At 42.5% G+C, this 144179-nt stretch overlaps 2 protein-coding genes and 1 pseudogene across 2 annotated transcripts; 2 read left to right on the top strand and 1 right to left on the bottom strand.

Moving 5' to 3' along the window:
* Positions 1 to 50088: 50088 nt before the first annotated feature.
* On the top strand, positions 50089 to 97961 carry LOC147428322 (Dynein light chain type 1 family protein). Its single transcript, XM_086496573.1, has 4 exons — positions 50089 to 50230; positions 50640 to 50759; positions 97471 to 97576; positions 97660 to 97961. Exons 2-4 carry the CDS (start codon positions 50652 to 50654, stop codon positions 97740 to 97742), a joined length of 297 nt encoding a protein of 98 aa, XP_086352699.1. The 5' UTR covers positions 50089 to 50230; positions 50640 to 50651; the 3' UTR covers positions 97743 to 97961.
* Positions 97962 to 99275: 1314 nt separating this feature from the next.
* LOC147428321 (translocon-associated protein subunit alpha-like) lies at positions 99276 to 103511 on the bottom strand. The gene is made up of 8 exons (XM_086497323.1): positions 103360 to 103511; positions 102820 to 102942; positions 102413 to 102463; positions 102240 to 102328; positions 102045 to 102122; positions 101211 to 101414; positions 101010 to 101081; positions 99276 to 99579 (listed from the first exon to the last, which is right to left on the bottom strand). The coding sequence occupies exons 1-8, from the start codon at positions 103427 to 103429 to the stop codon at positions 99511 to 99513; spliced, it is 756 nt and encodes a 251-aa protein (XP_086353449.1). The 5' UTR covers positions 103430 to 103511; the 3' UTR covers positions 99276 to 99510.
* A 687-nt stretch (positions 103512 to 104198) lies between these two features.
* LOC147428320 (uncharacterized) lies at positions 104199 to 109776 on the top strand (annotated as a pseudogene).
* The last annotated feature ends 34403 nt before the right edge of the window (positions 109777 to 144179 follow it).

Genomic DNA, 144179 nt, shown 5'->3' with positions numbered 1-144179 from the left:
CCCAATATTCAATTTGCGGTCTCACACGTCAGCAGATTTATGCATAGCCCAGGGTCTAAGCATTGGCAGGCTGTCAAGAGCATTTTTTGCTACCTTAGTGGCACTTTACATCTTGGCTCGTTTTATCCTAAGGGGGGATCATTGCCGCCAGACTTACATGCTTTTTTGGACTCAGATTGGGCTTGTTGTTTTGATACGTGAGTGTCCACAAGTGGTTTTTGTTTCATGCTTGGCAGTTCATGTATATCATGGTTGAGCAAGAAGCAACCTACTATGGCCACTTCGAGTTGTGAGGCTGAGTACATGGCAGTCTTCACAGCTATGGTTGAGTGTGTATGGCTCAGATGCCTTATGGCTGATTTGGGTGTCGGACAGGACGCTGCCAACACTATCTACACTGACAGTCAGAGCGCATTGGCAGTTGCGAGGAACCCAGTTTTTTATGCTTGCACAAAGCACATTGAGGTGCATTACCACTATGTCAGGGAGAGGCTCTAAGCAGGAGAGATCAGCTTGGCTTATGTGCCAACACATGATAACCTTGCAGATTGTTTCGCAAAGGCATTATCTCGTGAGAAGCTTGAAGCTTTCCACAAATCTTTGGGCTTACTCCCCTTTGTGGATTGATCATATCCTCAGGGCATGGCACTTCCCTTTACTCATGTGCCAGCTCTCGTTCACCGCATCACTCCAGGGGGGATTTGTTACCATATACATGTGGTAGTGATGTGTGTGAACACACTAGGACCACCGGGGCATTTTTTCCCTCTTTAGGAGGTTTTTTCCCCCGTGCATTGTATATACGCCCATCACCCTAGGGCTATCTATCTTTCCATTGCACACTTGAGCTTCCTTCGTCTTCTCCAAGTTGTGTGCGTTTATCTGCAACCCTAATTCCAACAACTTTTTAGTATTGGTCTTAAACCATTTAGGAAAGTTTGATTTATATTTTTTTGAACTAAGAACTTGTAAAGTAATTTATTATGGAAATGGTATGCTGACTGGTATGTGCGTTGAAGAAAATCCTCATGTGAGGCTCCTCGGAGAGGAGGGCAAGTTTATTTTGAAAAACATGACTAATTACAAACAAAACTCTGGCAAAATTTTACCAAAATGAAAAGACTTTCTAGAAATTGAAAATCTAACATAACCGTGTCTTGAAAATTGCGTACATACTGGACTAAGTAGTTCTAGATTTATCATTTGAAAAAAATCCTCATGTGAGGCTCCTACAAAAGGAGGGTTGGTCTACTTTTTGAAAAATGGGTCTACTTACAAACAAAACTCTGTCAGAATTTTGGCAAATTACTAGTGATATATATATTATCCTTTATATAACCCCAAAATGAAGTTCCACTTGTAATTTTTTTTCTCTCTCTCTCTCTTTCTTTCTCTTTATCCTCTCAGGCTCTCATTCTATCCACTTGGAAGGTAGATTTTCCAATGTCACATGTAATCACTATGCAAAAGGTGCTTTCCGCCTGAGTTTTCTCCAGCTACTCTTAGAAGCTAGCATCTAGAGTAGACCACTAATAAACATACTCTGGTTTATGAAATTGTACTACAAGGTATGATGCTTTCAATCGGAAGCCAAACTATGGAGGATATACTATTCTTTGAGAATGTGAGCCCAAAAACTCGCAAAAGATGCTACTTATCCAATGGAAAGCCACATCCCTCAGCCATACGTGATTTTTCGGAAGGATGCAAATCAAGCTTCATCATCAAACCACAAACAACCAGTGTACCAGATGAAATTATGGTAGAGGAAAGTCTAGAAAACAAAACTACTGTAGAAAATACCGTTAAAAAACGGATCATGCCTGATAGAGAAGCAAAGAGAAAACTCCCTCAAAATGCATATCAGGAGAGTGAAAGGGTTTAAGGCTATGGGACAGCAATAACAAGCAGAATAGACTGTTTGGATACCTGTCTGCCCATCAAGGTTGCCCATGTTCTAACTGGCTGCTTGTGTTGGATGGTGGCAGGTATAGGTCTATTGTTTCATGGATTCTGAGACTCAATTAATCTCCTACCAGGATCGGATGTACCAGGATTTTATTTTTTAAATTCTTTTTTCTGTTGATTTGGTCTTTGTATATTGTCTATTGTTTTTTATGTCTTATCTATTTTGTTCAAGTTTCAATATATGGTTCTATAAGAGGGGATATTAAATTTAATCTCTCTCTCTCTCTCTCTCTCTCTCTCTCTCTCTCTCTCTCTCTCTCTCTCCTTCGTTCGTTCCTTGCGCCAGGCATCCTGCCTCAGAGATGAGTTGTCAAAGCTGAGCTCTTTCTCTTGTTTCGACACAGACCTATAGAAATGGAGATCCAGCAACCAACATTATTGCCACTAGCTCCAATGCTAGAAATGGAGCCGTACTGTGATGTGATGGTAAGTAAATCTTATGTGTAGCCCACCCACTCCAAATGAAGTCATTGGTTTTGTTGGTCACATCTATAGTTTTGTGAGGGCATTTGTTCATAGCATGTGGTGTATAACAGCATCAAGTGTTGACAGCTATACATTTAAGTGATTTTAAGTAAGTAACATAATATACACGTCTATAGTTCTCAGGAAAAATCAGAAAAGATCCACTACAGGCAATGAATTACAACTCCCAAGATGAGAGAGTAAGAAAGAGGAAACAATGGGAGTAGAAACAAATGAAATTTGAGTGACAACATCATGCCCTCAATGATGAGGAGAAAAAGAAAATCTCCTCCGAGATTGTGAGAGCTTTCAAGAGTAGGACTGAAGGTTTTAGTACATAAGCAAAGTGGAAAATCTGGAATCTTGTTGCTCAACATCTGCATCTTTGGACAATCCTGGATGAGTCTTTCAAGGAGGAGGTTGTTGTACATACCGCAATTGTATCCAATGTCCGCAGCACACTGGCTATCGTCAAGTAGCCAGGTTCCAATGAGGAGTTATTTTTGAAGAATGCAGCATTGCAGATGATGTTGAATTCAAAGGAAAACATGCCTATTGCAAAAATTGCAAGGGTCCTAAATGTCAATCGTTGCACCTTGCACAAGGCGAGATCACGACAGAGGAAGCCTGATGTTGATCGTCGATTGTTTTCATTGGTTGCATGTCACAAGCAACACCGTCATAGCCCTATCACGTATGAAATTAAGGAATTGGTCTACACATTTTGGAAAGTGGAGACTCTCATTTTACTGAACAAGAAGGATGTTTGTCGAAAGAGGATGGGGAGGAAAAGATACATAGAACACCATGTGCACCTCCTAGATGAGCCTCAGATGATCAATCAAATACTTGTACCATAACTTATGAATTTTATGCATTGCATCTCTAGTGCATAGTAACTTGTATATGATGATCAATAGCATACTGATCTATAGACTTTTGCTAGTTAGCATTTAGATTGTGCTAGTTAGCATATGGAGTATGCTAGTTAGCATGTCTTGGGTTCTAAATAGCATACAGAGCTAGTTGGTTAACACAATATGTATGCTAATTAACATACCTGGTATGCTAGTTAACATACCTAGTATGCTCAATTGCATGATAAGTACGTTGTCTAATAGAAAGTGATAATGCTAGTTAGCATATGAAGTTTGCTAGGTAGCATACGGAGTATGCTAGTTAGCAGGCCTTGAGTTCTAAATAGCATACATAGTTAGTTGGTCAACACAAAAGGTATGCAAGTTAGCACCACTTATGCTAGTTAACACCTAATATGCTCACTAGCATGATGGGTATGCTATTTAAGACAAGGGTTATGCTAGTTAGAACTAGCAGTTGGGATGGGTATGCTAGTTAGCATATGGAGTATGCTGGTTGGCATATGGAGTATGCTAGTTAGCATGCCTTGTGTTCTACCTAGCATATAAAGTTAGCTAGTCAGCACAAGATGTATGCTAATTAACATCATTTATGCTAGTTAGCACCTAGTATGCTCAATAGCATGATGGGTGTCCTAATGCGTATACTAGTTAGCATTGTGAGTATGATAGTTAGCATATGGAGTATGCTAGTTAGCATATGAACTCTGCTAATTAGCATATGAACTCTGCTAATTAGCATATGGACTGTACTAGTTAGCATATGGAGTATGCTAGTTAGCATGCCTTGGGTCCTAAATAGCATACAGAGCTAGGTTAACACAATATGTATGCTAATTAACATACATGGTATGCTAATTAACATACCTGGTATGCTAGTTAACATACCTAGTATGCTAGTTACATACCTAGTATGCTCAATTGCATGATAATACGCTGTCTAACAAAAAGTGATTATGCTAGTAATTACATGGAGTTTGATAGGTAGCATATGGAGTATGCTAGTTACCAGGCCTTGAGTTCTAAATAGCATACAGAGTTAGTTGGTCAACACAAAAAGTATGCAAGTTAACACCACTTATGCTAGTTAACAACTAGTATACTCATTGGCATGATGGGTATGCTATTTAAGACAAGGGTTATGCTAGTTCGAACTAGCAGCTGGGCTGGGTATGCTAGCTAGCATATGGAGTATGTTGGTTAGCATATGGAGTATGCTAGTTAGCATGCCTTGTGTTCTACCTAGCATACAGAGTTAGCTAGTCAACACAAGAGGTATGCTAATTAATATAATTTCTGCTAGCTAACACCTAGTATGCTGAACAGCATGATGGGTGTCCTAATGAGTATGCTATGGTCTGTGCTAGTTAGCATGCCTCGTGCTCTACCTAGCATATAGAGTTACCTGGTAAACACAATATATATGCTAACTAACACTCTTTATGCTTGTTAACATACGCAGTTGCATGCACATTAGGATGTAGATTGTGCTATTTAACACTATGATTTGTTTTCATGAAATTGCTTGATGTCCTAGTTAGCAATCTGAATACTGATCATCATTTGGATTTTGCAAGTTGAGTTCTTTTGTAGATTCAAGTAAAAACTTCCAGATTGCAAGATTGGCATGAGAATGTTGGAGATGTTGAAGCCATTGTTTGGTAGGTGGCTGAAGGATAGATACACATGTTGTTGCAAATACCATGTGCAAATGTCTTTTTTTAAGGACACACTGAACCACATGCGCTCTCGTGCTTTTGGGTTGCATAGAGCAGGTTGTGACTGTATATGCAATATTTGTGCCCCAGGTGAGAACAATAGTAAGGGTTGCTTGGTTTCACATCACACGTTCAAAGGTGTCACACATATGTGGGAGTCTGTTCTTTGTCCAAAGCCCGCAGATGCAGTTTTCCATAGAAGGGAATGCCTGATAGGAGAGTGTTTGACATGTGGAGTGAATAGGTTGGAATTATGCTGCTTGAAGACAGCAAAGCCAGGTAATAGTATTAATGTGAAAGTATTTGCATATGTACAAGCTCAAGACAAGCATGGAAATAGTAACAAAAGAAAAGATCTTTTGCACAAAGAAATGCAGTGCTGGGAGTTTCTTCAACTCTTGAAGACCACGTTGGAGCTCTTTATCACTCATAACTATGTGGCTCGATGGCAAGGACAACACTTCAAGGATTTCTTTCTTCGATTTTTGGACAATGTTGTTGTGTTAGTTGTTGATTTTACAGAGATTTATGCCTTCAAGGAACAAAATAAGATTCAGTCAATGCATTGGCACTCTAGTCAAGTAACCATTTTTGTAGACTTAACGCACTACCGCCGTAGGGCAAGGGAGGTAGTCAAAACCATCCACTTATTCATATCAGATGACAAGGTGCATGACACGTTGTTCGTGCAACATTGCTTCATGCTACACTGTGACTGGTTACAACAAGAGGGTGTCACTTCTAAGCAACATTGGGTGTGGTCTAATAGTGCGGCCTCACAGTTCAAGGGAGGCCTCACCATCCCTTTTTCCACCCATTCATGCACTAACCTCATGATATCCTCTTCTTGAGCTTGTGAAACTCAATAAAGAAGTTTATTAGGCGGTGAGCTTCCTAGTAGAAGCTCTATTGCATGGTCAGCATCCTCTCGTTTTGGAGGTAGCTCACTAGGGATGTCATCAACAAAAACATCTTGGAATCCATTTAGGAAATTAGACAACTCTAATTCCTCTTGATTCCCTTTATTGCTACTTGTGAAAACATTAGAATCATTTACAGATTCTTTAACAAAAATCATATACACAAAAATAGAGCTTTTATTGACTTATCAAAAGCAAGCTTATTTACTAGGGATATGGTGTTCCCCGAATCATTAGCATCCATGTACATGCTCTTTTCCCTGTAGGTGAAATAGATTCTCCTTTTAGGGAACTTCATGTTGTCAGCCATGCGATTGAACCATGGTGCCCCATGGATAACATCCTCATGTTGGAGAGGAGAGATAAAAAAATCTTCTTCGTCGATGTAGCTTTGGACATGAAGTCTCGACTTCCCAATTAAGGGAGTAATGGAGGCTTGCTATCCCTTGAAAGCTGTGTCAACAGTTACAGTATCTCCCATCTCAAAAGCTTGAATGCCCAGATTAGTGGCCAACTCCATAGATATGAAGTTTTGAGTAGAGCTAGTGTCAAACAAGATGAAGGCATCATTCTCCCTTACTTTTCCCCAAGCATAGGAATGAGCCTTTGCAATGAGTATCTTCTTTTGGAGATTCAACCATGGAAGCTTTAGGAGTGTCATTGAGTACATTTCTTTTGAGGCAAGAACGATAACCATGTCCTTGCTCCCCACACTTAAAGCATTTATGGTCTTTATGAAAGGCCTCTAATTCTTTGGGAGAGAGCTTATTGTTACCTTTGTAAGCTCCTTTCTTCTTGGCCTTGTTGTTGTTGTTGTTGGTTTTGGTGTTGCCTTGGGAAGAGTTTTGAGCATTGTTCTGTACTTTAGCTTCATTTTGATCCTTGCTTTCCATGGGATTGAAATTTCTTCTCACTCATTGTTAAAAATTGATCCTTGAAGCAACTATAGTGTGGTGGATGGCTTCAGTGATAGTGTTAGGCTGTTGTAAGTTGACATACTCAGTCATTTCTTCAGGTTATACCACACAAAATTTTTGCTTTTGTTCCGAGAAGTCTATCCTTTGAAAGATTTTAGCTTTGAGATGTAAATCCCAAAACTTGTCTACATATTTGTGGATAGACTCGTTGAAGAGCAGCTTCAAGCTCCGCCATTCAGTAAGCACTTTGTCCTTTGCATCACTTGCAAGGAATTGCTTCATGATGGAAACTTGTAGAGTTTTCCATGTCTTTGGGGCCTCACCATTGCCACGAAGGCTAGCCCACCATTGACGAGCAGATGTCTGGAAGTGCATAGCTACGTGGTGTAGCTTAGAGGACTTCGTGAAGCCCTCGTATCCAAAGGCGGCATCAAATTGCTGGATGAAGGCCAATACTTTGTCGGTGGTGCCATCATAGGTGATAAAAGAGATATTCTTTCCTCCCTCTTTGAATATCTTGAGCTTTTGGGACCTTTGCCATGCAGGGTAAGTTTTGTGATGTCCTCTCCTCTTGTATTCTTTAGGAGAATAACTATTGCTTTTGTCGGAAGAGGAGGAAGGTGAAGAAGAAGGAGAAGAGGGTGACCTCTTTCTTGCCTTTTTCTTCATTTGTTTCCTCTCTTTTCTTTTGGAGTGACGAGGAGAAGGACTATGGGTTGACTGTTTCCTCTTGAGCGGAGTTGGCAATAGTCTAGACCGCCGTCTTCGTGGAGCCACATCTTCAGAGGAACTTAGGGATTTTCTTCTTTCTCGTTCTTTGGATTCCTCCTCTCTTATGGGAGAGAGTCCTCTTTTGGGAGTCTCATCAAGAGACCTCCTAAACTCTCTCTCCTCTTGGAGAGAAAGGGAAATCCCATAAGCATGAAGTTGCTGGGTAACTTCGGCTTGCAAAGTAGGTTTGCCCATAGCTTGGTGCAACCTAGTAACAAGACAATTGATAAACATGGGGGCATCATCATTAGCACCTTCATGTGCAAAATCAAAGTTATCAATGTTTATTCTATTCTCTTGGTTATTGTCAGCCATGGTAATTATATTTATGTGTTTACTTAGTGTATCCTTTGGTAATTCAAAACCTTAGTTGCTACTCCTCTCAGCCTTTGAAAATAAGCACTTAAGTATCTACACCCACGGCTCGAATTGGTTAATTATAGAGAGTAGTGGAGTGAGCCTAACATAGCAAAATTGTCAAGGGATAGCTCCTTTTGGACTTCTTATGGCTCAATAATGGTAAGTCGTAGGCAAGTCTAAAAAGAACCCACTATTAAGACCAAAGCTCCCGAGGTGTGCACCATATCCCACATAGTGGACTCGTGACAAAACCGATAATAGATCCCAGTCCCACTTACCCTAATATAATTAACAAAATCAACCATTAATAGGCTACTTAAGGATCTCTCTTCTTAAGCAAGAAAAGAGAAACCAAATGCTCTAATATCAATGTAATGGGAATGACCTATGAACTTTGAGAATAGTGGAATTAAGAGAATTAGAGTGAGCATTTTTGTGAGATTACTTTGAGAACATAGAGGGTGAACTTAATTAATGGTAGCAACATGACCATAGTACTTAATTAGCTTATCATGAACAATAATTTTGCAAGGGAGGTATTATTAGAAAACATGACAATAGTTGAGGACCGGATTTACTTGGAGTCGGTCCCCCCTCCAAAAGGCGTTTATATTATAGATTCTCCCATCAAGAGAGACTTGGTACAATACAATCTTTGTGTTCCTTGTGACCTTGGTGATTCTATGAAGATGAAAAGCTTCTAACATAAACTTTGCAAAAAACATTAACTATCCCAAACCTGTACTTTAGTTAGCAAGCCGACAAGTACCTCATGCTTGGGTAGGATTCCCACCTCAAGGTCAATCCTAGCTTGCATAAGGTCAAAGGACTTTTTAACACTAACTTTTGAAGGTCTTTAATGAAGCTAACACTAAGGTATTTAAACCTCCATTAGATGCACGTTGCTCTTTGATAGACTACCTCCTTTTGGACCCCTATTGAGATGTAACTATATCTCCTCTTGGTCCCTTGCTGAGGTAAATCTAGAAGCGCTTATTGCACATTGCTCTTTGGTAGACCGTCTTGTTTTGGATCCCTATTGAGATGCAACCATTTCTCCTTTTGGTTCCCTGTTGAGATAGATCTAGAAGCACATATCTATATCCTAACTCTTGTTCCCCTTTTATCTTCCCAAATTAAATGATTAGTTTAATATGAGAAAATTATTTGGTAAAGTTAGATATTATATTTTATGACTCTCATAATCACTCTTTAAACTATGCTTAATTTCCATCAAAATTCATAATTTCTTATAGGTTTCTCTCCATTATTGTTAGATTTTCTCTTATTTTATCAAGATTGTCTCAAATATTATAAGAAAGCTCTTGGACTCAAGCTATGGAAGGTGGCATAGAGACAAAGCTCATCATGACGAAGGTGATTAAAAGGAAATTGGTCAATAAACAAGGTACATGTAGCTCTCTCATTGGGGGAATGCCCTTAATTGAGGCTACCTTGTAATAACCCCTCTTACTCATAATCTCTCCCTAATCACTCTCTTGGCCTATAAAAGAAGGCCTCCTCTTTTGTAAAAAAAAAAACACACACAATCAAGCTCTAGCACTCACACTCTCACATGTACATCCTTGTGTATGCACCTCTATGCACAAATAATTCTACTATGGTATAGTATTTTCTATGATTGTTTCTTTTGGTGTGTGTGTGTGTGTGTGTTTCTTAATGGCCAAGAGGTTTAAGTTACCATGCACACATGAGTTTGTAAGATGTTGATTATGTGAAATTCCCCTCATGAATGTTTGTTGGCATGTATGAAGCCTATGTTAATGAAGCTCTAATGATCTCTTCATCTCCCTCTCTCTCCTTCTCTCACATTTTCTTTGTGTTATGTGCCAATCCCTTACCATGCGTCCTAGCCACATTCCAAGCTAGGTGGTGCCCCTACTATGTACCTCCTATAATGAATCCATCATGCATTAGTCTTGGGGTAGAGGCCATTGGGTTTGTTTTGCATCTCCACCGCTCAACGCCACTCATTGGCATGCACTATACTAAGAAGGCAACAAGCAATAGCAATTAAGGAAAACTCTAAACACTTTGCATTCTTGGTTTGAGTAAGCATTAGGCAAGACTATGGCAATTGGCATTCAGTAAGGGTGTTGCAATTGCAATCCAAACCCCTTGGTTAGACTCTATATAAAAACTGCTCAAACTAGTAGGTCAACGGTGACCAACATAGTCTATAGTGTCTAATAGTGATTGGAATCAACTTGGGAAGTTGAACTCGTCCACTATCCCTTGGCAGATTGCAGACTTATTTCCTTGAAAGTACAAATGTGATGAGATCAAACCATGATTCTAACACCTAAGGAGTGATTGTTTATTAGCTGGTTCATACCCTTGAAAATATCACTCCTAGAGACACAATCATTATTGCAACTAAGATATAGATCTTCTCAAGTTGGAATCTTATTCACAACTAGATCGTGAAAGAATATTATCTCTCCATGAATAGAAGAGAAAGATGTCTAACACCCCAAAGAAGGTAGTCATACTTAATTTTCTACGTTCAAACAAGAAATCCTTTGCTTTGAGACTCACTTAGTCTATTCATGTTGTACCATGAATTAGGTGTTGGATAGCTAGGCCATGCCTACTTGCTACCCACAAAAAGTATCATCTATGTTGTTTGCACCTTGTGCATAGATCCAATGATGTAAAGTGATCGTTGTAGACATATACAACAATCACGATCCAATCTACCAACTTCAATTCTTTCTAAATAGAGTAGTTGATAGTATATTAGCGGTAGCATAAACAATGATGGGGTGGAATTAATCCCACCATAATAAGCCCCTTGGTTTTAATGATGGTCTCAACAGTGTGAGCCGATGTCATATGTGCATTGCACAGCTTGTACTGGCACAGATACATCACAGTTCGACGTAAAATGTGAGCTTATATCTGTATTGCCAATGTTCCAAACCTGTGTGCCCTCATGGATTGGTTCAATAGACCGATCTCTAAGAAAAAATAAGGTAGGCATGTTGCCGAGTTTCCCCAAGTTTGTATGCTTATAACACATTCCAAACTTTGGAAGCTTGCATGCAATATGCCATAAAGTGAAGCCTTGCTTCGCATAAGTTCATCGAAAAAATGAGAGAGAACATAGCGTGAGTGCTTGTAGCTAATAAGAGCTCTTGCTGACACAACCATGTCAAATCAAAAGAGAATCATCCTTGTCAAGTTGTCATGGAGAATTGGCCTTGCCAAAGCATACATCTTATCAAGAACCATTAGAGTACCCAATCTTGAAATAGATAGCTCAGCAAGATTAGTTATTAAAATTTAACTTAACTGCCAAACTTTGCTTGACCGAAGCAACATTTGCTTGTCAAGTTGGCATGGTGAAAACTTCTGCAAGATTAGTTCAAAATTGTAAACTATAACTTCCTTACCGACTTGCTTGAATTGCCTCCTTTGATGCCAGAATTCATAGCACCCCTTGGTGTGGTTTGCTTGTCGATTGTTGCCAATTTTCAACCTTGTCGAGTAGGATACCATACTGGAAGGATAAAAATACCTATAGTAATACAAAGCGTACCTGAGTTGCCCTACTCGTTGCCAACTACCTGACCTTGAAAACCCGTCAGAGCCGGCTTACGAACAATGGGTTGATCAAGACCGTTTCTAACTTCATCGAGTTTAGATAACTTGCCTAAGAGCCATACCTAAACAAATACAAAACTCTGAACCAAAGAGAACGATGCCTATCGGCATCTTTAACTGCAATAATTGATTGGCCCTACTGAATACCTTGACCTTACAAGTCACACGTCATTTCTGGCTTGCCTTTGTTGCTACGAAACCTTGCCTACATGCATTACATATGATTGAGGAACTAAAAACAAGAACTAAAATAAGTTACCTCGTTCACGTCATCAAAACCCGCTTTGGTCCTATTAATCTTTCGTATTTGTTGGAATTAGGGTTGCAGAGAAACACACACAGCTTGGAGAAGACGAAGGAAGCTCAAGGCACACAATAGAGAGTGTATTCCTTAGTGTGCAATGGAAAGATAGATAGCCCTAGAGTGATGGGCGTATATACAATGCACGGGGGAAAAAACCTCCTAAAGAGGGAAAAAATGCCCCGGCGGTCCTAGTGTGTTCACACACATCACTACCACATGTATATGGTAACAAATCCCCCCTGGAGTGATGCGGTGAACGAGAGCTGGCACATGAGTAAAGGGAAGTGCCATGCCCTGAGGACAGGATCAGTCCACAAAGGGGAGTAAGCCCAAAGCTTTGCGGAAAGCTTCAAGCTTCTCACGAGACAATGCCTTTGTGAAAAGATCTGCAAGGTTGTCCTGTGTTGGCACATAAGCCAAGCTGATCTCTCCTGCTGAGAGCCTCTCCCTGACATAGTGGTAATGCACCTCAATGTGCTTTGTGCGAGCATGAAAAACTGGGTTCCTCGCAACTGCCAATGCGCTCTGACTGTCAGTGTAGATAGTGTTGGCAGTGTCCTGTCCAACACCCAAGTCAGCCATAAGGCGTCTGAGCCATACACACTCAACCGTAGCTGTGAAGACTGCCCTGTACTCAGCCTCACAACTCGAAGTGGCCACAGTAGGTTGCTTCTTGCTCAACCATGATATACATGAACTGCCAAGCATGAAACAAAAACCACTTGTGGACACTCGCGTGTCAAAACAACCAGCCCAATCTGAGTCCGAAAAAGCATGTAAGTCTGGCGGCAATGATCCCCCCTTGGGATAAAACAAGCCAAGATGTAAAGTGCCACTAAGGTAGCGGAAAATCCTCTTGACAGCCTGCCAATGCTTAGACCCTGGGCTATGCATAAATCTGCTGACCTGCGAGACTGCAAATTGAATATCTGGCCTCGTGTTGCATACATAAATGAGGCAGCCAACAGCAGTTTGGTAAAGAGTGACATCAGCAGGATCGCCAGCATCATGTAGACTCAACTTCAAACCTGTTTCCATGGGAGTGGCAATAGGTTTGCAATCCTCAAGTCCAAACTTACATAGCAATGTCTCTATGTAACTTTTCTGACACAAGGCAATACCACCATCACACTGCTTAAACTGTATACCCAAGTAATGATGCAACAGCCCCAAATCTTTCATCTTGAAAGTAGCATTCAAATCAGCCTTAAATTCAGCAATATGTCTCTCATTTGGTCCAGTGATCAGCAAATCATCAACATAAAGAACCACAATGAGAAATACATCATCCTCACGCTTTACATACAATGTGCTTTCTGTTGGACTGTTACGAAAGCCTCGTTTAACCAAATGAGTGTCAGCTTTCTCATACCAAGCACGAGGAGATTGCTTCAACCCATACAAAGCCTTCTTACATTTGCACACTTTGTCCTCTTGTCCTTTTATGACAAAACCGCGAGGCTGCGTTACATAAACTTCCTCAAATATGTCACCATTCAAGAAAGCAGTAACAATGTCTGATTGATGTACATCCCAACCAAAATGAGCTGCCAATGCACATAGAAAACGCACAGTAGTCATACGACAAGTGGGAGCAAAAGTCTCTTCATAATCTATGCCTTTTTGTTGTGCATAACCCTTTGCAACAAGTCGAGCCTTATGGCGATCAATCTCACCATCCGGCTTGCGTTTCAACTTGTAAACCCACTTCGTACCAATGGCCTTTTTGCCAGGAGGCAAATCACATAAAGTCCATGTGTCATTCTCTATAAGTGCATCATATTCTGATTTCATGGCAGCAATCCAATTTTCTGAATTCTGTGCTTCATCAAAAGACAGAGGCTCCTCAACATCATGTAAACTAGACACAGCCAAAGCATAACAATCTGATGCATAAGATGCATGGCGAGAGCCTGAACGAGTACGACTAGATAAAGGTGCATCCAATTTACTGTCACGCAAAGTGTGCACCAGCCATTTTGGCATACCTCTAGCCTGCTCATTTTCAGCCCTTTCCTCATCAAGTACATCATGTACATCTGCATCAGTAATAGGCTGTTCTAAAACATTTTCAGAAACCCCCATAGGCTGTACATTTGCCTCATTGGAACTTACATTTGTATTTCCACCACTGAAAAGAGGCAACAAAGTGTCATAAATGTCCTGTGAGCTTACATTACTGTCTCTAGTACATGACAGCAAGGGTTGAACAGAATCTTCCACAAACACTACATCCCGTGAAACCAAAATACGTTTTGTTTGCGGATGATACAACCTGTAACCTTTGCTTTCAGCACTATAACCAACAAAAATACATTTGACAGCCTTATCATCCAATTTTCTGCGCTGCACTTGTGGCACCAAAGCATATGCCAAACAGCCAAAAACACGCATGTGCTCAATAGAAGGTTTTCTATCATGCCATGCTTCATATGGAGTAATAGACTGCAAAGCTTTCGTAGGACACCTGTTAAGTACATAAGTGGCACACATGATGGCCTCAAGCCAAAAAGAATGCGGCAAAGCTTGACTTTTGACCATACATCGTGCCATTTCCGTTAGTGACCTGTTTTTCCTCTCAGCAACACCATTTTGCTGAGGTGTATAAGGCACTGTACATTGGTGTTTTATCCCACGACTAGCCAGAAATGCATTAAATTCATGAGACATATACTCCCCCCCTCGATCGGAACGGAGGGTGCCCATAGTACATTTTGAGACATTTTCAGCCATAGCCAAAAATTGTTTGAAGCACATAAAAACTTCGGACTTCGCTTTAAGCGGAAATACCCACGCATGCCTGGAGTAATCATCAATGAAAGTCACGAAGTACAGGTAATTGCCCAAGGACGGAGTTTGCATGGGCCCACAAACGTCACTATGCACAAGCTGCAACCTGCATGTAGCCCTAACTGAACCATCCTTTGGAAACTTAGAACGCTGCATTTTACCCAGAATACAGCCTTCACAAACATGTTTGATAGGTGCTTCAAGAGGCGGCAAAGAAGCAACCATATCAGATTTCTGCAAACGCAGCAAACTGGCAAAATTCAGATGACCAAAACGTGCATGCCAAAGTTTTGCATCTGAAATAGCCCTTGAATCTGCAACAGCATTTGCAAAATTTTGTCCACACTTGTCATACAAAGTGAGCTTATACAGCCCACGGCACAAAAGCCCAGATGCAACAATTTCATCACCAAAACTGAGATCATGAACTGTACATCTGTCATCCACAAATTTGACTACAAGTCCAAGTCTAGCAAGTGCGGATACAGACAAGAGATTCTTCTTGATCCCAGGTACATAAAGTGCATCAACAAGTGTGAAGGAGCTGCCATTAGCAGCAGTGAGCACAATCTTTCCAACTCCCTGAACTGGATAAGAGGCGTTGTTGGCACAAGTGACTGAATTCCCATGAGGGACAGACTCGAGAGAGGTAAACAATTCACGATGTGAGGTAATGTGCTTTGTAGCACCACTGTCGAAATACCACACATGTGAATCTGCAGCAACTGACAAGCATGCATCATGGACAGCAGGATTGTAAGTGCACTCTGCGCTAAAAGCCCATTCTGCATCAACATCAGCATCACAATCTCCTTTCACAGAAGACTCAACAATGGCTGCATTTGTAGTGGAACCAGCATTTGCAGTGGAACCACCCTCTTTCTTCTTAGCCTCTTTGGCCTTCAACTTAGGACACGACTTGATCAAGTGATCATTGGCTTTACAATAATGGCAACGCATCTTCTTTTTGCCCTTATCACCAGAATTGCCAGACGAAGTGCTGCCAGCAGAAGCATTAGGAACAGAATTTTTGCCACTCGCAGCAGAACCATAAGAAGTGGCTGCATTACTGTTACCACCCTTTCTTTGAGAAGCAATAAAAGCCTGTTCAACTGCACGCTGCCTAGTCCTGTTTTTTCTAGAAAGTGACTCTTGCAACAGCAATGTGCATAATGCATCAAACTTGACAACTTCAGGATTTCCTTGGGTCATCAGTCTCCAAGTACTAGCAAAAGTCTGGTAGGAATCTGGTAAGGCATCAAGAACAGTCTGCACAAGGGAACTGTCAGAAATGACTTCACCTGCAGAAATGAGTTGCTCATTGATATCCTTGACACTAGCAAGGAAAGTGTCCATATCATCTTCCTCATGCATAATCTTCGACTCTAGCTCTTTACGCAGCAAAGCAATTTTAGCCTCATTGCGGCTTGCATAAAGACCTGCTAGAATATCCCAAGCCTGTTTTGCAGATTTTGCTGAACGGATGTGAGGAATAATGGTGCGCTTCACAGACAACGCAATCAATGCATGAGCCTGCGCATCCTTAACATCCCAACGAGCTTGTTCTGCTGTAGGCAAAACAACTCTAACAGCTGCAATCCTTGCAGCAAGACCTGCAACATCCTCAACATCGCCTACATCTTCAGAACCAGGACGTACATCAATGCCCTGCACAATGTTCCAGACACCTTTTGACACAAGAACATGTTGCATCATATAAGCCCACATAGGGTAGTTGTCCCCATCCAACCTGTCCTCAGCAGCAAACATCTTGAACACATCTGTGTTGTTGTTGTCAGCCATGGTAAATGCTGCACCTGATGTGAAAACTGCCCGAAAATAGGAGAAATGGAGCGGGAACAACTTGTGCTATATAGCACAAACCGTAGAAGACTATAAGGCACCTGTTATGCAGAAAACGGCACTGACAAAAAATCTGCACAAAATGACGAAATAGCCTGTGCAGTACTGCCCGTAGTGGAAACGGAGGCCGAAATGAGCCCAAATCAAAATTCTGAGCAGACCGAGCTCTTCGAGCTCACCCAAAATATTTGTCGACCTGCGAACGCTTGCCAAAGCTCACTGAAATCGGAGAAAGTGAGCAGGCGTGTGCTGGAGCAGCTGGCGACTAAGCCCGGGAGGACGTGACCTGCTCTGATACCAATTGTTGGAATTAGGGTTGCAGAGAAACACACACAGCTTGGAGAAGACGAAGGAAGCTCAAGGCACACAATAGAGAGTGTATTCCTTAGTGTGCAATGGAAAGATAGATAGCCCTAGAGTGATGGGCGTATATACAATGCACGGGGGAAAAAACCTCCTAAAGAGGGAAAAAATGCCCCGGCGGTCCTAGTGTGTTCACACACATCACTACCACATGTATATGGTAACAGTATTTTGTAGCCCATATGACCTGATTAGAAGGAAATTTTCCATTGAGCAACAATCCATCGAGCCTTGCTCCCATGATCTCGTTGATCCTTGTTAAGAATCGGCATAAATATGCCTTGCTTGCCCTATACCAGCCCATGGTTGCTCATAGTTAGAGATCTTCGTTTGATCCCAATTTGCAATAATTGATCAATTTCAACCCCCGAAAATTTACTCTGCATGACACTTGGCTTTCCTTGCAACACTTGGACTTGCCTTGACAAAGTCCTTGAAAAACGTGGGGTTTGTCACTGCCTCATTTTCTGCACTTTGCTTGCCAAGGTGTTGCACCTTGCATGTCTTTGCCTTGGCCTTCGTCAAGCTATGAGTGCGGAGTGATCTCGCTAGTCGCTATGTGGTTGCTTTGTCCCGCTTGCTTTATTGGTTGCCTCCTCTGATGTGGGAGGGGTCCCTTAGGGTGGGCCTTAGGGCACCCTTAGGGCGCCCATAACCTAAAAAGTGTGAACCCAAGCCAAAATGCAGCGATGGGGGCAGACCATGGCAGCATGGTGTACGGCGCTTCCACCCTTCAAATATGATCGCGGGCGGGCTAGATATGGTGCACACGTGAGCCTCCGCACTATTTGGCACTGGCATTTTCAAATTGGATCGATGATGGGGGTCATTCGGTCTGTCATATGCATTATTGTAAATTTGGGCCATTGCATATAATCGGGGCGAAAAGTAACTTCGGCCCAGTAGGTAAATTTGGGCTTGCACCTTGAGCCTCGAATCCATGACCTCCCCCATGTGATGCATGTGCTCTAACCACCACGTCTGTATGTGTTCACTAAAGTATGTAACATTTCAATGCCACAGATGTAAATGCGGGTCGATTTGTAAATTTGGGCCGCACGATCTTATAAATTCGGTCCGCCCAATCGCACGGTCCACAATGCACGCACCTCACCATTTTCACCTCCACCCTTGATCCCATTTAAACATGCACATGCCATATAGTGTTGAGGACACGTGACCACCACCTTAAAATAGTTTATATAGATGATATTATAGAGTTCAATGAGTGCTAGAATTCACAAAAACACAGCTAGTGGGGCAAAACTACAAAGAGTCAAAAATGGGTAGAAGTAAAAGACTCAAGACTGTCAACTTGAGAGAGAGAGAGAGAGAGAGAGAGAGAGAGAGAGAGAGACGCCTATTGCTTGTATATAGTGACTTCTAGAAACAAGGTGAAAATTCATTATTGCTTACATAAGGCTATTGAGAAAAATTTCATAATAAGAGGCTTCTTTCTTTTTGAGAGAAAACAAAAAGTGACACTAATATTTTAAAACATGTGGTATCATAATAAAATATTATGTTTGAGTGCGGCTAAGCAACCCTGTGCACTCATAAGGACATTTGTATAGCCTCGCATGAGATGTGTGCGATTTGCTATAAATATATATATTTATTTATTTTGAAATAAAAGTGTAACAATGATCTATTTAGATTACAATATATTTGAAAGGCATAAAAAATAATGTTTGACACAATACTCAATGTTCCTCTTTAAACAGAGAGGTACACAAATGACAACACCCTCTCACAAGGGCCTTAAAAAAATAATTTAAACAAGGTAAAGATTTACAGTGGCCTACAGAGAGAGAGAGAGAGAGAGAGAGAGAGAGAGAGAGAGCTACCTCGACTCCAATGAAGTGAGACAATGGGGGGCACTCCCATATGCACACATTAAAATCCAAAAATGTTCAAATGTCACATGGAGAACATCCAACAATTCAATTCAATGGTAAAGGAATTGCACCAAAAATCTTCGCTTTTCTTTATGCCCTTATGTATGAGTGTTATATTAATTGACCTCATGAAAATATAAAGCATATAAAATATTAGTGAGAGTCTAGGAATTGATCTAATTCTTATATAAATATATCAATGATGGATGCTATTAAATGAAAGAAATCCATAATATCTTCAGGATAAAAATGAATATTGAAAATGTATAAACCTAATCCCTAATAATAATACATGCATTAAAGTAACAAGGTGACATTTACATATCAAAACAAAAAGTTGAGAAAAAAATCTTAGTTGTGAAAAAATTATAAAGCTAATCCCTAATAATAATAATGCACTAAAGTAATAAGGTGAGTTTTACCATAAGGCGAGTGACTATTTTCGAGCGAGGGACTATTCCGAGCGAAGAACAACACACGTGTGCGCGTGCGCGTGCACACACACACACAATGAGAGAAAGAGAGATGGGAGGGAGAGAAGGAAACATGGTAGAAAACATACGTTATTGTAAGACTCTTAGGAAAAAAACACCCAATAAAAAATATGGTCCATGTTGAGGGACCCGTCGCCCCCCTAAGATAGTGTCGTTAGGTTCCAAAGTTGAGACACCATATGGTGGACTCGTTAGCACACATGATCAACAAAATTTGGTTGTACGATCATGGGCTCAAGCCTCGTTGGCATAGTGGCTGTAATTATGCCCCTCCATTGATTTTTGTTAGACACAAAATTTTGCTTGGTGTCATGCATCGTGTGTACCTCACCATCGTTTGCGATGGTGCTTCTATCTCTAATAGCCCTTGCACTCAACTTTTGAACGCACCCTCCCAAGCTCAAAACAATGCAACAAAGTAGTCGAGATCGATCGCCTCTCTTAGGCAACACACTATCGGGTGTTTTACCCTATCCACTAGGAACTTGGTATAGATTATGTTATTGGTGGTACACTCTTGCTAAGGCTGAGAGAGAGAGAGAGAGAGAGAGAGAGAGAGAGAGAGAACCCATAGTTTTCGCAGCTGTCCAGCTTCTCCAACACGTCGGGGGGACTTTTTTTTAATATAAATGTGATCCAATTTACGTCTGTCGGCCCCATCGCAACACCGCTCGCTGCAGCCAGTAACAACGTCCCCCCCATCTTGAAACCGGTTCCCGTCGTCGCGGATTGGTTTGGACTAGTTTCACCAAATCCATACGCGCTTGGTGGAGCTAGTTCTATTTAAAAAACGCACTAATTAAAACCTTCTTTGTATCCCCCAGGATATTGTCCTTTCGCAATATTGATGCTTTCCTATCTTTATATGAAGCAGGGGCCATCGTGTGACCGCTCTCAGTAACACAAGTGAGATGGTGGCCACTGTATTGTTATGCGTATTAGTCCTTTCATTGTACAGAGAGAGAGAGAGAGAGAGAGAGAGAGAGAGCTATAATCGCTATGGCAACAGAGAAGAACAAGAATAAAAAGAGAGTTTATTTAACGTCGTAGGAAACTATCCCAAGAGATCTTAAAGATCTAGCCGACGAGGATTGAACTCAAGACCTGTTATTCAAGAGGGAAACGGAGGGGGGGGGGGGGAGAGAGAGAGAGAGAGAGAGAGAGAGAGAGAGAGAGAGAGAACTGCAACCGCTATGGAGGGAGTATGCAGCACTAGGGAAATTTTGTCTCAAGCGCTAGCTCGTAGGCGATTTTGTTTTGCATATCATGTTAAACCTGTTGGAACCAGTCCGCGCCGGCGCGGACTGGTTTCAACGGGTTTCACAAGGCAACATAGCATCGTGCGTCCCCGCCACCTGCGTCTGTCATCGCAAACTAATTTCTCTACATCATCATGTACAGCATGCTGCAGCCGAAGTCGTCCCTCTTTGAGAGGAGGCGGGCAGGAGGATGGCAAGGGGAGGGGCTGCCTTGCGCCATGAGGAGGCACGTGTGGGGGCAGCAGGGACAATGGCTGTATACCTCTCTATGTCTCTCTCTGTCTCAAGCATAAGGCAAGCAGACCCTCCATCTCCAGGTACTTGCTCGCTGATGCAGAGGCGCGTTTTTCTTGCTAAGCGAGAGAAATAGAAAACATATTTCCCTGAATTCTTCATATATTTTCATTTTAAAAAATTGTTAGTACATACTTTGTGCAGTGAGCTATACCAAGGCGAGACTTTGCCTCCTTGTCATTGATCGAGATCACCTTTTGTAATTTAGTCAATCAGAAGCGCGCCTTTCTCTTTATCTATGATCGAGAGGTTGGTAGCAACTTGACTGACAAGCTCTTTGGAGCTACTCAGACTTTTCTTGAAATAAGTTTGCACTTGTTCAAAGTGCTAACGCATCTACATAGCCTTGTTCATCGTCAATTGTGCCTCAACATTCTTCTGCCTGATCTAGAAGGAAATACCTTTGAATGCTCTCTTCATGACTATGTGATGAAGCTTGAGTAAGAAAACACAACTGATGTATGATTGCATTGAAATTTAGTTAAATATTGTGAAAGAACTAGAATACATGCACAACATGGAAGCACTTCAATGTCCAAAGATATGGACCTTGTACGTGGGACTCTTGGTATGGATTATTTACAGAAGTAGCAATAGCAGGAATTGGAGGAGGAGGTGTCTCAGGTTCATGACCAGAGTCATCAAAAACTTAAGTTTCAAACAGCCTTAGAAGAGCTTTAGTATTAGGGAGGACATATGGCTCATACATCTCAAAGCTTGCCTGAAAGAGGTAGGGCATGGGTGGGTTGAACGTCCACCGTAAGTTTTGCAACATCCAAGTTCCCAAGGAGGACCTTGATGATGGTTGCACACCATTAGCGTCGGCAATTTCAGATGTATGACCCTTTTGTGTTGAGATGCTCGTTGAATCAAGCATGACACAATTATTTTCTTCAATATACCTTGCTCTCGCATGAATTTGAATGGCATTATTATTTTCTTTAATATATCTTGCTCTCGCATCAATTTGTAAAGGGTATTGCTCATATTTGCTCGAAAATGGGCTTCGCTCGGTTTTCTTTGCTCATTGATTGGAAATCCTCAATAAGGTGACATTTGCATATCAAAACCAAAAGTTGAAAAAAAAATCTTAATGTGGTGAAAAAGAAAATTAGTTAAGGATAATTTATATATTTTTAGTTAGAAATTGTCTGTAAATGAAAATAAAATTTACAAGGAAAAAAGTATGTTTTAAATCAAAAAGTTGACAAGAAAGTCATTAGATCCTTAAATAAAGAGACCCATTTATAAACTAAACAAAGATATTTTTTAAAGTCAAATGAGTATTAAATAAAGGGACCAAATTACAATGATGAAAAGAGACACTTACATTATAAAAGAAAAATATAACCTTTAGAAAACTTATAAACTAAACAAAGATTTAAAAAAGAAAAAAAGTCGAGTGAACATCAACTAAAGGGACCAAATTACAATGATGTAAAGATCCATTTACATTATAAAAAGAATATATAACCTTTATAAAACAAGGAAGTCAATTGAGCATTAAAAGAAGGGACCAAGTTACAATGATGGAAAGACCCATACATTATAAAACAAGCTCATCTGACATGTGTCCCCAATCCGTGATTCTTGATCAACGGTCCAGAAAGTGCACCAATTCTTCACCCACTCTCCTATGGCTTTCTGAAGGCCAAAAAAAAGTTTATTATCATTAGCTTGCCATGTGGCATTAATCCGCAAGCTTTATCTAATGGTCCAGAGATGCACCCAAAATCCAACCCTTCACTAAGGACTACGTATGTAGTCCAAAAAGGACATAGGCCATCGTTCCATTATAAATGAGCACTAGCCTAAGAGACCAATCACCTTTTCTTTTTGGCATGCTAAAGGCCTTAGTATCCATATGGGTGAAGGTAAGCTTTAAGAACTATTTAACAAATTTTGTCACGTAATCTCACGCATAATCTTTTGCTTCATTATTCTTTGCGTAACAATTGGACTCAACAAGTGAAAGCACTACACAATTTAATGCTTTATAAGAAACTTACAACACATCAATGAGTCTCACAGTGGAGGTCATTAATATTTTTGCTCACAAATTTGGAAATGCGCTTGTCATCATCCTTCACAATGCTACAACTGGAGAAAGAAAACAACAAGTAGTTGGGACATCGCTTCAACGGTTCCAAAAAGGCCTTCTAATTATAGATGCATCGACCATGGGCTTAATATATTATCCTTTCATGAGTTTGCAATCGTCTCGTAAGTATGTCCATTGGACAATCCAAGAATGTGATGTGTTATCACAATTGTGCAAAGAAAACATGAATAAACCAGCTACTCAAATCGCAGATCTACTCCTTGAAAAGCAACCACTTTGTGTCCATACACACTCTACAATCACAAAAAAATTAAAACGTCTAAGAAATACAAAGTCCACAAAAATTGTCTCATTGAAGTAACACGATTCTATTGACCTACATCACAGATCCAAAGTTGCAAACAAATTTGTGAAGAGACTGAATGACACACCTACATATCCATGTGCAAAATGCAGTGAACTATTTTTTCATGCGCAAGTTACACAATGCGATCCTCGAGTCCACTTAGACAATGCAGATAGAAAGCGATAAAGGGATTCCTCTTCATCTACTGCCGTGCATGCAAGCGCAAAACAAACAAATTCAAGATGCCATTCGAGAGCTTGCATAGATTAGGCTTCAACAAGCCTCTAGTGCCAATCATGCAACTAAACAATATGGAAGCACACCTAGTTTCTATTCGCATACCATTTGTAAAGATTTGGGAACTGACTTACGATAGCCAATATGGTTTTCGTGGGAGTGTAGTTAACATTCTCGTAGACATTGAAAAAGGACAACAGGTTCTTCCTCACTTTATCCAGGATGAGGCTTCAGTCTTGGTAGGCATTAAACGGAAGCTCAAGTATACACATTGCTACTTATCTGGAGTAGTTAGACCGTTACACTAAAGGCCACTTATGCTCTTCTCGACATCTCTCTATATAAAAAGGAGAACATAATTATAAATGATAAATGACTTGCATACTTACAAGAAATCTCAAAATCATCAATTCCCCTAGACATAATCACAGATGAGATCAAGGAATCGATTACCCTAAACATAAGAGCAGATGTGATCAAGCATGAGGAAAGTATTCACAATGATGTTATGTTACACGTAACTACCGTTGAGCAAGTTATCGATTACAACAATAAAATTTTACGTATCGCGCCATTAGAGTGCAACATTCCACTTGGTTCATTTGTTGATGAGTTTTGTGAGGAGCTTAGTTTCCATACAATCTTCTTTGGAGAGCCTAGGAAATCCCATCAATACATACCTAAACATTACCAAACAATAGAAAAGTGGGAGCTAATGCACAAAGATAGACGCTTCACTCTCAATATTGAAAATTTATTTTTTAAGTCAGTAAAAATCATGACATAGAAAATACTGTCCTCCATTTGGATATGGCTCCGCAAAGCAAAACTTGAGGGAACAACATTGTGTGTTGGAGAAGTTTGTTAAGACACAAACATAAAAAAAACTAGTCTCATCACGACTTGGCTACAAAGATTTTGAAGCGCTCCGTACCTCTCCTAACTATAAAGAAAAATTAACAAAAATTGTTATTAGCATGATTCGACAATTAGGGCTGCCAATGTTCTTTATTATGTTCTCTTTAGCTCAGAACAATGGTAAAATCTTGTTAATGCATTGCAACAAATAGTCCCAATTAAACAAGATACCAATGAAAACGATATATCCTTATGCAAATGTTTGATCCGAGCATACCCAATAACAACAACTCGCTTCTACCTTAACCACTTCACATCCATGAAAAGAGTGCTCCTTAACAATACCACATTATGTTGAAATATTTTTTTCTTCGTCACAGAGTTCCAAAGCCATTGTAGTCAACACAATCATGGTATTGGGTAGAAGACGGAGCTCCTTTACTTGATCATGATACAGGTAAAACTATTATTGCATTTGTGGACAAGTACATAAGTACAGACAGCTCCAAACTTCTATGAGACCTTCACAAAATATAGAGACATCGCCATTGAAAAACTTGCCTTAAGAAAACAAAATCTTGTCGGTTTGGTTCTCCAAGGTTTCTCACAGTCATTTTGAGACCGACTGACAAGGAGCACCAAAAAATCAAAGTAGAAACAAGAAAACTTTTAGATGTGTTACAAACAGTCTCGATACAATTGGTATTGAAAATGATATGTCTTTTGAAGAATGGCTACGAAGCTTGCAGTTGACTTTCAAAGAATATGCTTTGATAATAAGAAACACACTCTCCACCACAACTCTCTTCTTGAAACGACATGTAAAGGACATTTACGCAAACAATTTTAATCCCATGATTGCAACATAATTGGATGCAAACACTAATATTCAATTCGTCTTGAACGCACATGGTGCAACAAGTTATTGCAGATCATACATGACAAAGATGGACAACACATTGATTGACGCAATAAGATCTCAATTTGATATTTGTGTAGCCAACAATGCAACAACAAGCGAGCGACTATGCAAGGCAAGCAAGCTATTCTCGACACACAACAAATTAGTGTGCAACAAGCATGTTATATGGCGCTATCATTATCGTTCCATAGTGCAACTTGTACCTTTGTATACATAAACACTAAAAAATACATACATTTTCTTTCGTGATGTGTGGAAAAGCTAAAGTATGGTATGAAGCTCTGTAAGCCAAGGTGAGGCAAGCTTCGCCGGCTCTACGGGCGCGTTTTCTTCACAAATTTTTCAAGGAGGCATCCCCAGTCAAGATGGATGCAAAGCTGAATGCACTTAAACAAGATATAAGTGAAGAGTTTAATTTTTTTTGGGTCGTTTTGAAGAGTGTTGGGCCAAACTAGCAGCAGCCATGCAATTGGCTAATGGAGATTACTTCAAGTTGGATAAATTCATGGCATGTCTATATCCTAAAGTGAGAGGGAAGGTCGATTTCAAAATCCCCAAAAATTTAGAATTGTGCAGTAGCGATTGCACGATCCAAGAGCAGGAAGATAACAAGAAGATAGAGCAAGGTGTGTCGGGCTACGCGACGATGCCCCCCCTTAACCGCAAAGTCCGAGAGAGTATGTTCATGATTAGAACCATGGAAATTGAGGTGTAGCTATAGTGCCACAAAATCGGGTGCACACGGTGCAAGATTTGTCCAAGCAGATGCAAGAATTAAGGCTAAGTGTAATGGATAGAGGACATCCAAGAGGAGCGAGAGGTAGAGCAAAGCCACTTCTAGGTAGATGCTACAATTGTGGAGAAGAGGGGCATTATGCGCCTAATTGTCTCCAACTTCCAAGATAAAGAGGTGGTATTTACCCCCTGTTTGATAGAGGTAGAGGTCAAGAGCAATTCAGTGGTCAAAGAAAGTAGGTAGTGAGAATCTAGTGCAGCCAGCTTTGCCAAATGCAGGCGAAGTCCCAAGGGTGAATATTATTGGAGTAGACAAGCAGGATGTTGAAGTTTTGGCCAACAAGAGGGCAAGAGCTGAAAGGGAAACAGAGACCAAGCGTGAGATGAGAGCTCGCAAGGGTAAAGAGAAGCCGTACAAAGGTAGAGAGTAGCTTGAAACTAGCAAAATAAGGAGACTCCGCAAGATCAAGCAAGCAGATTTCCAATTGGGATGTGGCTACCCCGAGTATGACCTAGTAAGCGATGCTCAAAATCAAATGGCAGAAATTGATTTTGGTTAGTTGTTGGCTTTGAATCCCAAGTTGAGGAGACACTGGTCCACAAGTGCTAGCACGAGACTACCAAGAGCTAAGGGCAATGTGCACGTGGTGCAAAATATGGCCTTGAGGGTAGGTAGCCCGGTTGATGTTCTTCCATGGGTGGATGTTTTCATCGAGAAGAGGATGCGAGTGCAGGCCTACATAGACGGTGGAGCACATGTATGGACGGAAGCAGCCATGAAAGAGATAGGAGTTAAGGCGGTAGCCAGGTCAAATGTGTGCATGAGGATGGCCAATCATGCTAAAGCTAGGTGTATGGGCATGGCTCAACATGTGAAGGTCAAGGTGATGGGCATAGAGAGCCCGATAGAATTTTTTGTGATGAAATCATGTGATAATGCTTATCCAATCATCTTGGGTAGGCCATGGCTTTTGGCAATAGGTACTAAGTAGGACTAGGAAAGTAAAGTGTTCACTTTACCTAACAAACAGAAAGAGAGACAAATTGTGCTAGATTTGAAGACCAAGGAGAGCATTTATGAAGACGACATGACAAGCTATAAATATGAGACAGGCTGCCTATGATGAAGGCTACATTGATACCGAGGAAGAGGAGAGTGAAGACGACATGCTAAAGATAGATGTGGATCTGTCTGGAGTCACCATAGACAACTCCCCTCCTAAAGGAGAAGGTATGCAACCTCAAGTTTGTGGTTTAAGCATAGAGGAGATGTCTAGCATGTTAAGTGAAGACTTGACCAAGGGTGAGAAGGAGAGTTGTGTTCAATTGTGTGAGTCCTATCCTGACCTATTTGTGACGGAGTACAAAGATTTGCGAGGAGCAAAAGGGGTAGAGCACAAGATTGTTCTCAAGGAGGGATACAAGCCTAAAGCGTAGAAGCTGAAAAGATTAGGGGAGATTAAAAAAGAAGCCCTTTGGCAAGAGATCAATAAGTTTTTGGATGCAGGTATCATATATCCTATGAAGGAGACGAAGTTGGTTATAACCACTAAGAAGAATGGGAAGTGGAGGGTGTGCATTCAACTACAAGCCACTGAATGTGGCAACCAAGAGAAACCACTATCCATTTCCATTTCAAGACAAATTCTTAAACCATGTGGCTGGCCATGAAAGCTTCACAATTATGGATCGGTTTACTGGATACTTTCAGATAGGGATTGCACTTGAGGACCAACTGAAAACCACATTTATCTCTCCATGGGGTTGTTTTGCTTATTGCATGATGTCATCCGGGTTGGTGAATTCCTATGCTACTTTCTAGGATTGGATGAATAGGGTATTTAGTCCCTACTTGGGCCGTTTTATCAAGGTTGTCATAGATGATATCAGGCTACTATAGCTCTAGAGCGAAGCACCTGTCAGAGCTACAGTTATGTTTTCAAAGGCTTGACAAAGAAGGAGGACAATTGAACCCTAAAAAGTGCAAGTTAGCACAACCTCAAGCGCAGTTGTTGGGTCATGTGGTATCGCAAAATGGTATAGAAGTAGATCTAGAAAAGATGAAGGCATTGGTGTTGATGGAACCACCATCAAATGATCAAGGTTTGGCTTCATTTGTCCTTAAGCTAAAGTTTTTGTTGCGCTTCTTTTGGATGTTGTAGTAGTATGTATATCCTCTTCAAAAGAGGGCCCAATAGGTGCATGGTTTGAATGGGATGGAGAATATCAAGAGTCTTTTGACAGGGTCAAAGAGATACTATGTCAATTGCTGGTGGTGTGTCCTCCCAATCAAGAGGATGACTTCTATGTTGCAATGACATTAGGTACAATTGTTATTGGAGTTGTGTTGTTGTAGAAGGTAGGGAGAAGTTACAAACCTGTCTACTTTGAGAGCAGGGTGATTACCCCAGGATAGACTACCAACACCGAAGCAAAGCAATGCGTGATGGCTCTGGTTTTTTCTTGTAGGAATTTCAAAGTGCATTTGATTGAATTCAAACTAGTCTGTGTGAGGTGCTCCAACCAGCATGGTGCAAAAATGGGGACTCTCCCTCATCCCTGCGCGATTCTCCCAAGCCCTCCCTTGCTTGATTTGGTGTAGGTTAGAACTCGCTTTCTATGTATTAGGGGTCCTACCCATGTGTGTGTCGAGAACCCCTCCACCTCCACTTCGCAAGCAACTGCTTCCATGGACGTACTCTCTTTGGGAGTGGGCTTCTTGTATCCAAGGGTCATGCCCATGACCTCATGGCCCAATCACCCTCAACTTTCCGCTCCTTCATGGCCCAAGCTCACCATGAAGCATAGAGAGAGAGAGAGAGAGAGAGAAGTCAAGCGTCCATGAAGCTTTGATGCACCCTTCATGCTCTTCCCCCTCCTCCATCATCGTTCTCCCCTGAGCTTTGATAGCAATATGAGACAGAGGGCATTGGCACATGAAAATCACCACCCAACCACCTATATAGGCCCTTGGCCATGCTATTCCTAGGACCCCATTTATCGTCTTGGCCCTTGGCCTGCATGATCTTATCCTAAGCCTGACATTAGTACATGGCCTTGGCCATGCTATTTATAAGACTCCCTTTTATGCGTGTCCATCCTAGCCCTTGGCCTGCCTGGTCTTACCCTAGGCCTGACATGTAGGTGAAGATGCTAATGACTTCATTGAAAAATTTGAGTTTTGTAGTTTTATTGCCAATAGGGAAGATCCAATGCTTATTCTTTAATGTATTTTTCTTTTGCTTGAAAGATGATGCCGGGGCATGGTACAATGAATATGAAGCTCAATGGAAATTAATTAAATCTCCACAAGTGATGATTTTTGAGCAATAAAGAAGGATTTCATTTAAGGTTCAAGAAGGTAGAGAACCAAGAGGATATATGGCACTCCATTGAAGGGCTTGTGTAGGGTGGTGACCAAAGTGTACATGCCTTTGTCAAGGAGTTTAATGCTTGTGGAGAAGATAGTGTATTTCTTTGCATAGTGAGATTCCTCCTCTTACGCTTAAAAAATGTATGTTTATGCAAGGTTTGAGCGCTGATTTGAGATTAAAGGTTGAACTCAAAAGAAGCTAGAGAGATTGAGAGAACCTGGATATCTTGGTGATGTGGATCCAAAGGTTTCTCTATGAGCCTCTAATGAAATATTATATCATGATGGTTCTCTTGAGAAAGAGCAGCAAGCATATAATGAGGAGAAAGACACACAGAAGAATGTATGTACCATCCTTGTTAATGAGGAAAGTGTCCATGAAGACTCTCATGATTACATTTGTAGTGGTGTATGTGGCCATGTTGTGATCAATAAGGAGAATTTGGAGGTATTTGAGGATGTAGAATGCCATGAAAATGTAATTTTGATGCCTCATGATGAGATGGTTGATGCTTCCTTGATTGATCCTTTTGTCAAGGAAATGGTACAATGTGTAGAACATGTCGTTCCTTTCAAGGAGATCATGTTTGAATTGGATGAATGCTTTATAAAAGACAAAGAAAATGAGTTGGTTATGCATGAGAGTATGATGGTTTTCTCAAGGCAAGCTGAGAGAGAGAGAGAGAGAGAGAGAGAGAGAGAGAGAGAGAGAGATTTTATTATCGTCCTCGAAGGTCAAATATGACCTATGGGACCAAAGTTACATGTGATGTAGTATGTGTATGAATGATGAGTGACTCTCGATGCTCCAAAATTATGGTGATGAGAGTCGCAATGGAGAGCCCACAATGTGGCTGGGAAAGAAAAGTGCGTAGGTCTAAGTCATGGCTGATAATGTGAGAGAAGCAAGTTCGGATGTGACCAAATGATGAACACTCTAGTAGTGTGTGGTACTCAGACTCTTGAACTTGCAGTGAGCATAATGTGCACAGTTGATTTGACTCTTCTCCATTGCCCCAATTCCCTGTCTCGCATCGAAGGAAATGGGAGCTAAGCCAAATGGTTGCAATAGTGCGTATCGCCGACAAGGGGATAGACTCAAGCATGTAAGTGTGAGTGAATTTTCCTCTTTCAGTGAAGAACATGCTTTTGTAGTTGGGGGCAACATGGGTGGTGTAATGTATGAAGCATGACCCACCATATTTCTCTCCAAGCCGTAATACATTGGCGTTGTAGAAAAGCTTCATTCACTTGAGAGTCAATTGAAGCATCATGTAGCAAGTGTAATGCATCCCATTTCCCAAACCACTTCTTTATGTCTTGCATCCATCCCATGCTCAAGATCTTGCTTTTATGTGTCTTTTGAACTTTTTTGCTTGCTTCCCATGCAATTGTAGGAAGTCTATGTGAGGGGTTTTGACGCATCTTTATCATGTACTCCACAACCCTTTCCATGCCCATAACCTCAATTGGAAGAGATCCCGACTCAAGAAGTAGGAGCCTATATGGTGTTTGTGTCTTAACTTGGAGAAAGTTTGTAAGAAAATGCTTTTGGACATTCTCAAACTCTTTCCAAGTAGACTTTGAGATGCTCCCGCCCCACACTTCAACTCCATAAAGAAGAACCGGTGTCACCAATGCATCAAAAACATACTTCTTGAGAACCCAACACTTGATGTTTCCCGCATTACACATGTTCTCAAATGCATAATATTCTCTCTTTCCCGCTTCCAAACGACACATAGCACATTCATGCCACTTGTAATTGGACGGAACCTCAAGGCCAAGGTACTTAAAGCTCTCAACAACTTCAAGTGTCTCATTGTTGTACACAATGCATGGCTTCTCCTTTTGGTTGGTTTTCACAAGCATAACCTTTGTTTTGGATTCATTCACAATCAGCCCACTATGCAAGCAAAAGTTCTTAAGGACAACCATAAGCTTTTGTGCATCTTCTACAATGTGTGCTAGAAGCACTACATCATCCACATACAACAAAAGCATGATTACCGCATTGCAAATAGTGACCTCTTCAATGCCTTCTTCTTGCATAAAGTCAAGTACCATTTGTTCCAATTGATCGATGCATAGACCAAAGAGAGTTGGTGTCAATGGTGACAATGGACATCTTGTTTAACCCCAATAGTGTTTACAAAAATTTTTGAAATTTCTCTTCCCATGCGCAATTGACAAATTACCTTCTCATAGATTCGAGAAACCGCAAGCATAAACTCACTTGGCACTTGGAGTTCTCTCTCTCTCTCTCTCTCTCTCTCTCTCTCTCTCTGTGAGCCTTGGAACAATGGACCCTATTTGAATTTTGAACCTCTCCCTCCACGACGCCATGTTGTGCAAGCTGCCATCACTTCTAGGTTGGAGAGAGACAACGTTGTTGGTGTATTGCATTGGCCCGGAAATTTGCACCACCTCTCTTTCTCTCTCTCGCTGTTCAAGTAGCGACATAGGGTGAAAGGGCAGTGGCAATGCGTGTGCTAGTCTCCACCCAAACGTGCTATCTTATAGCCTCCCCCTAGCGTACACATTGTCCGGCCATGCCGGTGGCCTTGCCCATAGGACCCATGTCCTTACATTACCCCCCCCCCTTGGAGAATCGTTTTCGTCCTTGAAAATGAACGTAGGAAAATGTTTCTTAAGTGCGGAGACATTCTCCCATGTAGAACCTTCTTCAGGTCTATCTAGCCATTTTACCAACACCTGTCATCTGACATGATGTCTGGTGCGAAGCTCATGAGAATCCAAAATCTTTTCGGGCTCATGAGGAATGCTTGGTGGTTCGATAAGGTCAACCAACACACCTGTGTCAATGACATTATCATTCTATCCTAGCTGTTTTCGTAAACGGCTAACATGGAAAACATGATGAACTCGTGGGTGCTCTGGAAGAGCTAACTTATAGGCCACTTGACCTATACGTTTGAGAATCGTAAACGGTCCACAATAGCGTGGTGAAAGTTTAGCAACTTTTCCCGTCTTCAAACTTTCTGAATGCTCCGGAACTTTGAGGAAAACCTTGTCTCCTTCTTCGAAAGTAGCAAGACGTCGATGCTCATCTGCGTACTTCTTATATCGATCTTGAGCTTGCTTAAAATTTTGTCGAGCAACTCGAGGCATGTCAAAGTGGTCTTGGAGAAAATCCTTTGCTTGTTGTATCTTCTCCTTAGCCAACCCCACCGTAACAGGTGATCTAGGTTGAAATCCATACAAAAGCATAAAATGGACTAAACCTTGTAGTCACATGCTTTGAACTATTATAAGCAAATTCCAATATAGGTAAGTAGTCTTCCCAATTGGTTTGCTTCTTGCTAACGTATGCTCGTAGCATATCCTCTAGCACTTGATTAACTCTTTCTGTTTGACCATTCGTTTCTGGATGATCAGTCGTACTTAGATTAAGTTTAGTCTCCAACTTTTGGAACACAGCTCTCCAGAAGTGATTATTGAACTTTCGATCTCTGTCACTAATGATACTAGATGAAAGACCATAGAGTTTATATATATGCTCTACGAATAGCCGTGCTAATTCCGGTGTTTTAACCGTAGTCTTAGTGGGAATGAATCGACCCATCTTTGTGAGGCGGTCTACTATTATCCAAATGGCATCATGGCCACGATTTGTAGTAGGTAGTCCTACTACAAAATCCATACAGATACTCTCCCACTTACCTTGTGGAATCTCTAAAGGATGTAAAAGGCCACCTACCTTGAGGCGCTCTGCCTTATTAACTTGGCACTGTTGGCAGTTTAGTACGTACTCTTGAACATCATGATATAAGCCTGGCCAATAAAATTTCCGTCGAACTAAGGCATACGTCTTACGGATACCTGGATGACCGACACTTGGACTATCGTGACACTCAAATAAGATTTGGCGCCTAGTGTCTGAGTCCTTTGGCACACATACTCTACCTTTGTGGAGTAAGTAGCCATCATCAATGGAAAAATTCTTCCATCGCTTAAGCTCTTCCCGAGTAGGGGTGGAGCTCTATGTGTTGGATTTTCTATCTAAACGTGCAAAGACATGTTGATATGGCTGTTCAGAGACATGTGAGTGTGAGGGATCCCTTTTTAAAACTGCACTCCACACTTTAGCATATGAGTGATCTTGTGCACACTTGCCACGTAATGACTCAAAAAATCCACTCTTTAGTTTCGTGAAAGCAAGTGAATTAATATGAGGCATCCGACTTAGTGCATCTGCTACTACATTATATCGCCCCTTGCGATATCGTAGCTTACAATCATAATCTTGAAGGATTTCTGCCCATTTAGCTTTACGTCCCTTCAAGTCTGTTTGAGTAGTAAACCATTTGATACTCTCATGGTCAAAAACTACTTCAAACTCGGCACCATATAAATAGTGTCGCCACTTTTGTAAAGCGTGAATTATGGCATAGAGCTCTCTCTCATAGGCAGAATAATTCTGTTGAGCTCTATCTAACTTTTTACATTCAAAGGCTATAGGTCTTCCCTCTTGGAGAAGTTCTGCACCAGCATCAGTCTCTACCACAAACGGCTTAAGTGGGTCGACGATTGCTAGGATGGGAGCAGTGGCTATAGCTACCTTGAGCTGTTCGAAACTGCATTTTTGGGCTTCTTCCCAAGAAAAGGTCTTACCTTTTGCTTTAAGTTGATCCTTCATAGGAACAGTGATTTTGGCATAGTCACGGATATATTGTCGATAAAATCCAGCCATGCCTAAAAATATTTGAAGCTCCTGAACCGTGTTGGGATGTGGCCATCAAAGAATGGCAGCGACCTTGTCAGTGTCCATCTTGATGCCAGAATAAGAGATCACATGACCGAGGTAATGTATCTCTATTTTAAAGAAATCGCACTTGCTTTGCTTAGCATACAGTGCGTGAGCTCGTAGCTATTCAAACACTAATCGTAAGTGTCCTATGTGTTCATCTTCAGTCTTACTGTAAATGAGAATATCATCAAAGAAAACAACAACAAATTTTTCAAGATAGGGACGTAAGACACTATCCATGAGTGTCATAAATGTAGCTGGAGCATTGGTTAGACCAAAGGGCATAACCAAAAATTCAAAATGCCCGAACCGTGTTCTAAAGGCAGTTTTGGAGATATCTTGCAGTAGGATACGTACCTAGTGGTACCCTGAATGAAGATCTATCTTTGTATAGTATCTTGCCCCATGGAGTTGATCAAACAACTCATCCACTCGAGGCAGAGGAGACTTGTTCTTGATGGTTATCGCATTTAATCCACGATAATCTACGCACATGCGCATAGTACCATCTTTCTTTTTTACCAATATAATTGGTGATGCCCAAGGCAAAGTGCTAGGTCTAATGAAACCACAAGCGAGGTAGCCAGCCAACTGAATCTCAACCTCCTTGGCTTCTTTAGCACTCATACGATAAGGTGGTTTACTCACCGGTTTAGTGCCTGGCAAGACATCTATGCCATGCTGCACATCACGTGTAGGGGGTAAACCCGGTGGTAAATCACTTGAGAACACATCACTATACTCCGTGAGTAAGTGAGTCAGCTTTTGCTGTGCAAAAGGAGAAAGTAAACTAGAGTTATGCTGGGATGGAGAATCTTGTAATTCTTGTAATGTTTGTTTTACAACAGTTGCACGTTGCTCTATAGATTTAAAATTGAGAGCACTTTGCTCGTTAGATTTGTTAACACTTTGTTTATCAGTAAAATTCATTGCACTTTGCATACCATTACTAGAATTCATTGCACGTTGCATACCCTTACTAGAATTCAGCGCACTTTGCTCTTGAGAATTCACAAGACTTGGAGACAAGCAGTAACACAAAGAGACTTCATCTATTAAATTTCCTTTCTGCAAAATAGAAAGCTCGGTTGTACATATAAGAGGTGCAGATGGTAATTTTTTCTCACCAAGCAAAAGCACATGTTTACCATTGGCCATAAAGGATAAGGAGTTGTGTTCATAACTAGTGTGCAATGTGTTTCCTAAACCATGCAGCCACTCCCGTCCTAAAACTACATCAGCACGGTCCATGTTCATAACTTGGTAGTCAAGGGTCATCGTATGATCTTGAACCATAAGCTCAACCCCTTGAACTACCGTGTCCCATACTTCTTTATCATTCCCAGACATCTACTCCACCACATACTTGTGAGAGCAGGGAGTCTGTGTAAGCTTCAATTTCTTGAATAGCTTATAGTTCAAGAAGTTATGAGTTGCACCATCATCCACTAAAACACGAACACGTTGTCCGTTAATAGTGCCATGCATGTGAATCAAATCATGAGGGCCAAAGGTGGGCTGCCACATTGAAGCAGGCACACAACACTTGTGCTTTTCTTCCATATGAAGAACCTCTACAACACAATATTTAGGAGATGAATCTAATGTGAGGCGTTGCACCGTGTGCATGGCCTTTTCTTTGCCTTGCAAAAGAGGACAATCTTTCTTGTTATGTTGGTCTGAAAGACATCAAAAACACAAATTGTGCTTCTTTGCACGCTCAAAATCAGCAGTGCTGTGTCATAAAATCTAATATTTAACCAACCCAAATGATTTTCTCATATTAAATTGATCACTTAATGTGGGAGAATAAACGGGAACAAGTGTTAAGATATAGATATGTGCTTATAGATCTATCTCAACACGGGGCCAATAGTAAAGGGGCCCAAATGCGAGATGGTCTATCAAGAGAAAGGCTAACCAATGGAGCATAAGACCTTAGGGTTAGCTTCATTGAAGACCTCCAATAATGTGTGTAAAAGTCCTTTGACCTTAGGTAAGCTAGGGTTGAGCTTGAGGTGGGAACCCGGCCCAAACTCGAGGTGCTTGTCGTGCTTGAGGTGCTTGATTAAGATGCTTGAGGTGCTTGACTGGCTCCATGCTTGAGGTGCTTGACTTGGTGCATGATTAAGGTGCTTGAGGTGCCTTGAGAAGCTTGCCTGAGATGCTTGTGGGAACACCCCCTACTTCAAGTGCTTAGTCATGCTTGATGACTAAGGGGCTTGCTCAACCAAAGTCAAAAAGATCCCTACAAGGAGGGGGGCGAGCCTACAAGGGGGGGGGGGATGAGAGAGAACACACACACACACACACACACACACACACAAGGGAAGCCCCAGCTTGAAGAGGCAACAAGGACACTTGTCAAGTTCCTCCTCATGTTGCCCTCATGGTGTGCCTGAAACCTATTGGTTGGCCACCCAAGGGGTCCAATGATAATAAAGGATATTTAATTAATTGATTTTGCATTTATCAAGTCCTCTCTCTCAAAGGGGAAAGGGGGACACTTGTCCCAAAGCTATCCCTGTTGCTTGTAATGGCTCCTGCTTGTGATTGGCTAGGCCTGGAGGGGTCCAATGAGCTTCAAGCATGAGCTACAAGGGGGGGTCGACCCAAGCAAGCTAGGGGGGTGCTTAGGGGGTATACTCACCCACACACACTCACAAACACTCTCATTGTGTACTATGCAAAGTGCAAGAGCTCCCTCTCTTTCTCCAAGCAAGTAGAGGTTGAGAGCCTACACCAACACTCTTGGCTATGGAGTGCAAATCCATCCAAGAGCCATGCTTCAATGCTTGAGCTTGCCATCTATTTCTTATTCATTACTATGCTATTATGTATGCTAGCACAAGAGTTATGATAAGTGAGGAACTAGCTCTTTCTCGTATGAAATGTTTCTTCTTCCTCTTCCCTACCTCATTCCCTGCTAGCTCTCTCCACCTTCGAAGGTGTTTGAGGTCTTGGGACTGAGGCTTGGTATAGTTAAAGCTTTCTTCAAGTTTAGGTTATGCTATGATGGTGATTCATGAAGCTTTCCATCTTCATTGCTTCACCTAGGTCACAAGGAACACAAAGAATGTATTGTAACAAGTCTCTCTTTTGAGAGAAATCATAATACAAATGCCTATTGGAGGGGGGACCGGCTCCACATAAATCCGGTCCTCAACTGTTGTCATGTTCTCTAAATTCTCTCTCTTGCAAAAGTATTGTCTATGCCAAGTTAACTAATTGCTATGATTATGTTGCTATCTTCAATTATGTCAACCCGCTATGCTCACAAAATCATTTCTTGAAAGTACTCTCATTAAATTCCGCTACTCTCAAATTGAATAGACAAATTCCATTACATTGGTATTAGAGCATTTGGTTTCTCTTTTCTTGCTTAAGAAGAGAGGTCCTTAAGCAGCCTATAAATGGTTGATGTTGTTAATTATAATAGAGTAAGTGGAACTGGGATCTAATATCGGTTTTGTTAAGCCCACTATGTGGGAGATGGTGCACACCTCGGGAGCTTTGGACTTAATAATGGAGTCATTTTAGACTTGCCTACGGCTTTACCATTATTGAGCCATAAAAAGTCCGAAAGGAGCTAACCCTTGGCAACTCTGCTATGTTAGACCTACTCCTCTACTCTCTATAATTAACCACTTTGAGCCGTGGGTGTAGATACTTAAGAGCCGATTTTCAAAGGCTAAGAGGAGTGGCAACTAAGGTTTTGTATTGCCAAAGCATACACTAAGTATAAACATAAATTTTGTTAACATGGCTGACAATAATCAAGAGAGTAGAATGAACATTGATAGCTTTGATTTTGCACATGAAGGTGCTGATGATGATGCTCCCATGTTTGTGAATTATCTCGTCACTAGGTTGCAACAAGCTATGGGCAACCCTGTTTTGCAAGCCGAAGTTACTCAACAACTTCGTGCTTTAGGAATTTCCCTTCCTCTCCCAGAGGAGAGAGAGCTTAGGAGGCCTCTTGAAGAGACCCCCAAAAGAAGACTCTCTCCCATTCGAGAGGAGAATTCCAAAGAGAAAGAAAGCAATGACAGTCTAAGTTCTTCTGAAGATGTGGCTCCACGAAGATGGCGGTCTAGACGATCGCCTACTCCTCCTAAGAGGAAAAGAGCAACCCATAGTCCTTCTCCTCATCACTCTAAAAGGCAAGAGAGGAAACAAAGGAAGAAAAGGGCTAGGAAGAGGTCACCCTCTTCTCCTTCTTCTTCACCTTCCTCCTCTTCCGATGAAAGTTATGGCTATTCTCCTAGAGAATACAAGAGAGGAGGACATCGCAAATCATTTCCTGCATGGCGAAGGTCACAAAAGCTAAAGAAGTTCAAGGAGGGAGGAAAGAGTATCTCTTTTCTCACCTATGATGGCACCTTTGGTGCTACCGACAAAGTGTTGGCCTTCATCCAACAATTTGATGCGGCCTTTGGGGACGAGGGCTTCATAGAGTCCTCCAAGCTACGCCATGTAGCTATGCACTTCCAAAAATCAGTTCGTCAATGGTGGGCTAGCCTTCGTGGCAATGGAGAAGCCCCAAAGACATGGAAAACTCTACGAGTTTCCATCATGAAGCAATTTCTTCCAAGTGATACTAAAGATAAAGTTCTTTCCGAATGGCGCGGCTTGAAGCTTCTCTCTCATGAGTCTATCAACAAGTATGTACACAAGTTTTGGGATTTACATCTCAAAGCTACTGTCTTTCAAAAGATAGACTTTGCCGAGCAAAGACAGCAATTCTGTGCGGAATTACCTGAAGAGATGGCCGAATACATCAACTCTCAATGGCCCGGTACTATTACCAAAGTAATCCACCACACAATGGTTGCTTCACGCATCAATTTCCATCAAGGGGCTAGACGTAATGTCAAGCCCATGGAAAACAAAGATAAAAATGATACAAAGGGAAAATCCAATGCTCAAAATAATTCCCAAGGCACTTCCAACAACAACAATAACAACAACAACAACAATCGGTCCAAGGAGAAGGGAGTTTACAAAGGTAAAAACAAACTCTCTCCTGAAGAGCTTGAAGCTTTTCGCAAGGACCATAAGTGTTTCAAGTGTGGGGAGCAAGGACATGGCTATCGTTCTTGCCCCAAGAAGAATACTCGCAATGAGACTCCTAGGGCTTCCACCATCGAAGCTCCAAAAGAGGATGCTCATTGCAAAGGATCATCACTTTCCTATGCGAGGGGAAAGGTAAGAGAGCATGATGCCTTCATCTTGTTTGACCCAGGCTCTACTCTCAACTTCATATCAATAGAGTTGGCCACCAAGTTGGGCATTCAAGCTTTTGAGATGGGAGATATAGTAACAGCTGATGCAGCTTTCAAGGGACAACAAGCCTCCGTTACTCCCTTGATTGGGAAGTTGAGGCTTCATGTCCAAAGCTATGTCGACAAAGAAGACTTCTTCATCTCTCCTCTCCAACATCAGGATGTTATCCTAGGGGCACCATGGTTTGATCGCATGGCTGCCAACATGGAGTTCCCTGAAAGGAGAATTTACTTCACCTACAGGGGAAAGAACATGTATATAGATGCTAGTGAGCGTGGTCACACTATTCCACTTGTAAATCCTCTTTCTTTTGATAAATCAATGAAGAGCTCAGTTTCTGCGTACATGATTTATGTCAAAGAGTCTCTAAAAGCTAATAATGTTTCATCAAATGAAACATTAATCATTTTCATTTTCATCAAATGAAAATGATAGGAATCAAGAAGAGTTAGACTTGTCTACTTTTCTAAAAGGATTCAAGATGTGTTTATCGATGATATCCCTATGGACCTACCTCCAAAACGAGGGGATGATGACCATCGTATTGAGCTTCTTCCAGGAAGCTCACCGCCTAACAAACCTCCTTATCGAGTCTCACAAACTCAACAAGAGGAGATTATGAAGCAAGTACACGAATTGGTAGACAAAGGGATGGTGAGGCCTAGTTCCTCTCCCTTTTGCTCTCCAATCCTTTTAGTGCAAAAGAAAGATGGTACATACTGTATGTGTGTGGACTATCGAGCACTAAACCATATCACTATCAAAAACAGATTTCCCGTGCCTCGGGTAGAAGATCTGTTTGATAAGCTACAAGGCTCTACCTTCTTCAGTAGGATTGACCTTAAGAGTGGCTATCATCAAATAAGGATAGTGGATGAAGATATCCTAAAGACCGCGTTTCGCACAACATTTGGTCTTTATGAATATCTAGTCATGCCTTTTGGCTTGACTAATGCACCAGCTACTTTCAATCGTCTCATGGAGAAAATTTTTAGACCATATCGTAAATTCACTGGAGTGTTCTTTGATGATATCATTATCTACTCCAAGTCTTTGGAGGAACATAAGCAACATCTCCAAGTGATTTTTCAAGCCTTGAGGGAGAACAAACTTTTTCTCAACCAAAAGAAAAGTGAATTCTTCCTTCAAGAGATTCAATATCTAGGTCATATTATCTCTCACGATGGTATTCGTATGGATCCATCAAAGTTGGAGGTAATAAAATCATGGCCTAACCCAAGGAATCTACATGAGCTAAGAAGCTTTATTGGTATGTGTGCATACTATAGACGCTTCATAGCAAAATTCTCTCAAGTAGCAGGACCACTACACGACTTAACAAAGAAGAACGTTAAGTTTGTATGGACTGCTAAGGAGCAAAATGCTTTTGAAAAACTCAAAGAGAAGCTTACTTTCCAACCAACCCTCATGCTTCCGAATCTCTCAAAGCCATTTGAGGTCCAATGTGATGCTTGTGGTGATTGCCTTGGAGCGGTTTTGCTTCAAGAAGGGCATGCCATAGCATATGAGAGCCGAAGGCTCAATAGTGATGAACGAGTCTTGGGCATTTATGAGAAAGAGCTTTTAGCTGTTCTACATGCCCTAGACACATGGAAGCACTACCTATTGGGGACTCCATTTATCCTACGAACCGACCACCAAAGTCTCAAGTATTTCATGACGCAAACCAAGCTTTCCGACAACAAATGAGGTGGGCAAATTTTCTTTCGCAATTTAATTTCCATATTGCTCACATAGCTGGTAAGCACAATCAAGTTGCCGATGCACTTTCACGACGACCAAAAGTTAATGCGGTGTCTATAGCTACTCACAAAGATCTATCCTCTATGATAGATGAGTATGCTATTGACCCTGACTTTAGAGACATAATGTCAGCCCTTGCTTTGGGGAAGAAAGAGGAACCATTCACCTTGCAGGATGGTTATCTTCTCCACGGCAATAGGCTATGTGTTACCCATTCCCTTCGTGAGAAGGTTATGTATGAATCCCATGCTCCTCCATATGTAGGGCATAGAGGTATTCAACCTACTCTCCGAGGAGTAGAGACGTATTTCTATTGGCCTACCGTGAAAGTGGACATACAAGAGTATGTTTCAAAATGTGTAGTATGCCAAAAGACCAAGTATGATAGAGGGAAGCAACCTAGATTACTCCAGCCATTGCCTATTCCAAATTCACCATGGGAGAGTATATCCATGGATTTCATCTTTGGATTACCCAAGTCTATCCATGGGAATACAGGAATATGGACAATAGTCGACAGGTTTAGCAAGCAAGCACATTTTATTCTTGTCAAAAAGACTATTAAGACACATCAAATGGCAACTCTCTTCATATCTCAGATTTTCAAGCACCATGGATTACCCACATCCATCGTGTCAGATAGAGATCCTAGAATGACCAGTAATTTCTGGAAAGGTCTCTTTGAAAATCTAGGAACAAGATTGAATTTCTCTTCGGCCTATCACCCACAAACGGATGGCCAAAGTGAGATAGCCAATCTTACGATACTCGATCTACTCAAGACTTATGTTACCGAAGTAGATCAACGCTCACAATGGGAAAAGTATTTACCTCTAGTAGAGTATGCCTACAATAATACTGTCCATACTTCTACGGGGAAAGCACCTTTCGAGATCATAGAGGGAAGACCTAAAAGTCCCTTGCTACTCAAAGTACATGGGAAGATCTTCGCCGCCGATGAGTATAGCCGTGACCTACAAGAATCTTTTCAAAAGATTAGGGAGGCTATAGCCATCTCTCAACAAAGGCAAAGAGCTGCTGCTGATAAGCACAGAAGAGTCTTAATGTTCAAAGAAAATGATTGGGTCTTACTCAAGTTTCCTAAGGCTCGATTAAGGCAAACGACGGGCAAAAATCCTACGGGCCATCAAAAGAATTATGCTAAACTAGCAAAAAGATACTATGGTCCTTTCCAAATCTTGAAGCCCATCAATGAGACGACTTATCAACTCAAGTTGCCCAACCATTGGCTTATACACAATGCCTTTCATGTAAGCCTACTTAAGCCCTACAAAGGAGAGCCACCAACTGAACCAATTATTGAAGACCCTCCCGAAGTTGAAGACCAAGAAGAGGTGCTACAACCCGAAGCTGTCCTTCGGCATGAAGACAAGGTACTACGACATGGTACTACGACATGGTAAGATAATCCGACGGTATCTTATTAAGTTCAAAAATTATCCTTTGGAAGATGCTAGATGGATGCAAGGAGTACAACTTAAGGATAGTATGAACCTTGTCAATGCTTACAATGCTACATTAGAGTAAGCAAATGTACAAATTTCTTTTAAATGACTCATGTTTTTGTCTTATAAGACTAGTCCTCTTTTTAATTGTGCACAAATTTAACTAGTATGCATGCTTAGAATCATGTTTGTGACGACGACGTCTCTCAAACACCAAGTATAATTTGTCACTCTACTTTGGGAGAATGAAATGGACTAAACAGCAGACATGCTTGCGGCAGCTATGTCTCCCAAGCACCAAATGGATTAGTCATCCATCTTGGAAAGATGTCATAGGGTAAAAAAGGGATCCTCTACCCGCTAAGTACGATTTACTAATGACTAAGGCTTTATCTCTTTTACCTCATAGTCGAGGACGACTATGATTTCAAGAGAGAGGTAATGTCGTAAAATCTAATAGTTAACCAACCCAAATGATTTTCTCATATTAAATTGATCACTTAATGTGGGAGAATAAACGGGAACAAGTGTTAAGATATAGATATATGCTTATAGATCTATCTCAACACGGGGCCAATAGTAAAGGGGCCCAAATGCGAGATGGTCTATCAAGAGAAAGGCTAACCAATGGAGCATAAGACCTTAGGGTTAGCTTCATTAAAGACCTCCAATAATGTGTGTAAAAGTCCTTTGACCTTAGGTAAGCTAGGGTTGAGCTTGAGGTGGGAACCCGGCCCAAACTCGAGGTGCTTGTCGTGCTTGAGGTGCTTGATTAAGATGCTTGAGGTGCTTGACTTGGTGCATGATTAAGGTGCTTGAGGTGCCTTGAGAAGCTTGCCTGAGATGCTTGTGGGAACACCCCCTACTTCAAGTGCTTAGTCATGCTTGATGACTAAGGGGCTTGCTCAACCAAAGTCAAAAAGATCCCTACAAGGAGGGGGGCGAGCCTACAAGGGGGGGGGGGGGGGGATGAGAGAGAACACACACACACACACACACACACACACACACACACACACACACACAAGGGAAGCCCCAGCTTGAAGAGGCAACAAGGACACTTGTCAAGTTCCTCCTCATGTTGCCCTCATGGTGTGCCTGAAACCTATTGGTTGGCCACCCAAGGGGTCCAATGATAATAAAGGATATTTAATTAATTGATTTTGCATTTATCAAGTCCTCTCTCTCAAAGGGGAAAGGGGGACACTTGTCCCAAGGCTATCCCTGTTGCTTGTAATGGCTCCTGCTTGTGATTGGCTAGGCCTGGAGGGGTCCAATGAGCTTCAAGCATGAGCTACAAGGGGGGGTCGACCCAAGCAAGCTAGGGGGGTGCTTAGGGGGTATACTCACCCACACACACTCACAAACACTCTCATTGTGTACTATGCAAAGTGCAAGAGCTCCCTCTCTTTCTCCAAGCAAGTAGAGGTTGAGAGCCTACACCAACACTCTTGGCTATGGAGTGCAAATCCATCCAAGAGCCATGCTTCAATGCTTGAGCTTGCCATCTATTTCTTATTCATTACTATGCTATTATGTATGCTAGCACAAGAGTTATGATAAGTGAGGAACTAGCTCTTTCTCGTATGAAATGTTTCTTCTTCCTCTTCCCTACCTCATTCCCTGCTAGCTCTCTCCACCTTCGAAGGTGTTTGAGGTCTTGGGACTGAGGCTTGGTATAGTTAAAGCTTTCTTCAAGTTTAGGTTATGCTATGATGGTGATTCATGAAGCTTTCCATCTTCATTGCTTCACCTAGGTCACAAGGAACACAAAGAATGTATTGTAACAAGTCTCTTTTTTGAGAGAAATCATAATACAAATGCCTATTGGAGGGGGGACCGGCTCCACATAAATCCGGTCCTCAACTGTTGTCATGTTCTCTAAATTCTCTCTCTTGCAAAAGTATTGTCTATGCCAAGTTAACTAATTGCTATGATTATGTTGCTATCTTCAATTATGTCAACCCGCTATGCTCACAAAATCATTTCTTGAAAGTACTCTCATTAAATTCCGCTACTCTCAAATTGAATAGGCGAATTCCATTACAGGTGAGAGACCCACGCGGAGTATCTCGTGATTGCCTAGGCTTCTTAGCCTCTTGTGGGCGTGGAGAGGTAGATTGTCTCTTGTTCCTCTTGGAACATGTGGGAGATCTACCTCGCCATTGGCTCTTAGCCACATTGCTCTTAGCAAAATTATTTTTAGAGTAGGGAACATTTCCTTTCCTCTCTTGGTCATTTGTGCATGACTAATGGCTTCTTTCAAAGTTTTTGGATGTTGGGTCTTGACATGAAGACGATAGTCTTTGTCAAGACTCCTATTAAAACCCTGTATCTTTTGGAATTCATCTAGACCTTCTAGTTTTAATATGATTTTCCGATACTTTGAAAGGTACTGTGTGAGAGAGAGGCCAGACATGCGGCATGCATCCCATGCTAACCAATTCTTATCTTCTTCATTGGAGTCCAAAAACTCTTTAGAGAAAGAAGCTTGAAACGCAACCCAAGACGGAGGACGAGCATCTATTGGAAATGTCATCCACCACTTATAGGCCTTGCCTTTAAGAGATAGACTTGTTTCCACAGCCGTCTTTATATCTGGGGTGTGTCTCAATCTATGAATATCACTCCATTTGTGTAAGAACGTATTGACCGCATCCTTGCTGCGATCGCGCTCTTCCCCATGAAACTCAGGAATGGTGATATTCTTAAGTAATGCATTGCTACCTTCTGCAGCACTTGTTTCTTGGACTCCTTGAGTCGTGCGAGCTTGGTTCCCTTGAACCGTGCCACTTGTGGCTCCTTGAGTTGTCTGTGAATTCATAAATTTCACAAGTAACTTTGCAAGATTGGTAACATTTGCATTGAGTGCAGAGAGGTTTCTTTCAAGTACGCTTTGGCGATGTTCCAAAGTCTTGAAAAAAGCCATATCTACAAGCCCATGATCTCCTAGATCGTCATCGTCATGCATATTAGTGTCAGCAGCACCCGTGGTGCCCTGATTTTGATCTACGTGCTCAAAATCAAATGTGTGTGTAGGTGGGATATCCTCACTGGCCATGATAAACACACACTAATGCAAAGAGAGAAAAAGAAACGACAACTTGTACCTTGAGAAATTGAAGTCTTTGTGTTTTGTATGCTCCGCGATTTGCGTTGCATGCGAACCTCGCCTTGCGAAAAATTGAGCGCTTCACTTGTCGTTCCTTGTAAGAACACCGTTGATGATTCTTCACAAAAACTCGTCGTTTTTGTGAAGGCTTTTCTTCACTTTGAAGCTACCTCCTTGAAGAAAAAAGAATTTTTGGAGGAAAATTTGTGTTCCTCCAAGAAGTGAAAAGAAAGGGTAAAGCTACTTCCTTATGAAGTTTGAAGCCTTCCCTTTCCTTCTAGTTTTCTTTTCAACACATGTAGACTATCTTTCCTTGTTATACACAACAAGGGCCAATAGTTTGATGGTAAAGTGTTGGCCTCTTACCCTCATGGGGTGGGTTCAACCCTCCTTTGTGCAAGGGTTAAGCGGGCCTTCTTACATGCGCAACCAACGGCGCCAACGAAAGCCTTCGTAGCCTCGGTGCCGTCGAGTTGCCGACTGAGTTTCCCTTTGCCCGTTGTGGAGGGCGTAGGTTGGGCGGCTGCGGTCAGTTGTTGTTGTCTTTCCACGCATTGCTTGCACAGGAAAGTCACCCGCTGTGGAGGGCGAAGGTTGGGCGGCTGCGGTGGTTGTCGTTGTCTATCCACGTGTTGCTCTCGCATAGGAAACTGTGCCTGCCTTTCTTTTGCTGCACAGCGGAGACGTCGCTGTCTACGAAACGTGGGAGAGAAGCAGGGCGTCGCACGCACATGCAAGCCGCTTTTAGCCTCCTCCCAAAAATAGCTCGGATACTAGTGAAAGGGCGGTGGTAATGCGTGTGCTAGTCTCCACCTAACCGTGCTATCTTATAGCCTCCCCCTAGCGTACACACTGTCTGACCGTGCCGGTGGCCTTGCCCATAGGACCCATGTCCTTACATAGGGCACACTTGCCGGAGCAAGCAGGTGTTCCCATGTGGCAGGGAGGGGGGCCTGAATCCCTCCCTCCATTATAGATACGAGTAAGACTCCCTCTGCCTCTGTGAAGTGGCTGTCTACGGTAGCAGAAGAGTAGCAACATATGAATATAATTCTCATCAAAATACACAAAGATAGACCCGACGATAGAGTTGTTGGCAGCCCAATCCTTGTAGGAGGACTACTTGTCGCATGACCATGAAAAGTGTTATGAGAAGTTGGATCGTTGTGTGGGACAGACTTTGCAAAAGACGTTGAAGTGCGTGACCACAATCCATGTTATGAGAAGTTTGGGTAGTAAGTTGAGATCCACTTGCCCCTAAAAGCTATTGAGATGAGGCATGCACCTCATGTGCACCTCATTAATGGTGTCCAAGGCCTGGATGGCTGATCGCTCATGTTGGTCCACTCTTCATCTCTCACCTATTCGACCTCCTTTGTCATCAAGGGACTTCTAATTATGCCTCATGGGCTCCTGGCAGCAACATTCAAATTACTTTGCTGATGTGAGTTTCTGGCTTAGAGCACCATCATATATAGAGGCCGGGGCTGCACACCATCAAAGCCTCTCTCTCTCTCTCTCTCTCTCTCTCTCTCTCAAAATTATAAGTCAAATAATGTCAAAAAGGGTACTAATCTAGCAACATCGCTACTCGTATAAGTGATGCAGAGAGAGAAACAGAGGTATGGGATGAATGGTACCACCCTAGAAACATGGCCATGGCGCCATGTATGCAAATCTTGATGCTAGTGTGCAATGCTCACACTGACGTAACAGCCAGTCAGGAGGACACAAGGCATGCATGAGGCTATGTGTTGGAGTCTTTTGCTAGCCCCTGCAAGGCCGATTGATAATCTATATACTGCTCACAAATTTATACCGCAAGGTTGATTGATTGTTAATATAATTGTCACAAATTTGTCCACTATGAATCGACACCTGATCCATGTGTGCTTTGGCGGCCTCATCGACTGGAGGCTAGCTGCAAACCCCCATGTGCTATGGCTATCTCTTTACACTCTCTTAGAGTGAGCCTGGGCATAGAATGTGGAAGAGAATCAAAAGTGATTGGGGAGCGATGGCCACAACGCTGCTGGGGGTATATTGACAAAGCAATATGAAGCATAAGTGAGAGCTATGGGGGAGTGGAATGTGATGTGGCCTCATGCCACAATTGGAGTTGTATGTTGGTGGACCATGAAGCAAAGGCGATAACTACGAAGCCTTTGGGCTGTGGGGGGCGCAACGGACACAACTTGGGTATATTGGCAGAGCAATATGAAGCCAATGCGACAGCTGCAAGGGAGTGGGATGCGTGGCTTGAGGCCATGCAATAGTGGGTTGTGTCCTTGGGTCGCGGGGCCTGTTTGCATCCTAATGAAGCTAGTGACAACTGCGAAGGCCTTTGAATTGCGGGCCAATGGGCTTCAAGGCCTTAGGCCATATGTTAGTGGTCTTCGTGGCCTTGGGCCATAGGGGTGTGCATTCCAACAAAGCTTGCTAGCAACCGAAGGAGCGAGAGTGATAGACAAAGTGCACCACATAGGTGGCCCATTCGAGATAGTATTAAGGGAGGGGAGGCCCGTGTGGCTGACGGCATTTCTAGCCACGTGGAGAGTCAGCCCTCTCTTGTTTATAAAAAAATATAGATATAGATAGTTTGATGACAAAACTTTGATGCACCGAGAGATAATTGCAATGTCAAGCATAGGGATCATCTCATGGTTGGATTGGTGTATCTTTCTCTCTCTCTCTCTCTCTCTCTCTCTCTCTCTCTCTGGTCAGATAGATCTTTGAGGTCTCTTGGGATTGTCCCTCTAATATTAAAACAATCTCCTATTAAACCTCTCATATCCACGTGTGCAAGGTTCTCTTGCCATGGACCAAGTACCTTACCTATCCTTTGGGCTCACTAACTGACTAACACTCAAAGCCTCACCAGAGGTGAACGATGCTCTCGAGTTGTGGTGGACAATGCACTGTGAGGTGCTAGCGTTTGGTTGGCAATGCCTTCACTACCTTTAGGCCACGGGGGACTCAACGAACGCCTTGGGCCAATCGGTGCAACATGCGTGATGCAATTTCTCCATCAATTGACATCCTCATATTCGTGGACGTGGTTGTTGCAGCAATGCTCAAGGACCTGCTCGCCAAGGCACGAGCTACTCGAGGACTGCAATACTATTCTAGCTATAGGACCATGTGCTCAAGGCAAGCAGCTGAGAGAGAGAGAGAGAGAGAGAGAGAGAGAGAGAGAGAGAGAGAGAGAGAGAGAGAGAGAGAGAGAGAGAGAGAGAGAGAGAGAGAGAGAGAGAGAGAGAGAGAGAGAGAGAGAGAGACGCTGCAACCTGCTTATTGGTTTGCCCGCTACTCGAGGAGGATTGCACAGTTAAGTTGGGTTTCCCGCTGCTCGAGGAGGACGACGTGGTGCAGTGGCACAACTCGAGGTGGCGCAGTCAACAACCAAAGTGGCACATGGAGCCAAAGTGGTGCACTGAACAGTCGAAGTGGCACAAGGAGCCAAAGTGGCGCAATCACAAGCCGAAGCACAAGCCCAATAGCCTTAGATCCGGTCATGTGGATCTAAGGCTTGACCTTTTAATATAGATATACGGTCGGCTGCCTTCGGCGGTCTCTCTCTCTCTTTATCGCATGCACAAGGGCTTTTCTCAATTTTGGAGTATAACCTTCACGTTGCAGATTCCGACACATGTAAAGGGCCTTTCCGCCATATTATGTTAGTTTAGATTAGATACTAGATTCTTTGGGTACATATTGGTGGCTTCTCAAGTTTATTGGAGAGAATCTAATAAGATCCCTTTCCTAAACAGTCGATATGAAGTAAAATCCTCATCAAAATCAACATGCAGTGAGGCAAAGTCGATCCTGGGAGCTAGACGATCCCAAAGAGCATTTCGCCTAAGCCATGCGGACGAGCATCAACGCTGTCAACGACCAAGCACCCAAGCTTTAAAAAAAAGGATGAAGGCCCCCCCTTCCTCTGTCGTGCGCTCACTTCCCAGCCTGCTGCTCGGCCACCCCCTCCTCCGATATTTACGACCGCTTGTGACCATGCGCCATCACCTGCGACACACCAAGCCCTGCCCCATCCCTCCTCCTGCCTCGCATGCCCGACTGTACTTCTGGTATTCGACTTTGGGTTTGAGGGTATCTCGGGTAGATACCCACTAATAAAACAATTTGCAAAATCGTGACGACATACTAGATTATAAACTATAGATTATAGATTATACATACAGCACAAATTTGTTGGAACTTGGGGGACAATGAGTGCAAATCCCCATACAATTCTGAAGTTTTAACTAAGCCCAGGAAACCTTTATAAATATTACTAATGTTTTAAAAATTTGTCGAACAGTTTTAACTGCGGCTTCCCTCTACGAATCTCTGTCGAATGTTTTATCTCTGCCTTCTTCCTTCGAATCCTTCCTTCGTTCTCCTGGAGCAAGGTTCTCTCTCTCTCTCTCTTTCTCTCTCTTCCCCCCCGAAACCTAACACACACACACACAACGATCTGTGGGTGCACAGATGGAGCCCTCTCTCTCTCTCTCTCTCTCTCTCTCTCTCTCACACGCACGCGCGCACACACGCACAAACGCACAACGAAACCTGTGGTTTCTCTCTCTCTCTCTCTCTCTCTCTCTCTCTCTCTCACACACACACACACACACACACACACACACACGCACGCACGCACGCACACGCTTGCGTGTGAGTTTCAACCCTCTCTCTTTCTCTGGTGAGGGCATTTTGAGTTTTCCGTGTTTGCAGATCTGCATTGGTGCAGTTTCTTGTGCACTGTGTTCGAGCTTCTTTCTGTTTTTCGTCATTTAAGCCTGCTTATCCTTTTTTCTGTAGACACTGTTAATAATGGCTGAAAAAGTGGAAAGGACAGGCGTTTTAGAGAGAAAGGCCATCATCAAGAATGCAGATATGAGCGAGGATATGCAGCAGGATGCCATTGAATGTGCCTCACAGGTTCATGTTCTCTTCTCATTTGGAATAAAAGCACGTGCCTTTGTCTCCGTTTTCTAATGCTTCTGCTACCCTTGTGAGGCGACTACACAGCATGGGAGCCCTCTTTTGAATTATCTAGAAGAATCATGTAAGATTCCCCCCCACTATTGTGGCAGAAGAAGGGCATTTGCTAGCATTGTTTTATAGCTAATGTGGGTGGATGTGAGCTTCAAATTGTTGAGCTCAACACACACCTCAATCCCTCGGGTACCCGAAATTATGAACGGACTTGCTGCCTTTATGAGTGAATGCCTGTCAAAAACATGTGCAATGTAAAAGAGTGCCTTGAAGAGGAGAGTCTTTATCACTCACGAGGGCTGCAAAATTTAGTGTAACAGGGATGTCTGCTGCCTTGTTTTGGCTTTCGCATTTTCAACGAGCAAGTACTTGTTTAGATGCCCAAGAAAGCTCTGGATTTGTATTAAAGGTAAAGACCGTAATCCTTGTTTCCATCCTCGAACTATCGCTATCAAGGGTCGGCCCTTATGTAGTGCACAAACTTCCTAGCCATGGCTTCCTAGTCTTGAAAGCGTTTGCCAGTAGGTGGAGAGCAAACCGACTTTGACATGGGCTGAAAATGGATGAAGTTGATGTGGCACTTGATGGGCAGCAGAGGTCACCTTCTCCAGATGCGATGCGGCACTCTGGTAACATAGGCAATCAGCTGCCAGGAGGCTGCTATGGCTGCAGATCTGGGTAGCAATGTCCATGTGGCACACAAAGCCATGTGCATGTGATGATGAAATATAGAAGTGACTTGAGAGCCACATGGATTTCAATGGAATGTTTGTTGGTGATGCAAAGCTTGCTCTATATTCAAAGTCCTCGGCTAGTGTTGCTAAATTAGCTTTATTTGTAAGAAATATAATTCTACATGAATTATTGGAAATAATTGGATCCATAAGTGAGAGGGTTTTCTTGCTTGAGACATCGGAGTACAAATGTTTCTACCGTGTCATTCAGAGGAATGACAAGAGCATTATGAACAGAATATGTAGGCCACCAAGAACAGATACTTTTGATGTGTCACATCGGATGGGTGACAGAGAGTATCGAGAAGAAGTATTTGATTATCGGGAATGGACATCTCTGATGCATCGTGGGATGGGTGACATAGAGCACCGCGAAGGAGTTGTTCTGCAAGTTAGGTGAGAAACTACTAAGTGATGGGTATTCTTGATGCGTCACATAGTGGGTGATGGGAGCATCGAATAGGGAATAGTCCATAGTCGGGAGGTAAGGATGATTTTCTGTAAAGGAGTCTATGTTAGCATTGCTTCTGTGGACGAGGCTATATCCAAGGACACATGGGTTGTGATTGTGTAAGCGTTGTTTTCAGCTTATAAGCAGGTACATACCATTTTTAAGATTGTCCGACCGCCCACTCAGTCAATTGTAGATTTAGAAGCCAAAAACTAGGGGCCTGTAATGTGCAACGGAAGTGATTTATGGTGATAATTCAGGATGAGTGATGAGTGCGTACATTTTCTTTTTAGTTCATGAGAGAGACCAGAGAGAGACTGTGAGTGATAGAAAAAGAAAGGAGACTAACATTCAATGGGGTCCCAAACCCCCCTCCAAGGGCCCCCCTCTCGATTGCTGGAGAGGTATTTGCTTTAGATTGCGCAAATGCTGATACAATGGTCCTATATGCTGAGATGTTGATGGGATGTTGCCAAGGATGCTTGGATCTGTGAGGCTAAAGGGCTGGAAATGCAAAACGCTAGTGATGCTGTTTGGGATTTGCAAACTCGGCGAGACTATGGGTTGATTTGCTATGGCCAATGCCGAGGGTGCTGATGATGACGATGAGAATGGGCTGAAAACTGGAAACGCTGGCCGATTAGTTGTCTGAGGGCTGTAAACTGCTAACACTAGGGCTGATCTAGAACTATGGGGCTGATCTGGTGCTGTAGGCTGATGCTGGACAAACATGCTAGAGGATCTGGTATTTGAGGGCAATTGTTGGTGGGCTGAGGTAATGGTTGAAAATTGCAATGGCAGAGGGTACTGATGGGTTGGCTGCCTAGAGGGTACTGGAGGAACTGATTGTTGATGATTGAATGGTGACCCTTGGGTCACCTTTCTATGTAATGAGAGGTTGGTTTGGGCAAGGCTTATATTAACCCGACTACTTGCTAAAAGATGATAAATGTCAATTATTAATAAGTCACTCATGTGCAATAAAAGGGTATGCAACTAATCTAAAGTGCGTGGACATGCACGTCCTGCGTATAGGCTCAGAAGGGTGCCAAACAACTTCCTAGGCTGTCCAAAACCCTAGAAGTAGGAGTTAGCTTGTCCACATACACATAGGGTTAGATGTGCAGGACCCAGGTCACAATGCCCCTTCTTAGAGGCTATTTTTGGCAGAATCTCTCTCTCTCTCTCTCTCTCTCTCTCTGCCTTGCGTGCACATCAAGGCAGCAAGGCTCCTCTCTAGGCGTAGCGTTTTCCCCTATTCTTTGGCAGATTCTCTCTCTCTCTCTCTCTCTCTCTCTCTCTCTCTGCCTTGCGTGCACATCAAGGCAGCAAGGCTCCTCTCTAGGCGTAGCGTTTTCCCCTATTCTTTGGCAGATTCTCTCTCTCTCTCTCTCTCTCTCTCTCTCTCTCTCTCTCTCTCTCATCTTGCCAGGTCATGTGCCTAAAAAAGCAGCAGATAGCACATTAGTATCCATAGGAATTGGATCAGAAAACCAAGGCGCCAGCCCTTCCTCCATGTTGTGGTGGATTTCAGCCACCAAGATGATGCTGCTGATGACCCCCACGATTGTCCTAAGTGCACCAGTTGACACAGAGACTAAGTAGATGAGTGCAGTCGTAAAGAAGTGCCCTCAGAGATTGTTTCCATCACGATAAGTTGGCGTTTTTCTCTGTTTTCAGCCCATAAGGGTGTCATAGACGCGGATGATTTATGAGAAGGAACCTAAGAGCACACCTCTTCTGAGTGTAGGATTAGAAGAAAAGATTTTTTGCATAGAGATCTCTTCTGGGGAGTTGCTTTTCGAGTGTCGACTCTTCCTCCTGCGGATTGTTATCACCGATAGTGTTTTCCAGACGCCCATCAACATCTTTTTCTTGCCGTTTCTTGAGTCTGTCCAAAACCTTTAGGACATCTGACTGTCACAAAATGATGACGTGGCAGTACTGCCCGGACGGACATGATGACATGGCAAAACTATATGGACAGGTCCGTAAATTGCGCTGACATGTTGATGTGGCAATAGTACGGACTTCTGCGTTTTGCGCTGTGCCACATGGCAGGCTGTACGGATTTCCACGATTCCACTGGCTGTTTTTGGGCCAAAGAGCTTTTGAGTTTGCAACATTTCATGTACTTGCTTTTGATTTTGAGGCCAAGGGCCTCTAAATAAGAACCCAAGGCCATTTCTCCCCGCAGTTAGTTGATGAGCTACTGAGCAAAGAGAACCCGCGAGAGTTGTAACTTTGCTCAAGCATTAATAAGAACCCAAGGCCATTTCTCCCCGCAGTTAGTTGATGAGCTACTGAGCAAAGAGAACCCGCGAGAGTTGTAACTTTGCTCAAGCATTAATATAAAATAAATACCAAAAGGGGCGCCAGATTTTGGGGCCAATATGTGTGGGCACGGAATCATGCCAGGCAGTGTCGACTCTAACTTTAAAATGTGATAAAGTTGTGAAGTATTTTAAGTGATTCGCTCGTGTGTCGTGCCAGATTTCCGACTTGCGGTGCCCAAGTCTTTAATAGTGGTATCATAGCTCAACCGATTTTCCTTCTAACGGTAATCCGATCCTTTTACCGCGACACACATGGATTCAAGTGACGAATCCAACAAGAATCAAACGAACCCTCCCGACAACTCCGAATCGGGTGAAAGTACGGGAAACTCAAATGGGCAATTGGAACAAGAGTACGGGCCTCCACGGCCTATGGAGTATGAACGAATGGAGATGTAGCGTCAATAGATGCTTGTGCTAAGTAGATGCTCCAGTTTTCGAAGGATCCTCAAAACGCGAAATTTTTGACTCGGCACCTGATTGATGAGATGCATTCCTGATGGCGTACGGCCATCGATTCACCATTAAATTGCACATTGAAGAAACCCACCTGTCTTGCGGATGCACACTGAAGATGAACTTGATGATGTGATTGAACGACGAGTCAACCAAATATTGAAGACCTCAAAGCCTCCAAAGAGACGCGGCAAGGGAAGAGATTACCCTAGTTATTTGGGTCGACAATCTTCTTTGCAAATGCACGAAAAACCACGAAGCGTGTACGCTTCGAGGGTGTGTCCAGTTCGTCCTCATCCTCTTTTGACAGTTCCAACATCTCTTCCTATTCTGATTCCAGTGATGAGGACAGAAAGGGCAAGAAACGACGAAAGAAGCAGAGACATGGAAAGAACAAGAAGAAGGTCAAGGAAAGCAAAGCCCATCGAAGATCTTGGAAATTTTTTGACAGTTTTGAGGAGGATTCATCCTCTTTTGAGAGCTCAGAGACTTTGATCACCAGATGTTTTATTCTAAGAGGAAGCACTCTTATAGAGCTAATCAATACGACTTTCTCAAAGATAAGAGTAAGAAGATCAAAGAATTCAAGGAGGGTGTACAAGCAATAAAATTTGATACCTTTTCGGGTTTTCGAGATGAACACAAGGCTCTCACTTTTATTCAACAGTTTGACATAGCTTTTATTGGAGGGCGCTATTTAGAGCACTCCAAGATTAGAAGGGCAGCATCCCACTTGAAAGGAAATGCACGGACATGGTGGTTCACTCTTCTGTTACGAAAAGAAGCATCGACAAAGTGGCTAAAGTTCAAGAGACTTCTTATTTCCTCGTGGCTCACTCAAGAGTACGAACGTGACGTGATTATCGCTTGGAATCATCTTTGGATGGCCAAGGTAGATACTCTGTATACTTACTGTGCGAGATTTTGGGATGTTTTTCTCCTGCCACATCTTTTTAAAAGATCAGTTTTGAGCAGCAAATCGAGCGATTTTGCTGTGGATTTCCCAAAGAGAGACGAGATTACTGTTTATTTCAGAAATCTGAGTCCATGGGACATGCTAAGTAAGGGTTTGCTATGCATTCAAGTAACTAGACTTATCCAACATAACAACTTTCAATGAATGATGACAAAAGAATGAACGATGACAGCAGAAGAGGAACGAATATGCACGTCCCCGACTGACAGAGGAACAGAAAGACGAATAACTTAAAACGGGGAAGTGTTTTGATTGTGGGGAACAAGGGCATATATCTGCGCGGTGCCCCAAAAAGGCACAAGAATGAGAACGATTGACAGATTGAAATAGAACTGGGCGAGGAGATACTCGCTCCAGAACAAATACTGGATAGAAAATTGAAAAAGATACCGATGAGCTTATAGTATTTTGCTTTATGACTTTATGAATGAATAACTTTGAAATAGGAATTCCCGAAGATGACTCTGATTATGTATGAAATTAATTTGTGGAAGATCTGGCTATTTGTGAACAGATAACATGTGAATTCGAGAATGAGACCATGACGAATTTGCATAGGAATGCAATTTGGAGCAATGACAACTCCAGAACCCGATCACAATTCGAGATGTTAGGTGCAGCGGAGTGAATGTTTGAACTTTGCTCAAGATGAGTGCTCCGAACTATGCTCAAGGTTCCTTTTGTTCTTATGGAAGGGAGAGCCTTCCGTTCTTAATGAGAGAGTGCAATGATCTCAACAAAGTGAATGGACACGGTGCGTGCAAGTGTATGAGACTGAGAGATAGAGAGTGTCAAACCCTCCTCCAAAGGTCCCACTCTCTATGGCGAGAGCGGTCTAATTATGATTACACAAATCTCTACAATGCTTGGACTTGCCGACGATGTTGACGACGATGAGGATGACGATGAAACGGGCTGAAGTCTGAAAATGCTAAGGGTTGAAATTTGCAATTTTTGTATCTGCTGAATTTTGACTCTATGTCGATGAGGATGTCGATGGCGACGATGCGACGACAACGTGCTGAAAACGCAGATGCTGAAATCTCCGTTTTCCAGGCTGAAACTGCAAACTTCGCGGGATCTGATCGTGCGACGAGGATCTGCTGCGGGAATGTCACATGACACATCCAACCCTATGTGTCCGTGGACAAGCTACAATGCAAGAAAGCAGAAGAAGCGTGTACGCTTTGAAGGACTACCCAGTTCTTCTTCTGACAGTCCTAGCTCTTTGGACTCGAGCGAGGAGGACAGAAAGGGCAAAAAGCGAAGCAAAAAGCAAAGCTTTGGAAAGGGCAAGAAAAAGGCAAAGAAATTCAGATTTCGCCCAGTTTTTGATAGCTTTATGGAGGAGTCATTCTTTGACAGTTTGGACTCAGATGACCATATGTTTTATGCAAAGAAGAAGCACTTTTACAGAGCCAACCAATATGACTTTCTCGAAGACAAGAGCAAGAAAGCAAAAGAATTTAAAGAAGGTGGACAGCCGATAAAATTTGAATCCTTTTCTGGATTCTGAGATGCTCCGAGAGCTTTGGCCTTCATCCAGCAGTTTGACATAGCCTTCTCTGGAGGACATTACTTAGAGCACTCCAAGATTAGGAGGGCTGCATCTTTTCTTAAAGGAAATGCTCGAACATGGTGGTCCACCCTTCTTCTGAGGAAAGAAGCTCCAGTCAAGTGGTTGAAATTCAAGAGGCTCTTTATTTCTTCTTGGTTGACCTGGGAGTATGAACGTGATATACAAACCGCTTGGAACCATCTTCGGATGACCAAGGGAGATTCTCTGGATGCTTATTGCGAGAGGTTTTGGGACTCTTTTCTACCAACCTCTTCATTTAAGAAAATTACTTTTAAAGAACAGATTGAGCGGTTTTGCTGTGGACTCAGAGATGCGAGACTACTGCCTGGAACAAAAGTCAAATTCTATCCAAGAATTAATGGGTTATGTGAAACGAGGTTTCTCGATACATTCGGGAAATTTGACTTACCCCACTGATGAGATTCTGACCTCCAACAATGAAAGTAGAAAGAAAAAAAGTTCTCAAGAAAAGAAGGATAAGGATGCACGACCCCGGATGATTCTTCGAGAGAGGGCTAACTATATCAAAGAGGGGAAGTTGTAACAAACTTGGACACCCCAAGTCAAGATTCTACCACGACACAGCAGAGATTCACTTCAAAATAGTTCATAAAAGACGACACGGCCCGGCGTAGTTCCATGCCAAGAGGTATTGGCCCCAAAGACTGGCGCCCCTTTTGGTATTTATTTTTATATTAATCTGTGTGCAAAGTACATAGAGAACCTGCGAGTACTCACTCTCAGACTCTGCGTCCAGATGCTCTCAGAAGTGAGCCACTAAGGCCAATTATAAAGGTTTACAAGGAGGAATCCCAATCCTCGAGCGAGTACTTCCGAGCGAACAAGTAACCGAGCGAGTACATAAAAAAAAAGGCAAGATCAAGACCTCAATAGTGACTCTATAGAGGATAGTGTAGCAAAGTAAATGCAAAACCAAACATAACCCTCCACAACCCCCATGGGGTTCAAACCGGATGCGATTATTTTTTGCAACCCCAAAAACATGGTGTGACAACCCGATGCTTAATATCATGTAAGCCATCATTAATCAATTGCACACATCTGCTTGTTTGATTTTGTAGAATCCCAAAACACGTCATCTTACATTGACTTTGCAAACCCATTTCTGTCATCGACTTTGTAAACCCATTTTTGCCATCAATGAATGGGTGAGACTGACCAAATTTCTAGCATCCAAAGCAACAGATCATTGCTTTAATAATCTCTAGACAAGGACTTGCATACCGGCATTGCTCGTCTTTGCCCCTTTAAGGTAGAAATTACACTTAACACTCGGAAGCATGACCATTGCCATGTCTGCCATTGCAGATTTATATAAATAAGCTTGTGGCCATGCTTTGGTCCATAAATGGTCATGTCCCTAATCATTCTTGATTGCAGGCTCGCTCAAGATGGGTTATTGGGATTCTAAATCGTCTGAAACACTAAAAGGCTTCACCGATCCTAAATTTTAAAGACATTAAAATATGTATAAATACCAATTTTTAAAATGCGAGATTCTTAATTTTGAAGATGCTAAAATAATTTATTTTTTTAAAACTAAATAAATTATGTCCAATCCATCAACACAATTTTGATTGAAATTACTTTGACCCAATAAAATGTCTCAACTGTGAATTTTGTTTCCTTAGTTTTGTGGAGCACTTGGTCCGTGTAAAAGGAAAAGAGTACCTTGAGAGTGGGCAAGGTTTGTGAGAGAGCTTCGGTTTGCACAGGACATGAGATGATCCATTTATAGTTAATGCTCAAAACCTAGGTTAAGTGTGATCCCACCTAAAATTTTGAGATTTACCTCTAAATTTTAGATTTGAGGGTAAGAAAACCTACAAATTTTGGAGAAATGTAGTGTAATTTGGTGTGAAAACCTTCAAAAGGTGCACACCAGCGTCGTGCACAGAGAGAGAGAGAGAGAGAGAGAGAGAGAGAGAGAGAGAGAGAGAGAGAGAGAGAGAGAGAGAGAGATATGTTGAAGCATCTAAGCAAGGTGAAGATTGAGTTCAACACCTTTGATGTGAGGTCTGCATCAATCGTGGAGTTTTTAGCGCAAATCCAGCAACCCCAAGTGCCAAATTCTCATCAAGCACCGTACGGACAAGACCCCTCCCCTTGTGTCTGCTACTTACACTAATGGCAAGGAGGAGATCAGCCTTGATGGCTTAGTCCTCAATGCTCAAGACATCCAAAAATCCATCCTTAAGCAGTTGTAGGCCATTGAAACCGAGGAATTGTTCAAGGAGGCTTGCATCCCTTGACTTGTCATCATCCCTCTCGAAGAGGTTGTACTCGTCAAGAATACTCCAGACGTAGGCTAAACCGCCAATTTTCTTCTATGTTATGTAAGACATGAATGTCTCTAATGCAACCTTTGGGGGAAAAGAGAGAGAGAGAGAGAGAGAGAGACACACACACACACACACACACACACACACACACACACACACACACACACACACACACAGAGAGAGAGAGAGAGAGAGAGAGAGAGAGAGAGAGAGAGAGAGAGAAGAACGAGAAGTTTTAACTTCGTAGGAAACTATCCAAAGAGACCGTAAAGATCGAGGAGAGTCTTTTTGTGTGCGTGTTTTCTCAAGACTTGGAACTCCCTTTAAGGGCGCGTGCCGCCGCGCGATGAGAGAGAGAGAGAGAGAGAGAGAGAGAGAGAGAGAGAGAGAGAGAGAGAGAGAACCGCGCCAACTTGGTAGAGCGCCCGTCGATCATGGCAGTTTATGGAGTCCAAGCTGGCCAGCAGCCGCAACCGTCGCCTTCGTCAGATGGTATCACAACGGCTGCCAACAGAACCCTAGAAACAGACCCCCTTTTGGGTCATTTGAAATTTTTTTGTCGCGCCTCCTGCCCCCGTCTTGACGCGTGATCCGTGTGTGTGAAAAAAAAAAACTCCCCAGTTGGTCAAGCCATGGCGTGTACCTTTACGTAGACGTTGCTTAGTAAATGGAGCATTGCGATGTACTCCATTGATGTTTGATCGCAGCCGCAACTGCATGTGTGTGTGTGTGTGTTTGTTGTGTGAGTGTGTGTGTACGTGGAGGGTGCCAACGAGGCTCAGAAGTCAACACGCATATGTAAGGCTAGCGTGGGCGGTGACTATGCAAACTCTCGGTTACAGTGCCAACTTCTTGTGTGCAGGCCTTCTGAGGAGGCAGAAGCGGGCGTGGCTACGTAGGGTACGAGCATGGGTACGGGTACAAGCGAGGGTATGGGTATAATAGTAGGGGTACGGGCCTGGGTATGGCAGCTGAGGCGGCGGCTGGGGAGGAGGTGGTGACAGTGGTGGCTGTAGAGGCGGAGACGTAGGAGGAGGAGGAGGAGGTGGATTTGCTGCGTCCAAAGTGTTGGCGTGCTTCTATGATTGCTTCAACGGCCGTAAGGCTTCTTGTTAGAGTTGATCAAGCTTCTCTCTCTCTCTCTCTCTATCATTAGTCACCCCTTTTGAGAAGTTTCTGCTCACATGTACACATTGGCATCCATTATATAATATAAACTGGTCATTGGTCTTGAGAGAGAGAGAGAGAGAGAGAGAGAGAGAGAGAGAGAGAGAGAGAGAGAGAGAGAGAGAGAGAGAGAGTCTCCAACATGACACTGAAAGGAGCACAGCAGCACGTCGATGACTTGCCTCGATGTGTGCTCATCCACTCATTCCCACACTGATCGTGATAACACAATCTCAACATAGTGAGCTTTGAAGAGCTCGGCAGTGGGTGATAGCACTATTGTGGTTTTGGAATGATATCTGGTGTTGATGAAGTTTGCATTACTTTGGCTCCCACAAACAGGTGCTATGATGGTGACTATGATGTCAAGGCCAATTACCGTGTGTATTGACGGTGTATATGCAAAAAGGCAGTAAACATTGGACCCTTTTTATTAGCAGCCATGACCTTCGGAAGTGAGAAAAACATAAGAAGTTTAAAATTACACAGTACAGATGCATCTTCCTCCAACTCGAGCTCTAGCATGAAACAAAGGAGATATGCAAAGTGACTCCATTTTATTCACCACATTTCACAATATCAACTTGTGCATTTGAAGGTAGGCGCACTTAGATAGCACCATCCTGAGATTGTGGGAGCTTCCCGATCACACATAGATAGGTGAGAGACTAACACTCTAGCCATGTATGCTTCTTTTGACCGCATATGAGCTAAAACTGCCCCACCTTTTCCATCAATAGGTACTCCTAATGGATCAACTACACAATTTGATATGTCCTTTCCTACAGGAACATCCACAGTACATCCATACCATATCTCGTTCTCTAATGGATAGAAAGATTTTGAAAATTCCCTTGGGAAAAATGGCCCCTTTTCCTTAGTTTCTCCCAAAAAATTCTACATCTTTAGATTCTATTGGATTGCGTATAGTTTGCAAACTTAGCTAGGCGCATTGGTGTGTGGGGGCTACAAAGGATAATATTCCCCCTGCCTTGAATGTCACACCTATCTAGTTGAGCAAAGACAAGACAATAGAAGCACATGATGTTGCCATACTTCACAATGTTTTAATAATAGTGGGAGGAATGATGGCTTCTTGTGACAAAATTACTCGCCCTATTAGTAGAGGCAGCAATCTTGCACACATACCAAACCTAGCTATGTGTCAATCCCGTAGAATGTTATGATGTTGAACAAAATAGAAAAACTTAGAGAATGAAGAGCTCTTTTTTATAAGAAAAATTTTCAGAACCGTTTTGTTTTTGTTAGTGTGGATCTACCCTTGCGTTTTAATACTAATTTTTTTCTTTATAGTTATTTTCCATGGGCCCTATATTTGTAACTACACTAAAAGTAGGAAAAGTTACCCTTTTTTGACGGGAGCGTTCCACCACTCCTTTGAGAAAGGGGTTTTTAGCTTGACACAACGATTGCTATTGGACCACATGACTGCTATTGGACCGCACATCCTTCCTGTGAATTTTTCGATTTTCTTAAAGGCAAGTTTGAAATCTAACGATTAAAAAACATTGGACCCGTGAGCAATATTGTCAAGTTTTGAAAAAAAAAACCCCAATGTTGTTCATAGTGGATCGCACACCGGCGTGTGGTCCTTGGTGTAGGAGGTGATGCCATAAAATACAACCGAAAAGCACGCTAGAGCACCCATAGATTCCAAAGACCCACATTAACGCTGCCACTGTCATGTGCTTTGTACAGCTTCCCCATCGCTCTCCTCTTTCCCTCCTTGTCCTAGGGCCTATGTTGTGTTGCTTTGGCGGACGCAAGAGGTAGTAGGTAGCCCTTTTTCCACATGCAATTCCTCTCCCCTCTAGTTTGCATTACAGGGATCCAACCCCAGTTACCCCACCATTCCAAAGCGTCGGAACTCTCACCCAAAGCCAGTTGTGATGCCAGTTGTGCCAGTAGAGTTCAAGACATGTAGTCTTCTTTCGTGCACTCACAAGTTGACCGCCCTCTCTTGCTCGGGTTTTAGTTCGCTCGAGAAATCTCTCTCGGGCTATGGTAAGACTCATTTACAAGGGGTGCTAAAAGCAAAGCCCCAAAAGCTTTTGAAAAATAAAAGCAGTTGATCTCCAAAAGTTTCTCAAACTCAAAAGCACTAATCTCCAAAAGCTGGCAGCATGATTTGCGAAAATCAATATTGTCAGCGAAAATCACAGAATTCCGTACGTTGCCACGTTAGCATGTCAGCGCGTTTTGCGGCCATCCGTATAGTGCCACGTGTAACAGACTTGGACACTCCAAGTCAAGAATCAACCGCGACAGCACCAAATAACCACTTCAAAACAAGTCACAGATCACAATAGATGTACACTGGCCCGGCGGAGTTCCGTGCCTAGAGATATTGGCCCCAAAGACTGGCGCCCCTTTCGGTATTTCTTTTTATATTAATCAAATCAAAGTACAAGGGAGTGGCTAGGGTTTCACTCTCAGACTCTGCGTCCAGATGCTCTGAGAAGTGAAGCCCTCACCACTTATTTAAAGATACAAGGGATGCCCAAAAGCAGAGCCCCAAAAGCTTTGCAGTTAAAAGCATAAGAGCGTAAAAGCTCTTCTCTCTCAAGCTCTATTAAAAAAAAGCATTCTCTTCCTTTTCTCTTGCGTAGAGTAAAAAGCAAGATTCGTGTCGCTCATCATTAAAAAATAGCAAGATTCGCGTCCCTCATCATCATCATTATTATTTTTTTTAGCCTCCGTGATTTTCGGAAATTAGGTTTTTGGTAGAAATTAGGGTTTGCAAGAATTTTAGGGTTTTTGCTGTCCGCCACGTCATCACTTTGTGACATACCCCCCTCTTGAAAGCATTGTAATCGACTGCGATTACGCCTGCAAAACCGACAAAAGCTATAAACCGTCTTAGCAGACACTGACTGTTAGTACCTACGTACTAGGAACACACATCTAGCACATGTACAAAATCAACAGTCACATCACACGACATCACAGGACATCACCAGACATCACAGGACATCACATGACATTCAACATTCATTCGGATCTTAGACCATGATTTATCGGCAATGTAGCTAGCAATCACATCTAGGTCCAATCGGGATCTCATCGATGTTGATTGACTAACCCCTATTGCAACCATGTCTATTGAGATCAATCATACCAAAATGCTGCAGTCATTTCGTCTCTCAGTTCCTGCACTCACAAGAAGTCAAGAACAAATCAGTATCATTATCAAAAATTCCATTTCATAAAGTCATCCAGCAGAATACTGTCAGCTCTCAATAAGAAGTTGGCCTTGGCTCCTTCAAAAGAGCTTCCTGATCCTTCACTTTGCCCCAAAAAGGCGGTAAAGTTTGTACTTTCATTCATTTGATTCGGTGCAAGTCCCACGCCATGTGGTACCAATTCTGCTTTTCTATCTGCCTTTTCTGCCACGTTCCTCAGGTGCTCTCGAACTCTCAGGCCTGTTGTCATCTTTATCATTCTGTTCTTTCTGTGCCTTTTTAGGGCACTTCGCGGAGATATGTCCATGTTCCCCGCATCCAAAGCACTTCCCCTCTTTGATGAAGCGAGCTCTCTCCTCAGGAGTAAGCTTGGGTCGTGCATCCTTTTTCTCTGGGTTGCTCTTTTTCTTTCTACTTTCATTCCCACAAGTCTGTTCGGCTCGTTGTATCATGGCCTCATCTGTGGGGTGGGTCAGACTGCCAGAGTGAATGGCAAAGCCCCGCTTCGCATGACTCATCAACTCCTGAATAGAAGCTGACTTCTGTTCCAAGCAGTGATCTTGAATCTCTGTAGGTAGACCCAAGGTAAACCGCTCAATCTGTTCTCTGAATGAGATCTTCTTGAATGAAGAGGCGGGTAGAAAAGAGCTCCAGAATCTTTCACAATAAGCATTGATTGTATCTTTCTTGGTCATCCGAAGATGGTTCCAAGCAGCTCGTATATCTCGTTCATATTCTTGCGTCAACCAAGAAGAAATAAAAAGCTTCTTAAATTTCAGCCATTTAACTGGTGCAGTCTTGTTTAAAAGAAGCGTGGACCACCAAGTACGAGCATTCCTCTTAAAGTAAGAGGCAGCTCTCCGAATCTTGGAGTGCTCTGAATAGCGTCCTCCCGCAAAAGCGATGTCAAACTGCTGTATAAAAGACAAAGCCTTCGAAGCATCCGAGTATCTTGAAAAAGTATCAAACTTGATCGAGTGGCCACCTTCCTTAAACTCTCGGACTTTCTTGCTTTTATCTTCGAGAAAGTCATACTGGTTAGCTTTGTAAAAATTCTTCTTGTTCGTATAAAACTTTTTGTCATCAGAATCTGAGCTGTCTGTAGACGAGTCCTCAATAGAACTGTTAATCTCTGGGCGAGATGTAGCCTTCTTTGCCTTTTTCTTGCCCTTTCCGAAGCTTTGTGTCTTGCTTCGCTTTTTGCTTTTTCTGTCTTCTTCGCTCGAGTCTGAAGAGCTAGAAGAACTGTCAAAAGAAGAAGAAGAACTGAGTAAGCCTTCAAACTTGACACGCTTCTTCTGTTTCTTTGCCTTGTGAAAAGTTGACCGACGACCCAAATAACCTGGAAAGTCATTGCTTTTCTTCTGCTTTTTGCTGTGCTTTATGGCTTTTTTGCGCGTCAAAAAGCTGAGCAATCCGTGCATCAACCACGTTCTCCAGTTCCTTCTTCGTATATTTTCTTGGAGGCAGAAGGTTTCTTGAGAGCGGGTTTCGGGAGTGGTGTTGTGGTTCTCTGCCACTCCGTCTGTACCTCTTCCAAAGAGGTCTGGTTCATATATTTTGCCATCTTTGGGTCCTTGGCAAAATTGAGCATCATCTTTGTTGCTCGCCGATCAATTAGCGACGCTCCATCTCTCGCCCCTCCGCCTGAGTAGGCCAAGACAGGCCTCGGAATCTTCGTTGTGATCCCTGTCCGCATCCCCAGATGCAGAGGGAGCCGACTGATCCTTGCGTGAAGCCATAGGTGCTGCGGGAAAAAAATAATTGGGGATCGGATTTCCCGTAGAAGAGAAATCGGCCGTGCTCTGATACCACTGTAACAGACTTGGACACTTCAAGTCAAGCATCAACCGCGACAACACCAAATAACCACTTCAAAACAAGTCACAGATCACAATAGATGTACACTGGCCCGACGGAGTTCCGTGCCTAGAGATATTGGTCCCAAAGACTGGCGCCCCTTTCGGTATTCCTTTTTATATTAATCAAATCAAAGTACAAGAGAGTGGCTAGGGTTTCACTCTCAGACTCTGCGTTTAGATGCTCTGAGAAGTGAAGCCCTCACCACTTATTTAAAGATACAAGGGATGCCCAAAAGCAGAGCCCCATAAGCTTTGCAGTTAAAAGCATAAGAGCTCAAAAGCTCTTCTCTCTCAAGCTCTGTTAAAAAAAAGCATTCTCTTTCTTTTCTCTTGCGTAGAGTAAAAAGCAAGATTCGTGTCGCTCATTATTAAAAAAAAGCAAGATTCGCGTCACTCATCATTATAATTATTATTTTTTTTAGCCTCCGTGATTTTCAGAAATTAGGGTTTTTGGTAGAAATTAGGGTTTGCAAGAATTTTAGGGTTTTTGCTGTCCGCCACGTCATCACTTTGTGACACCACGTCAGCCTATCGGCGCATTCTTTGAGAATGTCCACGTAAGCAGTCAGCGTGTGTGTTTGTCTGGGGGTCTGCCGCCAAGTCACGAGTTTGTGACATATCCCCCTCTTGAAAGAATTGTAATCGCCCTCGATTACGCCTACAAAACAGACAGAGGCCATAAACTGTCTTAGTAGACACTGATTGTTAGTATCGATGCACTAGACACGACACATCTAGCACTTGTACATAACGACAGTCACATCAAAGGACATCAAAGGACATCACTTGACATCATAGGACATCACATGACAAATCACAGACAAATTCATTCCAAATCTTAGACCATGACCATCGGCAACGTGTAATCGCATTTAGATCCATTCCGGACCTCACGGATGCCCGATTAACTAATCCTTATTGCAATCATGTCTATAGAGATTTATGAGAGCGAAATGATACAACCATTTCGTCTTTCAGTTCTTGCACTCAAACAAGTCAAGTACAAATCAATCATTTTCATTTTCGAGAATTCCCGTTATAAAGTCATACAATTGAATACTACTCAGTCCATTAGTATCCTTGAAACCAGAAGGGGACATCAATGACTATTCAAAATCGGGGTAATCCGTTGACAAAGGAGTGGAGTGACTCCGCTCTTGTGAAAACCCGCTATACTAGATTCACGGTTCACCCTCGCTGAAATCGGGGTTCTATCAGAGAAGACTATGCTAAACCGAATGCTTCAAGGTAAAGTTCCACAATTTGAGGAGCATCTGCCAGGTCCTCCTCCTTCATCCACTTCGCATCCAATGCAGGATAGTTCTTTAATTTAACCAAGAATTGCCTAATTGCTTTACCTTTAATTGTGTGCCAAAATATGTTCTGGAGCGAGTATCTCCTCGCTTTCCTCCAATTCGGGTTGCTCATCAAGCTCCTTGTCATGGGCACATTGCCTTTAAAAGACTTCAATAGACTCACATGAAAAGTGTAACAAACTTGGACACCCCAAGTCAAGATTCTATCGTGACAGAGCAGAGATTCACTTTAAAACAGTTCACAAAAGACGACACAGCCCGGCATAGTTCCGTGCCAAGAGGTATTGGCCCCAAAGACTGGCACCTTTTTTTTTGGTATTTCTTTTTATATTAATCTGTGTGCAAAGTACAAGAGTCTTGGGGACTCACACTCAAACTCTACGTCTTGATGCTCTGAGTAATGAGGCCCAAAAGAGTTATTTATTCTTTCAAGGGATGCCGAAAAGCAAAGCCCCAAAATCTTTTGAATTCAAAAGATTCTTAAACTCAAAAGCAACTGTAGCCCAAAAGCTGCCAAGATCAGCCAGCGTAATTCCCAGAAATCCGTACGTTACCACGTCAGCATGTTAGCGGAAATTGCGGAGCTTCGTATGCTTGCCACGTCAACCTGTTGACGCGTTTTCCGAGACTTGCTGCCATGTCAGCCTGTCGGTGCATTACACGCTGGCCTGCCACGTCAGCAATGTGTCCGGGGGCCTGCGATGTCACCAGTTTGTGACATACCCTCCTCTTGAAAGATTTGTAATCGCCCTCGATTACGCCTGCAAAAGAGACAGAGGCCATAAACTGTCGTAGTAGACATTGACTGTTAGTACTGACGCACTAGACACGACACATTTAGCACTCGTACAAGACGATAGTCACATCACCGGACATCACAGGATATCTCTTGACATCACAAGACATCACATGACAAATCGCATACAAATTCATTCCAAATCTCAGACCATGATTAATTGGCAACGTATTTAGTAATCGCATCTAGATCCATTCCGGACCTCACAGATGCCCAATGAACTAATCCTTATTGCAATCATGCCTATAGAGATTTATGAGACCAAAATGCTGCAGTCATTTTGTCTTTCAGTTCCTGCACTCAAACAAGTCAAGTACAAATCAATCATTTTCATTTTTGGGAATTCCTGTCATAAAGTCATTCAGCAGAATACTGTCAGCCCATCAGTATCCTTGAAACCCAAAGGGGGACATTAGTGACTCTTCGAAATGGGGGTAATCCGTTGACAAAGGAGGGGAGTGACTCTCCTCTTGTGCAAACCCGCTGCACTAGATTCACCCATGCTGAAATCGGGGTTCTATTGAAGTAGACTATGCTAAACCGAATGCTTCAAGGTTAAGTTCCAAAATCTGAGGAGTATCTGCTAGGTCCTCCTCCTCCATCCACTTCGCATCCAATGTAGGATAGTTCTTGAATTTAACCAAGAACTGCCTTATCGCTTTACCTTTTATCTTTCTATCCTTGGGTGCCAAAATCTGTTCTGGAACGAGTATCTCCTCGCTTTCCTCCACTTCGGGTTGCTCATGAGGCTCCCCATCATCAGACACATCGCCTTTAAAAGGCTTCAATAGACTTATATGGAAAGCATTATGAATCTTCCAAGTATTGGGTAGCTTCAGTCTAAAGGAGACTTCATTTATCTTTTCTTTTATCTGGAAAGGGCCATAATATCGCATGCTAAGCTTTGGAAAAAGCCGCTCCTTTCCCTAAGCCTCTCCTTTCCCTTTTTCTTTCTTAGGCATGCCTTCTCAAAACGTAAGAGCACCCAATCGTCTTGTTTTTTTGTTCAAATCGCGACGATGTCGATCTGCTACCTTCTTATGTCGTTCTTGAGATTTCTCTAAAGCCTCCCAGACCTTGGCAAAAGTAGTCTGCAAGTCCCTCATGTACTGGTCGTCTTCAAAATTCTTATCTTGGGTTTGGGGAATGTTCTAATCTACCAGTTGATTCCCTTTTCCTTTCTTTCCTTGTGCCCTAGGACCTGTGGGTAGCGTCTTTCGCTTCCTCTGTCCATTGGCACGTCAGAGTCAATCATTGAAATCCTAGGACGCATTGTCATCTGATTCTTCTTTCTTTGGAATCCTTTGATGAACTTGCATCTGATTCCCTCAATTTGTCGGAACCCTTTGATTCTCCAGAATCTTGTGATGAGCTATCAGTTGGTTCCCTTGATTCATTCTCTTCACTGGCAGACTCTTGCCTTTTTGAGGTGGATTGTCACAAACTGGTGACGTGGCTGCTGTACACACATACAACAGTCCTGGCTGAATTGCCGACTGTAGTGACACGCGGCAGTGCACCGTACGGTCATCACCCATGGAATCAGCTCCGTGTTTTGCGGCGGGAAAAGCGGAAAAGCTAGCTTACGGCACTGCTGTACGGAAATCCGCTTTTTGCGGTGTTGTTTACGGCAGACAACAACAGCCTTTGACTTGCTTTATTCTACGCAACAAGCAAGAGAGAGAGAGAGAGCTTTATTTTTAGAAGGCTTTTTATTTACAGCTTTTGGGGCTCTGCTTTTGGCATCCCTTGTAATCTCTTTATAAGTGTGGGCAGGCCTTCCACTCCCTTGTACTTTGGTTGCAGATTAATACAAAAAGAAATACCGAAAGGGGCGCCAGTCTTTGGGGCCAATATCTCTAGGCACGGAACTCCGCCGGGCCAGTGTCGAATCAGTTGTGAACTGTGAACTGTTTTGAAGTGAATTCTTGTGGTGTCGCGGTAGAATCTTGACTTGGAGTGTCCAAGTCTGTTACAGTGGTATCAGAGCATGACCGATTTCTCTTCTACAGGGAAACCCAATCCTTTTTACGCGGCACTTATGGATTCAAGCAGAGATCAGTCGACTTCCTCTGCACTCGGAGATGCGAGAAGAGATCACGAAGAAGATTCACACGAGGAGTACGGCCCGCCTTGGCCTACTCAGGCGGAGCTTGAAGAGATGGAGCGTCGACGATTGATCGACGATGCAACAAAGATGATGCTAAATTTTGCTAAGGACCCGAAATTTGCAAAATTTATGAGCCAAACCTCCTTCGACGAGGTGCATTCACAGTGGTGGCAAACCACTGAACCACTCCTCAAACTGACATTGAAGAAACCTCCTTCTCCAAGGATGTTTACAGAGCAAGAATCAGAAGAGGTGGTTGATGCACAGATTTCTCAGCTTTTTGACGCGCTGAACAAAGCCGAAAAGCACGACAAAAAGCAGAAGAAAGGCACTGACTACCCAGTTATTTGGGTCGTCAATCTACATTTGCATCGGCAAGAAAGCAAAAGAAGCGTGTTCGATTTGAAGGAGTACCCAGTTCTTCTTCTTCTTCGAGTTCTTCTAGCTCCTCTGACTCGAGCGAAGAAGACAAAAAACGGAAAAAGCGAAGCAAAAAGCAAAGCTTCGAAAAGGGAAAGAAAAAGGCAAAGAAGTGTAAATCTCGCCCAGTTGTTGACAGTTCTACAGAGGACTCGTCTTCGTATAGTTCGGACTCTGACGACAACAACTTTTATGCAAAGAAGAAGAATTTTTATAAAGCCAACCAGGATGACTTCTGGAAAATAAAAGCAAGAAAGTCCGAGAGTTTAAGGAAGGTGGACAATCAATTAAATTTGACACATTTTCTGGTTATAGAGATGCTTCGAAGGCTTTGGCTTTCATACAGCAGTTTGACATAGCTTTCTCTGGAGGGCGTTACTCAGAGCACTCCAAAGATTCAGAGGGCTACCTCTTACTTCAAGGGAAATGCTCGAACTTGGTGGTCCACGCTTCTATTGAACAAGACAGCGCCAGTTAAATGGCTGAAATTTAAAAGGCTTTTTATTTCTTCTTGGTTGACTCGAGAGTACAAACGTGACATACGAACTGCTTGGAACCATCTTCGGATGACCAAGAAGGATACATTAGACGCATATTGCGAGAGATTCTGGAGCTCTTCTCTACCAGCCTCTTCATTTAAGAATATCTCGTTTAAAGAACATAATGAGCGGTTTACCTTGGGACTTCCTACAGAGATCCGAGATCACTGCTTAGAGCAAAAGTCAAATTCCATTCAAGAACTGATGAGTCATGCAAAACGGGGTTTTGCCATTCATTCAGGGAGTTTGACCTACCCCACAGATGAAATCATGACGCAAAGGCACCGAAAGAACATAACGAAAGGATGAAGACAGCTCAGAGGGTTCGAAAGCAGCTGAGGAACGTGGACGAAAAGGCAAGATGAAAGCAGGACTAGTTCCAGATTGCATGGGTACTGACCCAAGCACGATTGATGAGAGTACAAAACTTTTTCGAGCTTGGGGCAAAGTGAAAGACCAAGAAGCCTTGATCTTCTTTGATGGAGGAGCCAAGGCCAACTTCATTTCACCTGAATTGGCGGCGCGGCTCGAGATCACACCCGATCCGATGGAACCACTAGCAGAGGCAGTTCTAGCGGCACCCGACAGGGACGTAGCCATTACACCTGTCATTGGCAAACTTCGGTTGCATTGTTAGGGGTATTTGGGGCCTGAGGACTTCTACATAATTCCCTTGGAAGGTTGTTGTGATGTCCTCTTGGGAATTCCTTGTTACCATAAGAACAATACCGTGGTCGCCTGCGGGCTAGAAAAGCGACTTTGACTACAGAGAAGGGTAGAACCATTGTACTTGATGTAAAACTTAAGGGCGAGTCAGTCCCTATTGTATCGGCTTTGGCCGTTTCAAAATTAATGAAATCTAGTCTGTTTGTTTACTCGATCTTTTTGAAAGAGTTGAATGATGAGGATAAGACAAATATGTCTGAACTTGATAAAGAACGCCAGGATTTTCTCCACACTCATGCCAATTGCTTTTCAGAGGGCCTGCCAGGCGAGTTACCTCCCGCTCGTCCTAAGGATTATACTATTGATCTGATACCTGGAAGCACACCACTGAAACTGGCCATCTTACCGTGTGAGCCAAGCCTAGAACGAAGAAATTATGAACCAAGTGAAAGACCTCTTGGAAAAGGGTCTTGTCCAGCCTAGTACTTCACCGTACTGCTCTCCAGTGTTATTGGTTTTGAAGAAAGACGGATCTTGGAGAATGTGCATCGATTATAGAGCTCTTAACAAAATCACCATCAAGAACAGATTTCCGATTCCTAGGATCGATGATATTCTTGACCGACTACAGGGATCCTCGTGCTTTAGCAGGATCGACATGAAAAGCGGATATCATCATATCCGAATCCCCTCGTGAGATGTCTACAAGATAGCTTTTCGGATGACTTTTGGGTTATTTGAGTTTTTGGTGATGCCTTTTGGCCTAATCAATGCTCCTGCGACATTTAACCGGATGATGGACATGATTTTTTTGAGAATACAGACTATTTGTTGGCACTTTCTTTGACGACATCATTGTTTTTTCCAAGGATGAGACAGAACATAGAGAACATTTGCTACAGGTCTTTCAGGCATTACGAGATCACAAGTTGATGATGAATGTTAAGAAAAGTGATTTTTTCCTACCAAAGATACACTTTTTGGGACACATTGTCTCAGCATGAGAAGTGCAGATGGACGCGGCCAAGATAGAGACTATCCGTGATTGGCCCGATTTGAAGAATGTCCATGAAGTTAGAAGCTTCTTGGGATAGTGTTCGTACTATAGGCGGTTCATCAGAACGTTTGCAGAGGTTGGTTCCCCTTTGCATATTTTGACGCAGAAATGAGTCCCTCTCTCGTGGGGACCTACAGAGGTGACTGCCTTTCAAACATGAAAGAGAAATTGACTACAATACCAGTTTTGACTTTGCCGGACTTGCAGAAGTCATTTGAACTATATTGTGATGCTTGTGGTCGTAGTTTGGGAGCGGTCTTAATGCAAGAAGGCCATGTCATTGCCTACGAGAGCCGATTGTTTTGAAGGCCGGAATTAACAACACAGATTCGTGAGAAAGAGCTTTTGGCGGTTATCCATGCTGTTACTCAATGGCGACATTACCTACTCGGAGTGGATTTTACTGTCTTGACAGACCATCAGAGTTTACGCTACTTCTTGTCACAGAAGCAGCTATCGGAAACGCAAATGCGGTGGGCGAACATCTTGTCACAGTTTCACTTCCAGATTGTCCATGTGCAGGGACATAAGAATTTGGTGGCGGATGCTTTGTCTCGAAAGCCGTTGGTTCTGGTTGTTTCATCATAGGAGCTTCGAGAATATGGTCGATCAGCATGCCACAGATACAGATTTTGTAGATATTTTCACTCGGATACGGAATGGGGAGATAGTAGCGGGATATTCCATTCGGGATGGCTACTTGATGAGGAAAACCATGTTGTGCGTTACACAGCCGTTGAGGGAAACGGTTATGACCGAATGCCACTGTCCACCTTTTACGGGTCACCGTGGCATTGCTACCACCTTGAAAGGGGTAGAGAGATACTGCTTTTGGCCGAGACTCAAGAAAGATGTGGATGAGTTTGTGCGCAGTTGCTTGGTATGCCAAAAGGTTAAGTTTGACAGGCATAAAGCACAGGGTTTGTTACGGCCTTTGCCTGTCACGGGGACGTGGCAACTGCTAACTTTAGTTGTTGGTTTCTTTCCAAGGGGTTTTGTTTTATTTTTGAGACCCTCTTCTTGAAGTAGCAAACGGTCGGACATTGTATGGCCAATGTGAAGGGTAGTTTCACCCGCAGATGGGTAGTGGTCGGCACTGGAATTTGTATGGTAAGAGGATGTCTAGGCTCAGATCAAGATCATATAGGTCCCCTCGTCACACTTAGCAAGTTGGTGGATACTAGGAAGTGAACTCAATAAAGGCCAAAAGTCACGGTGTGACTGCCAACAGAAAGTATCCGACAGTTGGGCCACATTGCACTTTTGGATGCGGTCCCAATGAGGATAGATGGTCAGATGACCACAGGGAGCCCAATGGAATCGTTTTCTAAAATTTAGGGAAGTGCTATTTTGGGCCGTGAAATGTGTTCGCGTCATTACCTCCGGTATGACTAGGGGAACACTTTACAACTCTGCCGCGAAGTCAACTGGGCAACCGGTCAAGGAGATTTTTAAGCGGCGAACCCAAAACGGGAAAATGCTTGTAAATGCGCGAAGTGGCAAAAATTCATGAACTTGCCTCTTCCAGAAAAATGAGCGCTGAATTTTAAGCTGAGAGGAGCCTCATTTTGCATCTGTCACAGGTTAAGAGCTATGGAGCGCTTCCTTTCCCCTTTATGTACAGTGCGGTGCCAGGAGTGATGCCCTGCACGCTACGCACTGCTCTCTCTCTCTCTCTCTCTCTCTCTCTCTACGAGCAGTATGTTATGCCCCACTAGTGGGCTTTTCATTTGACCACTGTACAGTTATGTGGGTTCATGCGCGATTGCCGAGGCAAGAGCCTCTTGCACAGGTACTAGATTAGCTAGCGGCTAATCCCCTGCAGGTACAGGTGAATTCGGAGAGGTTTCACGTCAGAAATCTCGTCCGATTCAAAGGGCAAGTAGCCCTACAGGTGCAGGAGCTCGAGGTCTTGCTACAGATGTGACCGGCACGTGAAACAGAGCCCAAAACAGGGAATTACAGCCTGCTGTGTATTTTTGCAGGTTTAGGGTTTCGGCCCTAAACGGACCCTAATACCCTCCAGGAGGTTCGGGGACGCGAGGGGACCGCTGTACAGGTGAAGTGGGGCATTTTCGGGGCAGAAAACAGAGAATTCAACATGCTGCAGATTCTCGCCAGGTTATGCAAAGTGTCCGTATGCGTCGGGAAAGTCACCTATTGCGTGGGGATACTGACTCTGAAGCGTCCTAGTACAGTTATGTTACCGAAAGCAGGCGAGAACAGGTGTTTCTTAGCTTAGATTGTGCGGGGCAGCTTGTAGGAGATCACAGGTTTTATTCCCTCTGTTAAAGAATAAAGAAATACCGAAAGGGGCGCCAATTTTGGAGCCTACAGGTTGTCGGCGTCTGCTAGCAGCATTCTAGCTTCCGAGCCGTGTGTGTACTTAGTTGTTAATCCCCGTTACATGTTACCTTTGCAAAGTACTTTGTTTGTGTTTAAAGTTAAGAATTTCGGGTGAAAGCCAACTCCTACCGCCCCACCGGCCTGTTTCATGGTTCTGTTGCCGGGACATCAATCACTTTTTCCTTAAAGAGTGAGCCTGGATTGTTTGGGTAAAGACACAGAGTGCAGGAACGCGGGGATTACACTATGGCCGGCAAGGGGAAGGGCATTATGGAAGAGGGTTCCTCTTGAAAGGACAGGCAGGAGATCCCTATGGTTTTCGAGGTTGGCGAGAGCTCACGGCCATGTCAGTCTGTACCTCCTGTCAATGTGAATGTCCCTCCAGTAGTACAGGGCTTTATGACTGGGCGACTTGAGGATGATGCGTTCAAGACTCAGTTAGTTGCCGTGGTGAACGTCTTTTCGCAGCTGGTGCAGAATCCAAGGTTTATGGAGTTTTTGCAAGCGCCACCAGTGCAACAACAAAATAGGCAACCTACGCCGCGTACGGAGCTTATTGATGCTCAAGCCCAGGTACTTCATGCGGCTCAGGAGAAAAGGGAACACTCGCATGTTGCGGAGTCAGGGGCTCCAAAACAGGTTCCTCCTGTGCTTGAACAGGTGGCTACAACGCCTATTCCACAGGTTATGCCAGTTCAGCCCGCCACCTTTCAGAGCCAGCATGCTGTCTTGAATGGACAAGAACTGGATACCAGGCTATGCACTCAGTTTTTCCACCACCCACGGTACATCCTGGGTATTTCGGGGGTGGATCAGTGTTCCAAAGTATGGCTGGTTATGCGCCTGGAAGTCAGTGGTACATGCCAGGAACAGTGTTCGGGGGTATGCAAGGCATCATGCCAAACCCCATGTATGGTAGTATCGGCATGCAGCAAGGTTTTCACTGCAACCAGGGCCAGTTTGGGGTGCCACAGGGTCATTTTGGCATGGCTGGTTTTTCTGGACAGCAGCCAGATATCGCACCTCTGACGCAAAATGTGAATGGCCAAGATGTGCCGATCATGCCTACCACAGTGCCCATGTTGCAGACCATTCCTTATGACAACTTGGGGGCACTAGAGAAGCCGAAGGCTTACAAAGAAGGTGGTGCAGCTGTAAAGTTCAGTACCTTTAGTGGTTTCGAGGATAAGACGAAGGCTCTTACCTTCCTCCAGCAGTTTGATACAACTTATGTGGGAGGGAATTTTACAGAGGCCTCGAAGGTCAGGAAAGCTGCCACTTTCTTAAAGGACGGTACCTTCAGTGGTTTCGAGGATAAGAGGAAGGCTCTTACTTTCCTCTAGCAATTTGATACAGCTTATGCGGGAGGGAATTTTACAGAGGCCTCGAAGGTCAGGAAAGCTGCCACTTTCTTAAAGGACAATGCGCTTACATGGTGGACGACATTGTTAATGCAAGGACAGGCACCCGCCACTTGGGTTTACTTCAAGCAAATGTTTGCATCTGCTTGGCTGTCAAATGAATTTGAAGTCGACGTCATGACAGATTGGCACCAGCTTACTTCGGCTTCGTGCAACAGCTTGCTGGAGTACAATAGGAGGTTTTGCGTTATTCTCAATGACCTCCTACAGATTTGTGCCATTGATAGAGCAGATAGAGAAGTACTGTTGTGGGTTGCCTAAAGGGCTTCGCGATTGCTGTACAAAGAACAGAGTGGCTACCCTCACTCAGCTTATGGAAGTTGTGAACACTGGTCTTGCCTTGTTGAAAGGAGACGACAGTGGATTTCCGAGCAATGACAAACTAGGGCAACAAAAGAAAAATTCAGCGAAGAAGCCCTTTGTGAAAATGGCTCCTGATGCGTCACAGGGGTCAGAAAAGGCCACCAAAGACGAGGATTCAGCCGGGACTTTTGGAGCGCAGGCAAAGAAACAGAAAAGGAAGCCTTTTGTGCGCAAGTCGCTCGAGGAAAAGAAGGTCCTAATGGCCGAGAACAAATGCTTTATATGCGAGCAACCTGGTCACTTTTCTATCAATTGTCCACAAAGGAAAAGGCCAGCTGACTCAGAGGATAAAGAAGACCAGAAAGGCAAGAAGCCTAAACCCACGGCAGGTTTAGTGCCAGACATGGTGAGTGACAGGCCCAACACAGATGCCAGTGAATTATGGAGGGCATGGGGTAAAGTTAGGGATCAGACGGCACTCATCTTCTTTGATCCAGGTGCCAAAGCCAACTTTATCTCACCGGAGTTAGCTATGAAGCTGGGCATCAGAGTTGAAGAGATGGATACACAGCAGAGACAGGGTTGGCATGTCCTGGCTACTCAGAGTGTGTTACTCCCATCATTGGAAAACTGCGTCTGCATATTCAGTCGTATGTGGACACAGAAGAGTTCTACATCATGTCGCTGTAAGGATGTGATGCCTTGTTGGGGATCCCGTGGATGTTCCGAGTGCATGGAGTCTTGGATGCCTACAACAAAAAGATCACTGTAGAGCATAGGGGCGAAAGTCACATCTTGGATGTAAAGCTTGAAGGAGAGTCAGTCCCTATTGTATCTGGTTTTGCTATCACTTCTATAATAAAGAACCATCTTTCTGTGTACTTGATTTTTGCACGTGATGTCTTAGATAGTGATCAGTCAAATTTATCTGTGTTAGATAAAGAAAGATCAGCATTTTTGCAAAAGTTTAGTGACTGTTTTTTTGATTCATTACCGTCGCGATTGCCGCTGTCAGGAGTTTTTTGGAGCAAGGGATTATGCATATGTACATATACATGCATGGTGCATCAAATAAAGAATTGCCCATTTTTCAGAGCCAGGTGGTTATGTGGGGCCCACATGTGTACAGGTAGGACAGGGTGTACATAGTGCATCGATTTTCACTATTACTAGTACCACTGTGTTTTTTCTACAATAAGGAGGAGTTGGTAGCGCGTAAAACTTCTTGAGGAAGCTATCCGCGGGCCGACGACATGAGGTAAGCAGGTGCGTCAGATGGCATCGAGTGGCGCAAGGAGGCCGAACGGGGTCAATATTTGCACGTGGATGAATATGGACACAAAGTGGTGTTTTCTTGTGAGAGTTATGCAGAAAGGTCATCATTAGGACCACTTTTTGGGGCCACTTCACGTGGTTGCGAGACGCATTATTGAAAAGAAATGAGTGCCAGGTGTGCGGATGATGCAAAAAAGGTGACAACTATGCACTGCAAGGTCAGTTTTTGGCTTGTTTGGGGTCCGTTTGAGGTCATCTAAAAGGCCAAGGGTGCCCAACTAATAAATCTAAGTGTGGGAACTGAAAAAACTGAGAGAAGACCAGAAAAAACGTAGAGAAGAGAGGAGGAACAGCCGTAGGTGTGTTTTTGGGGTTTTTGGAGCCTGTTTTGGCCGTAAACTGCTCATCCGAGGTCGGATTTGAGCACTTTGACATTGTAGACTGGGGTTTCGGGCCGTTCCGGATGCGATGGCGTTGTTCATTTTGCCAAATTTCTCACTCTTTTCCTGCTGTTTTTCTATGTAAGTTTCTCCTATAAGCGAAGTTTCTGCTCTAGTTTGTGATTGTATCTGGCTTATTTTACCCATATTGTGTGAGCTATTTGCCCCATTGGTGTTGGCCCAAGCTCAATTGTATCTAAATATCAGAAATTCTCCTCTTTTGAGCTGAGTTTTTTGGGTGTGTGTGTGTCTGTGTGGAGTGGGCAAGTGGATAGTCTCTCTCCTCTCACTTCAGAGGTGTGTTCCTTGTCTCGGTCAGGTGTGTTGTCTAAGCCGAGTGGTGCCCCATAGTGTGTGTGTATCTTCCCAAGAGTGTGTCGGGTCGTTATAGAGGCGCTGTGTGTGTTTTCGTCTCGCTCACGTTCTTTTGGTGCCCCCACGGAGGATCTTCTTCGAGTACCTTCTGCTTCGAGCTTCGAGCTTCGAGCTTCGGGATTACAGGTTGCAGATTACAAGTTACAGGTTACAGGGACAGGGACAGATACAGGTACAGGTGATTCACACAGGTACAGGTAGCTGGAGTACAGTGATATATTAGCAGTGATGTCAGTTGCAGTTGTTGTGGGTATGCATCACTTGGCGCCTGTTTAAGCGCATTGTCTGCTGGATTGTACGTTACTTTGGAAACTGTCATTGTACGCATTTGTGGAGCCATACTTGGTTGTATTTGGCAGTCCCAACCATTTCTGAGACTTGGTCTGGAAGATAGTCATTTCTGAGACTTGACTATACGCGATTTGCATTAGCCTTCGTGTGAGGGTCAATAGCGTGAGGTTTTTATTGAGCTGGGGGATTCTCAAATGTAGAGATCCTTTCGGTGATACAGGTAGCTGGAGCACCCTTTTTGTGACCTTGCTATAGGCTATGTACTAGTGAGTCCTACTTGATGCTCGGGTTCTATTGTTGACAGTTTATGCATACATATACAGTCTATATTTTGGGTTCCTATTGCTCTATTTCTGGGGAAACTCTGCCAAAATTTTTCCAAGTTATGATGGCTGGTTTTTTGGTCTTTTGAGCCATTTATGTTGTTATGCTACTGAAATTTTGGCCAAATCAGAGGTTAAGTCAGGTGTGCCTTCTTGGGAGCTTCATGGTTGGCTTTAATGGATGATCAAAATGGCCCTCAATTCACTCCATTTCATTTAACTCAAAGAATCCAGATAAATGTTCATGTGTCCAGGAAGATTTTTTTCTAGCAGCGCATAGTCTTTATGTTTGGGCCAAGAAGATTACGAGAGATCTTGGAATGTCCTTTGCCTGTTGTAATTCCGATGATCAACTATGAAAACTCATTTGATGTGCATGTGTTTGTCCTTATCTAAAGTTGAGCTCCATTGAAGTTTCTGGGGATTGGGTAGTCAAAAGTTTTGGGTTCTTGCATGTGTGTTCAAAGGGGTTCTCAAAGCATTGAAACTTGGGTAGCCATGGCTTTCTCTTATCCGGAGTTTCATGGAAGAAGTGATGAAGATGTGGAAGAATTTTTGGAAAAGATGGAGGTTGCCTGCATTAGCAACCAGATTCATGACCCTACGCAAATGTTACGCCTTCTCCAAATTTGTTTGAAGAGTGATGCACGAGTTTGGTCCAAGGCATTTTAAGAGGAGTTGCGTGCAACGGATCCACCTGTAAGATTGAGTTGGGACAATCTAAGGCATGGATTGGAAGTGGAGTTTGTGAAGATAGAAGATCCTGACAAAGTGTGGCAAGAAGTACAAGGTTCGGTGCAGAAGGAAGGTGAGCCAGTAGATGCGTACATACGTAAGTTTTCATTGGCATGGGAGCGAATGTACAAGGCCTTAGCACCACAGGTACCCCCGCCTGACATGATGAAGAAGGACAGGTTCTTGGCTGGTCTTTGGGAGAATATACGTTGGAGAGTGGAGCTAAAGAAGCTTAGGACATATAAAGATGCACTAGAGGTAGCAAGGAACAAAGAGTGGAAGTTGAGGAAAATGAGCCAGTTAGGGGTGGAGTCTTTGCCAATGAGGTTTGAATTTCAGCCTATAGAATCTTTACAAGGTCGCATGTCAGGGGTTCATCACGAACCAGTGGTTCCTGTTACTACTTAGGTTATGTCAGTAGTGGTCACTACAACAGTGCAAGATGATGGGCTAAGGCAAGACATGAGGCAAATGGTAGATTTGATGAAGAATCTCAGCCTAAACATGCTAGGTCAAGTGGGAAATAATCGAGGTCGAGAGAGGTTTGCAAATCAGCCTGGAGGTGAAGAAAGGCCTAGGAATGGTGTTGGACAAAGCAATGGTAGGTTTTGGAGGCAGATGCCCACATGTTATAATTGTGGAGAGTTTGGTCACATCAGCCCGCAATGTGATAAGCCACCAAGGATGGGGGGAGACATGTATCCATTGCCAAGACAGGTGCTAACTAGGTCAAACGATTATGGCATCGAAATTAAGGGAGACGAAGGAACCAGTGGACTGACCCAGGAGGAAAAGGGAAAGACAAAAGTGCTAAGTGTAGTCACCTTGGAGAAGGCATCAAAGCTAGAGGATACATTAGTGATGCCTATTGGGAAGAGGACCACAGAGGATAAGGAAGGAAGAAGTGCCCCATGTCCTAGTAAGAAGAAAGGAAAGAGCCATGAAGGCGAGGATGTCAAGGCCAAGAGGAAAAGGAGAGCTCGTCGAAAGTTTCATGTTTCAGATTTTCCACTAGGGGACGGGCAATTAAGCTATGACTTGAAGGAGGATCTGATGAGCAGGAAGGCAGATGTTACTTTTGGGCAGCTTATAGAGATGGTGCTTAAGCTAAAGCGACAGTGGAAGAGGATGGTTAACCCAATTGAGAAAGAGCCAGAGAGAGGTTCAGTAAAGGTGTTGGCAATGGATGAGCTACCAGACATTTGTCCAATAGTAGATGTGTGGCATAAAGGGAAAAATTTTGGACAACGTTATGTGGATGGCGGAGCCCAAATATGCGTCATAACACACTCATGCGTTGAGAAGATGGGTCTCACAGTGGCTGGGGTGTCAGGTTTTCGGATCAGATTGGCAAACCATCAAAAAGTAAAATGCTTGGGTGTTGTAAAGAGCTTAGAAGTGGAGGCATATGATGCAAAGACAGTGGTTGATTTTCATGTGATGCTAGCAGGGTTGGGAGCATATCCTATTACACTGGGCAGACCATGGTTATGTGCAGTGGGAGCTGTTCAAGATTGGCGACATGGTACGATTAGCCTCTATGGAAAGACAGGTACCAAGAAGCTTTATAATATGGACACAAGGAAACGATTAGAGAAGCTTTATGAAGATGAGGATGAGTCTAGTGATAAAGACTCTTCCACGGTGACAGATGAGGACAGTGATAGCACTACCAGCAGTGATGAGGATGCTGATGTTGCATTTCTTTTGATGAACAAAGAAATCCTGGAGTTTTGTTTAGTTGCATTTGCGAATGAGGTTGAAGATGAAAGTGAAGGGCCTTATGAAGTGATTGAAGGGCTGATGCAAACCAAGGTTGAGTTGTCAAAGAAGCAGGAATTGATGACACAAATGATCGGTGGAGACCTCTCAACTATGGAGAAGGATATATATTTGCACATGCTGGCTAGTTTTCCTGATTTGTTCATTACTTCATATGAAGAGATCATAGGGTTCAAGGGCGAAGAGATGCATATAGAGCTGAAAGAAGGTGCTAAGCCAGTGCGGCAAAGGCTAAGAAGGATGGGTCAAGAGCAAATGGAAGCCTTGTGAGAAGAGGTGGACAAGTTATTGAAGGCAGCGTTCATAGTCCCTGTGGAGACCACAGAATGGGTGAGTCCAGTTGTAGTCAGTCCAAAGAAGGATGGGAAGTGGAGAATTTGTGTAGATTTTAAACCCTTAAACGCAGCCACTAAGAAGAACCCATATCCTCTTCCATTCATTGATCAGATCTTGGATTCAGTGGCAGGTTATGAGAGGTACAGTGTGTGTGATGGTTTTTCAGGCTATTTTCAATTGAAGATTGCTCTTAAAGACCGCACAACGACAACTTTTATTACGCCATGGGGCTGCTATTGCTACACAGTATTGCCATTTGGGTTGTCAAATGGACCTTCCTTCTATCAAGAGAGAGCAAATCGGGTGTTGGAACCATTCATTGGTAGTTGTGTTAAAGCTTTTATGGATGACTTCTGTGTTTATAGCAGTAGGGCTGAACACCATGAGAAGGTGCAGATGGTATTGGCTCGATATGATGAATGTGGAGGACAACTAAATCCAAAGAAATGTCATCTAGCACAGCCAAGGGTGAAGTTATTGGGCCACATGGTGTCAGTAAATGGCATTGAGGCTGATCCAGACAAGGTTAAGTCTATTATTCTTCTTCCATCACCTACGAGTACGAAGCAATTGGCAACCTTTATACACAAAGTGAAGTACATGGCAAGGTTTATTCCATTGTCTTCTCAGATTCTTTATCCATTACAACAAGTGGCAAAGCATGATCCATTGCAATGGGATGACAAGTGTGAAGAAGTGTTTCAAGAGGTGAAAGAGGTGTTAGAGAGTTTGTCAGCCATGCAGGCTCCTGATTGGGAGAAAGTTTTTTATATAAATCCCTCAGTAGGGGATGATGCCATTGGAGCCATGCTATTGCAAAAGGGGAAGGGCAGCCATTATATGAGGCCAGTGTATTGTGCAAGCCGAGTGAAGTTGGTAGTGGAGAGAAAGTTCTCGGAAGTAGAGCTAGTGATGGCTAGTGTAATATTTGCTTGTCGACGATTTCGTCATTACTTGCTACCACGGCCTTTTGTTTTCTTGACGAGTTATGCCTTTTTGCCACAGTTAATTAATGGTACTAACATGTCAAATGTGGTGAAGAAATGGGTAATTGAGCTGCAAGAGTTTGAGTTCTCTTTTCTAGTGGAAGATAGTACAAGGGCTACCCTAGCTGATTTGTTGACCTACAAGGAGAATCCCCTTATTGTTAAGGAAAAGGTGGTGAGAAAGGTAGTTGAAGAAGTACCACAGATCAGCAATGCACATGTGTTGTTCTTTGATGGTTCATACAGAAAGAGCCATGATGCAGCTTCAGGGGGTATAGCACTTTATGATCCAGAGGGGAAGCTAGTTTGCAAGAGAGGGTTCAAATTGGATGCTCATAGTAACAATGAGGCTGAATATGCTACTCTGGAAGCCGGATTACACATTTGTTTGAAGCATGGGGTTCGAAGGTTGAGCATAAAAGGTGATGCCTTGTTAGTGGTGAAGCAAGTGCTGGGTGTGTGGAAGAGCAAGAACACCTCATTGAAGGAAATGTGCTTCAGAATTAAAGGCCTGTTAAAAAAGTTCGAAGCATGGATCTAAATGGAGAGACACATGAAGTATCTCAAGGCATGATTGGGGAGCTATTTGTGTTGAGGACCACTTTACCTCTTTATCATGGCCGGGAAAGTTTGGATCAAGAAGAGGAGTTTTTGCTAACAGGAATCATTCCAAAGGAGATTCAGAAGTCTAAGAAGTATGGCTTTGTGCGTAGAGCATACAGGTACAAATTGATTGGTGATGTCTTATACATGAAAGGGGCTGATCTCGTGTTGAGACGTGTACCTTAGCGGGAGGAGCTTTACAGAGTGTTGGAAGAGAATCATGAAGGCGCATGTGGTGGCCATTTTGCTCTAAAGATCACCTTGCATAAGATTTTGCAAGAGGGGTATGTATTGCCTAGTTTGCACAAGGATGTTCACCATTGGTGTAGGTCTTGCAATAGGTGTCAAGCATTTGGGAAGAGAGTGTTGAAGCCAGAGCTACAAAAAACCATTATGGCGTTTGATGTGTTTGAAAAGTGGGGATTGATGCAATAGGCTCGTTACCTATCACAAGCAGGGGCAAAAGCTATATTTTGACGGCAGTGGACTATCTTTCTAGATGGGTAGAGGCTATAGCAGTAAAACAGATCACTGCAAAGGATGTGGCAAAATTTGTGTATGATGAAATATGTTGCAAGTTTGGGGTGCCACTGGAGCTACTTTCAGATAAGGAGCCTGGCTTTAGAGCTAAACTACTAGATTTTTTATGTGCAAAGATGAAGATTAGGCACCTGCATACCACTCCTTATTATCCATAGTGTAATGGCTTAAATGAAAGATTCAATGGTGAGTTGGTACAGATTCTTTCGAAAGTGACAGAGCACCAAGGAAAGAATTGGGATTTGGAATTGCCTAGTGCATTATGGGCTTACCGTACTTCGGTGAAGACAGGTACAGGGTTTACTCCATTTCATTTGGTGTATGGAAAAGAAGCTATTGCCTGTGGAAGTAGAGTTGCCTGCGGTCAAGATGTTAGAGAAGTTGCTTGGGCTGCCTAGTGATGCATTCGAAGAGAGGCTCTTACAGCTACAAGAGGTTCAGCTGGATAGGATGAGTGCATTGGAACATTATGGGCAGATGCAAGATACGGCTTTAGCAAAGATAAATGAAAAGGTCAAAAGTAAGGGTATCAAGAAGCATGACTTCGTTTTGCGCTACAACAGTAAGCTGGACAACACCTTTCAAAAGAAGTTTCAAATTAAGTGGGAAGGCTCTTTCAAGGTAGTGGAGTGTTTTCCAAATGGCACATATCAGCTGGCTAACCTGGATGGTGTTCTACATAAGTCAAGGGTAAATGGATTGCGTCTTAAATTGTATCATGCTAGATTGATGATGGTGGAGCAAGATGAACTGTCTGTGGAGCAAGCAATGTTGGTGAAGGATGAGGAGACCTGTGATGCGGCGAGTCTCATATCGCTCTTTGCTGCTGCTGATCATGAATGATCTAGCAGGCTAGGGGATGGGCAAATTATGTCAGGAGTTTTTTGGAGCAAGGGATTGCGCATATGTACATATATATGCATGGTGCATCAAATAAAGAATTGCCCATTTTTTAGAGCCAGGTGGTTACATGGGGCCCACATGTGTACAGGTAGGACAGGGTGTACATAGCAGAGTTACCGGGGAACGCCCCCTAGCCCTCGTTCCGGCGTTCCGAGGGGCAGTTCCCTTTTCGAACGTTCCGAAACGTCCCGGAACGTCTGACGTTCCGAGTGGCCAATTCAAACCGGAACGGCCGTTCCGGAACGTTCCAGAACGCCCCCGGAACGTTTCGGAACGCCCCTGGAACGGCCAACGGCTACAAACAAATTTGGCAAAAATTGAAAAAATTGAAGTAAATGTTTGGCCTTCTTTTTGAAGTGTGCAAGGCCTCAAGGACTCATAAAATGCACCCCCCTCCCCCTTTCTCTCCACAAGCTAATCCTCAAGGCTCAAGCTCTCTCCCTCTCACACTCTCAAGATCTCTCCCTCTCAAGACTCACTCTCTCAAGGCTCAAGGCTTCAAGCCTTCAAGCTCTCTTCCTCTCCCTCCCACTCTCTCAAATCTCTCCCTCTCTCTCTCTCTCTCTCTCTCACTCTCATCATCTAGTCATAGCAAGGTTGAATGGTCTTCAAAACGAGTTTTTTGTGAGTATTAGAGTCAAAGCACTCTAATACTCCTTGTATTTAAACACAAGGAGCTAAAAAATGCACTATTTGGGTGTTTTTTATACCTCCCATTCCGCGCCGTTCCCGTTCCGGACCCCTAGGCATTCCCCCGTTCCGCGGGGATCCCGTCGCCGTTCCCGTTCCGCGTTCCGGGTAACTATGGTACATAGTGCATCGATTTTCACTATTACCAGTACCACTTTGTTTTTTCTACAATAAGGAGGAGTTGGTAGCGCGTAAAACTTCTTGAGGAAGCTATCCGCGGGCCGACGACATGAGGTAAGCAGGTGCGTCAGATGGCATCGAGTGGCGTCAGGAGGCCGAACGCGGTTAATATTTGCACGTGGATGAATATGTACACAAAGTGGTGTTTTCTTGTGAGAGTTATGCAGAAAGGTCATCATTAGGACCACTTTTTGGGGCCACTTCACGTGGTTGCGAGACGCATTATTGAAAAGAAATGAGTGCCAGGTGTGCGGATGATGCAAAAAAGGTGACAACTATGCACTGCGAGGTCAGTTTTTGGCCTGTTTGGGGTCCGTTTGAGGTCATCTAAAAGGCCAAGGGTGCCCCATTGGTGTTGGCCCAAGCTCAATTGTATCTAAACATCAGAAATTCTCCTCTTTTGAGCTGAGTTTTTTGGGTGTGTGTGTCTGTGTGGAGTGGGCAAGTGGATAGTCTCTCTCCTCTCACTTCAGAGGTGTGTTCCCTGTCTCGGCTAGGTGTGTTGTCTAAGCGGAGTGGTGCCCCATAGTGTGTGTGTATCTTCCCAAGAGTGTGTGTCGGGTCGTTATAGAGGCACTGTGTGTGTTTTCATCCCGCTCACACCGCCAGAGAGACTTGAGGACCATCGCATAGATTTGGTGACAGGGTGTAGCCCACCAAATAGACCTCCCTACAGGGTTAGTGCGGCGCAGCAGAAAGAGATTATGGGCCAGGTTGAGGAGTTATTAGAGAAGGAGCTGATTCAGCCTAGTTCTTCACCCTTTTGCTTCCCAGTGCTCCTACTGCAGAAGAAGGATGGCTCATGGCGCATGTGTATTGATTACCGTGTGTTGAATAAGAATACCATCAAGAATAGGTTTTCTATTCTTCCTCGAGTTGATGATATTCTCGATCGTTTAGAGAGTGCTGCAATTTTCAGCAGGATAGATCTTAAGAGTGGGTACCATCAGATTCGTATAAGGCCAGAGGATGTGCACAAGATTGCGTTTAGAATGACATTTGGTCTTTATGAGTTTCTAGTGATGTCGCTTGGGCTAACAAATACTCCTGCCACGTTAAATAGAATGATGGACCGGATTTTCCGCTTGCATCAACAGTTTGTTGGATCGTTCTTCGATGACATGATAGTGTATTCGAAGAATGAAGAGGAGCATAGGCGTCACTTGACCATTGTGTTCGAAGAGCTGCGCAGTCACAGGTTACTTGTCAATCCTAAGAAAAGTGAATTCTTCCTCGAAGAGATCCACTTTCTTGGCCACATAGTCTCAAAGGATGGTGTTAGAATGGATCCCGCAAAGGTCAAAGCTATCAAGACATGGCCAGACTTGAAGACTGTGCACGATGTCAGAAGCTTCTTGGGATTGTGTTCCTACTATAGAAGGTTTATCAGAAATTTTGCAGAGATAGCATCGCCTCTTCACGCTTTGCAAAAGAAAGAGGTCACTTTCAGATGGACCCAAAAAGAGATTTCAGCTTTTAGTCTCTTAAAGGAAAAGTTGACTCAGATCCAATTATTGTTTTGCCAGATCTCAGGAAGTCATTTGTGGTCCAGTGTGACGTGTGTGGCAGTAGCATCGGAGCATTGCTAATGCAAGATGGACGGGTAGTAGCTTATGAAAGCCGAATTTTGCAAGGGCCAGAGAGGACTATGCAAGTCTGTGAAAAAGAGCTCTTGGCCGTGATTTATGCGCTTTCTAGCTGGAAGCACTACCTCTTAGGTGCTGATTTTGTTGTCCAAATAGATCATCAGACCTTGCGATACTTTTTGACACAGTCAAAGTTATCCGAAAAGCATATGCGATGGGCAAACATTCTTTCCATGTTCCACTTCCAGATTATGCATGTGGAAGGCAAGAAGAATGTTGTGGCTGATGCATTATCAAGAAAGCCACAAATTTCAGCTATGTCAATTCCTTGTCATCATGAGTTAGATGACATGAAGGAACATTATACTGCTGATGAAGATTTTGGAAGGATCTTTGAACAGTTACAAGAGGGGCAACATCATGAGCACCACCTCCTCAGAGATGGTTTTATGGTGATGCATGGCAGACTTTGTGTCACTAGGCCACTGCAACATAAGGTCATGGAAGAGAGTCATGTCCCACCGTATGCAGGGCATCGTGGCATTGATGCAACAACTAAAGCGGTAGAGACATTCTTCTATTGGCCTACCTTGAGGAGAGATGTGGATGCCTTTGTGCGAGCATGCTTAGTTTGCCAGAAGGTCAAGTTTGACAGGCAAAAGACACCAGGGTTGTTACAACCACTGTCGATTCCGGATAAGCCATGGGAAAGCATTGCTATGGACTTTATCTTTGATCTTCCAAGAACGCCAACAGGGAATGATGGTATATGGATCATTATCTGCAAGTTCAGCAAGCAGGCCCATTTTATCCCTGTCAGGAAGAAGATAAAATCTGATCAGATGGCACGCTTGTTCATGTACAATGTGTTTAAGTACCATGGGTATGCCACAATCGATTATCAGTGATGGTGATCCTCGTATGACCAGTTTGTTGTGGAGAGGATTGTTTGAGAACATGGGCATTACGCTCAAGTTCTCGTCTTCGTTTCATCCACAAACTGATGGACAGTCAGAAGAGGCTAATTCTACTGTCGTAGATCTGTTGAAATGCTATGTGTCAGATAATAAGGGCAAGTGGGAACAGTATTTGCCTATGCTTGAGTATGCGTACAATAATACGGTGCATTCGTCTATTGGCAAAGCACCTTTTGAAATTGTTGAAGGCGGCAAAAAGGTTCGTCCCATTTTGCATACAAAGGACAAGATCTTTGAGGCAGATCGATATGTTGAGAACATGGATGAGATGTATAAGAAAATTAAAGTTGCCTTGGAGAAGACTCAGGCAAAGCAGAAAAAGGCTGCTGATCGTCACCGTCGTGAATTGCTATTATCACCTGGTGATTGGGTTCTGTTAAGGTTCGAAAAGGCAAGGTTAAAGAAGATGAAGGGCAAGGAACGGCTATTTCCTAAGCTCAGTATGCGTTACTATGGGCCTTTTTAAGTGCTTGACAAGATCAGCGATGTGGCTTACAGGTTGAAATTGCCTGATGCGTGGAAGATTCATAATGCGTTTCACATGAGTCTTCTAAGACCCTTCGTGGGTGATGTGCCAGAAGATATACCAGATGAGGATCATCCAGAAGTTGAGGAACTTGATGAGATCCTGGTACCTGAGCAAGTTTTGGCACATAAGGACAGAAAAGTTAAAAGGACAAGTTGCAAGACGCTATTTGGTGAAGTTCAAGAACTATCCGCCTCTGGATGCAAAGTGGATGGAAGAGCATGAAGTGTCAGAGTCACCAAATGTATTGCAGCTTTACCTTGAAGCCTTTGGGTTACAGCCTACTTATGCCCCAACCCAACGTGTGCAAAGGAGGGGTAATGATAGAGCTAGTACATCAAATGTACATATGAATTCAGTGTAATAGATGGAAATGACAAAAGTACGAAGGCCTCATTAAGTCATTTGTATCTATGTGTTATGACCTTTCTTGCGGATACATGCGATGATAAAAGAGTGTTAATAGCACAAGATCATCAGTGGCGTGTATTTATGGTATGCAATCGAGGACGTTTGCCATTTCAAGAGGGGGGTATGTCACGGGGACGTGGCAACTATTAACTATGTCACGAGGACGTGGCAACTGCTAACTTTAGTTGGTTTCTTTCCAAGGGGTTTTGTTTTATTTTTGAGACCCTCTTCTTGAAGTAGCAAATGGTCGGACATTGTATGGCCAATGTGAACGGTAGTTTCACCCGCAGATGGGTAGTGGTTGGCACTGGAATTCGTATGGTAAGAGGATGTCTAGGCTCAGAGCAAGATCATATAGGTCCCCCCGTCACACTTAGCAAGTTGGTGGATACTAGGAAGTGAACTCAATAAAGGCCTAAAGTCAAGGTGTGACTGCCAACAGAAAGTATCTGACAGTTGGGCCACATTGCACTTTTGGATGCGGTCCCAATGAGGATAGGTGGTCAGATGACCACAAGATGACCACAGGGAGCCCAACGGAATCGTTTCCTAAAATTTAGCGAACTGCTATTTTGGGCCGTGAAATGTGTTCGCGTCATTACCTCCGGTATGACTAGGGGAACACTTTACAACTCTGCCGCGAAGTCAACTGGGCAACCGGGCAAGAGATTTTTAAGCGGCGAAACTGAAACGAGAAAGTGCTTGTAAATGCGCCAAGTGGCAAAAATTCATGAACTTGCCTATTCCAGAAAAATGGGCGCTGAATTTTAAGCTGAGAGGAGCCTCATTTTGCATCTGCCTCACAGGTTAAGAGCTATGGAGTGCTTCCTTCCCCCCTTATGTATAGTACAGTGCCAGGAGTGATGCCCTGCACTCTATGCACTGCTCTCTCTCTCCCCTACGAGCAGTATGTTATGACGCCCCACTAGTGGGCTTTTCATTTGACCAATGTACCGTTATGTGGGTTCATGCGCGATTGCCGAGGCAAGAGCCTCTTGCACAGGTACTGGATTAGCTAGCGGCTAATCCCCCGCAGGTACAGGTGAATTCGGAGAGGTTTCACGTCAGAAATCTCGTCCGATTCAAAGGGCAAGTAGCCTACAGGTGCGGGAGCTCGAGGTCTTGCTACAGATGCGACTGGCACGCGAAACGGAGCCCAAAACAGGGAATTACAGCCTGCTGTGTATTTTTGCAGGTTTAGGGTTTCGGCCCTAAACGGACCCTAATACCCCCAGGAGGTTCGGGGACGCGGGGGGAACCGTTGTACAGGTGAAGTGGCGCAGCGTACTGCAGATTCTCGCCAGGTTCTGCAAAGTGTCCGTATGCGCTAGGAAAGTCACCTATTGCGTCGAGATATTGACTGTGAAGCGTCCTAGTACAGGTATGTTGCCGAAATCGGGCGAGAACAGGTGTTTCTTAGCCTAGATTGTGCGGGGCAGCTTGTAGGAGATCACAGGTTTTATTCCCTCTGTTAAAGAATAAAGAAATACCGAAAGGGGCGCCGATTTTGGGGCCTACAGGTTGTCAGCGTCTGCTCGGAGCATTCTAGCTTCCGAGCCGTGTGTGTACTTAGGTGTTAATCCCTGTTACAGGTTACCTTTGCAAAGTACTCTGTGTGTGTTTAAAGTTAAGAATTTCGGGTGAAAGCCAACGCCTACTGCCCCATGGGCTTGTTTCATGGCCCATACTCACCCGCCCCTGGGAAAGTATCGCAATGGATTTCATTTTTGATCTTTCGAGAACATAGAGTGGTCACGATGGTATCTGGACCGTTATTGACAAATTTAGCAAGCAAGCTCATTTCATTCAAGTGAAGAAAACAGTCAAGCCGGACCACTTAGTGAGACTGTTTGTGGCCCAAATCTTCAGATTACATGGCATGCCCGAGACGATTGTCTCCGGTAGGGACCCCAGATTCACGAGTTTGTTTTGGAATGCTATTTGGGAGAACATTGGCACGCGATTGTAGTTCTGGTCATCTTTTCACCCGTAGACTGACGGGCTTGAGATTGTGGAATTTGCCTACAACAACACGATACACTCTTCGACGGGGAAGGCACCATTTGAGATTATTGAAGGTGTTGCGAAGGTCTACCCTTCCTAAGCACGAAAGATAAGATTTTTGAAGACGATGAGTACACGCGTGACTTGGACACGGCTTTTGCCAAGGTCCGTGAGGCTTTGCAGAAATCTCAAGAAACACAAAAAAAGGCAACAGATCGCCATTGTCGCGATTTGAAATTGAAGGAGAATGATTGGGTGCTCTTACGTTTTGAGAAGGCACGTCTGAGAAAGAAAAAGGGAAAGGAGAGGCTTTTTCCAAAGCTTAGTATGCGATACTACGGACCTTTCCAGATCTTCAAAAAGATAAATGATGTCTCCTTTAGACTGAAGTTGCCCGACACTTGAATGCTTTTTATGTGAGTCTCCTGAAGCCTTTTAAAGACGATATGCCCGAAGATGGGGAGCCGAATGAGCAACCCGAAGTGAAAGAAAAACGAGATCCTTGTTCCAGAACGGATATTGGCACATAAAGACATAAAGATTAAGGGTAAAGTGATAAGGCGGTTCTTGGTTAAATTCAAGAACTATCCTGCATTGGATGCGAAGTGGATGGAGGAGGAGGACCTAGCAGATACTCCTTAGATTGTGAATCTTTACCTTGAAGCTTTTGGTTTAGCATAGTCTATTCCAAATGGAACCCTGAACTCAGCTTGGGCAGAATCTGGTGCAGTGGGTATGCACAAGAGGGGAGTTGCTCCGCTCCTTTGTCAAGTGATTACCTCGATTTTTAATATTAAAGTCACTGATGTCTCTTTGAGTTTGAGGGATATTGTGAGCTGACAGTATTCTGCTGTATGACTTTATGAATTGGAATTCTTGATAATATGATACTGATTTGTGCTTGACTTGTTTAAGTGCAAGAACTGATAGACGAAATGACTGTAGCATTTTGGTCTTAATGATCTCGATAGACATGGTTGCAATAGGGATTAGTCAATCGGGCATCTATGAGGTCCTGAGTGGATCTAGATGCGATTGCTAATTGCGTTGCCGATAAATCACGGTCTGAGATCTGAATGAATGTTGAATGTGATTTGTCATGTGATGTCCTGTGATGTCGTGTGATGTGATTGTCGATTGGTAATTGTGCTAGATGTGTGTCCCTAATGCGTCGTTACTAACAGTCAGTGTCTGCTAAGACAGTTTATGGCTTCTGTCTGTTTTGCAGGCGTAATCGAGGGTGATTACAATGCTTTCAAAAGGGGGGTATGTCACAAACTGGTGACGTGGCTGCTGTACACACACTCCCACCTTGGCTGTATTGCCTACTATAGCGACACGTGGCAGTGTAACGTGTGGTCAACACCCCCGGAATCAGCTGTGTTTTGCGGTGGGAAAAGCGAAAAAGCCAACTTACAGCATTCTGTACGGAAATCTGCTTCTTGTGGCACTGTTTACGGCAGACAGCAGCAGCCTTTGACTTGTTTTATTCTACGCAACAAGCAAGAGAGAGAGAGAGCTTTATTTTTAGAAGGCTTTTTATTTACAGCTTTTGGGGCTCTGCCTTCCCTTTGGCATCCCTTGTAATTTCTTTATAAGTGTGGGCAGGCCTCCCACTTCTCAAAGCATCTGGACGCAGAGTCTGAGAGTGAGAGCCTCCCACTTCCTTGTACTTTGAGTTGCAAATTAATACGAAAAGAAATACTGAAAGGGGCGCAAGTCTTTGGGGTCAATATCTCTAGGCACGGAACTCCGTTGGGCCAGTGTCGAATCAATTGTGAATTGTGAACTGTTTTGAAGTGAATTCTTGTGGTGTTGCGGTAGAATCTCGACTTGGAGTGTCCAAGTCTGTTGCATGGATACTATCCTGCCCGTCGCATAAGTCAATGAGCCGGCATGCATTTAAAATCGTTGCTTAGTCATGTCCCATAAGTCTCTGAATGGAGTTAGACTTTTGGTTTAAAGCATAGTCTTGAATCTGTTTAGAAAATCATAGCAAAACCCCTCAATGTGGTCTTTCAAAAGAATCTTCGACAAGTATCTCAAAACCTATAGGGAGTAGTCATCCAATGTATCTTTCTCAGTCATTTTCAAGTGATGCCAAGGCATGATGACATCTCTTGCATATTCATCGTTCTTTTCAAGTAAGATGCCGCCTTTCACTCCCTGGAATGTTTTGAGAACCACGCTCCTGAGAATGCGATGTCAAACTGTTGTTCAACTCAAGGGCTTGATGGGTGTCTTGCCATGAACTCCTTGGTTTTCTTGTTGATCTGGTCATTGTCAAAAGAGGACGACCTCTCCTCCTTTAAACGGCTAGATGGCCTTCCATGCCTTCTAGAGTTTGTTTCAAAAACCTGCTTCAAAAGAATCTTGTCTTAGGTGCTTAGAAATTGAAGAAGCTTCTTAGCACCCTCGAACACTTCAAATGGTGTCTTTCTCGTGTGTCGTTGTAGGCAAACTCCACCAAGGGCAAATACTTTTCCCATTTAGTCTTTTGATCCAAAGAAGAAGACTTCAACAAATTCAAAACCATTGAATTGGCTATTTTCAAATTGCCCATCTGTCTGTGGGTGGCTGTCTGTGGGTGGAACGAGGACGAGAACTGCAACCATGTGCCAATGTTCTCCCAGATTGCCGTCCAAAACAACTAGTAGATCGGGGATCTTTGCCTTTAGCTTGAATAATGGTTCCTTTTACTTTCCCTGAAGAGAGAGAGAGAGAGAGAGAGGAACATGCGGAGTGGAGGTCCCCAACTAAATGGTAACACCTTACTGAGTAAGGGCTTGCAACGGTGAAGATATCTCTACAAATTTTTTGATGAACCGCCAATAATAAGAACATAAGCCCAATAAGAACATAAGCCCAAGAAGCTCCTCACATCATGCACATTCTGCTATATAGGCTATAGTTGCAGATAGTCTCAACCTTGGCTGGAACAATGCTAACACCCTTGGATGAAACACTCTGTCCCAATAAGTGTAGCTCTTCTAAATGAACTCTCTTCTGAAGTGATCACCAATCTATATTCCCTCAACGCTCTAAACACTCATGTCAGATGCTCTCTCTGTTTAGCTTTGGCTTGGAGGAAACAATGATGCAGAAACATTAGAGGGCCCAAGTGGCATCACCAAAAACTCGTCCAATCCCAAAGATGTCCTAAGTGTGGTCTTGTATACATCTCTAGGAGCAATCTGTCAAAGTGTAGTGGAAGATGTGGTAACGAGAGAGAGAGAGAGAGAGAGAGAGAGAGAGAGAGAGAGAGAGAGAGAGAGAGAGAGAGAGAGAGAGAGAGACTCTGCGGGGCAATATGCTAACAAGAGAATACAAGGCTCCGCGCACAACAAACTCACAAGGCCGGGTATAGCCACAAAGAGCCCTCAGTCACAAGATCTAGATAGAATTTGGAGTTTGCCCTATATATGCATCCCCCCTTCCTTTTACTTTTTGGCATGTTATCTCTCTAGCGTTTCCTCTCTCCTCTCTAGCGTTTTTTTAGCCCTAGCGACCTCCCTCTTTCTGAGCAGATTGCCGTTGATCTCTCCTCCTTTTTCTAGCGCGAGGCTTCCTCTACGTGTTGACATCCTATACTACAGGCCTTCTTGCAGTTTGTGCACCTGTGCCCATTCGGTGGGTAGTACGTGCTAGGAGGTCACTTGGAATCTGTCACGATAGACCCGAGATCGGTTGGATGCCCGGTCGGGAGAAGAGGTTTGCTTGCAGTTGCAAACAAGATCACCACCCGATTCACCCTTTTCCGCTGGACCTTTGACACCTGCGATATCCTATAGAGTTTTGTGATCGATGCAATGGAGCTAGACTCACAGATTTCTTGGTCACTCTAAGAGCCCCAGGTTCCTGGTCTTCTTGTGTATACCCACGATCTGAGAGGGGGTGTTAGAGTTTTGGAGGTCATCTCCTTGGTTTCTTTGTGACTCCAGTTTTGCCCTGCCCTATCCAACATGAAACCCCACGACTTGGTAAAAAATGGCCCTAATACTGCTAATAAATGTGAACACACACTATAAAGGACCTAGTACACACATTTAGTAGCACAACTATAGAACACTGGAGACTCTGACCCTTGGAAACGGTAGAGACGGGTGGGCAACACTCTGGAATGATTTGCTGAAAAGGTGTCTACCAGATTCGGCCAGGCACAATCACAAAACAGCCCTTACTCCCGCTCCCTAATATGCTCCTTGGAGATACTGGAGCCACCACCGGAAAGGAATTTGAACTCTTCAATACCCCCTCTCAGCTCCTAGACGGGAAACAAGTCCAAGGGAGTTGGCATGAGATGTCACGTGTGGAAGAGGTTTGGTGAAGATATCAATAGGGTTATCTAACATTTGAACATATTCTAGTCAAATAGAGCCATCCTAGGTCTTCTCACGAACAAAATGGTATTGTATCTCTATATGCTTGGTCCGGGCATGGAAAACCAGGTTCCTCGCACGGCTATACAACTCCCTCTCTCAGAGTAGATCGTGGTCGTTTGTTGTGGCAAGCCAATCGAGTAGCCTGTGCAACCACACTAACTCACATATAGCATTGCAAACAACCCTATACTCCGCATCTGTGAATGATAAGGCAACTATAGGTTGTTTCTTACTGTTCCATGAAATTCCTCTTGAGCCGAAAGAAAAGGTGTTCCTTGTGGTTGATCATCGGCCATGTGGATCTCCACCCCAATCTAAATCACTCCATCCTCGAAGAATGACCTTGGAGTTTGTACCTCCAGCCGCGTAGAAAATGCCTAATGACTTGGGCGCCTTTAAACGCCGCATGGGTTCGTGACGTGGGGGGTAGTTGCATGGCTTTTGCGATTTCCGGGGTCTCACACTTTATTTCCGGGGTCTCACACTTTTTTTCTGGGCTCTCTGATATGCTTACATCATTGGGATATAGACCGGGCACCCTACAGATGATTCCAGATACTGTCCATTAGTTGGACCTCTCTGAAAAGGATGTAGTTTTTACTACGATATACAACATCACTCTCTGGACCCTGTGGAAGGCTCATTGTGCTCACATTCTGGGTTTGCAGTCTTTCTACATTTGGACTGAGCTGCTGCATACTCTTCACAGCCAGTGGGATACTTCAGCTGGGTTCTCCAGGGCAGCGGAGAGGCGTAGACACTCTTTCGAGACCTTCAGTCCTTTTTAGTCTGGACCATGGACACATCACGTGGCACTACGCACCTCCCCAGTGGGTCATTTTACGTTCTTCATGCAGACCACTTTGATGTACACATAGCCCTCACATTGAACTCCCCGTTTTGTACATCTGGGTGATATTCGTTTAAGCATCCCCAGCACCTGTGACTGTGTTGGCGATGAGGTTAATAATCTTTGAGAGCCGTCTGTTGATATGGAACTGTAGACTATTTGAACGACTTTTCCATTAGAAAAGATGGTGATACAGACTTTCAATCATGCTCCCACTTTATATGGAAGGGTGCATTTCTTGTACGACCTTTTAAATCAAAGCAACCTTTTATGTGATGCTGTGCAAGAAGTTTATAACATGACCCTCATGGACACATTTTAAAGAACGAAAACATGGAAGGATTTAATCATTTTTTTTAATCCCTAAATAAGAGTGGATTCAACTAGTTTTGTATTTTGACTTGGTTCTTGGTTGAAGGCACTTGACAAGTACAATGTAGAAAAAGATATAGCGGCATATATCAAGAAAGAGTTCGACAAAAAGTACAATCCAACATGGCATTGCATTGTTGGCCGTAACTTTGGTAATCTTTCAGCGCATCATGATAAAGCATCCTCAAAATTTGTTAATACTGTTATGTTTGAAGAGTCTCTGGTTTCCCTGCAGGGTCCTACGTGACGCACGAAACAAAGCATTTTGTGTACTTCTACCTCGGACAAGTTGCAGTCCTGCTATTCAAATCTGGTTGACAATCTCCAGAACACGTCTCGGCCTGGTCTCTATAAAAGAAGTTTGGCCACAAATGACCCCTTTGCCTTCAAAAGGCTTGTTAACTCTTAGCTACAGTAGTATATGATACTATAACTTGTCCACTTCAAAGCAAAACATTCTGAACTGTCAAAAGTCAGAAAAGTTGTTTGATGTAAAGTGATCAGTGTCATGAAATATATGATGGCTAGTTCATGACTCTTGTTTCTGTGAAGGTAACTTGTAACATGTGCTTCCTTTCATGTTTCTGCAACTCTTCAATGTATTATCATCATGTAGGCATGTCTTTCTGGGTAAATTTTGGATAAGAAGAGCATACCAACCTGTAATGAAGTTTGTAAAGATCACCTCCATTGAAGACAGTTTTTGGGGTTGCCATTCGTATATTTAATATGGGAGCCAAGGACATATGGACCCTCGAATTTTGACTAGAAATAATGGAAAGTGCTCAACTGCTTTGTAAGTTTTCTTGATGCTACTTCGAATGTGTAAAGAGGCACAACTCAGGCATGTATGTTATAATTATTTCAGTTCAAAATCTGTTTAAAGTTTCTTTTGGGTTGTTGGAACTAGTTTGTCATGTAAGGAGGACAGTAATCAGAGCAAAACCCCATATGGTGACCACTAGATGGCTAGTGTTCTTTCCCTTGTAATTAGGGTTCCCCCATCAAAAGACAGTAGCCGTCGTTCTGATTACTGTCCTTTTCCCTACATGACAAACTAGTTCCAAGTTCCCAACTGCCGCTGTAGGGGGGAGCGGGGCCATACACTAGATGCTGGCAAGTCAGCATCAACTGAGGTAGGGAAGCAAGTGTTCGTAGGGAGGAGCACAGGCTCAAGAGGCTGATGTGACACTGATTACATGTTCCAAGTTGGCAATGATAATTGGAGGTTGCTGCAGGGGATTATGAGGGCTTAGGTGGGCTTCATTGGTTGGCTGCAGGTGGAAATCCCAGTGAAAAATGGCGAGTAGATAGGTGGCAAGACCCCCTCAACCCCTGACCAAGGCAAGACAAGCAAATGTGCCATTTGACTTTGCTTTGTTACAATCTTGACAGCTCGAACATTTACCATATGACATTTACCTCATCTGCTCAAACATTTTGCAAAGATCAACTAGAAGGCTGACTGTCCAGGGCTTGATAAAGCTTGATGTAGGTCAGGAACATGTCTTCTGAAAAGTAGATGACATTGTCGAACATTTAACTCATTTTTGCCCAAAAGTACCTTTGAGCACTTGAACAACCTCTTTCTTCACATTCAATCCGTTTGTAGTATATCCATTAAAAAATTTCCATAACACAATTCAAAGAACATGCACTTTGTGCCATATAGTTAAACAGAACTTCAGTTAAAAAAAGTAACATGCAAAGTCTTACCCAGAGCTCTATCTTCAGAGAGAAAAATACATTCACACTACCTCCGTCGATGGAGAATTGTTATTCACAAAATTTAGACCCAACACAAGATGGACATGTTGCAATAATGATGCAACAAAGACTAACTCTTAAATCTTATAATAACTGCGCTTTTTGATAACCAGAAAAACATCTGAGATCTCGTAAATGTCAAACTGCACTTGAAACACCCCATTTTGGGGGCAACAAGCAGACAATACACTTACACTCAAGGTGAGCTCTAGTCCTGATCATATTGCCGTGATGATGCAACAAAAGCATCAAATGAGATTAAGACCTGGCCTACAAAACACATCCCATTTTCATGTCTGCAATGGGAACCCCAACAGGTTCATTTCTTCTTCCTTGATTTAGTGGGCTGGGAAATGCTCTTAGTCAATTTTTGTGTAAATGCAGTACCCTGCCAAATAAAATACAAAAGCTTGAGTTTGAGAACGGGAGCATTGACAGAAAAAAAAATTATGCATATAATGACATGCCAATGTATGTATGCATGTATTTTCAACAAGTGAGTAATGTGTGCAGAAATGGACACAAACCATCCATTGAGCCTTTGAGGTTCGTGTTCAGCTCTACAACTTCTTGAAACAATATGCTTTGGATGCAATGTCCATTTTCTTTAAGCAAAATGCCCTTTGCACAAGATGTCACCAAAAGGACAACCTTCTACCCCAAAACGCAAGCTATAAGTGGGGTTTCCTTCAATTTCACAAGAGCTTGCTTTGTCTATATCAATTTTCAATACACAGATGACACATGCTCTAACTTAGAGATTGACAAAGGATTATCAATTTGCTTGTTAGGATCCTGTCCACCCTGCATGATTCCAAGGGACCCTGGGGGAATCACCATGCTGTATGTTGCACGTACAAGTCCCCTAAAACGGATGCTGATGCTGAACTACATGCAACACAATGATTCCCCACACGTCCCTTAAAATAAGGGACGATGGACAAAATCATAATATTGCTGCCACTTTTGGCTGTACAACTGGGATAAGTTGAACGTCCACCCAAGCTGGATGAAATACTAGCAAGTTTTCCTGTTACAAAGGACACTGATGTGCCTACTCCATCTGTAATGTACAGTTTCTAAGTGATCCTCTGAAAGGGCAGATCCTCTGAAAGGGCAGATCCTTTCAGCTTAAATGGGAAAAGTTTTATAGTGCATGTTTCTGTTGTGGCAAGTTTGTCACATGCACGTGTCCATGATGGCAAAGTAAAGGGGGGCTCTATGGCTCTCTTGCATGATAACAATCTCTTTTTCATAATAAGGTTATTAATGCAATGGCGTCTCGTTCTACTTGTTCCACATTCCCATGAGGTTTTCTGCTAATAAGATGAGACAATATTTTTTTTCCCTTTGTTACTTACCCATGTGCACACTACTTGATAATGTATTATCGTTTGAAATGCATGACATGCAATGTGTGCACCACACAAACGACACCGATTTTGGCACCACATAGGGCAGGTAATATTGTTCTTCAAGAGCAAGTTTGGACCAAGGTACCAATAGACGCTTAAACGTACCACACGAGTAACCATCAACATGAAGGTCTACTTATTGAGTTTTGTCAAGGCTCTCAGATGCAAGCAAATTCACCATGTTTAAGCTTTAAATAGAAAAGATTAATAAACTTAATTGATTCCTCTTTTTTTTAATACAAAAATTTAACTCAGAGACAATCACGCGAAGGACACGAGGGAAGTGCAGAGACTTAAACACAATCTTCAAAACTTCACATTATGCATTTATATGTCTGGACATATCTATAAATAATACATGTACAGAATTAGAGAGAGAGAGAGAGAGAGAGAGAGAGAGAACCTGCAACCACTCATTGTCAACAGTGTCGATACCGCGGGTCCCAGTCTCAACTTTCTTCGTCTTTCGTGTTTTCTGCGAGGACAAAACCAAGCCATATTTTCACACACGTAATTAACAAGCAAGCAAATAAAGAGGCTGTAGGGGAAGCGCTCCAACAACTATATGAACCTGGAAAACATGAAAACAAGACAAAGAGCTCACCCTGGAAAGCTTTTGAAACCGGCCTGTCAGCCACACGCCAAGCAGGGCAATGATGCCAAACGCTAGTGCAATGAGAAACAGAGTTTCGCCACGAACAAATCCATTTGCTTCCGCTACTTCCACTGTCCCATTGTAGAACACAGACTGGTGTGGTGCTCCATCAACTTCATATAAGATTGTGGCAACCAGGTCGAACAAACCAGGCTGCACCAAAACCCAGCCAAAAATTCAGATTTCATATATAACTCAAACGCCAATCAACACTACCAGTCACTGCCAACATTCAACCTGGAAGCATGTGAGCTCAGCGAATGTACTAGAGTGTGGAAAACAGTGTCAAATGAGACATTTCGTGATCCTGTCGTTTCAGGGTTCTGAGGTTTTGAAGCGTTTCATAAAGGATAGAAAAAGAGAAACTGGTTTTGTACACATATACTAAATAAAGAAATAAATGTGTGTGTATATGCATGTGTGTGTCATATGTGTGCATATATATTCACACACACACACACACATGTATATAAGTGTGTATGTATGTTATGTGTGTGTGTGTGTGTGTAGCAACACATGCATACATGCATATATGTGTGTGTGTCTATATCATGGAGGTTGAGTATTTCATAGGTTTTGCTCAAATGTTTCCCACGCTTCGCGGTTTCCAAGATTCATACCCACGAAACAGGGCATTACATCACACTGGTCAAAAGAACAACATGAAACACATCAAAGCAAAAGTGCTGGATGTGCAAGAGAAATTAAAGACACAACAATAACACAAGAAAATTTAGATGTTTCCTCGACTATGTTCACATGTTATGGTCTGAAAAACGATACCTGAAGATACTTGCTGATAGTGAAGGAGTAAGGAAATGACGCTTGGGCCGATTTTGGTACCGTTGCATTCCCAAAATCCTATATAAAAGAGTGCCCATTAAATTGATAAGGCTCCTTTTATGTAATGATTCAATTAAACTTATCCCTTTACCACAAATATCTTAAAAAGGCAAAGAGACATATTCACATACGCACCACGAAATTGAAGTCTTGTACACGGTATTTGTGATCATAGGGCAAGTGCAGACTGGCTTTCACCGAGTGGACACTCAAATGTGCATCACCTGTTTTCAGAAGGGAACACAAATAAAATTTACTAGCCCACAAAAATGGACAACAACTGCATTAAATTGTTTGAAGATAATCACCATGATTTGAAACTCCCACAAGAATTTCTGTCTCCTCCCCTGCACGTATCGCTGGCATCACAAAAAACAAACATGCCCAATATGTCCCATAGTCAGTCGATCATATGAAGAAAAAGATTACAACAGACTAATAGTGAAATTATAAGACTTTGCAACAGCAATGACCATGTTTGAACCATGAGACATTGAGGCAAATGCTTTTGACGGCGAAAATCATCGTATAAAGATGGTAAAAAAAACAAAACAACTCTCCACAAGTGCAATAAATATAAAACTCTCTAAATCTCAATATGCAAATAGGCAAGCATGCTGCACTCATGTAATATTGATTGGGCAAACTTCATACAATGGCATACAAAGCACATCTTTTGAAGAAAAAAAACGAAGGGAGGATGGTGAAAACCTACTTTTATCAGGATTATTTGGGAAATAAACAACCGTATCAACGCCTGGAGCTGGGTTTGGATCTGCATTCTCGAAAAAATCACGTGACTCTTCCGTGGTGACTACTGCTTCATCATTGGAAGGGCCTGCAACACATGAAAGCAGATTTTCTCATGAATATGTCTGAGCTCGGTTCTATGAATTCTAACAGCATGCCACACATGTTGGTGGCAGCAGGTAGTTTGAAAGATAAAGGCACAATGAATGATTGATCAGTGTAAAGGCGGTATGCCTTTGCATCTAAAAGCAGAACCATGGCAGATATTGAAAGGACAAGACCTAACTCCACATGTTAGTGTTTCCATTGTGAACCCTCTGTATTGTTTCACAACAATGAAAACCCACAAATCCTTAAGCCACTAGAGTAATGCTTAATATTGGGGTCCTGAACTGCCAAATCGCGGGCTTCCAAAAGCTGGAGGATGGCAGCGATAACGCGGTAATGGATCTCCGCAATTTAAGCTTTTTCTTTCTAAGCTTCTCAACAGAGTAAAATCACGAACCTTGGGCAGTAGCAGAGGCGATGGCGGAGACGAGCAACAGCAGGGCAATGAAGAGCCCAGATCTGGCCATGTTGGAATAACAAAGTCAATTGGAGTGGGCGATCCGATGTTTATTCGCCCAGGCTCTCCACAAGACTTATTAAGGGTGCTTACATACCGGGGTGCCCAAAGATGGGCAGGCATTGCGAGCGCCAGCGTGGCAGGGGCATGTCAAAAAAGTACAGGCTGCGCGAAATTCGCTGTGGACATGAGATGGGCGGCGCAGCTCCCCCGTCCAAAGATGGGCAGGGGTTGAGCCGCGGACCCCACGTCTGAAAAGGGACGGCTGAACCAATCAGCTAACCAACGCTGGCTGAAGTATGGCTGCGAAATTAAATACATAAAATATTGGTTTGCGCAGTCTGTAAACGCTGCCCGCTCGTCCCATGGTGAGATGGGCAGGCGCGTTGTTGGTGTGTATCCAGCCTAAGTCAGCACACAAAGCTGGACATGAGTCATTGGACCAATGTGCAATGAGGTGGACCCAAAGTGCAACTAGTCTTTTGCTTGGTTGGCCTAGTTAATGTGTAAATAGAACTAGTATGTGACCCGCATGTTGCTGCGGCCAAGAACATCATGGCTATTGGATCTCTCCCTCTCGTCGCTGTTGCGACAGTACAGTTCACTGTTTGGCGTGCTAGTCTCCTCGTGCTGCCTGTCGGCTTCGCTTTCCTCGACAGTCTGAGCCTCTCAACACTTCCTCGTGCTGCCTGCCGACTTAGCCTTCCCGGACACTCTGAACCTTTCTCCAAGTTTGCCCACTAAGGTTTACCTTACATCCAAGGATTCATTCCCACAAGATGCAACGAGAGAAGTCCTCCACACCAATCAAGCCGACACGCCTCTTTGTGTCCATCCAACAGACCTCCTCCGAGCGCAACTCCGAGAACTCAGAGATGAAAACACGGAACTCAAGGGGTGTCTTGAGGCCTTGGAGACCTGCCTCACCCTCTTGGAGTCACAAAGCAAATCGACACGGAGCATATCGTTGCCCAATCAAAGGAAGTTGAGCACATGCTCACCGCAAGTACGGCAAATCTTGCCACTCAAGTCAATGAAGCAACCACCGTCGTATCTTCCAAGGTAGAAGAATGCATTCAAGAACGTCACCGACAAAAAAGATTGGCGCTATCTCTCCGCATCGGGGGCTTACCCTCTACTTGGTGGGAGGACAATGATTGCACTTCCACCTTAGCCAAGCTCAACCAAGCCATTCACCTGACCGAGTTTGATCCCAACACAATCGAGAAGGTCCATCACCACCACCACAACAACCAAGGCACCCTCGTCTTCAAACACAAAGAGGCTCGCAAAGCACTTTTACAGCAAGCTCGACTACTCAAGGGCTCCAAAATCTGGATCAGCGAGGCCTTGACCCCCGCTCAACTCAAAATCAAGAAACAAGAACTCCAAAAGGTGCGTGATGCTCAAGCACCAGGTAAATGGGCCGTCTATCGAGGTGGCAAGGCCATTATTGAGGAATTTCAAGTTCCAAGGACTCCCAGACCACCCTCCCCCCACTCCCTAAGTGACGTAGGTCACAACTTTATTGTATCCGCATCTAGTCATGTTCCAATGTACCCTCTCGGTAAGAGGCACCATTTCTTGGTCCCATAGGTCATATTTGACCTCTGAGGACGATAATGACATCTATCTCTCTCTCTCTCTCTCTCTCTCTCTCTCTCTCTCTCTCTCTCACACACACACACACACACACACACACACACACACACACATGTCTTGGGATAGATGTAAAACATCTAAAACTTCTCCAAATATGTGAAGCTAAAGTAGTTGGCGGCAATGGCTCCTAGAAGCCAAAACAACATTGCTAGCCATAGAAGAAGCCCAAATGCATCCAATGCTAAGATGCTCTGCATCCTTGCATCCCCAATTAAGTTATTTTTGTATTCACCATTGTAAGAAAAGGACCCATTTTAACTTTTTGCTTCAATTACTACATCACCACCATAACGTGCAGATAGATATCTCTCAATACGTCAGCCCCCACATTGCTCTAATGTACAGGAAAGTGCCATCGCTCCTAATGGGCGGGGGGGGAGGGGGTGAGAGAGAGCATGGAGAAGAATGCGTCTCTTAAATTTGGACAATGAAATGGGCTCCTACATCTTTCTCTCTCTCTCTCTCTCTCTCTCTCTCTCACACACACACACACACACACACACACACACACACACACACACAGTTTGTCCAAGTTGTGGCTACAACTTCTCCCACCTATGCCATTAGCTCTTTACTCTCTTAATATTATTCCAAACTCTTAGTGGCTCAAGCAAACCCATGCACACCTATTGCCTTGAACACCCATCTTCTACTACCAAGAACTCCCCACCAATGGATAGTGCTTGTCCCCTATTCACCTCTACATGATCATTAGTAGCTATCCTGATAAAGGTCTTGGTCTTGGTCCCGATGAGCCACCTCACTCTTTCTCTTTCTCTGTCTACTTGCTAGTGGCTGAGCTCTGTGTGTGTGTGTGTGTGTGTGTGACACACACACACAATTTTGACTACTACAGTTTGCACATTGTCAAAAAAGGTGATTTGCACAGTCTACATGGTCTCTCTCTCTCTCTCTCTCTCTCTCTCTCTCACACACACACACACACACACACACAATTTTGACTATTACAGTTTGCACATTGTCATTGATTCCAATAGGCCATGCAAATCAACCAAAAAACAACGCGGGGAGGTCCTCTCCTTCCTCTAATTTTTTAAACTCCATTATAAAGAGTATAGATAATGGACTATTGAATAATAGAAAAAATCTATTGTGTACCCCAGTGCTCAAGAGAAACCTAGGTTTAGTATAATCCCACCTACAAATTTTATGAAGTATACATAATGCACCTTGGAGTCCCTTGCCACATGACATAAGGAAAGGGCTTGGAGGGGGGGGGGGAGGCAAAGAAAGAAAGAGAGTGGATTGGGTACCAAGAAAAGGGTCTCTCTCTCTCTCTCTCTCTCTCTCTCTCTCTCTCCATCCATAGGAAGGGACACACGCTCACAAGATTTAATTTGAATGTTAGGACACCCACAACAATTGGAGGAAAAAGCTTAGGTTTAGTATAATCCCATCTAAATTTTTTGAGATTTATCTCTAATTGCAAATGGATTTTATCAAGAAGGAGGAAGTGGCTTGCCGAGAAGAAGAAGTTCTTGATAGAAATATAGTGTACTTGCAAAAATGTTTGGGTATGTTTTGGGTCACTGTGTGGATATGTTGTAATGGTTGGAGACCCCTATGCAAAGGATATGCCAAGGTTTGCATGTATTCTTTTTGAGTTAATTCAAATCAAGCGCTTAGGAGCTCTTTTTTTTTACAAAAAGAGAAACTACAAAGGTTTAGAGAATCTACAAAGTGCAGATAAGTTTGGCGCAAAAACCTTCAAATATATTAAATTTGCCTCTAAAATGTTAGAAAAAAGGTATAGTATAGCCAAATGCTTGGAAAATCCTCATTTTAGTGTAATTCCACCAGCAAGTTTTGAAATTTATCTCTAAATTATAGTTTTGAAGGTGAGGAAACCTACAAAGTATAGAGAAATTGAGTGTAAAAGCCTTTAAATATAATCAAATTGCCCCTAAAATTTCTCATATGAAAGTTTTCGAAGTTTTTAGGAGAAAGCACTATGCCTCAACTTGATTTAGTGTATCCCCCTTACAAAATTTTGAGATTTGCCTCAAAAACTCTAATTTGCCTTTAAACGCTTCTCGGGAAAACCTAGAATTAGTGCAATCCCACTTATAAATTTTGAGATTCACCTTTGAATTCCAAGTCAATCCAAAGGCAAGAGAACTAACAAAGCTCAAAGAAATCTAGCATAAAAACCTTCAAAAATAGCCGAGAATTGTTAGAGTTCCCTCCCGTCATCCACCGTGGATCTGCTCCTACCTTGGGCTTGCACATCTTTTGCCTTGAATTTGTCGGATTGAACTTTCCAAATTGCGTCAACTCTCAATTTCGTAGATGTCGATGTCGATTGTTTATTTTTGATTCTCGATTGTGGATTTCGTCTATTGTCGCTTTGTCGAAATGTTGATTGGAAAGCCAATGCTTACTCTCCTTCCCCCTCTCTCTCTCTCTCTCTCTCTCTCTCTCTCTCTCTCTCTCTCACACACACACACACACACACACACACACACACACACACACACACACACACATACTGTGTGCAAGACATCCATAACAAATTGTTGGACTCCTATTGCTGAATTCTGGAGCTCAATGTACTTCATTAATGCAATGTAAATGTGAAAAGTCTTCATGCAATGCCCCAACACCTCGGGGAATGGCACGTCGACTTCGTCTCTTCTATTTACACACATCAAGAGAATGGCTCTCTCTCTCTCTCTCTCTCTCTCTCTCTCTCTCTCTCTCTCACACACACACACACACACACACACACACACACACACACACACACACACACACGAATACATGCATCTAGCTTTTGAATTTCGAGCATTGAGGTCAAAGATCATTTACGACATAGAAGGTCCATGCAAACCTCCCAAGGGAGGTTCATTGAGCAACACATGGAGATTTTTTTTTTTACAGCCTTCAAAATGTAAAAGAAATCCACGGCCACCCTTCAAATGTTTTTCAAAACTAAAAGTGGTCAGCCTTGAAACTGAGGGCTGGAGTGCAACGGCCTCCCAAAAACTATAGGCTTAAGTATTATAAATTTAGATAGAGTGCTAAGGTCTTTTTGACTTTCCACACTCAAGACTCCCTCAAAGTATTTTCATTTTCTACCATCCTAGTACTTACCCTTCACTTTTGAATTTTTAATTAAATCTTATATCTATATTAAAGAGAGAGGGGTGGCCCTCCACGTGGTTGCAAATGCCTGCAGAGCCAGGGCCTTCCCCTCCCTTTGGTGCTCCCATTACCCCCAACCTTTTGGCCTTCGTGGCACAGCAAGCAGCCCAGTGGCATTCCCATCCTCATCCTCGCCCAACACAGCCTCGGGTTGCCGATATGTTGAGTGTGCATGTCTCGGGTTGCGGGTAAGTGGAGCAAGTCTCGAGTTGGGGGTGGGTGAGTGGGTTGTGGGATATTGCAACAGATTGGCACGATCTATAGAGCACTACGTCGAGCTGGCTTTGTCCTTGCCACCTATGCCCATGGCCTCCTCCGCTTTCTCCCTGCGAGCTTTGCCTCTACGCATGGCCTCCTCCGTCCACCTTTGTTGTTCATCATGCACGTCCCTACACATTGCCTGCTCGCATCAGCCCTCACCTCGGAGATGCCCTGTGAGCAACCCTCCTACCTGCTACCCTGTGTACAAGCCTCCTGGGAACGTAGCCATTGCTTGCCAATAGACACTGGCTCTTCTCAGCAGCTCAGCTCTCTCTCTCTCTCTCTCTCTCTCTCTCTCTCTCTCTCTCTCTCTCTCTCTCTCTCTCTCTCTCTCTCTCTCTCTCTCTCTCTCTCTCTCTCTCTCTAAAGTCTCCCGCGTTAAACAAGCAGGAGCAAAAAAGTAAGAAGCCCATGCGTCTTCCATGCAGAGCGCCCATTGTTAGTTGTATAAGTTCAGCGTAGCCTTTACCTCAAGGTGAGTTGCATCCAGTCATTTGCTTGGATTTTCAAAGAGAGGGTGAGCGCCGCTACACACAATAATATTGGGAGAAATTCAGGGTGCCAGCGAGTAGGGAGAAAGCTACTTGCACTTTTTGACTTGCAGCAACAAAGGCAATGGCACGATTTGACTTGCAGCAGCAAATGCATCATATGGAACTGAGCGAGCAGGAAGGCAACAACTTGGAAGATAGGATGAGGGCACTTCCCAACAGGAGGAGGGCAATGAGAGGATGGCACTTGCAACTAGGGCTGCGTCATTGGTGGTAGCATGTACACGGCCGCTATCAACAAGTGCAATGCCAGCAACAAGTGCAATGGATTGTCGATTTTTGGGGCTACGACACGACTGCAACTAGGAGAACATTCCCTGATGATGATATACATAGCTGCCTGCACGTTTTTCACTTGCGACCCCTCTCTCTTGCATATGTACATGTTCACGTATCGGCATCTTAGCTCTCATGTGCTTGCCAGAGTGGTGCCTACCGTGTTCATCACATGCCGCAGCTACCCTGCTTCAATTTTGAATACAAGCTTACACCTTTCATCCAACTCTTCCAGTGTAGAGCATCCATCGCGGCGCCAAGCGATACAGGCACTCATGCCACGACCCTTGATTATACGGAGGACCATGTGAACATGCAACATAATGCAGGGCATTCGGTTGGGCATCCACAAGCGCATGGCGCTGATGCAATGAGCTCTAAATTCATAGAGGCCTTGCAAGCCTTTGATGATATGCATGTAATGTCTCCAATTAGTGCTTGAGACAAATCTAGGTTTAGTGTAATTCCACCCAAAAAATTTCTCTAAATCCTATAGAGCTTTAGGAAACTGAGTGTAAGAATCTTCAAATATACTAGATGTAGCAAAATCACCACTGCTTCTGTGATGTTCCTCTTCTTTCAACTTGCTCAAGCTCCTATCTTTGATTTTACCTCTGTCATCAAGGACGACAAACCCAAGGAAGGCTTGGTTTGTAAGACCTATCCATTGCAAAATCGCCTTTTAAAAGCTTTTGCTGCACTTGACAATCAAGTCCTAATGCAAGCGATTAGAAAAAGCATGGGGGACGTATGCACATGCATCGTCCTCTGCCCTAATTTCAAAAAAAGCCTCAAACCATTTTGCCTATGAGACTATATTAAGAGGTTAAGACTATAAGGTAATATATCTTTTGATCAATGGGGTTGCTTAGGAATTCAAAATAGTTTAGTTTATCCCCAACATTGATGCAATGATGACGTTTTGAAATGCTTTGGAAGCATGCAACAATTTATAATGCCCTGATTGTTGTTGGATATGCTAAGCTTGGCTCACGACACAACTTTTACCATTCTCTAGACACATGAAAGGCAGTTTTTAGAAAACATAAATTTTCACTTTCATTTTAAAGTCTTCAAGGAATGGCAAAACTATCATAGGAACAAACATAAGAGGCCTCAACGTTCTATCTGGTGAGATTGGTCAGATCCAATGTGCCTTGCAGCCTCGACGATGATGCACAAGAGGGAGAGAGGGGTTGTTAGGGCGTGTGATAAAGGAGGGGAGCGATAGAGAGAGAGAGGCCGCTGGAGGCGGCCGATCATACTAGTGTTTTTTAAGAGTTCTCTTTGAAATGAAGCATAATGTGACACATGGAGGGTCTCTCCTTCCTTGAAGTTTTTAAGCTGCTTCAAATATAGTATAGATGTTTGGTCTAGGCTTTTGTGAAGTGAACCAATGCATGACAAGTGGAGGCCTTCTTCTTGCTTGGAATTTTTAAGCTGCATTATGTATAGTATAGAATTATAGATTTTTTAGGGTGACACATGGTTTAACTCTCAAAAATAAAAAGGATTTAATAACTCTGAATTGATAAGAGGCCCTCCAATTGGGAAATCTCTCTCCCCATTTAAGATGCCAATGTTAGGGTTGTTTTTTTGTCAAACATTGTACCCATTTCAAGGCATTTTTCTTGTTTTGTATGGAAAAAATATTAGCCACTCTTTTGAAAATACATGATAATATTAAGAAAATAACAATGTGTTGGAAATTTAAAGGGCAAGGGTGTCCCTGGTGAGTAGGAGTCCCCATGAGCTCAATCGTAAAATCTCTCTCTCTCTCTCTCTCTCTCTCTCTCTCTCTCAATAATGTAGATAACAACCCCTTCATTTGAATGCATGCCCTCAAAGCGAGACCGACCTAAATCGATGCGCGGACATGCGAACCCTCTCCTTTTTCTAACCACTTTTAAAAATAAAAACTTACACAAATTTATAAAAGGTGTCAATATTGGTCTTGAAAAAAGGCCCTTGATAAAACAAAGCCAAATATATCATTAAAAATCAATTTTTGTTAAATAACAAAATCTCCACCAAAATTATCTTTACTTGCCTAGGTGGAGTGAAACTAAATTTATACATTTATTCTATGTACAATTGAAAGTCTTTGGTCTTTACACAGACTTTTGAGAAGTGAACCAATGCATGACACGTGGGGCCTTCTTCTTGCTTGAAATTTTTAAGTTGCATTATGTATAGTATAGATGTTTGGTCTAGACTTTTGTGAAGTGAACCAATGCATGACATGTGGAGGCCTTCTTCTTGCTTGAAAATTTTAAGCTGCATTAGTATAGATTCCCTCTGCATGTAAAATCTGACATGTCAAATATGATCCTTCACTTTTGCATTTTACATTAGATGTTTGGTCTAGATTTTTGTGAAGTGAACCAATGCATGACACGTGGAGGCCTTCTTTTTGCTTGAAATGTTTAAGCTGCATTATGTATAGTATAGATAGTATGGGTAAATTGCTTGACAAGTTAATGTTGAGTATCCTTTTTGTGTCCGACTAAAAATAGGAGTTTTATTTGTTGGTTTGGAAAACAAGGTGAAGATTCACGGTGGCCTGCATGAGGAGAAAAGGATGGGGAGTGGTAATGTTAGGGTTGGTTACAAGGCATAATGTACGTTGTGGAGTGATCAAACTAATACATGAAGTTGGTCCCTGATTCATAGTTGGAGATTGTTGAGCTAACCCAAATGTGGTCTAAAGAAGATCCATGGATAGTTGGAACATCTATTATTAATTGTTTGATATTAAATTTATTTAGAAAAGAGGAAAGGTGATTGTATGAAGTGTTAGGAACTTTAATGTTGATGTTGAAGTCACCTAAGATAATAATTGGAATGTCCACAATGTGTCGTTCGAGCAATGATGTTAATGCATTCATTAAATTTGTTATTGACTTCGAAGGTGAGTTATAAAGAGAGATTACTTTGATGATTTGTTGTTTGTGAACTTAATGGTTGTCTGCAATATCTCAATTCCTGGACGAGAGATACTCGCATAATCAAAGTGGATAAGTGTTTTTTGGTGGAGAATTGAGACACCCATTTTTTCATTAAATTGGTGCTGTAGAAAGCCTAACATTGTATGTGGTATTATTTTTGCTAGCCTTGTCTCTTGCAAACACATGTGATGCCCTTATGATGGAATTTGTTGTAATCTTTGTTATGTGTTTATTGAAAGAGACAATGTTTAGAGATTGATTGATAATATGTGTCTTTGAGTAAGTCTAATGACTTTTGGGTGGATATCCATTTAGCTTGATCTTGTAGGCAATGCAATTCTTCCAACACGGTTCGATCAACTTTGATATGGGAAGGTTGTATTATTTCAAGCAGGTACATGTTAGTCGGATCTTGAATACGAAATAATGATGTGTATGCAAGGTCATGTGTTCTTATATGTTCAGAATTGAAGGCCAGTGTTTGCAACATAAGACCTTGTGAATGATGAATTGTTCGGGCACTAGCTGGTTGTAATTGCAATCTTGAAATTGTATTTAAGTAGTTTTTTCTAACTTGAAATTCACGAACCATATGTTCTATTGGAGTCCATTGTTTGCTAAGGCTTGGTGAATATAGTGCTTGATTTTCATATTGTTTTTTCTTCCCGACAATAGGGTTAGAGGAATGAATCCATAGTATTGTTTTGTTCATTATTTTGGTGAAATATTTGTACTCTCCTTCTGCATCGTTCACTAATCCATCAAGAATGTCCAAGTTTTTTGTGCATAGTTCGACAACAATGCTTGTTTTTAGGCTTAGTGTGGAGTGCGTAAGTTTTGATGCATGAGTTGTTTCTTTTTTCAATAGCATTGAAAGCATGGGGTGTTCCTTGCATTTGATTGAATATATTAAGATCATGAGTGTCCTTTCTTTATTGGAATAAAGTAGATAAGAAACTTGATTATTATTTTGAATAGGTCTATAGCAATTCTTATTAAGGTATTCCAAGTCCTCAAAGCTATGCTGGCCAACTCAAAGTTTATTAAGTCATTTTGTCACATTGTTAGTGTAAGTTCGTAGTACCATGGATAAGTCTCCCAATATGAAGGAGAACCTGTTTCTAAAAGTATTCTTTTTTTCAAAGATCCATATATCCTTCATGGGGCTTGCTTGACATTGTTGGACGGGAGCGACTCACACACCCATGAAGTGCATGCAAACACTACCTAGATCAACATAATGTCAATCGAGGACACAGGTGACATGATAGGCACACGGAGGAAATCTCTTTAGCTTGTCAGGCTGAGACCATCCTACACATACAACACTCTGGAAGGCCAACTAAACCACAATCAAGAACCTCACTGCTCTCAACTACACCACCTAGCCACATACACACATGCGGAAGGTAACTCACCTAATCATGCCAGATTCGTACGAAACTTAAGGAACACCATCCCCTCACTAGGATACACCTGTTCCTAAGCTTCTACACTCAAAACCCTCACTCTAAACCCATCTGCGGAAAACGCGTAGGATGACAGAGCAAAATTTTGAAAGTGCTTGAAACTGAAATTTATGAGTACCTATGCGTAGCTTATGTCGCCACGATTCTATAGACTACTAGCATGCAGAAAACAGACATCGTTTGATACACTTACGACCACAAATAGATCGTAGATGCGTCGGCGTGTGCACTTCGTCTCGCGTGGAATGCTTGGCGTTGTTGCGTAGCTCTCCTCGAGCCTACAACAATGGTGCAGTCGGATCTCCAATGTGTTGAGCGAGCCGGGCGTAGCGAGAGGATGAAGCACGCTCACTCTCTTTCTCTCTCACACACAGTAGACGGCAGCGCTAAGTTTTGATTATGATAAAAGTCTTTCTTACAAAAATGACCTAGGTACCTTATATACTAAGGCTACCTTAGGTTTAACCAAAAATGGGGTTGAAAGGGTCAAATGGCTTTGTATTTACAATCTGGAAGTGCCATTGCACCCCGGCTTCTGAAACTAGAATAACTACTCATTACAAATGATGTTTATAGCCATAATCCGCAGCATTTCATAACTCGCAAAAGATAAGACTTCGGTACGAAACTTGAGTTATGTTGTGTTGTTGACCCAGCGGTCAACATTCCCCCCTTCCGCGCTCATGTTGTCCCCGACATGACCTGATTGTCGATGGCGATGTGGTCTTTGCTGTCGTTTTGGCTTCATCTGTTGCACTGCTTGTATCTTTGTCGAACCACAACAAGAACTATGATCCATTAGAGCGGACGTCTATCATTGTAGCCATTCATCTTTTGAGATCCTCTGATTACTTTTATGTATGCTCTTCTTCATTGGGGACTTCTTTGTTCCTGTGCAATCATGTTGTTAGTGTTGTCTGCAGCTTTGTCATTGTACGCCATTCTTCGACTCGCCATGGAGGAGAAGTATGCTATGATCTAAAATTGGTGCTCCAATTCATTTGTCAATTGATTTGAGTAGCATTTCCTTATTGTTGATGTAGAAGGAATATGTACAAGAGGATGGTGATAGGTGTCTATAGATTAGGGTCTAAAACCTGGATGACCAAAGGGAAAAAACCCGGTGGGAAAAAAAATGCCTTTGGTATACGCTCTTATTGGAGTTGAGCAGTTGAACGTGAAGTACATGTTCATGAAAGGTGAGTGCTTGGGTGAAACACGGAAAGAGTGCCTGATGCAAGTGCCAATTATGGGACACTCTATATGCATATGAGAAATTTGTCAACAAAAGCATGCCATGTGAATGAAGGAAATGATGGGTGTTTCGAGGAATAAATGTAGCACATGTGACATCAAAAGATGTCTCAATAGCTTCCACCTTTCCAAGAAGGGTTTTCGATGTAGAAGTTTCTCCACTCGTATCTCACTGTGCTTAGTACGTGAGTGTCTTTTGGACCTTCTCCTTCACTTCACTAGAATTAAGTACTTAGACTTCGACTCTTTTGCTCACCTATACCAGCATGAGCGACACAACGTAAATATGCTCAAATCTTCCAGCTTGAGCAGTACCTAGAATAGCTAAGACGCTTAGACCACATAGAATATTACTTGAAGCTTTGGGACTAACACCTCAGTCATTTTGTGGCTTAGCTACTCGACTTTGACTTGTATGACTTGTCGGTTGCATGTTGACACTGCTTGTGACAAGTTCTTCGGCTGTTGTAGTGGCTGCTGAGACATACTTCATGAAGTTTCATCCTTTTCCTGTACCTTCTTCTCTTTGTAGTGCTTAGGCCTCTCATCAGTCTTTTCTTCGTGTGGATTATGGAATTTTTTATTTTTTCTTAATAATAAACAAAGAAAATCTTAAAACAACTCAACAAAAAAAAAATCATTCAAATAGAAATCTAAATGCTATGTACACTATACACATGTCCCTAGGGGCTCATATATGGATTTTGTCCCCATACTCCTCTGTAACACTACTATGAGGGCATATACTCTAAATTTTGTCAAAAAATTATCACAATAAAACGCAAAAATTCAATGCATCTCACAAAACATTGCCCTCTAATAGTCATAATGTTAGGTCCGCATTCAGAATGCCTCCCCCCTTCCTATTTGGAGTCATCCTTTACGACAGGGTATCACAAAGGGTATGTGTTGTGCTTGGGCAATTAAAAGTTGTGCCTATGCAGGCCTTGTAATGTAGCCCTATTATGCATACACAGTCAATGCATGGAAAAGATTGATGTTGTGCAAGATGTGGGTATAAGCAATTTGCTTATTGGTATTTGTTGGCGAGGCTTCCTATTCTAAGCAATGTAATGGTCTTTGAAGCTCCTTGTATCGTTGCTTGATTGAAGCGACTTGTTCTCTTTCAATTGTACTAATCGTAGGAAGAATTGTAAGAATTCAAGAGGCGATGCACTGACAGCAGTTTTGTTGTTCATCTTTGGGACCCATTTCTTTGCGATTATTGGCTGTTTTGTTGCTGACGCTCGTTTGGGAACCCATACTTGCCTGTGCTTCGTTTGTGTTTGAAGAGACTTCTTTGGGATCCACCTTTTTGTTGTGTGAGTCGACAGTGGTCTTTGCTTCAGCCCTTGTACGCTTGGTTGGGGACGGGATTTAGGATTTGAAAGTTGATATTGTGGTTGTTTTGGAATCCAAATGAATTCCTGACTTTTTTGTGCTTGAATCAACTTCTTTGGAGCCCAAACCTGAGTTGTGAAAGCTTGTGATTTTGTGATATTCTTACCCGTTCGTGCACGCTTTCCTTGTTTTTGTTTTGTTGTTGGATCTTGTGATTTGTCATTAGAGATCTTTGTCTTCTTGATCCATATCTGTTTTTGGCCGATCTGGCTTTTTGGTATCTAGATTTGTCGAGCTTTTTGGCTTTGACTTGTTGTCCTGTTATTTTGACCTGTCATGGTTGTTGCTGAAGGGGTTGGTGATAGTGATGGCCTGAGTTGATGATAGGGGATGTCGTAAGATTCATCACTATCGCTACTATCCTCAGCAAGGTTGACTTCTTGTACTTTCCCTTGATTTTTTGGTTGGTAGTGGAAAGTTACTGTCTGTTTGCTCGTGGGTGGTAGTTTCTTGGAGGACTTTTGTAGCCCATTGATTAGAGCATTGTTAGCTTGTTGCTCTGGTCGTATTCCTCCTAGCTTAGTCTTTGCATCCTTATTAGGTGAGGATGCTTGTGGTGGCTGTGTCTTCACCGAGGACTTTGGAATCCACTTTTGATGCACTTTATTCGTGTAGCGATGACATTGATTCCCGGGTCGTTGATCTTCTTGAAGCTCGAAGTGTTCTATAGAGCCATAGAACTCGTCGTCGTCTTCATCTTTGATTCTCCACATTTCTTTGTTTGATCCTTATTTCGAGAGCTTGTTGATGTCTGGTTCTCTTTGTTTTCCTGGATTACACTCACTGCAAAATAAGGAATGACATCATAGACATTTTCATTACAAAACTTTGTTGTGGGAGCATCCTTCACGGCGCACACGTCCAGAGTAGCCAAGATGTGTTCCCATCCAAAAGGCTCTAACTCTTCTTCAGGAAATGGTTCTGGGATATCGTCCATATTCTCTATAACACGCTCTAGGATACATTCCTCAAGTTTCAAGCTACCACATTGTGAAACTCCACACATCCACAGGTCTCAGGTATATATGGTCATAACCCCAATCTTGGACCATTTTCAATTGTCGCATGAATGGTCTTCCCAGAATGATGTCATAGTTGTTCTTCTTGCCAAAGTCAACAATAGCAAAAGTATGTTCATATTCAATGCCACAAGAAGTAACAAGTACTTTTTCTAGCAGTCCTAGGGGATTTTCCTTGTGTCCGTTTGCAAGCTGTACGGTCATTCATGTGGATATCAAGGCAGGTTTTTCCCATTTTTTCCAAACCTCTTTGGTTGCAATGGCCACACCAGCTCCACTGTCAAGGATTGCCACGGTTTTTACATTATTGAATTCCATAGGAAGGGTGGTGTTTCTATCTTCTCCCTCGTAATACTCGCCTACCTTGTTTAATGGCACTGGCCTAGTATTTAGTTGAGGCATTTCAAGCTCTTTGATGCCTTCCTCGATTTGAGTCATTGGGGTTTTTACACCAAATTTCTCTAAACATTTACCCACATTAGCCCACATGTTTGGTCTTATTCTGAGCAACTCGGCTAACATTATTGTACAGGTGACTGGGGTAGATAGAATATCTACTAGCCCCTTTGAATCGATGGCCTTGTTGGGAGACAATCTTTGTGATGGGACTGCAACCACATCTGACTTGGTCTCGTACTGTCCCATGTAGGACGGTAGTGTTCTTAGCGAATGGGATTGACTATCCATAGATTGTACACATCTTTGTCGCCCTAATATGATCGCACGTCTAGATTCATTTGAGATCCAGTCTCAAATTCCTCTATTGGTGGTAGAAACACTCCTCGTTCATCACCAGTCTTGTCTACTCGTCTTCTTAGGTCATCGGCTTCATTGGCCTCTCTGACTTGTTTCCACAATTCGTTAAGACCATCTATATCTTTACAATCCTCAGGTATAGCTTGGTGAAATCCCTCGGAAGAGTTATCCGTGGTATTCAGTACTATCCTTGGTTCAAATGCTGGGTCTTTGAGGTTTGGTCTGTGCTCATGACTAGAATTTGGCTCTTTTAGTTCCTGGTTTGGTGGGATTACTTGTGTAGGCATGACACCGATCACATCCTCAGGTTTTGCAACTGGTGGTTCTAGTAAAGCTTGGGCTGTTTGAATCATTTTCTTGCACATTTCAAACCTTTGCTTTTCTAGTTCCGTATAGGGATATGTCATCCACCTGTGTTCTTGGGTTTGGTTGTTTTTGAGCCTCACATCATAGGCTTTCAAGAGGGCATCTAATGACTCATTAACCTTCTCTGCCAACACAGATCCTCCTGAACTAGCACTTTTCGGTTTCTCATCCGTGGATGGTTCTTCTAGAGGTTTAACCATCTGTGTAAGAGAAGTGGCCTCCTTTTCCTCATGTTGTTTTATCTTCTCCTCAGCTTTGGTAAGCTTCTCAGCTAGGGATTTTTTCTCTCGTTCCATGCGTGCTTTCATCCTAGTCTTTCTCGCTTTCCAATTATTTCGTTTGCTCTTGGTTTTCTGACTAGGTGCGTTTGTCTTTGGTCCATCATCTGTCTTTGGACTCGTGTCACTTTTCGTGTTTTTTGTCTTTGGATTCTCATCAGCTTTCTTTTGAGCTTGTGCTCTCGTAACTACTTGAAGTGGTACAACCTTTTCATTTTCTGAGCTACTAGGGAGCTGAACAATCCCTGATACATTTGTCGTGATTTTCTTGATTTGGTTTGGTTTTTTCGGGCAATCCGGGATCAAGTGAGTGATGCCACACTCAAGACAATAGGCATTTACTTCAGTGATCTCCGTATGAGGACATTGTTTGACCAAGTGGTTGTCACGACTTTTGTGACAATCTGTCTCTGGTTGAGGAGATTCTTTTAGCATTTCCTCTTGGCTATATGCAAGCTTTGACCTAAATAAGCCGCTATTTGCAATGAATCGCAATGTCCTTTCGTCCATTTCATACCTTCTTTCTTTTGACTGAAACACAGGAGGTGGAGGTTGTACCGGCCTCACCACTCCATGTGTTTCTCTCACATTTTGTTTCTCTGAAGGGTAGTACCCACTTTGGTTGCTATACCACATTGTAGCTGGTATTGGCGTTGGTTTATTTGATGCTTCCATCATTGGCATGTATCTCATGTCTACCGGCATTCTAGCACTTGGCAGCGGAGGTTGTTGTCCTGAGACAAACTGTGGCCTTAAAACTCCTACTGGTCTTAGCGCATTCTCCGTAATGTATCTAGGTGGAGTAGGTGCTTCTGGAACAGGTTGTACATACCTCTCCCTAGCATTTTCCATGCTATAATAGCACTCTTCCCCCGTATGGTTCGTCCATTTTCTCTCAATTTCACACCACTTCGGCTCTCCCGAATCAGACCTTACAAGAGGAATCAACCTCTTGACCAAGTCGTCGATAAGCTTTTCTTGATCAATAGGTGCCGTTGGCTTGGCAATGGACTCACTTATCTGTGAAACACTGTGCTGAGAGGATGTGTCATCTCCTTGACTCTTTAAGTCCTTTTCTTTGCATGCCTCACAGTTATCCACTAGATAAAGAGCTTCTTTGATCAACTCGTTTAGCGTCATCCTCCTTATCATATGCAGATTCTTCTGAAGGCCCGCATGTCTCATTCCCTGGATAAAGATCAGCATGAGTCGTGCTTGCGTAGGTAATTATGCTCTCGGACAGAGCTTAACATATCTCTTGAGTTGTAATGATGCTTTGCGTACTGATTCATCCTCTTTCTGTTTGAATCTATGGATTTGCGAGAGCGTGTTGTGAGCAATGCCTTTTGGCAAGAATTCTTCAATAAACTCCTCAAACAGCTCATCTAGGGTCTCAAAATCCCATTTTTCCATCGAGTCGAACCATGTAGCTGCATCATCTTCTAGAGTCAATCCAAATCCCACAAACTGTGTCGCAAAATCTGAAACTTCCTCTGCTCTAATCACTCTTCTAAAAGCCGTTACATGATCTCTTGGATCTTTATCTCCGGAGTATTTTTTGTTTACCCATTTTTGGACTTGGGATGGTCTAACTCGTCGATCGTCTACAAGTCTAACGAGAGACTCTCCCAATCCTTCTCTCGTTATCTCTCTTGAAGGGAATCCTGGTGGCTCTCTTCTTGGAATTCCTATAGGAATTCTAGTGTTTGACGGAGGCATGTGTGGTCCTTCATCGACCAAATATCCACCTCTTTCTAGTACAATCTGTGGATTTGTGCTTTCTATAACACTGTATTCTCGTCCATACTTGTCGACAACTATAGATCTCCATTGACAGTCGACTCCGTATGTGTAGACATATAAGAGCTTGTAATCCATTATCTCTTCTAGGTATGGATCTGAGCACCTACAAAGATTGACCTCATTGTCGTCAATGTATCTATATAGTCCTTCACTCTCATACCCAATCATCCAAACTCTCTCAACAAGATGGGTCTTTATCAATTGCAAGTTTGGAAGATCCACTGTGGGAGGATATTCCTCTATCGTTGGGATCTCCAAGCTTGTGTAAGCTGCGTTTGAATCTAGGGTAGACATGATTTCTGGTCTTAAGAGCTTTTGCTTGGTTCAAGTAGACTTAGTCCACTGTGTTCAAGTGTTTTGGTTAGAGAAAAGTCGAAACTATGTCCAAAACCGCAACCGTTTCGTCACAATTCTCGCAAATTGTCGCTTTTAGACACCCCTAACTTGCGGATGAATTTTGAGGCCTCAAACAACGTTTTTTTCAAACTTGACCTAGTGCTTGCCATAGGCATACATTTAGTTCAAGTTTTTCTCTAAGATATGTAGAGCCGCTCTCAGGCTACGTTTTGATATAAAAACTTTTCCGATCCGATACCGTTTGTGAAAGTTATGGCCAAAACAATGAAATGCAGTTTAGAATGGTCAAAATGAGTCCAAATTCAATTTTGAAAAAAGATTTGGGATCTCTGTGACACTGTGAACACTCCTGTATGGTCAAAGGTACAGTTGGACCCTAAAATTGGCCTAGAGACATCCTATGCGTAGGATGTCTATATGCTCAAAATTTAACAAAATTTGGTCCAGAGACTCCCCTGAAGTCCAACAACACAATGGTATGCTCAGAATTTCATTTGGACCTGAAAATGGCCTTGAGACATCCTACGCGTAGGATGTCTTTTTGCTCAGAATGACTTGAAATTTTCACCCCAACTTCTCCTTGATGTGCTGATCACAGTGGTGTGCTTATAGGTTGATTTGGAGTCCTAAATCAAGCTGGAGACATCCTACGCATAGGATGTCTAACTGCTCAGATTTTGTCCAAACTTGATCCCAAGATTCTCCTAGTGCTCAACAACCCAATGGTATACACAAAATTGAATTTGGATGCCAATAGGTCAAGATTTAGGCTGCAAGAGATTCTAGTGCACTCCAAGAGTAGGATGTCTGACAATTCTTGTCTTTGCTTGGTAAATAGGCCAAACAAGGTCCAAATTCACTTTTGAAAAAAGTTCTCGAATCCTTGAGATACTTAGAACCTCCCTTTATGGCTACAGTAGAATTTTGACCACTTTATGACCCTAGAGACATCCTACGCGTAGGATGTCTTTTTGCTCTGTTTCAGCTCAAACTTGCACTGTAGCTTCCCCTTGATGTGCTAAGCTCACAGCTATTTTTACTTTTTGATTCTGACACCTATAGGTTGGTCAAATGATCAAGAATCTGTTCCAAAAGCCTGATGTCTATTCTGATGAATTCCCAAGTCAAATCAACTCCAAATTGGACCAAAATTGACTAGGAGGCTTGCCTAAGGCTATGTGACAGCATGGTATGTTCACAATAGAATTTTTGTTTCAGAATTATACAGTAGACATCCTACGCGTAGGATGTCTTTTTGCTCAGAATGAACCCAAATTTGAACCACAGACTCTCCTTAAGGTGCTGATCACTGTGGTATGCTCAGAATTTTGTTTAGAGTCCATAATCACACAAAAGACATCCTACGCGTAGGATGTCATTTTGGCATGTTTGACCCCAGACTTGTCCCACAGCTTCCCCTTGATGTCAGCAACCCAATGCTATGCTTAGATTTGAGTTTGGATGTCAAAAGACCCCAAAACTAGCTATCCTTGCCTTTTTCAGTCAAAAATGCTAAAGTCTGTTCAATCTTCTCTTTCACTGACCCAAATGAGATGAAATTTATCACATGCACTCAATACAACATTTAGAACATGCCTATGGAGTCATCCTATGGTTTGGTCTCAAAATTAGGCCTTGGGCACAATTTGGGTAGGATGTCTGGAGATTTTCATCTTTTGGCTTTAATCTGTCAAAATTTGGTCAAATTTCCACTTTCCAGGTGAAAATAGGGTAAAACCTACCTTCTAAACACACTGGTCAACTGAGAATTTCAAAATTTCCACCAGATCACCCTGTAGACATCCTACGCGTAGTTAGTCTACTGCTGATTTTTTGAGACTGAAGTGTCCCTGATGCTTCCTTATGCTCTCAACAAGTGCAAGTATGCTTCACAATTGCAAAAACATGCAAAAATCGCTCAATTTAAGCCTTTTCTGAAATTTTACGTTCTCTGACTCCGCCTTTTGGCTTTTGGTCAACAAAAATAGGGAAAAACACTCAAGTCAATATGTTACTAGGGTAAAACCTACCCTCTCAACCCACTGGTAATCTCAGTTTTCCCAAATTCCTTACCAAAAGTGCCCTGGAGACATCCTACGCGTAGGATGTCTAATGATGAAATTTTTGCTAGAATTCATCCACAGGTCTCCCCAAGTCTTGAGCACTACTTTTCAAGCATTCCTAGCAGTTTTTATGCAAAATTGTGCTCAGAATCTTAAGTTTCTTGTTTTCGCGTTTTTGACACTCCGTCTTTGGTCTTTTGGGTGTCAAGAGTTGGCCAAAACTCTAGTTTCAATGTACACTTAGGGTAAATCCCCCCTTCTGAACACACTAGTGCAGTCAAAATTTTCAAATTTGGTCTCCAGAACCCCCTTGAGACATTCTACGCGTAAGATGTCTATGTTTACAGAATTGCAGGTTTTCTTCACAGAACCCTTGCAAATTTCTTTTATATGCACAACATCAGTCAGTCATACAAAAATATCCATAAAAGCTTGTTTAATGCATTTTTACCCTCAAAATCACACTTTTCCGTGATTTCAAATGCAATCAAGCACTTTAGCAAATAATTCAATGCTGAATAGCTCTAGATCAGAATCGGGTCACTTACCTAAAGCTACTCCTACAAATCATATGGGGTTTTGCATCTATGAGTAGAAAAACGCTTCACTGCCACACACGGACTAGTAAACGCTTTTATCACCTCACAAATCACTCGACCACCAACAACTACTCTAATCCACAGATCCTACTTAACCTATCTAGTCGCAGACCCTCGGCAAGACACACACTTCCTGGCTATCCACTTGATCACGGAATATCCTCTTCCGGATCCACTTAAGAAAAATGCTTTCTTTAGCCGAAACTAAATCAAGCAACCATCACACGAGTGTTAGTAGGAAACCTACTTAGGTCCTTGTGTCCCCGGCAGCGGCGCCAATGTTGGACGGGAGCGAGTCACACACCCATGAAGTGCATGCAAACACTACCTAGATCAACATAATGTCAATCGAGGACACATATGACACGATAGGCACACGGAGAAAATCTCTTTAGCTTGTCAAGCTGAGACCATCCTACACATACAACACTCTGGAAGGCCAACTAAACCACAATCAAGAACCTCACTGCTCTCAACTACACCACCTAGCCACCTACACACATACGGAAGGTAACTCACCTAATCATGCCAGATTCGTACGAAACTTAAGGAACACCATCCCCTCACTAGGATACACCTGTCCCTAAGCTTCTACACTCAAAACCCTCACTCTAAACCCATCTGCGGAAAACGCGTAGGATGACAGAGCAAAATTTTGATAGTGCCCAAAACGGAAATTTATGAGTACCCATGCGTAGCTTATGTTGCCACGATTCTATAGACTACTAGCACGCAGAAAACAAACATCGTTTGATACATTTACGACCACAAATAGCTCGTAGATGCGTAGGCGTGTGCGCTTCGTCTCGCGTGGAATGCTTGGCGTTGTCGCATAGCTCTCCTCGAGCCTACAACAATGGTGCAGTCGGATCTCCAATGTGTTGAGAGAGCCGGGCGTAGCGAGAGGATGAAGCTCACGCTCACTCTCTTTCTCTCTCACACACAGTAGACGACAGCGCTAAGTTTTGATTATGATAAAAGTCTTTCTTACAAAAATGACCTAGGTACCTTATATACTAAGGCTACCTTAGGTTTAACCAAAAATGGGGTTGAAAGGGTCAAATGGCTTTGTATTTACAATCTGGAAGTGCCATTGCACCCCGGCTTCTGAAACTAGAATAACTACTCATTACAAATGATGTTTATAGCCATAATCCGCAGCATTTCATAACTCGCAAAAGATAAGACTTTGGTACGAAACTTGAGTTATGTTGTGTTGTTGACCCAGCGGTCAACATTCCCCCCTTCCGCGTTCATGTCGTCCCCGACATGACCTGATTGCCGATGGCGATGTGGTCTTTGCTGTCGTTTTGGCTTCATCTGTTGCACTGCTTGTATCTTTGTCGAACCACAACAAGAACTATGATCCATTAGAGCGGACGTCTATCATCGTAGCCATTCATCTTTTGAGATCCTCTGATTACTTTTATGTATGCTCTTCTTCATTGGGGATCCTCTGATTACTTTTATGTATGCTCTTCTACATAAATCACTACACAAAATGACATCCAATCCACTGAATGGTTTATGATGGACTCGTTTGATTGCACGCAAATGTGAGTCGGCCATGGAAAACACGCTTAAACCAATCAAAGATACCTCATCAAAAACTAAAATTTTTAAATCTTTATATAGAAGAGAAAGTGCATCCAACTTTTCAGCACTCAGACTTGTTTGTGAAGAGGTAACCAGAGGCAAGTGAAGTGCAGAGTGCATTGTGGTGCCACCAACAATGAAAGTTGCCTTTCCTATATATGCCATTAGTAATGCTATTGGAGATTCTGGATTGGGTGGGCTTCTATGGTTATAGAATCTTTGTAGTGCTTCTACTAACAATAGCAAGGTGAATGTTTTTTCTGTTCCTGCTCCTCCTGTAAGGAAGAGACATATTGCTTTGTTCGGTTCAATTCGTTTGTTTAACATCATGTCATCAAACATGTGTCGTTGTTGGTGGTTTAACTTTTCAATGCATGCATAGTAGTCGTCATTTGCCATAGCAAGGTACTTAAGATGTTGTTGTAATTGCAAAGGGTTTTTAGAGTGCACATTGATGTTTAAGTCATTAAGAACATCTGCTTGATGTGAGTGGTATGAGTCATTGTCTATTGCGCTTGGGGAGAGAGTGCAATGCTTTGCAAGTTTTTCTATTGGGCTTGTGTCTTTACTGAACTTGATTTCATTTGATTTTATGACTTGCAAATGTTGATCACATATGTCCGTCCATGTAGAGGATTCTTTCAAATGTTGGTTCTCATTGTTGATCCAAGGGAGGTATAGCAAGCATTATTCTCTATAGTGGTCTTTTACACTTTTAAGGATATTATATTTCGTGCATCGTATGATCTTCGCTTTACAAACTTTTTGTATGTTGTTCCCTCTTGGTTAATTATTGATGCATATTCAGCTAAGCATAGGTGATGGAGACTTTCTTGTCTTGAGCGTATTTATCAAGAATATTTTGGAAGAATATGTTTGTGTGAGACGAGTCATGGTTTTGCAAAGATGATTTTCTTTTAAGGACTCAGGAGGGTTAGTGTTTATGTATACAACATGCTTGTTGCGCACTAATTTGTTGTGTGTTGAGAATAGTGTTGCCTGCCTTGCAAGGTCGCTCGCTTGTTGTTGCATTGTTGGCTACACAAATATCAAATTGAGATTTTATTGCATCAATCCATGTGTTGTCCATCTTTGTCATGTATGATCTGCAATAACTTGTTGCACCATGTGTGTTCAAGACGAATTGATAAGTGTTTGCATCCCATTATGTTGAATTTGTGGGATTAAAATTATTTGTGTAAATGTCCTTTACATGTGTCGTTTCAAGAAGAGAGTTGTGGTGGACAATGTGTTGCTTATTATCAAAGCATATTCTTCAAAAGGCAACTGCAAGCTTCGTCAAAAGACATGTCATTTTCAATACCAATTGTATTGAGACTGTTTGTAATACATCTAAAACTTTTCTTTTTTCTATTTTGATTTTTTGGTGCTCCTTGTCAGCCGGTCTCAAAATGACTGTGAATGGCATGGGAAACCTTGGAGAACCAAACCGACAAGATTTTGTTTTCTTAAGGCAAGTTTTTCAATGGCGATGTCTCTGTATTTCGTGAAGGTCTCATAGGAGTTTTGAGTTGTCTTCACTTGTGTACTTGTCCACAAATGCAATAATAGTTTTATTTGTATCATGATCAAGTAAAGGAGCTCCGTCTTCTACCCACAAAATACCATGATTGTGTTGACTACAACGGCTTTGGAACTCTGTGACGAAGAAAAAAAAAATCAACATAATACCATCGTTTTCAACTAAAGAGAACGTAATAAAGAACATTGACAGCCCTAATTGTCCAATCATGCCAATAACAATTTTTTTTAAATTTTTCTTTATAGTTAGGAGAGGTACGGAGCGCTTCAAAATCTCTGTAGCCAAGTCGTGATGAGACTAGTTTTTTTATGCTCGTGTCTTAACAAACTTCTCCAACACACAATGTTGTTCCCTCAAGTTTTGCTTTGCGAAGCCATATCCAAATGGAGGACAGTATTTTCTATGTCATGATTTTTACTGACTTAAAAAATAAATTTTCAATATTGAGAGTGAAGCGTCTATCTTTGTGCATTATGTCATAAAATCTAATATCTAACCAACCCAAATGATTTTCTCATATTAAATTGATCACTTAATGTGGGAGAATAAATGGGAACAAGTGTTAAGATATAGATATGTGCTTATAGATCTATCTCAACATGGGGCCAATAGTAAAGGGGCCCAAATGGGAGATGGTCTATCAAGAGCAAGGCTAACCAATGGAGCATAAGACCTTAGGGTTAGCTTCATTGAAGACCTCCAATAATGTGTGTAAAAGTCCTTTGACCTTAGGTAAGCTAGGGCTGAGCTTGAGGTGGGAACCCAGCCCAAGCTTGAGGTGCTTGACTTGGTGCATGATTAAGGTGCTTGAGGTGCCTTGAGAAGCTTGCCTGAGATGCTTGTGGGAACACCCCCTACTTCAAGTGCTTAGTCATGCTTGATGACTAAGGGGCTTGCTCATCCAAAGTCAAAAATATCCCTACAAGGAGGGGGGCGAGCCTACAAGGGGGGGGGGGGGGATGAGAGAGAACACACACACACACACACACACACACACACACACACACACACACACACACACACACACACACACACACACACACAAGGGAAGCCCTAGCTTGAAGAGGCAGCAAGGACAGTTGTCAAGTTCCTCCCCATGTTGCCCTCATGGTGTGCCTGAAGCCTATTGGTTGGCCACCCAAGGGGTCCAATGATAATGTAGGATATTTAATTAATTGATTTTGCATTTATCAAGTCCTCTCTCTCAAAGGGGAAAGGGGGACACTTGTCCCAAGGCTACCCATGTTGCTTGTAATGGCTCCTGCTTGTGATTGGCTAGGCCTGGAGGGGTCCAATGAGCTTCAAGCATGAGCTACAAGGGAGGGTCGACCCAAGCAAGCTAGGGGGGTGCTTAGGGGGTATACTCACCCACACACACTCACAAACACTCTCATTGTGTACTATGCAAAGTGCAAGAGCTCCCTCTCCTTCTCCAAGCAAGTAGAGGTTGAGAGCCTATACCAACACTCTTGGCTATGGAGTGCAAATCCATCCAAGAGCCATGCTTCAATGCTTGAGCTTGCCATCTATTTCTTCTTCATTACTATGCTATTATGTATGCTAGCACAAGAGTTATGATAAGTGAGGAACTAGCTCTTTCTCGTATGAAATGTTTCTTCTTCCTCTTCCCTACCCTCATTCGCTGCTAGCTCTCTCCACCTTCGAAGGTGTTTGAGGTCTTGGGACTGAGGCTTGGTATAGTTAAAGCTTTCTTCAAGTTTAGGTTATGCTATGATGGTGATGCATGAAGCTTTCCATCTTCATTGCTTCACCTAGGTCACAAGGAACAGAAAGAATGTATGTAACAAGTCTCTCTTTATGGGAGAAATCATAATACAAATGCCTATTGGAGGGGGGACCGGCTCCACATAAATCCGGTCCTCAACTGTTGTCATGTTCTCTAAATTCTCTCTCTTGCAAAAGTATTGTCCATGCCAAGTTAACTAATTGCTATAATTATGTTGATATCTTCAATTATGTCTACCCGCTATGCTCACAAAATCATTTCTTGAAAGTACTCTCATTAAATTCCGCTACTCTCAAATTGAATAGGCAAATTCCATTACACATTAGCTCCCACTTTTCTATTGTTTGGTAAATTTTTAGTATGTATTGATGGGATTTTCTAGGCTCTCCAAAGAAGATTGTAGGGAAACTAAGCTCCTCACAAAACTCATCAACAAATAAACCAAGTGGAGTGTTGCACTCTGATGGCGCGATACGTAAAATTTTATTGTTGTAATCGATAACTTGCTCAACAGTAGTTACGATGTGTAACATAACATCATTGTGAATACTTTCCTCATCCTTGATCGCATCTGCGCTTATGTTTAGGGTAATTGATTCCTCGATCTCATCTGTGATTATGTCTAGGGGAATTGATGATTTTGAGATTTCTTGTAAGTACGCAAGTCATTTATCGTTTATATTATGTTCTCCTTTTTATATAGAGAGATATTGAGAAGAGCATAAGTGGCCTTTAGTGTAATGGTCTCACAACTCCAGATGGGTAGCAATGTGCATACTTGAGCTTCCGTTTAATGCCTACCACGACTGAAGCCTCATCCTGGATAAAGCGAGGAAGAACTTGTTGTCCTTTTTTAATGTCTGCGAGAACGTTAACTACACACCCATGAAAACCATATTGGCTATCGTAAGTCAGTTCCCAAATCTTTGCGAATGGTATGCGAATAGAAACTAGGTGCGCTTCCATATTGCTTAGTTGCATGAGTGGCACTAGAGGCTCGTTGAAGCCTAATCTATGCAAGCTCTCGAATGGCATCTTGGATTTGTTTGTTCTACGCTTGCATGCACGGCAGCAGAATGAAGAGGAAGCTCTTTATTTCTTTCTATCTGCATTGTCTAAGTGGACTCGAGGATCGCATTGTGTAACTTGCGCATGAAAAAAATAAATGACTGCATTTTGAACATGGATATGTAGGTGTGTCATTCAGTCTCTTCACAAATTTGTTTGCAACTTTGGATCTGTGATGTAGATCAATAGAATCATGTTACTTCAAGCAGACAATTTTTGTGGACTTTGTATTTCTTAGACGTTTTAATTTTTTTGTGATTGTAGAGTGTGTATGGACACAAAGTGGTTGCTTTTCAAGGAATAGATCTGCGATTGGACTAGCTGGTTTATTCATGTTTTCTCTGCACAATTGTGATAAGACATCACATTCTTGGATTGTCTAATGGAAATTACTTACAAGACGATTGCAAACTCGTGAAAGGATAATATATTAAGCCCATGGTCGATGCATCTATGATTAGAAGGCCTTTTTTGAAATTGTTGAAGAGATGTCCCAACTACTTGTTGTTTTCTTTCTCCAGTTGTAGCATTGTGAAGGATGATGACAAGCCCTTTTCCAAATTTGTGAGCAAAAACATTAATGACCTCCATTGTGAGACTCATTGATGTGTTGCAAGTTTTGTATAAAGCATTAAATTGTGCAGTGCTTTCACTAGTTGAGTCCAATTGTGACGCGAAGAATAATGAAGCAAAATATTATGCGTGAGATTACGTGACAAAATTTGTTAAATAATTGTCAAAGCTTACCTTCACCCATATGGATACTAAGGCCTTTAGCATGCCAAAAAGAAAAGGTGATTGGTCTCTTAGGCTAGTGGTCATTTATAATGGGATGATGGCCTATGTCCTTTTTGGACTACATACGTAGTCCTTAGTGAAGGGTTGGATTTTGGGTGCATCTCTGGACCATTAGATAAAGCTTGTGGATTAATGCCACATGGCAAGCTAATGATAATAAACTTTTTTTTGGCCTTCAGAAAGCCATAGTAGAGTGGGTGGAGAATTGGTGCACTTTCTGGACCGTTGATCAAGAATCACGGATTGGGAACACATGTCAAATGAGTTTGTTTTATAATGTATATGGGTCTTTCCATCATTGTAACTTGGTCCCTTCTTTTAATGCTCAATTGAATTCCTTGGTTTATAAAGGTTATATATTCTTTTTATGATGTAAATGGCTCTTTCCATCATTGTAATTTGGTCTCTTTAGTTAATGATCACTTGATTTTTGTTCTTTTTTAAATCTTTGTTTAGTTTATAAGTTTTATAAAGGGTATATTTTTTTTTAATAATGTAAGTGTCTCTTTTCATCATTGTAATTTGGTCCCTTTATTTAATACTCATTTGATTTTTAAAAAAATCTTTGTTTAGTTTATAAATGGTTCTCTTTATTTAAGGACCTAATGACTTTCTTGTCAACTTTTGATTTAAAACATACTTTGTTTAGTTTATAAATGGTTCTCTTTATTTAAGGATCTAATGACTTTCTTGTCAACTTTTGATTTAAAACATACTTTTTTCCTTGTAAATTTTATTTTCATTACAGACAATTTCTAACTAAAATTATATAAATTGTCCTTAATTGAAAGAATTTTTTCACCACTAAGATTTTTTTTTTCAACTTTTGGTTTTGATATGCAAATGTCACCTTATTACCTTAGTGCATTATTATTATTAGGAATTAGCTTTATAATTTTTTTCACAACTGATATTTTTTTCCACTTTTTGTTTTGATATGTAAATGTCACCTTGTTACTTTAGTGCATGTATTATTATTAGGGATTAGGTTTAGACATTTTCATTATTCATTTCTATCCTAAAGATATTATAGATTTCTTTCATTTAATAGCATGCATCATTTTATTGTGTAATTTGTTTTATTGATATATTTATATAAGAATTAGATCAATTCCTAAACTCTCACTAATATTTTATATGCTTTATATTTTCATGAGGTCAATTAATATAACACTCATATATAAAGGCATAAGGAAAAGCTAAGATTTTTGGTGCAATTCCTTTAGCATTGCATTGAATTGTTGGATGTTCTCCATGTGGCATTTGAACGTTTTTTGATTTTAATGTGTGCATATGGGAGTGCCCCCCACTCTCTCACTTCATTGGGGTCTCGGTATCTCTCTCTCTCTCTCTCTCTCTCTCTCTCTCTCTCTCTCTCTCTCCTGTAGGCCGCTGTAAATCTTTACCTTATTTAAATTATTTTTTTAAGGCCCTTGTGAGAGGGCGTTTCCATTTGTGTACCTCTTTTTTTAAAGAGGGACATTGAGTATTGTGTTAAACATTTTTTTAATGTCTTTCAAATATATTGTAATCTAAATAGATCATTGTTACACTTTTATTTCAAAATAAATAAATAAATATATTTATAGCAAATCACACACATCTCATGAGAGGCGATACAAATGTCCTTATGAGCGCACAGGGTCGCTTAGCCACACTCAAACATAATATTTTATTATGATACCACATGTTTTAAAGTACTAGTGTCACTTTCTATTTTCTCTCATAAAGAAAGAAGCCTCTTATTATGAAATTCTTCTCAATAGCCTTATGTAAGCAATAGTGAATTTTCACCTCGTTTCTAGAAGTCACTATATACAAGCAATAGGCATCTCTCTCTCTCTCTCTCTCTCTCTCTCTCTAGTTGACAGTCTTGACTCTTTCACTTCTACCCATTTTTGACTCTTTGTAGTTTTGCCCCACTACCTGTTTTCATGAATTCTAGCACTCATTGAACTCTATCATATCATCTATATAAACTATTTTAAGGTGGTGGTCACGTGTCCTCAACACTATATGGCACGTGCATGTTCAAACGGGATCAAGGGTGGAGGTGAAAATGGTGAGGTGCGTGCATTGTGGACCGTGCAATCGGGCGGACCAAATTTTATAAGATCGTGCAACCCGAATTTACAAAATTGTCCTGAACTTACAAATCGACCCGCATTTACATCTGTGGCATTGGAATGTTACGTACTTTAGTGAACGCATGCGGGCGTGGTGGTTAGAGCACATGCATCGCAGGGGGGAGGTCATGGATTTGAGGCTCAAGGTGCAGGCCCGAATTTACCTACTAGCCCGAATTTACTTTTCGCCCCAATTATACGCAATGGCCCAAATTTACAATAATGCATATGATGGCCCGAATGACCCCCACCGTCGATCCAATTTGAAAATTCCCGTGCCAAATAGTGTGGAGGGTCACGTGTGCACCATCTCTAGCCCGCCCGCGACCATCTTTGAAGGGTGGAAGCACTGCCATCGCTGCATTTTGTCTTGGGTTCACCCTTTTTAGGTTATGGGCGCCCTAAGGGTGCCCTAAGGCCCACCCTAAGGGACCCCTCCCACATCAGAGGCAGCCAATAAAGCAAGCGGGATAAACCAACCACATAGCGACTAGCAAGACATCACTCCATACTCATAGTTTGACGAAGGCCAAGGCAAAGACATGCAAGGTGCAACACCTTGGAAAGCAAAGTGTAGAAAATGAGGCAATGAAAAAGCCCACGTTTTTCAAGGGCTTTGTCAAGGCAAGTCCAAGTGTTGCAAGGAAATCCAAGTGTCATGGAGAGTAGATTTTCGGGGGTTGAAATCAATCAATTATTGCAAATACACATGAAGATCTCTAACTATGAGCAACCATGGGCCGGTATAGGGCAAGCAAGGCATATTTATGCCGATTTTTAACAAGGATCAACATGCTCATGGGAGCAAGCTCGATGGATATTTGCTCAATGGAAAATTTCCTTCTAATAAGGTCATATGGGCTACAAAATACGAAAGATTAATAGGACCAAAGCAGGTTTTGATGACGTGAACGAGGTAACTTCTTTTAGTTCTTGTTTTTACTTCCTCAATCATATGTAATGCATGTAGGCAAGGTTTCCTAGCAACAAAGGAAAGCCAGAAATGGTGTGTGACTTCTAAGGTCAAGGTATTCAGTAGGGCCAATTGATTATTGCACTTAAAGATGCCGATAAGCATCGTTATCTTTGGTTCAGAGTTTTGTATTTGTTAAGGTATGGCTCTTAGGCAAGTTATCTAAACTCGATGAAGTTAGAAACGGTCTATCAACCCATTGTCCGTAAGCCGGCTCTGACGGGTTTTCAAGGTAGGTAGTTGGCAACGAGTAGGGCAACTCAGGTACGCTTTGTAATTACTATAGGTATTTTTATCCTTCCAGTATGGTATCCTACTCGACAAGGTTGAAAATTGGCAATAATCAACAAGCAAACCACACCAAGGGGTGCTATGAATTTTGGTATCAAAGGAGGCAATTCAAGCAAGTCGGTAAGGAAGTTATAGTTTACAATTTTGAACTAATCTTGCAGAAGTTTTCACCATGCCAACTTGACAAGCAAATGTTGCTTCGGTCAAGTAAAGTTTGGCAGTTAAGTTAAAATTTAATAACTAATCTTCCTAAGCTATCTATTTCAAGATTGGGTACTCTAATGGTTCTTGATCAGATGTATGCTTTGGCAAGGCCGATTCTCCATGACAACTTGACAAGGGTGATTCTCTTTTGATTTGACATGGTTGTGTCAGCAAGAGCTCTTATTAGCTACAAGCACTCCCGCTATGTTCTCTCTCATCTTTTCGATGAACTTATGCGAAGCAAGGCTTTACTTTATGGCATATTGCATGTAAGCTTCCAAAGTTTGGAATGTGTTATTAGCATACGAACTTGGGGAAACTTGGCAACATGCCTACCTAATTTTTTCTTCGATATTGGTCTATTGAACCAAGCCATGAGGGCACACATTTTTGGAACATTGGCAATACGGATATAAGCTCACATTTTATGTCGAACTGTGATGTATCTGTGCCAGTACAAGCTGTGCAAGGCACATATGGCATCGGCTCACACTATTGAGACCATCATTAAAACCAAGGGTCTTATTATGGTGGGATTAATTCCACCCCATCATTGTTTATGCTTCCGCTAATATACTATCAACTACTCTGCTCAGGAAGAATTGACGCTGGTAGATTGGCTCGTGATTGTTGTATATGTCTACTTTGACGAGCACTTTATATCATTGGATCTATGCACAAGGTGCAAACAATATAGATGATACTTTTTGTGGGTAGCAAGTAGGAATAGCCTAGCTATCCAACACCTAATTCATGGTACAACATGAATAGACTAAGTGGGTCTCAAAGAAAAGGATTTCTTGTTTGAACATAGAAAATTTAATATGACTACCTTCTTTGGGGTGTTAGACATCTTTCTCTGCTATTCATGGAGAGATAATATTCTTTCACGATCTAGTTGTGAATAAGATTCCAACTTGAGAAGATCTATATCTTAGTTGCAATAATGATTGTGTCTCTAGGAGTGATATTTTCAAGGGTATGACCCAACTAATACACAATCACTCCTTAGGTGTTAGAATCATGGTTTGATCTCATCACATTTGTACTTTCAAGGAAATAAGTCGGCAATCTGCCAAGGGATAGTGGACAAGTTCAGCTTCCCAAGTTGATTCCAATCACTATTAAACACTATAGACTATGTTGGTCACCGTTGACCTGCTAGTTTGAGGAGTTTTCATATAGAGTCTAACCAAGGGGTTTGAATTGCAATTGCAACACCCTTACTGAATGCCAATTTCCATAATCTTGCCTAATGCTTACTCAAACCAAGAATGCAATGTGTTTAGAGTTTTCCTTCAATTGCTATTGCTTGTTGCTTTAGTATAGTGCATGGCAATGAGTGGTGTTGAGCGGCGGAGATGAAAAACAGACCCAATGGCCTCTACACCAAGACTAATGCACGATGGCCTCATTATGGGAGGTACACAATAGGGGCACCACCTAGCTAGGAATGCGGCTAGGACGCATGGTAAGGGGTTGGCACATAACACAAGGAAAATGTGACAGAAGGAGAGAGAGGGAGATAAAGAGATCATTAGAGCTTCATTAACATAGGCTTCATAAATACCATACAAACATTCATGAGGGGAATTTTACATAATCAACATCTTACAAACTCAGGTGCGCATGGTAACTTAAACCTCTTGGCCATTAAGAAACACACACACACACACACACACACACCCACCAAAAGAAACAATCATAGAAAATACTATACCATAGTAGAATTATTTGTGCATAGAGGTGCATACACAAGGATGTACATGTGAGAGTGTGAGTGCTAGAGCTTGATTGTGTGTTTTTTTTATACAAAAGGTGCATACACAAGGATGTGAGAGTGTGAGTGCTAGAGCTTGATTGTGTGTTTTTTTTTAACAAAAGAGGAGGCCTTCTTTTATAGGCCAAGAGAGTGATTAGGGAGAGATTATGAGTAAGAGGAGTTATTACAAGGTAGCCTCAATTAGGGGCACTCTCCCAATAAGAGAGCTCCATGTACCTTGTTTATTGACCAATTTCCTCCTAATGACGTTCGTCATGACGAGCTTTGTCTCTATGCCACCTTCCATAGCTTGAGTTCAAGAGCTTCTTTATAATATTTGAGACAATCTTGATCAAATAAGAGAAAATCTAGCAATAATGGAGAGAACCTATAAGAAATTATGAATTTTGATGGAAATTAAGCATAGTTTAAAGAGTGATTATGAGAGAGGTTGTCATAAAATATAATATCTAACTTTAACAAATGATTTTCTCATCTTAAATTGATCATTTAATATGGGAAGACAAAAGGAGAACAAGAGTTAGGATATAGATATGTGCTTCTAGAGCTATCTCAACAGGGGCCCTAAAGGAGAAATGGTTGCATCTCAATAGGAGTCCAAAATGGTTTACCAAAGAGAAATGTGCAATAAGTGCTTCTAGATTTACCTCAACAAGGGACCAAGAGGAGAGATGGTTACATCTCAATAGGGGTCCAAAAGGAGGTAGTCTATCAAAGAGCAACGTGCATCTAATGGAGCTTAAAAAACCTTAGGGTTAGCTTCATTAAAGACCTTCAAAACTTAGTGTTAAAAATTCCTTTGACCTTACGCAAGCTAGGGCAAACCTTGAGGTGGGAATCCTCCCCAAGCATGAGGCACTTGTCGACTTGCTAACTAAAGTTCTTAAAGCGTTTGTGGGAACCTTGCCCAAGCTTGAGGTGATTCTCATGCTTAAATGACTAAGGTTCTTGAAGTGTTCAATTCAAAGATAAACTCTCAAGAGGCATAAACGGTTTCCATGCTTAATTGACTAAGTGCTTGAATGGACCAAGCTTGAGAGGGGGTATACTCACACACATACACACACACACACACACACACACACACACACACACACACACACATTCTCTCATTGTGTGAAGTGAAAAGTGCAAGAGCTCCATGCCTTCTCGAAGCTTGTTGAAAAGTTGAGAGCCTACATCAACACTCTTGGCTATGGAATGCAAATCCAACCAAGAGCCATGCTTCAATGCTTAAGCTTTCCATATTCTTCATCTTCATTACTATACTATTATGCTATGCTAAGCAAAAAAAGTGATGATAAGTGAGGAACTATTTCTTTCTCCTATGAATGATTCTTCTTCCTCTTCCCTACCCTCATTCCCCGCTAGCTCTCTCCACCGTCAAAGGTGTTCGAGGCCTTGGGATAGTTATTGTTTTTTGCAAAAGTTATATTAGAAGCTTTCCATCTTCATAGAATCACCAAGGTCACAAGGAACACAAAGATTTTATTGTACCAAGTCTCTCTTGATGGGAGAATCCATAATACAAACGCCTTTTGGAGGGGGGACCGGCTCCAAGTAAATCCGGTCCACAACTATTGTCATGTTTTCTAATAATCTCTCTCTTGCAAAAGTATTGTTCATGCCAAGTTAATTAAGTACTGTGGTCATGTTGCTACCATCAATTAAGTTCACCCTCTATGTTCTCAAAGTAATCTCACAAAAATGCTCACTCTAGTTCTCTTAATTCCGCTATTCTCAAAGTTCATAGGTCATTTCCATTACATTGGTATCAAAGCATTTGGTTTCTCTTTTCTTACTTAAGAAGAGAGGTTCTTAAGTAGCCTATTAATGTTTGATTTTGTTAATTATATTAGGGTCAGTGAGATTGGGATCTATTATCGATTTTGTTGAGCCCACTATGTGGGATATGGTGCACACCTCGAGAGTTTTGGTCTTAATAATGAGGCCTTTTTAGACTTGCCTACGGCTTACCATTATTGAGCCATAAGAAGTTCAAAAGGAGCTATCCCTTGACAATTCTGCTATGTTATACCCACTCCACTACTCTCTATAATTAACCAATTCGAGCCGTGGGTGTAGATACTTTAGTGATTATTTTCAAAGGCTGAGAGGAGTAGCAACTAAGGTTTTGAATTACCAAAGGATACACTAAGTAAACACATAATTATAATTAGCATGGCTCACAATAACCAAGAGAGTAGAATAAACATTGAGAAAATTGATTTTGCACATGAAGGTGCTAATGATGATGCCTCCATGTTTATCAATTATCTTGTTACTAGGTTGCACCAAGCTATGTGCAAACCTACTTTGCAAGCCGAAGTTACCCAGCAACTTCACGCTTATGGGATTTCCCTTTCTCTCCAAGAGGAGAGAGAGTTTAGGAGGTCTCTTGATGAGACTCCCAAAGGAGGACCCTCTCCCATAAGAGAGGAGGAATCCAAAGAACGAGAAAGAAGCAAATCCCTAAGTTCCTCTGAAGATGTAGCTCCACGAAGACGGCGGTCTAGACTATCGTCAACTCCTCCCAAGAGGAAATGGTCAACCCATAGTCCTTCTCCTCATCACTCCAAAAGAAAAGAGAGGAAACAAAGGAAGAAAAAGGCATGAAAGAGGTCACCCTCTTCTCCTTCTTCTTCACCTTCCTCCTCTTCCAACAAAAGCAATAGTTATTCTCCTAGAGAATACAAGAGGAGAGGACATTGCAAAACTTACCCTGCATGGCGAAGGTCCCAAAAGCTCAAGGTATTCAAAGAGGGAGGAAAGAGTATCTCTTTTCTCACCTATGATGGCACCACCGACAAAGTATTGGCCTTCATCCAACAATTTGATGCGCCTTTGGATACGAGGGCTTCACGAAGTCCTCTAAGCTTTACCATGTAGCTATGCACTTCCAAAAATCTGCTCGTCAATGGTGGGCTAGCCTTTGTGGCAATGGTGAGGCCCCAAAGACATGGAAAACTCTACGAGTTTGCAGCATGAAGCAATTTCTTGCAAGCGATGCAAAGGACAAAGTGCTTACCAAATGGTGGAGCTTGAAGCTGCTCTTCAACAAGTCTATCCACAAATATGTAGACAAGCTTTGGGATTTACATCTCAAAGCTAAAATCTTTCAAAGGATAGCCTTCTCGAAACAAAATCAACAATTTTGTGCAGTATAACCTGAAGAAATGATTGAGTATGTCAACTCACAACGGCCTAGCACTATCACTGAAGCCATCAACCACACTATAGTTGCTTCAAGGATCAATTTTGAACAACGGGTGAGAAGAAATTTCAAGCCCATGAAAAACAAGGATCAAAATGAAGCTAAAGGGAAGAACAATGCTCAAAAATCTTCCCAAGGCAACACCAACACCAACACCAACAACAACAAGGCCAAGAAGAAAGGAGCTTACAAAGGTAAAAATAAGCTCTCTCCCGAAAAATTAGAGGCCTTTCATAAAGACCATAAATGCTTTAAGTGTGGGGAGCAAGGACATGGTTATCGTTCTTGCCTTAAAAAAAATGTACTCAATGACACTTCTAGAGCTTCCATGCTTGAATCTCCAAAAGAGGATACTCATTGCAAAGGCTCATTCCTATGCTTGGGGAAAAGTAAGGGAGCATGATGCGTTCATCTTGTTTGACACTGGCTCTACTCAAAACTTCATATCAATGGAGTTGGCCACTAAGCTGGGCATTCAAGCTTTTGAGATGGGAGATACTATAACTATTGACACAACTTTCAAGGGATAGCAAGCCTCCGTTACTCCCTTGATTGGTAAGTTTAGGCTTCATGTCCAAAGCTACATTGACAAAGAAGATTTTTTAATCTCTCCTCTCCAACATGAGTGTTATCCAAGGGGCACCATGGTTCAACCGCATGGCTGCCAACATGAAGTTCCCTGAAAGGAGAATCTATTTCACCTACAGGGAAAAGAGCATGTACATAGATGCTAATGATTCAGGGAACACCATATCCCTAGTAAATATGCTTGCTTTTGATAAGTCAATGAAAACCTCTATTTTTGTGTATATGAATTTTGTTAAAGAATTTTTAAATGATTCTAATGTTTTCACAAGTAGCAATAAAGGGAATCAAGAGGAATTAGAGTTGTCTAATTTCCTAAATGGATTCCAAGATGTTTTTGTTGATGCCATCCCTAGTGAGCTACCTCCAAAATGAGGGGATGCTGACCATGCAATAGAGCTTCTACTAGGAAGCGAACCACCTAATAAACCTCCTTATTGAGTTTCACAAGCTCAACAAGAGGATATGAGGAGGTTAGTGCATGAATTGGTGGAAAAAGGGATGGTGAGGCCTCCCTTGAACTGTGAGGCCGCACCATCATACCACACCCAATGTTGCTTAGGAGTGATACCCTCTTGTTGTAACCAGTCACGATGTAGCATGAAGCAGTGTTGCATGAACAACGTGTCATGCACCTTGTCATTTGATATGAAGAAGTGTATGCTTTTGACTACGTCCCCTGCCCTGCGGTAGTGCGTTAAGTGTACAAAAATGGTTACTTGACTAGAGTGCCAATACTTTGATTGAATCTCATTTTGTTCCTTGAAGGCATAATTCTCTGCAAAATCAACAACTGACACGACGACATTGTTTAGAAACCGAAGAAGGCAATCCTTGAATTGTTGTCCTTGCCATTGAGCCACATAGTTATGAGTGATAAAGAGCTCCAACTTGGTCTTCAAGAGTTGAAGAAACTCTCAACATTGCATTTCTTTGTGCAAAAGATCTTTTCTTTTGTTACTATTTCCATGCTTGTCTTGAGCTTGTACATATGCAAATACTTTCACATTAATACTATTACCTGGCTTTACTGTCTCCAAGCAGCATAATTCCAACCTATTCACATGTCAAACACTCTCCCATCAAGCATTCCCTTCTATGGAAAACTGCATCTGCGGGCTTTGGACAGAGAACAGACTCCCATGTATGTGTGATCTTTGAACGTGTGATGTGAAGCTAAGCAACCCTTGCTAGTGTTCTCACCTGGGGCACATATACTGCATATACAATCACAACCTACTCTATGCAGCCCAAAAGCACGAGAGTGCATGTGGTTCAGTGTGTCCTTCAAAAAAGACAGTTGCACATGGTATTTGCAACAACACGTGTATCTATCCTTCAGACGCCTACAAAAGAATGGCTTCAACATCTCAAACATTCTCATGCCAATCTTGCAATGTGGATGTTTTTCCTTGAATCTACGAAAGAACTCAACCTGCAACATCCAAATGATGATCAATATTCAGATTGCTAACTAGGTCATCTAGCAATTTCATGAAAACAAATCATAGTATTAAATAGCACAATCAACATCCTAATGTGCATGCAACCGCGTATGTTAACTAGCATAAAGAGTGTTAGTTATCATATATCTTGTGTTTACCAGGTAACTCTGTATGCTAGGTAGAGCACAAGGCATGCTAACTAGCACAGACCATATGCTAACTAGCATACTCATTAGGACACCCATCATGCTGTTGAGCATACTAGGTATTAGCTAGCAAAAATTATGTTAATTAGCATACATCTTGTGCTAACTAGCTAACTCTGTATGCTAGGTAGAACACAAGGCTTGCTAACCAGCATACTCCATATGCTAACGAGTATACTCCATATGCTAGCTAGCACACCCCACCCAGCTGTTAGTTCTAACTAGCATAACCCTTGTCTTAAATAGCATACTAGTTGTTAACTAGCATAAGTGGTGTTAACTTGCATACTTTTTGTGCTGAACAACTAACTTTGTATGCTATTTAGAACTCAAGGCATGGTAACTAGCATACTCCATATGCTACCTATCAAACTCCATGTGCTAACTAGCATAATCATTTTCTGTTAGACATCGTACTTATCATGAAATTGAGCATACTAGGTATGTAACGAGCATACTAGGTATGTTAATTGGCATACCGGGTATGTTAATTAGCATACATATTGTGTTAACCAACTAGCTCTGTATGCTATTTAGGACCCAAGGCATGCTAACTAGCATACTCCATATGCTAACTAGTACATACATTCCATATGCTAACTAGCACAGTGCATATGCTAACTAGCACAGTCTATATGCTAACTAGCATACTCCATATGCTAACTATCATACTCACTATGCTAACTAGTATACGCATTAGGACACCCATCATGCTATTGAGCATGCTAGGTGCTAACTAGCATAAATGATGTTAATTAGCATACAGCTTGTGCTACTAGCTAACTTTATATGCTAGATAGAACACAAGGCATGCTAACTAGCATACTCCATATGCCAGCATACTCCATGACTAGAACACAAGGCATGCTAGCTAGCATACCCAGCCCAGCTGCTAGTTCTAACTAGCATAACCCTTGTCTTAAATAACATACCCATCATGCTAGTGAGCATACTAGGTGTTAACTAGCATAAGTGGTGCTAACTTGCATACCTTTTGTGTTGACCAACTAACTATGTATGCTATTTAAAACTCAAGGCCTGCTAACTAGCATACTCCGTATGCTACCTAGCAAACTCCATATGCTAACTAGCATAATCACTTTCTATTAGACAGTGTACTTATCATGCAATTGAGAATACTAGGTATGTTAACTAGCATACCAGGTATGTTAATTAGCATACATATTGTGTTAACGAACTAGATTTGTATGCTATTTAGAACCCAAGACATGCTAACTAGCATACTCCATATGCTAACTAGCACAGTCAATATGCTAACTAGCACAGTCTATATGCTAACTAGCAAAAGTCTACAGATCAATATGCTATTGATCATCATATACAAGTAACTGTGCACTAGAGATGCAATACATAAAATGCATAAGTTATGGTACAAGTATGTAATTGATCACCTGAGGCTCGTCTAGGAGGTGCACATGGTGTTCTATGTACCTTTTCCTCCCCATCCTCTTTCGACAAACATCCTTCTTGTTCGGTGAAACGCGAGTTTCCACTTTCCAAAATGTGAAGACCAATTCCTTAATTTCATCAGTGATAGGGCTATGACAGTGTTGCTTGTGACATGCAACCAATGAAAACAATCGACCATCAACATGAGGCTTCGCCTGTCATGATCTCGCCTTGTGCAAGGTGCGACGATTGACATTTAGGACCCTAACAATTTTTGCAATAGGCATGTTTTCCTTTGAATTCAACATCATCTGCAATGCTGCATTCTTCAAAAACAACTCCTCATTGGAACCTGGCTGCTTGACGGTAGCTAGTGTGCTGCGGACATTGGATACAATTGTGGTATGTACAACAGCCTCCTCCTCGAAAGACTCATCCAAGATCGCCCGAACATGCAGATGTTGAGCAACAAGATTCCAGATTTCCACTTTTCTTCTGTACTAAAACCTTTAGTCCTACTCTTGAAAGCTCTCACAATCTCGGAGGAGATTTTCTTTTTCTCCTCATCATTGAGGGCATGATGTTGTTGCTCAAATTTCATTTGTTTCTGCTCCCGTTGTTTCCTCTTTCTTACTCTCTCATATTTCCTGATTAGAGAAAGATCTGGGTCTTGGCAGTTGTAATTCATTGCCTATAGTGGCTCTCTTCTTCTTTTTCCTGAGAACTATAGACGTGCATAATATGTTACTTAATTAAAATCAATTTAAATGTATAGCTGTCAACACTTGATGTTGTAATACACACATACTATGAGCAAATGCCCTCACAAAACTATAGATGTGACCAACCAAACCAATGACATCATTTGAAGTGGGTAGCTACACATAATATTTGCTTACCATCACATCACAGGACGGCTCCATTTCCAGCATTGGAGCTAGTGGCAATAATGTTGGATGCTGGTTCTCTATTTTTGTAGGTCTGTGTCGGAACGAGAGAAAGAGCTTAGCTTTGACAACTCATCTTTGAGGCAGGATGCCTGGCGCCTAGAACGAGAGAGAGAGAGAGAGAGAGAGAGAGAGAGAGAGAGAGAGAGAGAGAGAGAGAGAGAGAGAGAGAGAGAGAGAGATTAAATTTGATATCCCCTCTTAGAGAACCATATATTGACACTTGAGCAAAATAGATAAGACATAAAAGACAATAGACAATATACAAAGACCAAATCGATAGAAAAAATATATATATATTTTAAAAAATTCTTAGTACATTCGGTTCTAGTAGGAGACTAATTGAGTCTCAAAATCCATGAAAGAATAGACCTATACCTGCCACCATCCAACACAAGCAACTAGTTAGAACATGGGCAACCTTGATGGGAAGACAGGTATCCAAACAGTCTATTCTGCTTGTTATTGCTGTCCCATAGCCTTAAGCCCCTTCACTCTCCTTATATGCATTTGGAGGGAGTTTTCTCTTTGCTTCTCTATCAGGCATGATCCGTTTTTTAACGGTATTTTCTACAATAGGTTTGTTTTTTAGGCTT

The sequence above is a fragment of the Adiantum capillus-veneris genome, chromosome 23 (genome assembly GCF_014529385.1).
Source record: "Adiantum capillus-veneris isolate H3 chromosome 23, ASM1452938v2, whole genome shotgun sequence".
Classification (NCBI taxonomy): Eukaryota; Viridiplantae; Streptophyta; class Polypodiopsida; order Polypodiales; family Pteridaceae; genus Adiantum; species Adiantum capillus-veneris.
The sequence above is the reverse complement of the archived record's forward strand: the minus strand, read 5'-3'. Positions and strand labels throughout refer to the sequence as shown.

What these genes read in the sequence shown, in the direction of transcription:
- LOC147428322 (XM_086496573.1), top strand. Translation starts at nt 50,652, where the DNA reads ATGGCTGAAAAAGTGGAAAGGACAGGCGTTTTAGAGAGAAAGGCCATC. An exon ending in CCATTGAATGTGCCTCACAG is followed by an intron (nt 50,760 to 97,470) that starts GTTCATGTTCTC and finishes TCTTGGTTGAAG; the next exon opens with GCACTTGACAAGTACAATGT. An exon ending in CATTGTTGGCCGTAACTTTG is followed by an intron (nt 97,577 to 97,659) that starts GTAATCTTTCAG and finishes GTTTCCCTGCAG; the next exon opens with GGTCCTACGTGACGCACGAA.
- LOC147428321 (XM_086497323.1), bottom strand. Translation starts at nt 103,429, where the DNA reads ATGGCCAGATCTGGGCTCTTCATTGCCCTGCTGTTGCTCGTCTCCGCC. An exon ending in CTATCAGCAAGTATCTTCAG is followed by an intron (nt 101,415 to 102,044) that starts GTATCGTTTTTC and finishes GTTTTGGTGCAG; the next exon opens with CCTGGTTTGTTCGACCTGGT. An exon ending in GGTTTCAAAAGCTTTCCAGG is followed by an intron (nt 101,082 to 101,210) that starts GTGAGCTCTTTG and finishes TTGTCCTCGCAG; the next exon opens with AAAACACGAAAGACGAAGAA.